Source organism: Labrus bergylta, chromosome 18 (genome assembly GCF_963930695.1).
Source record: "Labrus bergylta chromosome 18, fLabBer1.1, whole genome shotgun sequence".
Classification (NCBI taxonomy): Eukaryota; Metazoa; Chordata; class Actinopteri; order Labriformes; family Labridae; genus Labrus; species Labrus bergylta.
The window spans coordinates 20,377,049-20,521,227 of NC_089212.1; the positions used below are offsets into that span (position 1 = coordinate 20,377,049).

The following is a 144,179-nucleotide window of genomic DNA, read 5'->3' on the forward strand; positions in this document are numbered from 1 at the left end:
TATGACTTAGATTTAATTGTGTATTCATTCATTTGCAATTAATTTAAAAATCGTAAATTATTTTTGATTCAAAAAATATATAGCCTATATTCAAACTCAGATTTGTTTATGCAGCAGGTCCGTGTGCCTAATTGTTTATTTATTTATTGACTTTTGTGTGTTCTTGTAAAAACAAAGAAAAGACAAGCAAAAACAGTGATGTAACTCACACCTCTTTAAAAAATAAATAAAAATAATATTCGTTACACTCAAAATAAATCCACAAAAATATCCCGCATGTAAGTCCTCATTGTAAACCGTACAACTACAATTTAAACATTTGATTTGATTTACTGATTTTTTTTTTTTTTTTTTTTTTTTTTTTAAAGCACGGCTGTCAGCCTGCATCATCCCCTTTCGGCTGTCTTCACAGTTGGTCTGAACGTTACGCAGTGTGTTTTTATAGAAATTCCGGACAGAATAGCTGCACAGTTGATCTTTGTTTAACACTTTTCCTCCACACGCAGAGGCATGTTAGGCCTTAACCAGGCAGAGAAAAAAAATGGTAGATATTTATTGGTGTTACACCAGAGTCTAGTTAATGATGCATCCTCTTCTCTCAACTATTCAAAACCTTAAAGTCCTTCTTTTTTTTTTGTTTTTCTAGCGCTCCATTATTCTGCGGATAAAACGGAAGGAAGAAGCCCTCCGTTTTGTGCGGAGATTATCAGATGAAAAAGAGAGAAAACGTGAGGATTACTGTGGATGAAGAGGATTTTAATATTAATAGTTTTTTTTTCTTTTCTCTCCCCCCTCCTTCCTCCCTCTTTCCTTCCCTCCCTCCCTCCCTCCCTTCTCCTCCCCCTTCTTCCCCCGATGAGACAGAAGGTAGATTGCCTCTGCTGCTTTCCTTTTGCCGATTCGGTGTGACAGGGATGATGGATGATCCAGCCGAGCTAAACAACTCCTCCCCTTCATCTCCTCCCTGTCAAAGCCAGTCCGGGCTGCTGCTGCACGAATAAAATAAGGAATATATTCCCTCTGCACTGCTGCACAATGCAGCCTGCTCCTCTGGAAGACACTCTTTGCGCGCGTGCAACAATATTAAAAGTCCACACACACTATGTGCGCGTGAGTGTGCGTAACAGAGGCAACATGTTAATAAAGCCCATGTTATTGGCTCTGTTATTTCTCTGCAAAGCATCACCTCTATGTGTATTTTTGGATGCACACGTGAGTTTTCTTGCAGCAAGGGACACAAAAAAAAAAAAGTTTGTGCTTTGTTTTTTCTCCTTAAATCGCTGATTTGGATAGTGGTCATAAAAATGCACGCGCATGCAGGAGCTGAGTGTCCTTCGCTTTGCAGCTGTTTCTCCCCCAAAAATGGCTTGCTCGCTCTGGGGGACAGTTTTTAGGCTTTGTGTGTCTGTGTGTGTGTGTGTGTGTGTGTGTGTGTGTGTGTGTGTGTGTGCTGTGTGCTGCCCTCCTTTTTAAAAAAAAACATTTCAGCAGTTTTCTCTCCTCTTGCCATAAGGTGTTTCTATGACTACGTTACGTAGGCCTGTGCGCGCGGGTCAGAGGCGGGGGTCCCTGGGAGAAAAGGGCCGCATTTGGCTGATCATTTATCAATGTCAACCGCATAATGATTCTCCCTGCAGTCCCCCTATTGATGAGGATAATTACATTAGCTCAGAGTGACTGATCAATAAAGCCCAGGGAAAATGGTTTATTATAGTACCACCGAAAAGCCTTTCTTTAACAGAGGACTGGCTGCTGTTTTTTTTTCTTTTCTTTTCTTTTCTTTTTAAAAAAAAGCAGGGCTGATCTGTGCTATCCAAACTCCGGAAAGATACCAAGTGAGAGGCTAAACTTCGTCCGTATGCAGATTTAAGGTTGTGAAATCCAAATGTTTAGGGAATAATAATTAAAACATTATGCCGTATCTTCTTTTAATGCTCTTCTCTTTTTGTTCTTTATTGCTTGAATGATTAACAGTTCTTTTTTTTCCTCTCATGAGGTCGAACCCTGCAAACATATTTTAAACCCTCCTTTTGGTACTTAAGTGTTCAACCTTCTCATGGAAGCAAGTGTAGAGCTTTACATCAAAACAAAATTCTTCAAATCACGTCCTTTTTTGTTTGTTTTCAGTTTACCTGGAAGTAAAAAAAACATTTAAACTTCATGCTTTAATTTAATTTAAGAATATATCATAGTTCCATTTTTTTTCTGCAGCATATTTTCAAAACCACTTTCATTTAGGCAATACATGATGCAGTTTTCTGAAACCCCACCGGCCTTGAAGTATAAAACCTTCAAAATAAAACAAAAAAATGGTTTGTTTGTCAAGCAGCAAATAATAAAAAATAAGATGATAATAATAAAGATGGAAATGAAAAGGAGAGAAGGCGAGTTAGAAGCACTTCTGACCCCTCTCTCTCTCTGTCTCTCTCTCTCTTTTTCTTTCTCTTTCTCTCTCTCTCTCTCTTTCAGCACGCGCGTGTGTTCTTTAATTGTCAACAACTTCTCCCCTGCAGGAATGTTGCAAACTCTTTCGCCTTAATTCTCCGTGGTGCTCCGCGCCAGCTCCCATTTAGCGCTGATGAACGTGTCTGCAGGAGACAGCTCCATTATCTATTTATCATTTCTGATAGTATTTCCTCAGACAATGGAGGAAGAAACGCGCCCACGGACGGTCCCACTCGTGCTCTTCTTCACTGCCCTTTCACTCACGCGCGCACTTCTTCATCCACTGGATGACATTTTGATAAAAATGAAATTAAGATTTAATTTGAGAATAACGTCTTGTCGTATTCGAATATAATGTGCTAAATATATTATTTTTACTTTTTTTTTTTTTTTACTTTCAAAAAGATAAAGCTTGAAAAAAAATGCATCATAGTCTTCAATTTGTAACGTTTAAAAGTAACTTTAAAAAAATAAAAAATAACTAAGTGTGAGATTCAGGAGTTTTTTTTGTGCATGGCAGCGACCACTTGAATTAGAGGCAATTTATTTTCACACTTCAGCGATGCTTGTCTTCTTAAAAATGAGTGACAGTCACCCTTACACCCCCCCCCCCCCTCCTCTTCCTCCGTCTTCTTCGCCAACACACACTCAGCCCGCTAAAAAAAATAAATCTTAATGATGTGAGAATTATAATTAGTCAAATAACATAGCTATGGGGGCTTTGAGTGAGCAAAAAGTGGAAAGTGCAGTGGCCAGTTGTGAAGAAGAAGAAGAAGAAGGGGGCATGTGAGTGCAGAATAAATAAAGCGCAATAAAAAGGGAAATAGCCGGAGTTTAGTCAAGCCTTGAGGTACTCAAACCTTTATTTCAATCAGTTAAGATTTAATTAGGAAAGCCCCAGGCCTGAGAGTCTCTTTTTTTCCTCATTATGTTGCTTCTCCAGCGCTGTGTTACAATGGCCCCAAGGTTGTCAACATTTGACCGTTTTCTTTCCGCTGAAATGATCACGCTTTATGGCTAGAGAAGCCATAAGACTCGCAAACAAATCTGACATTATTCCATTATGAGGCGGAAGTCCGAGCAGTGAGCGGCGAAAACATCGATTGTCTTAATTTATGGGTTGTTGTCCAAAGGTTCTTTTTTAAATTTTATTCTTAATTTATTTTCAGTTATTTCGAGAGCTTTGAAAAGGGAAGGTCTTGAAATATCTTGCGGGTAGCCGAGGGCAGCAAAGTGAGACATTTCACAAGAACTGTAAATAACAGAAGAGGGCAGAGAGACAAACACACACAGAGGGAGAGAGAGAGAGAGAGGGAGAGAGAGAGAGAGAGAGAGAGAGAGAGAGAGAGAGAGAGAGAGTTTACTAGAATATGAAATATCTCCAGCTTATTGATTAATGGGCACATTTCAATATAGGCTCAATGCACACTTCAAATCAATTAATTATGAACTCCAACATAATTGATGTTCGTTGGTTTTTTGGAGAGAGAGAGAGAGAGACAGAGAGAGAGAGAGAGAGAGAGAGAGAGCTGGAGACCCCCTCCCCACCACACCCTTGGGCGCACTGTTATTACAAGATGGCGACCCCTTCTGGAGGCCTAAGTAAATGTGTTTACAGAAGAAGAAGACTTATCAGCTTTGATGTAGAGCACTCTTCTATTTCTATCGTCCAGAAATGTATGCAAAAGAAGAAAGAAAAAAAAAAAGCCCCTCCGCCATTTTCCACCTCCTGTATGATAAGAGGCTGACCTGCAGCGGTACATGTGACCTCCAAAGACACTCATCTCATATTTACTCACAGGTATAAAGCTCCTTATGCATGTATTAGGCGGCCACGTTGATGGTAAAATCAATAAAGATGGATTGTAGGGTCAATATTATGCTTCGCACCTGGGGACTTGTTGCCCGGCTCCTTCTTTCTGAGAGGGTGACAGAGAGAGAGAGACAGAGAGAGAGACAGAGAGAGAGAGAGAGAGAGAGAGAGAGAGAGAGAGAGAGAGAGAGGAGTGGGCAATTCATAATAAGAGAGCGCAACATCTCTGCAAGAGCACGAGACGTGGTGTGTGTTTAAAGAGAGAGAGAGAGAGAGAGAGAAAGAGAGAGAGAGGGTTCTGGGGCCTGAAGAACACTGACATCATTAATCATTGCCCACTTGAAGATTAAGACTGAAAGTATAGAATCGGTAACCATTATCGTCTCGGGTGGCAGTTAAAACCTCTTCTTATTTTTCAAAACAATGTAATGGCATATAGGTCTATGCAGAGAAAAATGGAAGGGGGGGGGGGGGGGGGGCGGTTCAGAGACGAGGACGAGGAAAGGGAGACTGGTGTCACTGGGATGGAGTTACAGAGAGGAGGAAATAACACATGGAGACACAGAGGTGGTCCACTTCATTATGGACTTATTTAATAATGATGTAAAGAAGATCTTTTAAACTGAAAATTACAATGTAGGCCCATAATGCATTGTTACAATAGCTTTTAAAAATAATAATAATTAATCATCTTTAAATATAGTTTCCACATTCATGACATTTTTTTTTATTTACCGTTTATAGCATGTGTGATTTTTTTAGTAGTCTATATCAATGTTTTTACGGTAATAAGGTAAAAATAATAATAATAGCGAAATTAAAAAAGAAACAGTAATTTCGTTTGAAGATGCTATTAATTTCGGGTTTATTGACGTTACACTAGGATGCAAAGAAAACTGATATTTTATTTGATTCAAAAACTAATAAAGAAATTTAAAAAATGTTACATTTATTTGTTTAAAATTTGCTTCGTGGAAAGCTCTGCTATCAAACTTACAATTGCGCACACGAATTTTAAATCTATCGACCCCCAAAGCATCAAGAGCTGTTTACATTCTTTTTTTTTTTTAATCACAATCGTATTTTCTTATTTGACAGAAACTGGTGTCAAGTCAGTTTTTTACACATGTCCCAGTGATGTCCAGGCGAAACATGAGATCAATTCGCAGTCGTCCCAACAACACGTGGTTTTAGATGAGTGATGTCATGAAGATACATAAAGACCTACATTTTTTTTATAGACTACCTGCCCTCTTTAACTGAACCTGTGAGAACTTAAAAAGTGCTTTTAAGTGTTTTTATTCTACACGAGGTTACTGGGCCCATTAGCTCACCCACCAAACTGTATGAGAGACACAGGGAGAGCGAGCATGTTCCCTGTTAGCAGTTGGAAGCTGCAGTGATGAAAAGCAATAGCTGGTGACAAGAACTTTTTTTTTTTTTTTTTTAGCACATCACTACAGCTGCTGGGAATAAATAGTAGCCAACTGAAGAGGAGCAGGAGGGGGAGGAGGAGGGGGAGAAGCTGTGACATAAGGCTATTTGGGTGTGTGACCACAGGGAACCATGGGTTTTCATATCTCCCCTGCACAATGAAACCCCTGTTGTGAGGGACTGTCTCACAAGTCCAACTTTGTTTCTCAACAAGGAGTGTAAACTGTTGTCAATATTCCGATAGCCTTCATCTGCCAATAATGACAGGCAGCCGGCTTCCTATCTTATCTGCGGGCCAGGTAGCGCCGCACCTGGGGGGAATAACTGCTGCGATAAAGAGCGTCTGGGCCAATAGAAAGGCTCTTGTCTGTCTGTGAGGAGTTAATGGAGAACGCCACTGGAGACAGGAAGTCCTCAGAAAGTGAAAAGCACTTTATTGTGCACCTGAATGGTCTGGCGTAGGATTTCTCTCAAACCCAATGGGAAAACCACATTACAGGTCCTTTACACAGGGTCATTACAACAGGGCAATGGAGTTCAAGTGATCCATTGCATTTGAATGACAACATCACATCGCTCCATTCATTCTCCCCTCTTGTGTGACCTGACGATGATCCCTGTGGGACTTCATTTGCGTGTCAGTGAAGTGATGTGCTGAAGTTACAGTGGAGGAAAAAGCAAGATTTGGCTCGTTCAAGTTTGCATAAAAAAAATCAGTGCAGCACACGTCTGAGTGGAGACAGTGGTGGAGACTGTTGCTTTCTCACAGCAACAAGTTCAGGCACCCATAACCCACTGTACACTGCAACATGACATCATCAAGCCTCTAAAAATGAACTGCAACATCGATCCCCCTCGCAGGCTGACCTCCCATAAGTCAAATATAGACGATGTGGGACATGTGTTTGGATGGAAGTGTATATTTACCTGTCACCGGGAACTCAAGGACATGGCAGCAGCGGGGTTTTTATCCAGCCCAGGAGTGGAGTGTTTTGGGGTGAAAATGAGTTGTAAAAGTGATAAATGGGCCACATTTCTCCAGCTGAAGAGCACTGGAGCTGGCACAGTGCTCACAGCCAAACATTTAATTGCTCAGTACAAAAAAAGAAAAACACATGAAGCATCAAACAAAAAAAAAAAAAAAATGAAAAGGTTAATCCAGACTGCATCCTCCCTCTCTGCTTTTTTCCTTCTTTAGCTATGAGCTGTTTAACTACTTCACAGCACAAAAATATTAGGTTACCCATGGCAACAATTCAATAAAATAGCCAATCACATCTGCCCTTTCAAATATTTCTAAAATGCGGCAGAGTCGACGCATAATGGGAGACTGTTCGTTACCAATTCACGCCAGGATTTGTTGTTGTGTGAGAAATGATCGCATGGCGTGTTTTGACAAATTCAAGGCTCCTTCTGAACGAGCCGGCACACTTTTCAAGGAATGGATCCGCTGTTATCAACCGGATTTGTAAGCTCTGATTTTGCCCTGGATTCAAGCCGCTTTCCCCCCCCTCAAAGCACCAAACACTGTGGTTGATGCATCCCATAATAGCTACGCTTGTCTCCATGGACACCGCCACCAGTGTGCAGTAGCCCCACCTCCTTCTAAGTGTTATTATTTCATAATAACTAGCTTGTGACAGTTCTCATCAGGAAATTATGCTCACAAATAGAGGACAGGAGAAAGGGTGAGCCAGGGTTTGTTTTGGCTGAATTTAATTTCGTCTCTGGATTCTTGCAGCTAACCTTTTTCCCTCCGCAGTCATATTTTCCAACCACACAGCTCCAGTCTTTTAGAATGTCACTGGGGGCTGCCTCTCCCTCCTCTACCCTGCTGTTCTCCGCCGCTCATCCCTGCGCCGGCCCGTACCTGTACCTGTGTGTGGACGTAACCAAGGCCTCCTCCAGACCCTCGCTGAGAACAGGAGATGACACAACTTTCTGGGTCACTTCTGTCACGGTCCAAATGCCACTCAGGGGGGGCTGACCTTTCCAGTGGCCGACGCTGGAGCAGGCGGCCTCCATGCTGGCTGTCACCCCTGTGGTTCCAACCACAAACACACGCTCCCCAGAGCTTTTTTTTTCTGCTTTTCTTCTGCAGGATTTGCCTCCTCCTTTTTTTTTTTTTTATCCCTGACAATACATGTTAGAACAACGGAGGTGAATCAAAGCTGACAAGCGAAAATAGCCGCTGTAAAATATGGTTGATGTACGAGATCTTGGCAAAAGTCAGGACCCACAGCGATGACCACAGAGACATGACGGATCAGGTCTCACTGGAAGGAACTCCAAATATGCTTCCTGGATTTATTTGAAGGTGTGGGTTACACAAATGAGAGCTTGAATCTAAATGCAATACCTCAATTAGCGAGGAGCCAGTCAACACCTTTCTCTTTAGCAAAGTACACAATCTGAGATATCTAGACTTCCACTGCCAAGCTGGTCCTTCTAACAAGCAGTGCTTTAGGGTTGTCAATATGGAATATTTTAGTGGCTATGTTTTTTTATTTTTTTTGCAGCGTCTTGAGAGCTCAGATTTAGTTTTGGCCATGTTGCTGCTAGAGCCACATTCTCAGTGACTCATACATCTCTAAACAAAACTAGCCCCCACATCTCCCCCTGCCCTTTAGAGTTGCTTAATGTGCCAAAGTTGTTCAGTTTCCCTCAAACACACCATCTGCCCTCCATCCTGTCAATCAAACATCCACTGCATTGCCATTTAAAAATCCCCCGGACCATTTTTCTCATGCTCCATTGTTGTTTTTAAATAACAGCCTCTGATTAGCAGGCAGCGCTTACTAAAAATAAAATCTCTTCCTATCTGCGTTAGCTAAGGGCAGATAGGCTGCCCCCCCCCCCCCCCTCCCCCTCCCAGTGCAGTTATTCAAGCCCTCTAAAAAAAAAATCCTTTTTTAATTTCAAACTGGCTGCTCTCAACTCTTCCAGGAGAACTTTTATTTATTTCCACCCTGTGATGTCTCGCTGGCTGAGGGAGGCTGAGAGGATCTCTACTAAAAGTACCACGCAGCCCGAGGCAGAAACAGGCCAGAGCTCTCCTCACATAAATAACGCAGGAGCGTGGAGGAAGTATGTTTGGTGGTCTGCTGCAGGGATAGAACCAAGCCTTCACTCTGTCTCTGGTTCTGTCCTTCTTTCTCGTTCTCAGCGTCTCAGTGGTCTATCCAGCAGATTGACTGAAGAGGCATAAAACAGCAGGATGTGGAAGAGATTGGGCCAAGATGTACATCTGAGTGGATAGTGGACTTCCAATAGCCTGGGGGGCCTGGGCAAAACAGAGTGGATGCTGTAAACTGCATCAAACTAATCCGACACATGGGAGACACATATTTAAGAAATGATACCAATATTATAACAGCAAAAAACATGTGTAACTAAATCCTTCTGCACGGAGATTCTCTGCAATATTGTAACAGAAAAAACATGATTTCAAATATGCTTTCAATTTGTTCTCCTCCATATAAAATCTATTATCAGTGTTCCTCATCTATAACAGTAAATAAAACAATTCCTTTAATTAAAAAGGTAAATTAGAACCAGTCTAGTTCTTGCTGGATTCCTCTTGAGGATCACATTTCTCCACAGCACTGGTGTCTAGGCCGCAGGAAATGACCTCTCCAAACTGGCCTTATTTGGAGAGCACTCGAGTGCCCCATTGTTGTGACAAGAACAATGAATCTAAAAAGAGGTGGGAGACAAGGGCAAGAGAAACACAAAATAAAGATGTCTGGCTCTCAGAAATCATCAGATGGAAGTTTGTTTTTTTTCTATTTTTTGCACTCACATCAGGGAAATAATATCAGCTGACGCCGCCGTCTGCGTTTGCCTTTGATGTGGATTTAAAAAAAGCTGTATTTAGTTTGCATTGTGTGCAGAACCTAATTTATAGGAGTTGACCCTGACTCCTCTTTTGTGCGACAGCCATCTTGGAATACAATGACAGGAAGGCTTGAAAACTTGAGAGGAACTGAATCTGCTGTTTTCCATTTTTCCCGCCCCCCTGTTCTTATTCAAGAGAATTTTCCCTCCCTGAGTTAAATGGCTCTGTTTTTGTGTGCAACAGGAGCCATAAAGTGATGTCTAAGCATTCCATGGCCAGGCAGTGGGGCCAGGTTTAACTGGACACATGGGGACAGTTGTTTTGTACCACATGGAGCAGGGGGGGGGGGGGGTCAACATAGGAAGCCATGGCCGCCTGGCGACCTCGCAGTGACCCACTGGCCTCCTCATGGAGGGATCAAGGCCTAGATGGGAGCCGGCTGAGGGTTAGAGGTTTAAGGGTAACAAATCATGCAACACTTTAGTGGTATTTAACCCCCACATTCCATATCTCTCTAACTGTGTGAGCCGTGCATAACTCTGCAAACAAACATAGAAAAGTGTATTTTTATTCTCCATGGGGGCGGATCTCTTTAGGAACAGAACCAGTGCGGGTTACGTTATAAAAGTCTGTAATGGTAGAAATGTCTGCTTTACTCAGTTTTAATACCACAGCAGTCAGAGGAACTAAACGTGTGTAAAATGATTCTAATCTTATTATGAGATTCCCAAAAGTTACTGCAGGTTCTTTACACTTTTACTTTCTTTCCTCTTATCGTTTTTGTGTGCGTGTGCCGTAAAGAGGAGGACACGACAGGGACCCCCTATAGGCAGTGCATATCTGCCTCTAAAAACATCACTCAACTTTATGTTCTCTTCAGGATCCCTTCACCGAACTGTGTTTCTTCCATTGGTGCCTGCTCATAAAAAAGGACTAGAGGACTGTAAAGATGTGCAACAGACAACCTTTAGATAGTCACACACACCTTATCGTGGAGATCAGGTGGTTTTTTACGAACCTGTAGGCACTCAGAGCTTATGTCAAAGAAGTAGAGGAAATCATGGAGAGGCAATGCTTTGATTTAAAGAGCATATCTATAGTTATTAACAATAATAACTTAACTTAATTTAATATTTGTTTCGAGAACATATTAAAGGGCAAATTAAGGGATAAGAGGACTGAATGTTTTCATGAAGGTGGCACAGAGACCGGATTCATTTACATTTGATTTGACCTCAGCTCTCTGACTCAGCATGAACCTTAACTCCCTCTATGGAGCTCGCTGACCACTTGGCTTAACAGATGATGGAAGTAAAGCTGGGATCAAAAAAGTTTTGAATGAAAACTCATTGTAAATGTGATAAATAATGAATCATCTTAATATGTAAAGAAAATGTCAGAAAAGCAGTTTATTAGAGAGAATTTACTCTTTTTTTACCTTAAAAAACATTTTTCATTTCTGAAGTAATTTTGTTTTTGAACAAAATGATCAATCAATATTGATCTTTAAAGGTTCCTTTGAAAAAATTTACTTGTTATAGGGGTAAGGGTAGCTTAGCAGTTAGTGGGTGAGCCCCATGTACAGAGGCTATAGTTCTCCAAGCAGTTGGCCCGGGTTCAAATCCGACCTGTGGCTCCTTTTCTGAATGTCATTCCCCACTCTCTCTCGTCCTCATTTCTGACTCTAAGGCATAAAAAAAGCCCAAAAATAGTCGTTAAAAAATGGTTATACATTTATGATTCATTAATATGTTTGTATTTACAGTTTGTGTGTTTGCATTGTTGTGCATATAAATTGATATAAGTATGTGTATATAATTTTCTTTACATTTTTATTCAAAATTGAATATTCTTGCTGTTCAGCAAACAGTTTGGTTTTCTTTAGTGAGTGAATTATCGATGTAATTAATTATTATTGTTTATTGTTCTTTATATCTGTTAAAAAATATTAGCATTTAGAGTTGCAAAAATAACGTAACCAAAGAAAAACATTGTAATTACGACTAAAACCCTTCATTGTATCGCAGAATAGAAGTAAAGCCTAAATTAAGAGTGTGAATAGCCAGACCTATTTTTAACACCAGACAAATAAGGACTAAACAGGAAGACCGGTTGAGGTTAGTGGTTACCATTAGAAAAGAATTCAAACTAAAATGTCAAGCTTTATACTTTATTTTGAATTAAAACGATTTCATTGAGATAAGTCACACAAGAAGGAGCAGAGAGAACGTGTTGATAACACATCTATGACCAAATATAGCTGCATCCACCCTCAGTTTATGATGTAAGGTAGAAAAAGGTCACAGAGAGAGCAGCTCTAATCAGAAATGATCCTGTTCACCCCCTGCAGAGCGACTCAGAGGGCACTGAGTGACGCAGGTGAGAGTCAGCTGTCCACTCGGCCTGCGGACCGCACCTCTCTTATCTGCCGACGGAGCGGAGGAGGAAGGAGTGACAAAGGCCAGGGCTTTGGGTGTGATAAGGAAGGCCTCTATGTCCTGCTTTGGCCCCGGCTCTCACCCTGGCTGTCCGCAGCGAGGGGGCCATCCAGGGGCCAAGAGCTGACCGCGACCAGGAAAGGCTGGGGGGGGGGGGTGTTTTCTTTGCACACAGGTATGAATCTGAGCCTGTGCTGTCACATATACAGCAGCGCCGGTGTGTATTTGCATGCGGCGGCTTTGAGGCAGTGAAAAGAGAGAGCGGGAGGACGAACAGACAAAGACAGAGGGTCAGGTGGAGTTCAGGGCAGATCTTTTGCCAGGAGTCTCACTCTGCAGGAAAGGCAAATTGCTTCCGGATCTCGGTATCCACCCTTGTTCTTACCCTCCCCACCTCCTTGCCTTCCTCTCGCTTTCCTGCCATGTTTTTTTTTTTTGTAACCGTTCCTCACTCTTTTTGTCTTTACTCTGACTCCTGTGGCGGTGGGTCCGGCTGGGCAGCGTGGCACAGGGTGACAATGTCTGTAGGGAAGCGGTCTTTGAGCAGGATACCTCTGTCTCTCTGGCAGTCCAGCTCGCCTATAAAACCGTACCAGTAGATCACAAGGCCTGGACCGAACCTGAGGAGCAGAACAAAAGACACAAAGTGGAGCCTTTGTTAGTACATCATCACTGTCATCCAAATGAGTTCTTAGGTAGCTATGAAGGAGTTACCTGGTGCTGTTTTAAATCGCCTACAGCTGTTGACTTTGGATTTGAAAGGCAAAACAAAAAGCAAGAAGAAGTAAAGAGATAGGATGATGGGACAGAAGTGTGATTGATCTGTGAGAGATAAGGTCACGTAGGTATTTTCCTTTGATCACAGTCCAGGAAACATGTGCAGAATCAAAAAAAAAAAAAAAAAAGCCGCCGGGAAGATTAAGATCTGTCTGACAGGGTGATACACACTCGATCACATTACAATGGCAGTGAAATAACAATAATCTGTGAAATAACAAAGCTCTAAACCAAAGCCTCGGCATCCTGTCATTGGAAGCCTTTGGCACATCACCGAGTTCAACAAAAAGTCTGAGACTAAACACTCTGCATCTGGTGGCTGATGTTAGCCAATGCTGCAGCGTCCAGCTGTTTCTTTCTCTTTAAAAGCTAAAGCAACTTCGCCTTAGTTGGCAGACACCGCAGCTCCTAAAATCTATAAATAATAGAGTGCCAAGGATGTCTGTTACCCAGTTCAGGCCATTTAAATAAAGAGATTTCTTTTTTTTTTTTTTTTTTTTAAATCTTTTGTTCTCTCCCTTTGCTCATTTTTCTGCTATTGTGTTTTATAGAGTGTAGCTACTGTACACCTCAAGCTCTGCTGGAAGGTGCAGAAACTATTTAAAAGAAAGGAGCTCTTCACGGGGAATATGCTACGTTTCACTCCTTCCTCTCTCAAAGATGATAAATCATCTTTCCAGCTATTTATTATGCCCCAAAGAGCCACCGGTGGCCCCTCTCTGCCTCATATAGATCATACCTATTCTTTGAACATTAGCTGCCATGCATAAAGACATGTCACAGTTGAACTCTGAACGAAGAGCACCAAAAGCCCCCACATGCAAGACCAGATTCGAGGGGGGGGTTTGACGGCGCTCCGGTCCCAGACACTCTATATCCTCAGACAGTTAACAATGTTGTGGGGGGCCTCCAGGGACCCAGACAGGAAGCTAGCCAAAGGGCCACGGCGAGCTTCAGAAGTTCAGCGCCAAGGTAAAGTGCATAAACTGCTGAACCTGTGATCAATCATTTCACATTCAAACATGGACTCAAACACATGAAGGTGTTATTTTAATTACAATTATGGAAATCTTTAGTCTTTCTTTATGAGCATCATTTATGGGTTTGTACCTAGATTGATGACCTTACAAGTTTGACAAGGTATTCTAACCACATAAATTATGAAGTGCAAGAAAGAGGTGTCGTGACATAGCCAGCTATATGTGTCTTCTGTGCAGTGTTGATTAGGCCTTGAGGCAGTGCATGTTCTACATATAGAACCTGTATGGTTCACACACATCATGTGTATCTACACACACACACACACACACACACACACATCCCTCTCTCTGTGAGGGGCCCTTGCAGCCGTACATGCTTCTGCACCCCATCCGCGCATTCTGCGTTTTACAGTGTGTGATTTACGGTGCTGTATCTATGAGCAAACAGGCCAAAGCTAACAGCCCTGGAGAAAGCCCGCAGATGCACGCTGAAAGTTCACCGCAAAGTCACACACACATAGCTCAGTCTTCATCGCTGCTCAAGCCCCCAAAGTCTCATCGTTTCCACGGTCCACTGCTGCACACAGCCGCCAATTCTTAATATGGAAATGTTATGGAAACAAAACCTAAACATTTACATTAGATGACTTTGGAAAAGGGGGTTATGCTCTTCTTTTTATTCAGCCGCAGAGCTGTGTGTATTTCCTGTGCTGTGCAAGGGGGATGAAAAGGGATGAAGTTTAAAAAAAAAAAAGAAAAAAAAAAAAGGAGACTTGTCTGCACAGAGTGGAGAGAGGCAACCTTCTGAAAAAGGTTAAAACTGTACATCAACAGATAAGGCGGCGGTGCACGATACATCATGTCTCGGGGTCTGTCTGGGGAGGCCAAGCACAAATTGAAACAAGCAAAATTATAAACACAGGGGAGCCATGTCACCAAGGTCTTTCCATACCGTAAAGAAAATAAATGGACTTTGAATCCTACTCAGAATTAATACAAGTCAATAGTACAGCAACCTTGAGCTAAAAATCCGAGACTGGGAACAATAACAGTGAGGGGGGGGGGGAGGGAGCGGTCAGGGGGCCAAGACTGAGCCTACAGAGGAGATTCTGAAGAGAAAGCTCCGAGTAAAAATATACAGTATATGACCCCTTATATTGCACCATGCAGTCACTCTGAAGTTTAAACACCGGAGGAGGCGAATTGAAGTTCATTTTCAAATTTGTAGCCAAATTATGGTTTATTATGTGGGCTGGCTCATCTTAACCTGGCGTGTGTGCTAACAACACACATAACCTCAACGAGTCTGAGTCAGCCATCTTCCAATAAACACCTAACAACGTAACGAGTCGGTGAAATTGTTTGTGAAATGTAGCTAATTTCAGCCAAGAGGCCACTTGACGAGCCTGGGCGTGGATCGCGGCTGCCAGCCACGCTTTCGTTAGCGTTAATGAGCGGTTGGTGGTCGCGTTTTTTTTAAAGCAGGTGCCAAGCAGCTCGCAACGGCGGCTTAATGAGAGCAAGGCACTCAGCTGCACACAAAAAAAAAAAAAAAAAACCTCGAATGGAGAAGAGGGAGTGTTATTAGTGTCTGCCTGCATGCACGCGCACACACACACACACACACACACACACGAGTGCTGCAGCCAAGTGAGTCACAATTTAAACAAATGCAGAACACAAGGGAAGAAAATGGACTGCAAAAGCTAATAAAAACACAATAAAGCACAGAGCGAATGTAGTTTTTTCTGTGTCTCTCTGATTTGCTGAGAATTCTGAGGTTGCTGAAGGTCACACAGCACCCCCCCCCCCCCCCGCCCCCCCCGCCCCCCCCACCCCACAAAAAAAGTCAGCATTTTACCTTTGTACAGAACACACACATCAAGGCTAATTTGATCTGCCACATTTGGTGAGAGAAAGCTTAAGGAAAACTGGGGGCCGCGCACTTCTGCCAAAACACATTACACTACATGATGGATTATCAATAAAATCAAGACAAATTTACGCTCCACCCTTAAAACACCGTCACTTCATTTTACATAGCAACGCTGGCCCGTTTTAAACAAACGCTCGGGCAATGATTTAGACAGCATAAGCCTCTACCTGAGGGTGAACTCTGTGTCTCCGAGGTCTCCCTACAAAGACCTCTTTGTTTCCAGCATCCATACATCAGGTCACAAGGTAGGAACACTGAAGCACTGCCAACATTAGCTCCAGTCAGTCTTTTCTCTGCGCTCCGAAATGCAGGTATGGAATCTGCTCAACTTCTTTTTTTTTTTTTGACATAAAGTATCCAGAGTGATCCGGACGAGAGGTACAGTGGGATAAAAAGTCTGTGTTATACAAAAAAAAGGTTTGTACACAGCCAAAATGTGTCGATTAAGGACAAATAGCCTTTTTCTTTTCAATAGTCGTTCTATGCAAAAATCAGCCGCTCCTTCATTACCTTTTTTTTTTTTGGTATGTTGGAACCAAAATGCATGATCAGCTCAAAACAACACAATGCATACTGTGATGTTTAGTAGCTTTTTGGAAATGAATTTGCCTACTGCGAAAACAACTGGAATGGTGGAGTGTTCTTAGTAACATTACCATAAAGGTCTCTAGTTTACAAACTCTTCTCTTACAAAATACACTTTGAGAAAAGACAAAGAAGTGTACATGTGAGCTATTCTTCAACAGCATCATCTTTTTGAAGCTACAAAATGCCCTAATGAGAATCAACGTATTAACCAAAATGACAGAATGACATCTGCTAGTTATCGACGGCTGCTTTGCTAATGTACAACTTTTGATCAAAGAACGGGGGTGATGTAAGTCTAGCTGCAAAATGCCTCAGTGCTGTCACACACATCAGTACGAGAGCCTCTGATTGGTCATAGGGACTCAATAAAAACGCCATCATGAGATGACTATGGGGACGACTAACATTTTCCAAAACATTGATGAATGGATTAGAAAGTCCCTGAAGAGAGCTGATCTTATAGAACTCGTTAGAACAGAACAGCTCCCTGCTTCACCTCCCAAACAATTAAAGCCTCTAGCACGCACGTTACAAAGACGTCACAAATACAGTAAATGAGTCACTATGATACTTTCTTAGAAAATCACACAATCTAAAAAGGATGCTTAAGAGAGAGAGTTGGACAGTGTAAATGACGACACATGCCGTGTCAATGGGTTGATCGGTCAAACTGCTGGAATAGTTGCGTTAACTTGAAAAAACTACAATGTCAGAGATGTTTTGAAGGGACTGACGTGTTTATTTACAGGCTCAGATAATGGTAGTGTGATGGGATTGTACTTGTTGTGTTTAAAAAGAGGGGTGGGCAATGACAGAAAGACTGCATGCTAAGTGATACAGCGCTGCAGCTAATCACTGTGCAACCAGATTTTTTTTTATTTTAGTGGTTATTGCAGGAGCAGCCACCCTGGTAACAAAGACACCCTGAAAGCACAAAAACGGTATCTTTAAAGTCTGACTGTCTGGTGGGACGCCGATGAACAGGGAGGTAAATCCAAACTATACACCCTCCTGTCCTTATTTAAAAAGGAGCTGAATGAAAGAGTTCACTCTCCCACAAGTTATTAACATGACTAGAGCTAAGAAGAGAACACTGCCGTTTCTCTACTCCACCACAGCCTTTGTCTTTGTGGGCACGGTAAAGTTAAATTCTGCTCAGGTATGTAAAACACAAATACAAGGCAGACGTAGCATCATAATTAAGGTTGAATAGAGGGCAATAAAAATCCAACAACATCTTCCACCAGCTGTAATTCACCCCAACGTTTTTATGTTTTCTGTGGCTGAGGTATGGAACTGGAACGTGGCGGGGATGTAGTTCGTCTTTGTTTCCGTTTGAGGTAGAGAGAGTGTGTTTTTTTTTTAATTTTTATGTGTACGTCTGTTTGTGTAGTGTAGTGGAAGGTTTAACATAGAGGTGTGGAGATGTAATGTGTGTGTATGAAGGGTGTGGGAGGTCAGGTCGAGTCACCGCGCCGTGAGTCTCATGTTGCACTAGGAGCTAATTTGCGCTCACTGATGCGAGATAACAGATAGCAGAGCAGAGACTACGGGATCCCATTGCTTTATCTGGTAACCATAGCAACTACGGTACCCTCTGGGGCAGGACAAGCCCTCGGCTCTCTGACCTCCCAGAAAAAAAGAAGTGCACGCTCAACAGAGTAGGAACACTGATACACACACACACATACAGCACCTTAAATATCTGCATGAGGAGACAGGAGACATGTTTTATGTAACAGTAGGGATGATTTATTTTTAAATCAAATATAACAAAAAAAGTGCGCGTTACAGCGACAAAATGTCATTCAGAATGATCTAGTTTTTTTGTGCATCTTTAAATTAAAAAGATTTGTGATCTGACAAGTAGTGTTTTCATGTTTAACAAGTGAAACTGAAAAGATAAATCAGTTGGATTTGTTGAAAAAATAAAAGTATGAAATGTTATGTACACTTCCCTGTTATAGTCAAATGATTTCAGAAACCTGAACGCCTTGAAAAATCTAAATTTTAAATTGTTGTTACTTCAACTTATTATTGGTATTTACATTTAGTGTCCAATGATAAGTAATTTGGGGCTGCTCGCCAACACATAAATTACTTATTCCTCCCATGAACTTTGTGTTTAAGAGCAGCACTCCATATTTATTTAAAGATTGGTACGATTTTTAATCCACTTTATCTGACGCCAGTCTTCCTCGCAACCCCCTTATCACCTTGGTCAACTTCTCACATTAACCTAGCCTTATCACCTTTCTCACACACACACACTCTGAGCAACTCTATACCCATCAACTGATTGATAAAAGGGCTAACACCTGATTGGGTGAACGAATAAGCATCAGCCTTATTCCTATTTTAGCGGCGTCATGTACAGGATATAGAAACCAGAGACCTCCCGATGCCATTTGGTCCTGGTTAGGATCTTTTTGTTCAAGTATCATGCTTCCCAAACATCATCCATCTGAAGAAAGACGTTACAATCAGTGTGTTGGAACACATTGAGTCCCTAAGCTGAGCATGGTGCGCACCACATTAGCAACACGTATCCGAGGGACATGTGTTTTTTTTTTTGCTCTGGTCCCCTCTCAGATCTGCGTGGTCACGGTCGAACGAGCAGTGACACACTCTGGTCTGCTTCGGGTGTAGAGTGAAACCAAACTAAGGTATGGTCTGTCTTTGTCTGGTTCGCGTTCACAAGTTCTTCCTAACTGCATCGAGGACACTGCATGTGACAGGACAGCTAATACGCTCTATGACGACACCTTTGTTTAAAGTAAATTTCAGCTGAATGGCATATATCTAAAACAGAAAAAGAAGGTTCTTTGAGTCAGTCTTCGTTTACAAAGAGTATCCCTTTTAAATGTGGCCTCTGTCACAGAAAAGATCTGCTCTGTGTGTTTCTCTCCGGCTGTGTGAGGGTTAACATTCAGACGGTCAGAGCTCACCTGATCTCCTCTCAGATATCGACTCCCCATCCTCCCATAATGACCCTCTACATCATGAGAACGGCCTGATCTCTTCAGTTATGACACTCTGAGTGGGTATTCATTAACACCTGATGCGGATATTATTAAATTCTATTATGGCAATGGCTGCAAATTATGTCTCCTAGTTATGTGCAAGTACTGTACTGAAATCATGAGTAGGCAATAATGGTATCAGTGACTCTGGATGTGTGTGAATACATTTTAAAAAAGGCACACACTTACCAGGATTGAGATGACCTTTACTAAATCTGATACACAAAGTAAAAAAATCATAATACAAGATAAATCTTTTTTGAGGTTGTCTCTGTTTTGAGATTAAGCCCATTAGTCTCCAAAGACAAACATCAGCCAAAGGCCTAATTTGATTATCTGAGGCCTTTGACGAGTCCCTGTGTCTATAAGATCTGCTTGAAGACAGGAAGCTCCCTGTGGTGGCGGGCAAGCAAGCTGGGGGCTGGGAGTCTGTGCAGACCGAGAAGACCACAGCGTCAGGGGGATACATGCTCCTTTAACCTGTTATTGTGAACTCCCAGCAGCCCTGGCCGATAATTGCCACGCGTCTCTGGGGAAGCGCAGGCAGAGGGACAGCCATTTTGTGTCTGTCGCTGCTCCTCGCCTCACACCGCCCTGGTCCTGGTCCTAGTCCTGCCCTTAAACCCTGGCGGCTAATGTGTTTTCAATTTAGGATCATCCCCCCCCCCACTACAGGCGCAGCCCTAATCAACAACAGTTTGTACTGTAACCCTATCTGCCCCCGTGAGGGCAGCGTCAGCCTGACCCGGCGCCTGCAAACCTGGTGTGTCCAGCGGAGGAACGGTGTTATGTGTGTGTATATGTATGGATGATATCATGTTTATATGTGAGGTCATGGGACGTGAGCTTGATACCTGACTGTTTTTCTTAATTATCTTGTTTATGCTATTGTAACAAACCTACCTTCATGTCTACAAACAGTGGTCTTCAGTCAACACACAACAAGAGGCCTTGAGTCACCTCCAAGGCTAAACATTTAATGATGAAAGGACTAACACACAAAAAGAAAGTCTGTTCTCCACTAAAACATATATGGTTTGGGAGAAATCTTACTCAATGGCAACAGAAGAATGGAAATATTCTGTTGGCTCTAATTTTTTTCAGGTGGCTTTCTTAAAAACATAACTTAAGCGACTTGTGTGTCTCTATTTTTGCAAAGGAAATATCCACTAGGTCATCCTTGCATCATGTTCAGAAATAATTCTTAAATCCTACTTCATTGGCGGTGTAATCAGAAGTAAGCCATGGAAAGGCAGGTGTGAATGTTTGTTGTCTCGGCAACTGCTGGCCTTAGCGTCCACGAGTAAGAACTCCGGCCCAAAATTAGAGTGTGGCCTCTAATGTCTCCCTGGGAGGAAAAAAAAACGAGGCCTGGCTTTCGTCCAAGTCAGCACCTTTGGAAGTGCAGTCGTGTTACCACCACTAAATCAACATGTCAGCGCCCGGCCCAGTGAACTTCTTCACCCAGACTCCATCGCTTACAGCTACCCCGCACACCTAATGAATTGGTGTGAATGCCCATCTGTCCGCCACAATGAAAAGGAGAAAGGAGACACGAGGAGAAATAAAAAAACAGTTTTAGTTCTTCAGCTGTTGCATAAAACATTTGAAGCCGTTCAGTCTGGAGATAATCACCAGACACAAAATTCACTTTAGAAGTTCTGTTACACTTCTGGAAAAAAGGCCAAAGAAGCCAAAGCCAGGTTAATGTTTTCTCGCCATCAACCTTGGCCTCTGAGTCCAAAATGGAACTGTCCCACTTTTTTGAGGGGGGGGTGCGGACTTGGGCGAGAAGGCCACAGAAAGCCGTGTGCTTACTCGGCAGTCTGTTTACATTCCTAAGGGTAATTTTAGCCCTGGGAGGGGGAGCAGAGCAGGAGGGGTCAACATGTCGTTGGGGCTTGTCAGTGGTCGACGGGCCAGCCAGCGCAGTGGCGGCACCTGGACATGTGGGTGGTACATAAAAACACACACAGTCATGGACCTCCAGCACACAAGTCACTGGGACTGTGATTTTGCTAATCAATGATTCAGCAGGATTGGTGGGTAGAAATGTAAAAAAGCCAAATAACATCTTCAAACTAATATCAATAGCTACTCTGTCCAAGACTGGATGAAAGACAGAGTCATGAGGAGGCCTAGATCCACAGAAGTGAGGGGGAAGTCTTGCTACTGAGGCCCACTACTGAGAAGCATTAGCTTTGGACAACACAGGATATCCCCAGTGTTTTCACTGATGATCTGGGGTGCAAATCTAATTTCATTGTAGTTTTTAAAATTTGCTATGCAAACAAAACAATAATCCTAGCTCAAGAATCGCCCAAGGGCTCCTGAGTGCGTGTTGGGATTTGTCTTTTTATTACTCCCAGCCCAGAGTGTCCCTTCAAAAGGCAAGAAAACCAAAATGTCCATGTGTGTTTAGCTGTGTGTGTGTGTGTGTGTGTGTGTGTGTGTGTGTGTGTGTGTGTGTCAGGGCACATGTAAGAGAGAAGGAGAGCGAGATAGAGAGGGAAGAAGGGAAGGGAGAGAGAGAGAGAGAGAGACTGCAAGCTTATCGAAACTAATTAGGCGAAGGATCAGGATGGAAGTTAAATACTGGGCTACATGTAATGAAAGAAGCAAGAGTGGGGGACATCCAGGGGTCAGGCCCACACCAAACAGTGGTCCTCAGGCAATCTGGTATTGATTTTCACTCGTTTGGGGATGAAGGTGGACAAGGGGGAGGGAGAGAGAGCGAGAGAGAGACGCGGAGCAGCAGTAGTGCAGAGTCTAAGGGTCTTGTGAGTTGTCAACTTGACAGTTTAACCCCTTTTGGAGGAGAACAAACAAACAGAGGGATCTCCTGGGCTGACAGCGTTGATCTGTCATGGCGATGACACTGCAAAGCCCCACACAATGCCCACACGGGAGAGGAGAGCGGGGCGGGAAGAGGAGGGAGGTTGCTACAGATATGCAGAGGCACATTCCTTAAGCCTTGGAAGATAGGAGTGTGCTCTGCTTAAGATCTGGTAAGCCTGATGTATGAATACCTGCACCTTAAACCAATAAGTGATCAGACTTTATTTCCACTTGAGTTGTTCTGATACTGATCTCAGGATTGGTACCGGGGCTGTTCTGAGACTCGTATCTGTATCAATACCAGGGTTGTTACGACACGGATACCAGCAACGATTCAAGCGCTGTGCCGATATCAGAGTCCATATCGATACCCGGGTTGCTCTGATGCCAATACCTGTATTAATACTCTGGATGTATCAAGACAGACAACCATATCGATTCTGATGTTGTTCCGTAAAGAGACAGGTATTGATACCAGAGATTCCCCATTAGCGACGATACGCTACAAGTGTTGCTAAACCTCGTAGCTGGCTTTTCAGATGCATACCATTATCGACTTTTACTTATACCAATACCCGCTCGCATACCAGTTATTCTGATAAGGATACCAGTATCAATACCGCTGTTGCTCTGATTCTGTTACCTGTTTGGACTTCCATTAATTTGTTATTGGATATCGCTTAGTATGCCAGTCGATGCATTAATCAGAATGTTAGTGAAAGTCAGCAAAATGTCAATATCAGTCGGCTGTTTTTCCAAAAAATATTATGTACGTTTCTTTATCAAACTAGTATCAGTGGGGTCCTTGGTATCGGCCAAACTCAAGTCCAGCAGAATCTATTAAATAATGTTATCGGAAAAATTACTTATTCCACCCAAGACGAAGAAAAAACATGGACCAGATATGACAGCAGTATGTGTAGGACCTTTTTTGATCATGATATTCTGTAACTGTCTTGAATGGCAGTTTTTGCACTCCACTAAAGAGGTCAACCAATCATATATGTTTTGGTATTTCCCCATGTCCAAAAAGTTTTGATCGTCTTTGATGATGCGGTGTGGCTGACTGTCCAGGCAGACACACAGATGTCAGCGCTCTCCTCTTGTCACTCAATCTGTGAAGACCACCACCCCCCGAGCGCCTTCCCTCTCATGTCCTTAAACACTTGAAGACCCCCTTTTCACTTTTCCCCTCAGACTGCCTCATCGCTTTGTCACATTGCCAAAGGGGACTCCATTAGCCTGGCCATGCACAGAGCCCCCCAGCTCTCACTTAAACTTCAGACACACACACACACACACAGACACACACACACACAGACACACAGCCAAACACTCATGGAGGGAGGGAGCCTGATGCGCGCCGCTGAGGCTGTCCACATCAAATTAGAGTGGCCCCTATTGTCCCTATTACGACCTGGGAATGCGCCATCATGACGGATGCTACGGGGTCCCTCACTTGTCAGGAGTTGTCAGACAGATCTGGAGTCTGGATACACACAGCTGACAGGTAATCTTAATGTCTTCAATTAGCCCAATTAGGCCTGTCATAAACAATTCGATAAGTGCTCGACCAACACAAACAGATAAACGCACGCACGGCCTCGCACGGGCTCACACACTCTCACCGCGAGGTCTGCGGGGTATTAATGAGAAGGGTAATGGGTATATCAGCGGATGCTTGACTTGTCTTTTGTTTCAAGCAGGGGTGTGTGTGTGTGTGTGTGTGTGTCCCCACCCCTTGCTCTCAGCTGTGCACCGCTGCCTGCTACCTGGTCACTTCAAATTGTACTATCTCCTTTCATTAGCGCGTCGCCGGCTGAGAATCTGAAAGGCCGTGACAAAATTCATTTGAGACGAGGGGGAGCAGATTGCCTGAAGCAGGTGCTATAAGGGAGATAAAACAAAAAAGCAGCACCTCTGAGAAGCTCTGTGTGTGCACGCCTGTGTGTCTTTTCTACCTGTGTGTGTGTGTGTGTGTGTGTGTGTGTGTGTGTGTGTGTGTGTGCAGGAGAGGCGTTTTATCCTGGTCTTCACATTCTATTCTCTTCCCTGCTATGGTAAATCGGTAATGACACGAAAGTGCTTTGGAAAAAAAAAAAGAAGAAGAAAAAGACAGAAAGACAGAACAGGGACCAGGGAGGACTCAGCCCGGTGCACACTTGGAGCGCTCACAAAGCCGTGGCGAAATCTAAATATTGTTTCTAGCGTGACTAAACAGGCCAAACACCTTTTCTGTGCAGAGAATGTGTGATAGCTAACAATGTTTGATTTTGTCTGTCCGTTATTATCTTATCGCATGGCAACTGCGACACCCACACTACATCTCCTTCTTTTGTCCTCTTAACTGTTTCTTAAAATCTGTTATTTGCATCCGTTATCAATTTTTTTATTTTCTTTTTGTGTCAGGTATGCAAAGCACGTTTCAGCAACCCTGAAGCACCAGCTAATGGTTAAAGCAGAGATTGCACAGTTTGCAAACACACCTACGACCTAAGCAAGTTAGCATCAATATTTGAACAAGAACTTCACCTCACTGCTGCTATCTTATGCACAGAGGCCCCTTAAATGCCCCTGCATTAAGAAACAATGCTGACAATGTCAATGTGAGGCTTATACACTCGTCTCTGGGCATGAGAAATGCACACACATACTAGGAAAAAGCAACAACAATCAAATTAGAGTAATTCAGTTATAAAAAAAACTAAGGCAATGTGATGACTAGTGAAATATATTTTCTTTCAAGGAATCCCCAGAAAAGGGAAGAAGCGACTGATATCAGCCAGATCTGTGATGGACATCTAACACTCCCTCTGATCTTTACCTCAAGTGACGGCTGGAATGCCATCTGAGGAGGGGGGAGGGGGGGGGGGGAAGAAAGAAAGAGAAAAGCCGTCACCGGGAAGTTGTAATAGGAAATTGCTCTTGGCAACTATTTGTTCAAGCACCAGATTTTTTTCATCTTTATGCCAACCCAGCGAGCCCCCATTGGAAAACAGGGCAGGTCCCCCTAATGAGTAATCTATTTCAAAGCAGTCGTGTCTGGGCATGACAGTTTACTGAGAGGCTTGAAGAACTGGTAATTACCAGTGTTACGGGGCAATTAATGCATATTACACTGCGGCACTCATGGCGGTGACTGTCAGCTCCCCAATAAAAATGAGCACTCTTCAGCTAAAGGGTGACATTAATTGGGCCCTTAATGACTATGCAGAGGAACCAAGCCAAATAGGAACAAAACAGGGGACTCGCTCCGACTCCAGCAGAGGGCTGGAAATTGGACTAAAAATGAGATTAATTGCTGTTTGGGAGAAAAAAAAAGAAGGGAAAAAATGTGGCGAGGGGAATGGAGGGGGGGGGGGGGGGGGAATTATAGGGTGCAGAGAGCAAGGGCTGCTCATACAAATGACAATTCAATTAAATATTTCATACTGTATTTTCTATACCTTAAAGAGTGCAGACAGGTCTCAGGGCCGTTTGAGTTCTTTGTCTGAGTATGAACATGTACGAGCGCCCACACACAGCTTCATGATCTTCTTAATGAATACATCTAAAGTGAAAAGAAGCTTTCCCACTAAATGCAAAGTAGGTATAAATATAGCATTAATGTATGTAAAGGAGATCAGGTAATAAGGTCTCCATAATGTGCAGGAGAGAAAATGATCTTTCAAAGCTGTTATTGAGAGTTTCTGGGTTACACACTCTCCTATGAAGCCTGAGGCCTTGAATATGTCTTTCCACTTGAAACAGCCTATAGAAAAAAAATAAGAAAAAAATGAAGCAAAGCTTAGAAGTAAATCTGCCAAATTGCAGGCCTTCCACCCCCAGAAATGTTTGTTTATAGGGAGATCAAGGTTGTGCAGAAGATATGAAGTAATTCTGCTTAATGTTGCTAAAGCTAGGCACGGATGCTGAACACCACCTGAATATGCAAGACCCCCAATCACAAAAATATCAGCATGCGAAACATGCCGTCATTTGCATATATTTTTGATTTTGGATTTCCGTCCTATTTAAATATGCAGTTAGAAATAGTCCAGCACTGCCTCTTGCGCTGTCACGCTGCACACTCACACTGTCATTGGGCCTGATAGAACTCTTCTGCTTCAAAGGGAGCTTTGCAATGGAGAGGAGAATGAGCAAATATTTGAATTGCAAAAACACATCATCTTGCAAGGGGAGAAAATTCAAGACAACTTTTTAGAGTTAAAGACACCCCCAACCCCCGACGAGCTAACCCTCTGCACACAGCACAAAAAAGAAAAGAAAAAAGAAAGTCAACATATTCATAGCAGTAAGTAGGCTCCCCACTAATTTACCATATCCACATTTGTGTAATGGGATATGACACATTTTAGAGGGGATTGCAGAAAGAAACTTTAATTTGAAGAGAGAACCATAAAATGTTTAAGCTGTCCCTGTATTTAACTGGAATCTAGCACACAAATCCAGGTTCTCAGACAGCCTGACATGGGTTTGATTACAGACTGAAGTGTAATTAGCTACTTAAGTTATCCTCCGGTAGCTGGGAGTGAGCTGTACCACTATTGGAGCTAGCTTTTTCAGCATAACTAAAGAGACCTTTATATTCCACAGGAATACCGTTCCCCTCAGGATGCAGCACAGCCAGTTTACAGTCATTTACATGCAATCAATCAGGGAGAATCTCTGACAGCCTACAGCTTTTGCAGAAGTTGGTGAAAAATAAGTGCAATAAATTTCCTTCCTGACAGATCAATAATATGACTCATAGCGTATTTGAAAGAAGGAGCTCCCAAATTTGATGCCAGGATAAATAGACCCTTTAAGCCAACAGTCTAGCCATGAAGGCCATGAACAACATGAACAGCAATAAATACCCATCTTCAGACATCTGAAAAAATACCCCTGCACAAGGGGAAAACTGTGTTTATGATTGTACATTTATTTACCGCTGGCCGAGAAAGCACCTTGAATTTTAAATCGTGGAAAAAGTGAGCGTCTCGAACACACACACCGAATGTCTAGAATATGTGGAGAATTACGGTGATTTGCAAAATAAACAGAAGGCAGACGGGCAATCAGCTACTGGTGGAAAAAACAAGAATCGAGGCTTAATTATTCACGGGCATGTCAAAGCTTTAAACGTAAGACAAATAGTTTGTGGATTTTGTACGGTAATTAGAGGATCACATTAAGTCTTATTCTAAATCTTTCTCAATAAGAGTTAACCTGTAAAAACAGCTCAATACTCGTATTCTCTGAACACACACAGAGAGCATTATGAAGCCAGAGCTCCTCAGTACACCGTCCAAGCCTCCTGCGGCCTCTCCTCCATGTGACTCGCCTACGTGTAGACAACCTGGAGACAGGTCTGAGCAGAAATCAAACCTGAATGATGGATGGCTTTACTGCACAATGACCTCTGTCACTGGGTCCTTGCCCTAAATCAATGCTAGCGATAAGGGGCCCTGCGCCAGCGCTTACCTTGGTATGTTCACCGGCAGACCTTATCTATGGCAGGAGGAAGTGTGAGTAATAACTAAAGACAAGCCACGACAAAACCACTAACCCCACCTTGTCAAACATAATTTACTATGTATATCCCTCGACCCCCCCGCCCCCGCCCCCATTGCTGCTGTTAAAAAAAGTAATTATGAGAACCCGAAGAGATTTGGGTGTTATGCAAGATTTACCTGTTGTAGAAAGAATAGAGAGTTTTTCAAGGAAATGTTCACACTAGTCGTGTTCACAACTTATTCACAAAAATTAAAGTTTGGCCATGAGGCGACCAAACTTAATCAGAGGTTTAAGTTGAGAGGTAGTAGAAGCAAAGACTTCATGGGGAACTTTCAGTAGTTTTCTGGTTGTGTGTGTGTGTGTGTGTGTGTGTGTGTGTGTGTGTGTGTGTGTGTGTGTGTGTGTGTGTGTGTGTGTGTGTGAGATACCAGAGAGACACTTAAGAGTCGAGCGAGAGAGAGCGAACACGCTTCCAGGCAGTCACATCAGACTGGAAGAGAGAGACCAAACATGACATCAAACGTTGCAATTAGTTGACCCCTTTCTCCCAGAGTCACAGTTTGCCTTTTAAACCCTGATTAAAATATGTTTGCGTTCTCATTCAAAATGACATTTGACAAGGTTAGTAATATTTCAACTAACTGCGAAAACATTCTTGTGGCCGTAATCCTTGTTTTTTTCCACCACTTTGCAGAGGCGCAGGTAACCTCGGAGTGAGTTTCCCATGAACTCAGCGCTACAATTTGCAAACAAAACGGCTGAGAGGAGGAGGGGGGGGGGGAAGAAAAAGGGAAGAGTAGTTCAAAGTTTCACTTGAGCGTGTTTAGTTTCAGCCGGGCAGCTGAAGCTAAAACTTTCAGGATCATTATTGAGAGAATTGATCCCATTTCGGATTCAAACCAAAGAGAATATTTCAAACAGAGGCGGTAGTCTTTCCTTAAACCACAACCTCCGTCCGCAGCAGGGACTCAGGGGGGCTGAGGACTGTCAGCAGCTCTGCGGATAGAGTTCCTCAAAGTGTTAAACCCCCTCATCACCAAATTAGGGAAGGTGTAGTCTGTAGTCAAATGACTTTCCAATGGAAACTCAGAATAAAAAGTCAAGTAAGATGTTTTTCTATGGTGTATCACATTAAGAACATGTAATTAGATATTTTTGAAGGGAGTCGTCCAGTATAAAGTTTGTTTTAAAATAAACTGAGTCCAAGTTTGAAGAAGTCTTCAAAGAGAGTCAACAAACTTGAAAAACCAAAATGTGAATGGTGTCCGAGACGGTCTTTGTCAGCGTGTATTCCTGACGCAACAAGCCGCAGATAAGCTATGAATGAGGGGACGAGAGATCAGAACTCGTCAGGCTAAAACTCGCTTTTAAAGTGAACGGTTTTCACATCTTTTCCAGAAGCAGGAGAAGAGAATGCGACGTGTCGGGGGCCGGACAGCGAGCCTGGCGCGGGTTCAGCTGCAGCTGTGCTCAAATTGAAGTGGCACTTTCTATCAAGAGGCCTTTTCGCCAGACAGCTCCACTCTGCCCTTTCACTTGTAACCTCCATGACACACAAGACACCCATTGCAAAATAAGAGTGGTCATTTTAAAAACAGAGCCGTCATTGAAGAGACAGATTCCGGGTTTAACATGGAGGAGGGTGCGGGGAGGAAGAGATACATGGTGCGAACGTGCCAGCTGATAGAGATATCAGTCAAAATGAGGAATACATTTATACGACGTTTCCATGGCGTAGGTTCAAAGGGTGGGGGCGGCGGCTCAAAGCCCCAAACTCTGCGCAGAGTTTATATTTCACTTGTAGGAAATGTATGCCGCTGTTATCTCGCATCAGTCCGAGGAAGAAGGACCGGGTATCGCGTGTTTCAACTTCCCGCCTATGATGAAACGTTACATCGACAGCGGACGGAGTTGGAATTCGGATCATATCGTAACCCCGCTAACTCTGAGAGCCCCTTGATAAAAAGTTGGTTTATAGCACTCATTGAAAATACACAAAGAACAAAGAAAACATTTTAGCATCATTAGCACAAAGGGAGTGGAAAGGATATATTAGATGTCACATTGAGTGCACATTTGTTCAGAGAAGTTTTAATAGGGTTCAGCGGCCAAATGCTTTTTTTTCCCCCCCGTAATCATTTACAGACCTGACAAGAGCTCGCAGAGACAAATCTTTTGACCCGATAGATCCTCGTACATTAACCCCCAGAATTGATGAGCAAAATCAGAAGGTCACCGCTTGGACACAGGCTCCTCATGTGTCTTTCATTACACACTCAGGCTCAGGGATAGGCAGGCAGAGATGTTTAAGCTATCAGGCAATCAGACCGCCGCGAGACGTGAAACTCAAACCAGAGGGGAGAGAGGGCTGCCTGGGAACAAAGATGGAGGGGGGAAAAGAGGGTCCCGATGAAGTTCTTTAACAAATGCCAGGCCGGTGAGGAGAGACTTAGATGGGCTTGTATCTCTCTCAGTGTTTTTTTTTTTTTTTTGCGATGCAATGAAGTGAATTAATAGTGAAACTTAAAGTAAAGTTCATAAAAACAAATGTGTCTTCATCTGGTGTTTAACCTCAGCTCATTACGGAACATCAATCAAAGTGACTGCTGTGAGGTGCAATCAGATATAAGTCCTACATAGTGAAACAAACAATTCAGACCACATATACATGTTCTTTTGGGAGATGGATGAGGTCACATGGTGAAAGGAAAAATCACTTTTTAACAAAATGGAGAGTGATTGGTGCAAATGAGGAACAGAGAAGCTGCTTTAGACGTCATTTGTTGTGGATGGGATACAGAAGCTGATCGGTGTTTTTGTTAATGCCTGACCGATTTGGTATTTTAGGGCCGAAACCGATATTTCGGGAGCAGATACCGATACATCGACCGATATATTTATTACATCTTGATCTTTAGAGATTGACTGATAAATATAGAAACACACATGTATTGCTATAATCCCTCAAAGGCAGTTATCAAACACTTGTGAAAAAGATTGAAGAAGATTGTTTTTCTTTTTTACAATTGAACAAAAGTCTTTGTTGGCCAGAACATTGCACTGAAACACTTTTTTAGAATTTGACAAATTGAAAATATAAATGATAAACCTAGTCATATCTGCACATATCAGAGAGAAAAATAGCCATTAGGATAATCTCAAGATCTGCTAATATCGGCTGATATTATCGGCCGGCCGATTAATTTGTCGGGATCTAGGTGTGAGTGTGTGTGTGTAGACGTGTAGCTGTACCTGCAGTAGTTCATCACTGTTCTTAATTATTACATATTTATGGTTTTAGTTATTAAATATTTTTCACTAGGACAATAAAGTTCATTTTATGTCCCTATCCTGTTTATGATCATTTTAACATTTCTATTATCCTTTATAAGTCCTTTACATAATGTAAATGTATTCACTTTAAATACACATAGCATGTGTTTTAATTTGATTTTTAAATTATTAAGCGGCTCAGCTATATCATATTTTATTTGTAAAGGGACTACGTACAAAATCAAACATAAACGTTGCCATTTGATGCGTTGTACCAGAGTTAGCTCAGAGCTAGTTTACATCTCGGCAGGTCAAAATGATACGTTACTTTTTGTTGTGTTCCAGTTGTTGTCTCTCTTTATACCTTACACTGCATTTTATATCACTGTATGAACCGCTGCACTCTTTGTATATTATAAAATCTTAAACAAAGTTGGTTAAAAAAAAAATCGTTCAACTTTGTTTTGTTTTTTTAGTGAATACACAGAGGTCATGAAGTTCAAGGATGGAAATGAAAACTACAGTAGCACAAGTCTATGTGCATGTGCTTATTAAATGTGTCAATCTCTTTTGTATTGTTTTTTTTTCCCCATTCTATACAAAGAAATTAATTTAGTACTTGTTAGGATTTCCAAGACAAGGGAAGGTGTTACTACGCTGAGATGGTAAACAAGAAGGTGAAATCACTGGAAAAGAAGGAGGAAAGTAAGCAGGGGCGGTATGAAAAACACAACAACAAGGTTATGTGAGGGACAGTGGGCCTATAAAAAGAAGCCTACTGTCTAGATTATCTATAAGGAACCACTTATCACGAGCGACCAGCCCCACACAGTGACTGATGGGCCTCCACAGACCATGAGTACCAGCACATTATCTGGTGCACACAGCGCTGCTCTTTAAACACAAAGGCAGAAATATGAAGCATTGTTTCCTTGGCTGTCATTGGGGTAAAAAAAAAGATATTCTATTTATTCTGGGTCTGAAATAGAAAGAGGGTATACTAGCCTTTGTGCACAGAAATCCACAAGACAATGCTGACGGACATATAAATAAAAACAAGGATACAACCAGCTTAACTAAATCATGAATCATGTAATCAAGCTCTGATATAAAGCCAAGCAACCGGCTCAATCTTTAAATACATCTTTAAGTATACTTTTAAAACGAAGCACATGTAAACTACATCATACACGGAACATTGCAACTTAAAAGTGAGGTAAGTCTGTTTCTGTCTAGACCATGCAGCTCACCAGCATGAAGAATTTTTCCTTTTCCTTTAAGCTCTCTCTTTACTCTGCAATTGTCCCAATTCTATGCTTTACTTTGCACAAATTGCTATTTTAAGACAAGAGCAGCATTTTTTTCTATTCTTTTCTATTTCTATATTTATGTATTGCTTTGTTTTGTCGGTTAATGCAGCAACATGATCAATGTATACACAGTATAAATATGTAGCGTAATATTTCATATTGCTACAATTTAAATAAAAAAATATTTTGGAAAAAAAAAAACAGTGAGGTAAGTCAACCACACAAAAATAATCGACCAAGAAATAGGGAGGAAAATCTTATCCCTACAAAAAGCTGCTTAGTACTTGCCATGTCATGCAGGCATTCACCTGAACTGAAATATGCATTTCTCCTCCATCCATACAAAGTCTGATGCCTCAATACTTAATGCCATTCCTTAAAACACAATGACAGGACGGCATTGGTTGACGATGACACACAAACAAATAAAGAATCAGAACAAATCAGAATTTTCAATGGACTTGGATTTTACATGTATATGTTTCTTTAATCTCCTTGGAAACGCCACAGAAGGATTCATTAATGCCCCTCGGCCTCCCTCATCCCCCTCGTCGCAGAGGTTAAGATGAATGTAAGCCCTTTAGCTGGTCAGTGTTCAGAAGTGTTTAAAGCAGCTGTGGAGGTGCATGAAATAAAATACTTAAGAAGGCATCAAGAATCAAAGGTCCTTGAAAGCATTAAATATTAGTGTTGGAGCTTTGGGTCTACTAAGCTCTAATGTGTGTGTATATAGGGAGAGAATCTGTTTTTTTAGAAGCATTTTAAACTCCATTTAGTCAGCCATATATTCCAGATTCAGATACATTTAAAATGCACAACCTTTGTGTGATAACAAACGTCTATAATCATCTTCTTTTCGTTCCTGCTCTGTAAATTTCTGCAGACGTGAAGATATCCAGCAGCATTTCTGTAGGTGAGCACACAAGATTTTATGTAATGCAAAGTAAAGCACCATCTATTGTGGGGGCTAGGTCTATTAGCCAAGGCTAACTTCAGAAAGGAAAATATGACTGCATGTTTTGAAACACTGGTTGTAATAAAGACCTGAAGATTTTAGGGGTCAGGGTACCATCTAAGATTGACTTTAACAAAGTGCCGTTCTAAGCCTTGCCCCTTACTCACTGTGCTTTTGACAAATACTGCTGACTTCTTCCCTGAATGAAACCCAGAAGGTCACTGTGTAGGAAAAAGAGAACAGAGGAAGAAAACGCCAGCGAGAGCAAGAACATGAGGAAAAAAAAATGTGTCCATGTTGGTTTGACGACATACATCGTGAAAGCTGACAAAGAATGTACGTAAATCTTTTTCAAAAAGTTCCGTGGCAGAACAGGAATTCATGGAGAAGACATGCTTGCACCTCATTTGACTCGAGGCTTCCTTCTCCATCTCACGGTGTCACATGTAAACGGGACGACAGGAGGAGGGACACGAATCGCTGGGGTGCCGCTTTCTGTCCCGCTCCTCGTTTATGCACACAGCGGCCGTGTCAAAGCTGCTCTCACACTCAATGGCAAATGACAAATTTGGATAATGCACACACACAAACCCCGCGAAAAAAATAAATAGGAGACATGGAGGCTTAACCCGAGCTAAATCCTGAGGCTGCTGCAGACCTGAGAGTGAGGATTACACCCCTGACGCCTTAAACAATGCGCCCAAATGTGCATCCTTAAAAGCATGAAATCCTTGAAGCATCAGAGACGACGTGTCATTCGCCATTAATATTCCAAGGTGCTCGCGCTTTGGGGGCCTGCATTGCACTTCTGTGTGCTGATGTGCCCTAAAACAAACACTTGCAAAGCCCTAAAGGCACCGCCATTGTGGGTAGCTATTTTTCTAGCTGTGGAATATTCTGCGAGAGGATGTCATAACAAAGGAAACAATAAAAGAGGCCACGTTCCTGCACTGCATGGGGTATCCACGACTATAAATAGGAAGGAGGCGATGTCAGAGGCGCTTGTGCTTAACCAGGAAAGCTGATTTTTTTTTTGCTCTTAAAAAAAAAAAAAAAAGAGGAATTTTATCCTTAGCTAGAATTTTCCATGCAGATATAGTAAATATAACTCCACACCTGTTAAACCCAGCAAAGCCACTTAAACTGCATCACAAAAACCATGAGAAACCCTTCTGAAAGGAGTTGCAGCTCTGCATATATTGGCTGACTGTTGCAAAGCAGATTTTGTTTTATTTATTTTTTTTTACTGCTCCTTTCCTTCCTCTTTTGTTGTGCACATCTCTGACAGGAAGGTAGGTAAAGCTTGGCAGGGCACAGGTCTGTGGAGGTGTCACATTGTCACCCCAGAAGCGCCAGCACCTGTCCTCAGGGATGGCCCTGTAATGTCCAGCTTCATTGGATCAGCAGCAGCGACGACCTGCGGGCGCCCTCTCTCAGGTGACATCCCCTATCTGCTCTGGCTTTATGATGGCGCTGCTGCGGCTGCTGAGGCTTGTATTACTCAACGGGACACTGTGTATGCACAAGCAAGCATTTCTTAAATGCGTGTCTTCTTAGATAACCAGTCATTTATAAATATATTTCTTTAAAAAGGACTATCTAGATGCACATTTAGATCTAGCATCAAATGCTTCTTAAAGATAAAGGTATCATCAGCTAAAACCAATAAGGGCTGTCTGTGACATGTTAATTACACTGCTCTAATTAAGAATTCCTGTCTTTTAATTTAAACTTTTAAATTAATGGACATGTCATGAAAAGTAAGCCAATGACTGAAAAATTTATTTCATGCCGCAGATTGGTTGACGTTTCTGAGAAAGAAAAAAAACACACAATCACCACTTGATTGTAAACTCTATAGCGTGCTGATCCATGCACGCTAAAACAAAGTTCACAAAAGGCCTCGAGACGTCTAATTGCAGCTGTGTCAACGAATATATAACATCACATAAATCAGGTTTTTGTCTTTTCATTAGCCAACATGTCAGCGATTAGTTTAGTGACGATGCTAGAGGAAGAGTCTGGTGTGACTCTTCAGAGTTACGACTTTTCACTAATTGTAGTTCGCTTTCCATTATGTGCATCAAAGACGTGTTACAACAAAGCACAAGCTCTAATCTAATTTGTGCAGAAATAAATGGAATGGACATCAGTACGCACTGTTGGATCATGGGAATATCCTGTTGGTAATTATGGGAGGACGTAAATTATCCACACAACAAGGCACGGCTTTCAGAATCACTGCAACAAAAGGGCCAGAAGAAAACATAATGCATGTGTGTGCATTGGAGTCACAACAAATTTCTAAGTGGTCAAGCCAGATGATGTATTACGGCAAACCCAGAAGTCTTAACCCCCAATCCATACGAGGGAGAAATGAGGCATACTGTCCCATTATGTTGCCATAAATCATTTTTTTTTTGTGTGTGGACGGCTGACAGCTTTTTATCAGATCTAACCTTTTCAAGCCTCCATTAAGAGAGCTAACATTTTCAACTCTGACACATTTGCAGTTTACGAATCTCACAGCTGATTTGCCGTGGGAGGTGGGGCGCGGTGGCGTTTACACACAGGCTGTCCATTGTGTTGAGCGTGGGGGGGGAATGGGGGGGGGGGGAAATTGGACAGACTCAGAATCTTTTTTTTTTTTCAAAATGTTACATTTTCGGTTTTAATCTGGTGTATTGTTCATCAAAGTCATTGTAATGCTGTAAATCTAGTATTTGGCAGGATATACTGTATGTTCTGATTTGCTCTATTGATTCTCTCATTGAGCACAATGGATGCATGGACGGAAAAACAATTCTTTATCATCTACAAAATGAATAGTGGACTTACTCAAAGAACAGATGCAGTCTAGATTAGACAAATAAAAAACACAAAACAAGGTATTAAATCAATTCTAGAGGAGCCATGTCGTCTGAAGTTTGCTTTGATGTTGAAATGTTTTGACTGATTTTGGTTGAGTATTTTTTGTCCAAACCATAGAAAAGACTCTACAGACAATAAAAACCTGCCATTGGTCCAAATAAAATAGAAAAAATAGAAATAGAAAAAAGTCTTCTTTTGTATGTAGAGGCAAAAATGTGTCTTTGACTTGCATGTGCAAATATACGCCATTAAAAACAAGGTTAATACTGAAGGGGTGTTAATATAATACAACATGGCTGTGTTAAATACTTGATTCTGATTGGCTAATTTGGCATAGCAACAGTCTGCTATTTCTCCCTAATCCGTTGCTAAGAAGAACAAACCGTTACTAGGAAAAGCTGACTGTTGCAAAGAACGCAGTGTCTGAAGGACTAAGAAGGAAAGAGTCTGAAGGACTAACTGTGATAATAATGTGCAGAAAGAATTCCAGATCATTTGACGCTGGTCTTTTTACTCTGGGTAAAGAAGAAAGGAGATGAAAAACAGCGGCCGAAAGAGGTTAAAAGATGCTAAAACTGAAGATTATGAAGGAGAAATCTGCTAAACTGAAGATAGATAGAATCTTTATTATCATTGTATACAAGGACGCAACGAAATTTTGTTAGCAGCAATCTTCAACAGCAGCGTTTACAAAAACAACAAAAACATATTTGTGGTGATATGAGAGAGAAGTATGCAAAAAGTGGCCAGAGCAATGGCTGTTCAGTGAATGAATGATAATAATAATAAATAAATAGACAGTTGTGGTGACTGAAAGAATATATACAGTTATTATTTTGTAGTGACTGATTAATTAAGCAAATTTAAATATAGAGATATAGTGCAGATAAGTTAAGTTATAGTGCAGTCAAAGAGTATATACAGTTATTATTGTGCAGTGACTGGATGAATGAATAATAAATAGAAAGTTAAAGTGCAATGAATGAGTAAATAAATAGACAATTTAAAGCAGTGAGTTACAAAGTTATTAACAAGTAATATTGAACAGTTAGCAGCAGTTAGGTAATTATTGCACGTTTGTATGCAATCTACACATTGTAGATGGCACTCGAAGTAAACACATCATGTAATGTGGTTTCTGACAAGGTGGTGGATGAAGTGGTGTTTTAAAGACTGCTTCAACGGACTCAGACAGAAACAAGTCATGCAGGTGCTCCAATTATTCTTGCAGACTTGTTCACCTTGTCTCACTTTACCATTATTTGAAATGTTCAGTTAAAATGTGAGTAATAACAGCTAGCTGAGCTCACTTAAAAAAAAGGCTACAGAGTTATACCATTTCTATGGACGTATTAGATTCTATGGACGTATTAGATTGTTTAGCAGGGAAAATATATAATTTCTAAATCAATAAAACCATATACAAATCAATCATTTGTATCAAATTATGGGTTTCCACTCTGCTACTATATGTTCTCTCTTACATAATAATAATATAAAGTCCAAAATGTTGGCACATGCATCAGAATTATGAAGTCGTTCCTATCAGGAAGTAACTACAGTGTCTGATGTTTTCTGAAATAAGTATTCAATAAAACACACTAATTAGATAAGTAGAAGGGCAGAACTTGGCTTGCTGCAAAGGGGAGAACTTTGCCAACCATAATTGATTTAAAAACACCATAATCAAGGAGGGGCAGTTAAGGTGGCACCACATATCTCATTACATGCTGTGTTTAACCTTACCCACTCCTCCTAAAACACACAAGAGGCTCATTATGTGTTTAATATTCACCAGCAGGTGAATAATTTTTATGCAACTCTGATAGTTGGGCGAGATGGATAACTCAATTATGTGAACATCCGTCAGAGCAGAGGGCTCGCTGCCTCTGGAACGCCACCAGCTAAGATTGATGGCTGGAAGACACCAATAGCTGCTGCTTCACCATCTCATCCAGGCACCGGGCCTGAACACGCCGTTTGATTCTGCACAAGACCGTTTTTCTTCCCATTCCCCCCCCCCCCCCCGCCTCTTTTCTTGGGAGCATTGTAGGTGAAGCGTCATTACCCCTCACTCCACTGAAGAGAGGTTCATTATGGGGTTAGCGTGTTGGCAAGACTATTGTTTGGATGATAGATGCGGTTGGTGAGGGCTTCGGAGGGAAAATTAGTTATGTTTTTTCTTCTCGTCTACTAAAAAGAATGTGTCCCCATAGCTCGCTCTGCAGCGCTTGAGGGCAAAACCCCGAACAATTAAACACAAGCAATGGGGGAAGCAGCTCAGTTAAAGCAAAGAGGGAATTCATGAAAAATAAGCAAATCACTGCAAATGTCAATCAGGGGCGATGAAGTAATTACAACCATTGCTTTGTGATTCCAAGGGCAGGCAGAGGGAACTGGAAGATTCGGAGTCAAGCGCTGCAATGTGAATTTGAGGAATGAAGGAATGGACAAACATCCTAAAAATCAGCGCTTTAGGGCTCGTCTCAGGAACCGACTCCGCCTAATGAGAAGTGAAAGCAGGGTGATGTCACCCCATCACTCTCTTGTCCCCCATTTCTCTCTCGGTTTATGTTTTTGTGACTACGAAGCACTGGCCCCAAATTCACTCCCTTCACTTAACGAACACACACACACACACACTCACGAGCGCCACACACACACACACACACACACACACACACACACACACACACACGTGTACCTCAGACGATAAAGAGAAAAGATGAGGTGCATTTTCAAATGTCAGCAGTAAATGTCAATTAAAAATTACAGGGGTGCTGGAAAAGGTAGCGTCTGAAGGGACTGACATTTTGTCTTTTTTGACACTACAATGTTTATCTGACCGGGCTTCTGGCTGACATGATGGGATCTGCTTTGTCAGTTCCTTAATACACTCGGACATGGCCGCCCCAGTGAATATCAATGAAAGACAGCCGTGGGCAAATATGTGAGGCTCAATCTAACCCCAACTGTCCACTCAGCCTGTTAGTATTCAGATATTTTGACCTACTGTAAACTAATGCCACGAGCACCAAAGAGGGAGACATAAGACAGATCAATGCCACTGTCTTCAATCCAAACCAAGAAAGAACGTTGACTTGCACGGTGAAATATTTATGAAGACGTCTGATGCCAGTTGTTAAAGTGAAATGAGCTTTTTTTTTTTTTTTTTTTTTTAATTATTTTAAGTCTCACTCTCTCAGACAGCAATCATTTAATGGTTCCTTATTAAACATCGTCTAGGAATGTTCTGGAGCTCCAGCAAAGCTTTTTTTATTGTCACTAACTTTCTTAAGAGCGTTAAATGAGGCCTCTCAAAGATGGTTACCATCAAAGATGAGCTTTTTTTTTTTTTACTACCCGACAGCACTTTCTTCTTCTTTCTTTCCAAATAAAACTGCTCCTCAAAAGAAAATAAAACACACCATTGATTACGACCTTGACCTCATCTCCTGCTTCTTTAATGGCTCGATGATATTGAAGGAGTCATCTGCGCTCAAAATCTAATGATTGTTCTGCTGGCAGCTTTTTGAGTGGAATCAGGAGGTCAGTCTCTTAGCAGTGGTAACAGTTATTGAAGGTGAATCCATTCATTAAATAAGAGAAAATAATGTCTTTATATATAATTTTAAACTTTCTTACAAGTTATCGCCTAAAATACTAATTCTAAATGATTTGTAAAAAAAAAAAAAAAAAGTTTCTCAACTAACAACTACTTTTGTTTTTATCAAGAGAGCACCTGTTTTTGTTTTTTTAAGATTTATTTTGGGCCTTTTATTGTAGAGATAGGACAGTGGATAGAGTAGGAAATCAGGGACAGAGATCGGGGAATTAAATTGAGGAAAGGAGCAACATGTCGGATTCAAACCTTGGCCGCCTACTTGGAGGACTACAGCCTCTGTACATGGGTGCGCAGAATCCACTTGAGAGAGCATGTGTTTAAATAAATACTTTTTTTTAATCAAATCTGATTGTTTCTGAGGTTGTGGAACAACACCTTTAAAATGTTCCTGTGTTGTTAAAGCGAACAAAAAAAAAAATGGTTCTTGATGTGTTACTACAAGACCACCAAAACGGCAAAGAACCAAAGAGAGGAAGAGAGCCCTGGGGGTCTGGAAACCCCTCCTGGCACTCCGGCAGAATGTCACAACATGTCAGCTGGCCGTCACAGCTGAGGGGGGCCGAGGCCGTAGCGGGGGCGGAGGAGGCTGTGTGGGCGACTCTTCAAATTGGTGACTGGAACCTCTTGCCAAGGGAGGCAGGGATGTAAAGACCATGTGTGAGCGACCCAACCCCAACCCCCCCCCCCCCCCACTCCATCCTGTGTGTGCCTAAACACAAAAGTCAATCTACCTGATGGATTTAGTTTGAAATTCAGCCTTTATATCAATCTATAGTGTGCTTGAAGTTTCTAGACAGCTGACTTTGTTTGACAAGTGATCATGCCCAATATATATTGGTGACATAAAACCGGGACACTATGGGGCATTTTTCAGCCTTTGAACTAAAAACTAGCATACTGACGACAAATGCAAGAGCCATAATCTTAAAGCTCCCTCGTTAGCCTCTTATTTTTGATTAAGAAGAGAAAAAAGTGAAAAAAATAAATATATTAGGTCATAAAAAATGTCCTCTAAAGTATGTTTTTTGAGGATCTTATTCATTGCTAGCACTGAGACAGATATCTAAACGTAAGAACGCCTCAGTGTCCCCGAAGTCACACAAAAAGGTGACACATGACATAAGCACATGTATTGGGATTAATCACCCATTTCCCAGTTTTCCTTCCAAAACAATATGAGCAGGAACACAATCCGGCTCGCTGGCAGACCCTTCAGGCTGTGAAAGGCTCCAGTGACATGAGTGGATGTGGAAGTATTGTGTTGTATAGATATAGCAACTGTGATTGTAGGGTAAGGGTGAACCATGGAACAGAGGAAGTTGTTACAAAGAAATATTGGTTGCCTTTATTACACTGACAATGGTGATGGTGGTTAGTGGTCAAAAAGGAGAAGTTATAAACAAAATGCAAAGTAGTCAGAAAGGAGTTTCAGCATTTTATGGCGATTTTCAGAAAAGGCCAATCAAAATAGAAGATGAAGAGGTGAGAATTCAAAACTCACCTGTTCCAGTAGCTCCAGAACTGCTCGTTGAGATAGGTGCGATGACTGTGATCGTCTCCGAATGAGGCTTTGCTCTCAATCCAGTGCACGATGTGTCCTTCTACAGCTTTACACAGAAACACAGAAACACTCAGAAAACCAGAGACAAAAAGGCCACACAGGCAAGATCCAGAGGGGACAAGTGACATTTTCTTAGGTTTTTTTTTTTGCTGTCAGTCTTCAGAAAGATCAAAGACGATCTGGCATTAATTTGACAAGGTTTTGACAATTGCACAATCCTGTTCGAAACAAGGTAGCTAAGGTTAAGAGGCAGTTATTTCAGATGAAATATTGACATTTGCAATGTGAATACTAACCTATGGGAACCTCCAAGATGATGTCAGGTGTTTTGTCGTAGCCCATAGCTCTCAGTTGGTTTTCATCTGCAGGAGATAAAGTGCAGAATTTTAACACCTGACTTTTACTTTGCTGTTAGTTTTACTCTTCACTGAAGTTCTGCCGCAGCAGGTAACCTAACAACCTTCACTGGTAACGGAACCATTTAGTGTTAGCAAAGCAGAAATAACAGTGGAGGACAGCAAGCACAGTAAAACCATTAACTCCACCTGCCACATATTCGCTGTCGAGGCACAAAAACCTGTAAAACCCAGTTACAGAGCTTCTTTCCACTTTGGCAGAGCTTTATAAAATATACAGCAAGGGGACAAGGTTGGCATTATAGACTGTGTGAGCCTGACCCCTGCCTGCGCAAGCTGCAGCCATTGTCCTTGACTTCTGGTGCGCTTCGGCCATTATCCCTCCAACACCTGATTTCTCCATTAAATCTCAGGCTGACCAGGTCATTCAGTTCCAAGGGCCTGCCTCTTTGTCTCCAGCCAAGCTCAACTAATGGGGCATGGAGGGGAATTGAGGAGAGATGGAGGGTGGCGGTGTCAGTGGTGAAGAGGAGGTAGCATCAGCCAAGGAGGGGGGGGGGGGGGGGGGAAGAGCCGAGGGAGGTCAGTGAGGCTGCCAGAGGCCTTTGGAACAGAGGGGCATCCTGGGTGTGGTAATGTGTGTGTGAACAGGAGCCTCTATTCATACCTACTGGACTGTTGACATTGTCATGTGGCTCTGATCGCCTTTTTTACATCACCTTTGATTAAAATTAATGGGCCATCCCCGCTGTTGGGTAGCTTATTTCCAATCCATTTATCAGACGGGGTGAGGCGGCCTCAGTGGCCCTAATGTCGCCCGAACTCTGACAGTTTTAGAACAGTCCTCTGTACAGCTCGGAGGAAAGGTCAGCACTCCAGGTCCAAATAAATGATATGGTCTTAATGGCAGAGGGAATGACTTTTATCCTTCATCACTCATATGACCTAGGGGATGATGATGAGATGGGGGTCCAAGGTAGGAAGGGGGTGTTTGAATCTGGTTTTTACAATTTCACACCTGGGAACACTACCTTTTAATATCATAAGAACAGGATACTTCTGTAGATAGTAATAGAAGATTTTAAGAGAACAATCGATATAACTCATGATTGGTTAGAAATAGATACAGTAGTCACCCTCAAAAGACCCTTTGATTGTACTAACATTAGAGTCATGATCATGTAAACAGAAAACTGAACTGATTCAATTTTGAAAATTGGACAGGACAGAAACCTTCCAATGAAACATTAAAACCTTTTAAAGCTTCTATTCTATAAATATCAACTGAACGGTGCATTTACATCCAAAGATATTTGATAGCAGCTCCTGTTGTTAGCAAATCAATACACGATAACATCCAATGCCTCACTCATGTCCAGGTCTCCCTTTACTAAGCTTTCCAAAAGGCCACAGTGCCATGAACAGAGCGACTAAAGAAATGTGAGGAGAAGGTCAAAGGATGGCTTACCCAGAAAGGAAAGGTTCCTCTCCTGCAGTTTGTCACGAAGCAGCACCTCATGCTCCTGACCAATCGCGCTGAGAACACCGGGTCAAGGATTTCAACATTTATATTACACGTGCACTGAAACAAAGATCATTACAAGTGCAAAAATGTACAATGACATCAAAATTCATGCAGCTGCTAAACCACAAAATATTCAGCAAACGTGGGGATGTGAGCTCGACTGTGCATGTTCACTGTCTGGCAACACTTCCAGTTAATAATCTAGACTTTGGTCTCGCACTTCTCTTTTCAGCAATGAGTATGAGAGGACAGTCAGACTTTTCAGGTCAATTTTACTCTGCCTCCACTGGAAATCTCCAAAGTGCATTACCTAAATGAGGAACATGAAACAAATGCCAATTCTGCAAAACGCACAGTCAGAGCGCCTGGACAAGTCGCTTCACTAATTTCCTCTAAAACCCTTTAAGAAAAAAGCTAGAAGAATAAATGCCCTATTGCATTAGGAAGTATTGTGCTTGATGCCATAGACAGGCATCCTGCATTTAAGGTCAAATGTCGTATTTGATATTTGCCTTTTTTGATAGCGTTATACTGCCCAAAGCAAAAAGAACTATAATGAACACATACGTATCCAAAATTCATTAAGAGCTTTACGTCTCATGTGAGGATGGAACACATGGTGATGGGGCGGTTACTATAAACTCAAGAGGGGAATCAAGTGACTTGAAGTTGACTCACACAAGAGGACAGCCAAAGAAAGTTAAAAAGGGGGGCTGAGGAAGGAGGGCGGGGTGGGACAGGGTTGACTGGCTATGAACAGAAGAACCCGGCCCCACCACACACATGAAAGCTGGGACGAATACAATAAGATGCAGATTGACACATGTCCACTCATTCAAATAAGGAAACACTCCCTAAGGAAACACTTGGCCTGCTAGCCAGCTGTTTGCCCTTAGCAGCCAGGTCTCAACTCCTGCCCCTTTAGAACAAGGCCAAGCCCTCTCCCTCAGCAAGGAGATGGGGATATTAGAGGTGGGCAAAGACGTAGATGGAACAGAAATTACAGAATTATAAGCAGTACCAATTAACGATGAGTTAATCAAACTTAAAGTGCAATTGAAATTTTGATATGTAAGAGCTCTCCATGGTGCTGAACATAATCAAATCTAATTCAAGATTTATTTAAATGTTATTTTCAGTTATAAACATAAAAATAAAAATCAAATGGGTTACATAAAGATCAGAGCTAATGACTGATTTTTTTCTTGTATCATAACATTAGGTCTAACCCACTGAGTGCACAAGAAGATTCAGTTAGATCACCCATCCTCTCCTCCTCCTCCGTCTCCTCCCTCCATCACCTTCCAGCCCCTGTATGGCTGGATGCTGGATATTCCAGGCAGGATGGAACACTTCCTCTGTGAAGCAGAACTTTTATGTCAGGTGAAGCCAGACACCATCTCATCCCCTTCAATAGCTCCTCGTCAATTTCAGGCTTAAAATTTTATGGGATAGGATACTGTTTGATGCAGTCTACCAGCGGTCCATAACAGCAGTCATTTATTGTGCACTGAAAAAGAGGGGGAAGAAATATTACGGCGTGAAAAAAAAAGGGGGGGGGGGTGGGTGACTGGGTGGAAAGGGAAAGCCCATACAGTGCAAGCAAAGGAGAAAACACAGGAGATGCCAGCAGATTGGCAGGCATGACCGCCGGCTCTCACGTGATCTCATCAGCAAACAGAGCGGCTGATGCCGTCTGTCAGCCAGGTGGTAGAAAAACACTTACAAAAACACACCGTACAGACGCACATGATTTGTTAGACGGTTAAAGGCAGGGCAAAGATGTTAAAAAAATCATCTGAAGAAGTGAGAAAATTATAATAATTTCATTACACCATCAATTGAAATTCATTTAATAACTCGGTTTAAGCTCCTGTGAGAAATGTACAGTTTGGAATTTGGCGACCCGTGGTTCCTCTTTACTCTTTGCTGACATTACCCTGTACATGTGTTAGCAGTGATTTTTTAAAGATAAATCAACTTCTTACAGTCAAACGTATCACTCGTCGATAATCTTTGCCATGGGATACCTAATAAAAAGCTGCTTTGGCGACTTCCTGTCAACCACTTTATCTGACGTCGACCCTGTGGCAGCGATTTTAGGCATGACTGATAACCGTACAGAAATAGCAAATCATTTCCCCCGTTGGTCTTGTTTGCTTTTCATATGTCTCTTTTCATAAGTTGAACTGTTGAAACACTCACTTGGTAGATATTTTTGGCCAAAATCTGGTCTGGAATTAGCGTTGGCTCCTTCAGCATGCTGGTGAGGACAGTTTTGGAGGCTGGGGACAAAACACAGAGGCAAGAGACATAGAAAAACAAATACACATTAAAGGGGACATATTATGAAAAATCCACTTTTACAGTGTTTTGGAACATATATTTGTGTAACCTGAGTGTCTACCATCCCACAAAATGTTAAATAAATTCATCCAGTCCTTTGTTTGTAGTCTGCATAAGTCTTACAACACTGAGAAAAATGCTCCGTTTTAAATTTGCTCGACTTGTGATGTCACAAGTTGGATTCTGGTAAAAAAAAATCCCCTCCCCTCCCCTCCCCTGATATCTCGACCCATGGACTCCACCCCCAGCCTAAAACAAAACTTTTTTTGCAGGTCTGACAATTTTATTCTCCCTAGCAAAGGAGTGACGTCTACCGGGTTAACTCATTGCATTTAAAGAAACACACACACCAAAACGGAGCGTTCTGAGAGAGCTGGTTTATACAGGGTCACAACCCTCCTCTGGTGCTTGATTCATGCTGTTATATTTTGACCAAAGCACAGAACTGATGTTTCATTTAGACCACAGGGGGCTGTTTGAAAAGGTAGAAAAGGGGTATAATAAGTCCTCTTTAATACAATTATGCAAAACATATAAAGCAACAGCCGCCCTATCCTATAAGTATAAAAAAATATATTGTCTGATTGCTGCATTAACTTTAGAGCACACATCAAAAATAGACTGCACAGGCAAAAGAGACGTTTGACGTACTGTTTGTGCAGTATTTCCATGTGAGTCCATTAGATGGCTGTTTGGTGTCTACACAGATTTTCTCTAGATAAATGTTTCAGTCCACAGCACAGGAGCCCCATGTACTTTATCTATGTTATGAACGTTGACTATTCTGCATCTCTCATCCCCATTCTTGCTCAACCAACATTATAAATCAGGAACGGGAAGCCTGCTGGATTGATCGGCTGCTACCGCAACAGCAAAAAAAAAAAAAATAAAAAAAAAATCCTTAAATCATTTCTTAAAAAGATTTGGATTCAATGGATTGTATCATTGTGTGACGAAATGGTCGAGGCACGCCATTTTAAATGATGCATGGTCCTGACTGACTGGCAGCGTCACAGACAGCACGAGGGAATGTTTCTATTCACATTTCAGGCATGGATGGTGCTGCAGCAGCACTGCACAGAGAGAGCTGAGCTAATCTAGAGCAGGTAGAAACAACACATCTTGTATTAAATATGTGAGAATAGAAAAGGAAAATAATGAATGGGGGCACCGGTTTCGAGCAGACGCCCCATATACAGAGACTATAGTCCTCAACGGATCAGTAGCGGGTTTGACTCCCGCCCACGACCATTTGATGCATGTCGACCCCCATTCTCTCCTCTCCACATTTCCTATCTCTCTCTCTCCAGGTGTCCTGTCCAACAAATACAAAATACCCCAAAAATCATCTTAAAAGAATGAATCGAACAATACTTTGGTGTACATTTACAAAATCCAAAGGGATCATTAAGCGCCTGTTGAATGAATTCCATTAAAAGAGAGGCGTTCAGGAAATGTAAAACCCTAAAGACTGCTCTTTCTCTTTCTGTCTGCCCCTTTACATTTCTTTCACGAGAATCACTCCTTGACAAAACTATCACAGAGAGGACTAACTGCGCTGTGATCCCTCATCTACCTTATGATGAAATAAAGAGGGAGGAGGGTGGAGAAGAACAAAGCCCATTCTGCACTCCCTCTCTCCTCTCTCTCTCTCTCTCTCTCTCTCTCTGTTTCTTCCTCTTTGTCTCCATCTTTCTCTGCCATCTTTTTTACCCCCCCCCCCTTTCTTTCCTCTCTGTTTCAGTCTCTCCCAGCCACGGTACTCCCCCAGCCCAACCCATATAACCTCACACGCACTCCCTGTTAAGAGCTGCAAGGCACAGGGCTGTGCTTTATTTCTTTGCTCATTTTTCTCAGAGATTGGTACCTTCGCACGCAGATCCATACCCAGCTCGCTCCTTGTGCAGAGCAGCGTGGGCGGCGGTGAAGAAAGAGGGTTATATTTTCCCCTTGAGTTAGGACACCTCATGACAAATGATAATGGACAATCAATAAAGCGGGAAATATGAGGCAGCAAACTTTATGAAGCCAGGAGACATATTACTCCCCAACAACACTGGTTTCCCTTAACAAAGTCACTACTCGACTGTGCCTAATAATCTGAAGGAAAATCAAAGGACCCACAACCACATCAGCAATATTGGCAACTTATTCCACTTTAATGGCATTTTGATTGATTTTTCCCCCTCTTCCTAATGGTCGTTTTATAGATTTGACGCTGCTTCTGCAAAACAGTAGTGTGTTATAAACCTCCCTGAAGGCAAACAGCAGCCATTAAAGCTCTTGTCTTACTAGCACTCATAATTGGAGGTTGACCACCACCACATTTTGGTCTCTCACATAACACACACAAACACACACACACATGCCCAGGACTCTCTCTCCTTGTCTCCCCAGACCTTTGATGTTTTTTGGTGGATGGCCATAATAAGTGATAGGATCCCTTTTCTGCTGCTCCTTTTGAGCGATGGGGTTAAAAATAGCCATAAAGAGGTGACCTTGGCGCTGACATTGTGGAATTTCAGCCAAGCATTGACCTGATGAAAATGGAAGGCCGGGCGGCTAATAAATCAGGATGCTTTTAAAATGAGTTTACCCTAATGCCCATTCATCACAGGCTGTAATGCCATTTGCAGGCCCAGGATTCGCTGCCGTGCACAAACACAGCAGTAAATAACAACAGGGCCCTTGCATCCCTCGCATCGTTGCAGCCTCCAACATCAGCATACATTTATTAAAGACGCCCCCGCCTTGCACGGCAGCACTCCTCTGTGACACCCTGAGCTCCTCTCTGCCACACACACGCACACACACGCCGTGCTTTTAAAAAAACACACACAGGAGGCACACACAGGCGCGCACATAAAACACATGCGAGGAAAATAAAAAGCATAATCTGAAGAACACCAGACGCAGGGAACAAAGCCCTGCAGCGCGACTTTGCACCTTGTAAACATTCACCAAATTTACTGTAATTGTCGCATGTTGGTATAAATTCTGACTAAGGCGCCGTATCACACCGTCAACATCTGAACAGAAGAAGAACAGAGAGGAGGAGAATAAAAGATGTGAAACGCTACGCCTCCATTGGGATTTGCTAAAGAAAACAAGCAGTGTAAACAAATCACAAGCCTGTTTTCATATGCAACCCTGAAACAAGATAAACTCGAGAAAGCAAGGTAACAGCAATATAACCTTGATTTCTTATTGCTTACTTGTGTCATTTTGTAACCACTCTTCCTTCCACTAGGGTGAAAAAGTCATTATCTCAAACACAAAAAAAATGTCGAGAAACCTCATTAGATAGGAACATTCGCTGAGGGAGGACCGTAATAAACAATAACGGATGACGATTGTTATTGCGCCTGACACTGATGAGCTCCTCTGCAAGTTTGTTTATTAATTAAAAAGCCCACTTTTTCCTGTTTTGGGGGGGGGGGGGCTCCTACCCATTTCCTCCTGCCCACACCCCCCTGCATCACACACTCCCCATGCACAAGCCATTGAGCTGTGGAGGGGCCCTCGTTCATCAAACTTCATGGAGCAAGGGAGAGACAGGTCCTGATAATGTGCGCCGCTAAAGCTGATTTTCCATGATGAATCTCGGAGCATATAAATTGGCTAATATCTGAAAACATTTACAGATACTAGAGGAATTGACTACTTGTGGGACATGATGGATGAGGCTCCGCCACGCTGGCCGACAGCTCTGCAAATCTCTGCGGCTGCCTAAAGCCCTCATTTGATTTTCCAATTTACTCCTTTTAAATTTATCCTCCCGTATTGAAAAAAAAAAACAGAAGATGGGAAAGAGGGGAGAGAGAATAGGAGAGTAGTGAGAGTGGGAGATGAGAGGAAGGGAATAAATGTGTTTTTTTTCTAAGTATCTGTGGTGGTGTGTAGGTGCTAGTTGATGATATGAGGTGGTATCTCCTGTGCAGGAGGAGCCCAGTCCCTGAAGAGGTTACTGGGGCAGAACTGATCTGCTTCCACCTGATTCTCCCTGATAGCAGTGAGATGAGACTCTACATTGCTGTGTGTGTGTGTGTGTGTGTGTGTGTGTGTGTGTGTGTGTGTGGCTTTAGTAATAGTAGATCTGGGAGGCTCTGCTGTGGAGAGAGGCTTCCTAGGTCAGGCCATTAGACTGTGGCAGAGGCTGACTGGAGCTTCTCTACTGAAAAGGAGTAATTAGTATACTTGTCAAGTGAAGTGCCACGCTGCTGCTTACCTCCTTTTGCACCCACCCTCTGCATGCATACACACTCGTGCAAAGAAAAAAAAAAAAAACACCCATCCTGCCTTTCCCTTCTAACTCCCTCCCTTCTCGCTAATGAAGCGCCTTGGCTCTCATTATTTGAAAAAAAGGCTGCAACACTGGAGAGGTGAGAGAAGAAGAAGAAGAAGAGGGGAGCACTTGAAGACAAGAGAAGAGGAACCATAACAATCAGAGTGGAAGTGGAGTTTTTAGTGGATAAGAGTAGAATACAATATTCAGTTATCAACACGTCTGATCTGCAAAACACTGAAGCTATTACGAATTCTGTCAAAGAACCCAAGGATCACAGTCGACGCTAACATTCTCACAGTGTTAACATCAAACGCGGGACATTTATAACCTCGCGTACAAGGCTTCTGTAAAGGAATGTGACAATAAATCTTAAAGGCGGTCGAATCACATAGTTACAAAACATGGAGCGGCAATCTAATCTGGAGCTGGGCCTTGGGAAAATGGAAAAGGTCAAATAGCTAGCAAAATTGCCTGCTCAAAAAAAAAAGTATGTCTAAATCTAGAGGCACATCAAGTCCTGTCAAAGGAGGAATAGAGGAAAAGATGAAGAGATAGTAGCAGGAGGGGAAAAGGAAGAGCTGGAGCTCCCCCAATGTGCCTGCTAGAGACTTCCAAGAGGTAGCATCGACCAACACTGAGCAGGAATGGCAATAAGGATGTTTCATTTACAGAACCTAAAAGTGGGCTGAGACATTAAGACTTAATAAACACAGAATCGATTTTAGAAGATATTTCAATATGGAAAAGATATGAAACAATTTTAAAATAATATTTTGTTGCAGTGGTTGATAAATCAATTGTCTGCTTCAATTAGTGATTTTATCGTGTTTTGGTCATTATTATTATTATTGTTTTTTTTTTTTACTTTTCTATAGTTCATTTTTGGGCCTTTTAGTCTTTATTAGAAAGGACAACTGAAGAGAGACAGGAGATGTTGGGAGGAGAGCTGTCTTTGTTGTGTTTTCATAATTAACAGACAATGCATGACTTCATAAGTCACACCTGGTGTTGTAGTACTCGAAATCGGTCTTGGTCTCAAGTCAAGATCGGTATCAAGACCACTTTCTGAAGGTCTCGGTTTTGGAATCCAAAGCATTTCCACTTGGTCTCGGACTGGGCGGACTCCGGAGTTTAAATCAGGACCGGTCAAGACCACCACTGATTAGCTATTTTTCCACATCATTGCTGTGATTAGAAGGAAAAAGCCTCTTTGTAAAAGAATGAATAACTTCAATTCAGTTGATGTCTGATTTTTATCCCCCGGTTACGGCTGCAACCTTCCCGGTGTTACGGTCAAAGTGAGATGAGGATTTTTCTGAGATATTTATGGTTTTGGACTTGACTCTGTTTCTGCCCTGCCTTGGTCTTGTCTCGTGTATGTCTCGGTTAGTGTGGTCTTGACTACAACACTAATCAGACCCCAATGTGGGACATCTACGAGACATAAGTCAAACATCAACAACCCTTAAAGGAACCCTGTCATACATTAACGCTTCCTCCTTTGGATCAGAATGCTTGATTTTTTTTTCCTAAGAGCATATTGTGTAGCTTTTTGTGACCTTAAAATGGTGAATATAAAGTGCCAAAGTGCACATGTGACCTTTCCTCCCTGACTGCCTGGTCAGTTTTCATGAGACGGGGGAGCATTATGGATGTTGATATCATATTCAATACGTGATAAACCTGCTTTGAATGTATTGATTTATTTACAAGCGCCACCAGATAGTCTTTCATTCTGCTTGACTGATGCGCTCTCCAATACTTCTGGTGCAAAGAGGGAGGAAAGGGGGGTGCAGCTTGTTGTGTCGTCATATTGAGGTGTGTTTGTGGTGCTGGAGTGTGTAGCTAGTGAGAAGGAAGGAGGGGAGGGAAGGGAAGGGAAGGGGAGGGGGGGGGGGGGGGGGGGGGCGGAACAAGCGAGCAAAACAAAACAAGGAAGGGACAGAAAACAATTTAAAACTGTGTATTGATCCAGCACTAGTGATTGTACATATATTCCACAGTCCCAAAGGCCCCATTCCTGTGTCTCTTAAATGCAAAGGGAAAGAGAAGGGGAATAAAAAAACGATGGTGCGAGGCAAAGGCAAGCCACTCACCCAGTTGGGGGTAATGTCCCTTATATAGAAGTCTATTGATCTTTGCAGCTCGCCTGCCCGCCCTCCCTCTGGGGTCCGACAAAAACACACAAATACACACACACACACACACACACACACACAGGCACACTGAAGCACGCGTTTCTGCTGCTGGAGGGGGGCATGACGGATTTGCCTGACAATAGCGCTGAACCAACCTGTTGGCTAATTGCCAGCAAAGACAATTATCCTTGCATTGTTTCATAATGGCAGCACATTACTGGAGTCGAATATACACAGAGGGAGATTGGAGGGTTTGACCGCGCCGTCCGTGCGGGCAGCAATTCTTTTGAAAAGGCCGAGCGGGTCACGAGGAGACTGCAGAGGAGCTCTGTCAAAACAGGAGTCAACCTTGAAAGCGACCCACTCTACAGCTGGAAACAATGGAAAGGTAGTGTATGATGCCGAGGTTATTTACGTCGGAGTCATATAACAGGTAGCACATAGTAGTTATAAATGTGAGCCTGTAAGAGTGTTCTTATCACGGCATTTAGGGGGATTTGGATCTGTGATGATCTCCTTCAAGACGTTTATATTCTGTTAAACTCTGTTAAATCAATTCATACAAGAAGAACAACAACTGGAGCATTGCTCACTAGCATGCAGACGCCTTAATTCTGCACGCTTCCAACACAGTTCTTTGAAATTAAACAACAATCATCCTGGAAGTTTCATCTGCTACAAATCTATTCTGAGCAATAATAAAGCATGTTTGCACTGTAAGGAGATGGAGGGATGCAGGGTGCTATTATCTGAGACGGGAGTGCTTCTCCTGGATGAATGCCCTGTTCTACAAGCTGCTCAGACGACTATTTTGACAGGCAGTGGATAACGGCGGGTCCAAAGCAATCACATCTCTGACTTTGACAAATGGCTGCGCTGTGGAGAAGTTGAAAATAACACACATCCACTTTAATCTCTTTCTTGATTAAATTGGAAGCGCGTCTTTTTGACATCGCGCGATTCACTCTCGGAGCACTGAATACCGCGCGGCTACATATGCACACGTACACAAAAAATCCTCGGGAAAGACCTGTTCAAAAGGAAATGGAATGAGGTGTGAGTGTGAGGTTGGGATTTTCAGATTGATGGCTTTTTGAATGAATTAACAAATGTAAGATGTCAAAAAAAGGTATAACCGCAAATCATGCAAATATTTGTGCCAAAACTACCACTGAAAAAAAGACGAGAAGAAAGTCCAAGAGAGTAAGAAAATGGAAGACATTAAACAGAATCCGCATGCACAATTTCTGGACAATGTCTTTGACACTTTCAACAAAAATATTTGCATCTGGAATTTTTTTTCCCCCCACAGCGCGTCCATCAGCGTAACCCCGAAATTGTTTGCTTTTTCTGCCACACTTTTCTTCAACTCAATTCCTCCCCAATCGGTCTGGAGAAAGGGGACGAGGAAAGAAGAGAAGGTATGGCGAAGATGGATGCATTGGGGGAATGAAGCAGGGTGAGGAAAGAAATCAAGGCTGATATAAATAACACTCATGAGGTGAGCTAGCATTGATCCACGCTGCAGTTGAGCGGTGGGTGGTCCTCCGAGTGCTTAATTGCCAGTCATGTGCCCTGGGATGCAGCTACTTCTAAATGTGGTCTGTCTCTCATTAGGGCTCGGACAGGCTGAAAATACAGCAGCTAGAATTGGAATTAGGACTCAAGCGGGAAAGGTATTCAAAAGACAAAGTGCTGCGATTAAGACTGATGGACGGGATGATGGAAGGATCCAAGTGGGAAATGGAAGGAGTGCTACTCACGCATTTCGCCCTCAAGGTCCTGGAGGAACCTGTCCAGGATGATGCGAGCCATCAGTGCAGGAGACAGATCCACCTTTTTCACAGATTGAACAAAAACAGAGGGAGTGTGAGTTAATGAAGAACAGGCTACAGCAACAATGGCCAGTTGACTTCAAAATCAACTGAACTGTTATTCCTCTCTGGGGAATTTTCCATTTGCAAGCCTTTAGACTAAATCCCACATTTACAATTTGATATGTGAGCGTATTTCAAAGAGCCCAAGAATAAGGACACTAAAATTACACAGCTGACGTCACAAAGGTAATAATGATTGTAATGGCTATTATTGCATCTCAAAACCTTGACCCAACTTTCGACAGTCCCGGTGGCAAATTGCTCTTTAAAAGCTTTGCTTTGCAATAGCCTTTCCCACAGGTACAAGAGACTAGCTATTACGCAGCCAAGTTACCCAGCTGAATTGCCTTCACCTCTGTCAAACGGACAACCGTAGCGTCTCATCTCGTGTGAAAAAAGCAGCCCCGCACTATGCCCAGGCTTTGAGACAATGGCGAGCTTTAATCATAGGATGACCACCAAGGCAAAACTGAACGAGCTAACGGCACACACAGCAGGGACTGTGGGAATGCAGTCCATAACAAGAAGAATAGAACCTGTGGCTGCAGCACTCTTTGAATCAAAAGACACCTTGAAAGGTGTGCAATGTTTTTAGTTTAAGCGCAGGTGGAAGCCCTGACGGGTACAGAAGCATAAATGACGGATCCTAAAGGTGTCAACTGATCACATTCGAGGCAGAAAGATGAAAAAGTCCAAATATTATACATATATATCACCATTAAATAATTAGAAACGTGTCGTCAAATTGGGCTTTAACAGTGGGTCCAAAAATGTTCTTGTATTTGCCCTGGGTTTAAACAATACAAGCTGCAAATAAGATGAAACATGAAGTCCTTCACTACTAAATTTCACAGATTTTTTACTATAGCGGGAATTAAAACATTGCTTGAAGTGATCTTAGCCAGCTCGTTATGAAACACAGTTTGCCCAGCGATATATCCTAAATTTTCTTGTTAGCATAATTGGAGAGCAAAAGAGAATTTGCCTTCAGCCTACACTGAGACTTGTGTGTTTCATCTTCCTCTGATGCTTCCTGCTAACGCTGGGAGCAGAGACGCTTCTGTCTAAACAATGTCTTCTTACCCTGAGTAGTATTTGTTAACATCTCCATAACATTGCTCTAAGAAGGCGGCTTGTGAAAAAAAAAAAAAAAAAGCCAAACATGCCTATTATAATTACGGCCAGACGAAAAGTTTATATCTTCATTAAGACCCTTGGTAGCATATTGGAGTTAGCTTCTTTTTTTTTTTGTTTTAGCTCGCAGTAAAAGTAGCTCTCTTTTCCTCTCCTTTTCCTCTTGGTGCTTATTTGTCTGCTCTCTCATAAAATCTCTGGATAACAAGAGAGCATCAGAGTCCTGGTAACCTGCCTCAGAGCTGACACATGAAAAATGGCAACATTACCAACCCTGGCCCCAGCCTGAATAAAAAACACCTGATTAGTTCAGGTACTTGGGTCTCCCTAATTTTCATATTAATCATGAGTCCATCTCCATTCACAAGTCAGCACTTCACAAGTTGAACATGTGACTAAGATTCACAGAAGCTTGAATTCCTGCAAAAAACACAAAACCCCAGTTATCGGTTAGTAAAACTCTGATTTTATTAGCCCCAGATGCTAATGGGTGTTACATACAGTTCAACTGTAATACACCTTGTATGTTTGAGTAACCTTTACATAAAACTCCATATAAAGCATGCAAAAAAAACAAAAAAAAAAAAAAACAGCAAATGTGGAGCTTAAGGCCCTCATTCATGGAACACTTCTGGGGGCAAAAGAAAAAAGGAATCCATGAATACTTTTCATCATTGTTAATCATTTCCCTCTGTTGGAGATATATTGTCTCATAAAGGGATGAAACTACATCAATTAGCGGTCTGGGAGACCATGAGTGCTTGGTTTAAATGTTAAGTAGCATATTAAAATGACAGTTAAATGGTTCATAGACAGTTATCTCGGAGCTGGATTTAATCCTTTAGAGGAAAAAAAAAAAATCATGTGTCAATTAAATGGAGAATGAATAATGGCAGTTAGCTTTGAGGTGCCACTGATGCATGTGAGCTACTCTGGTTTTTAGATGAAGAAACCCTTGAATCTGGTTGCCTGCTGTTAAGCACCAATAAAAATTTAAATGTGCATTTACATATTTTAAAAAGGTTAGACGGCATATTCTAACAACCAAAATAAGAGGGAACTAACAATAAAGACTAACAATATAACCAAGTGGACAATAAATTAATAAACACACACTTCTGAGCTTCCCAAAAACTGCAGAAATGCTGTTCAAAATATTGTAACAATCTAAAATGTATTCCATTAAATACGGTAAATCTGCCTTTTAGCTGTGTTTCTGTCTAAGTAGGAATTTCTAGTAGATTTGTTGTTACTACAGTAATGATAATAAACTATGTGCAATGTGTAAGGAACACCAAGGCCAATTAGAATATCAATGTTCACTTGTGTGAAATGTAGAAACTTTGCCAAGTGAATAAAGAAGCTATCCCACAACACACAAACAAACATCAACCACTCTTAATTCACATTTATTTTGAAATTGTATTTAAGTCAACATAAAACTCTATGTCTTCACCCTCCAAAGTACAGATGCTACGCTGGCCTCCTGCAGCGGACAAGTGATGCAGTGATGAAGAGAAGAATTCACCACTGACCCTGCCCTCACCTGTCCGCAGTTTGCTGCAACTCTGCTTGAAGTGCAATTTGGAAAATGACATAATAAAACACCCAAAAAGTATTTTCACATCTGCCTAATGGAGGCGAGAGCTAATTACATTAAATAATTGATAATGGAGGAGACCATTTTACCAATTTGGATAATGGCAAACAGATGAGGTAGGGAGCTGAACCTGCAGCAAAGTCGTACCACTTCATTTTTTTTTTTTTTAGAAAAAGTGACCAACAGTTGAGGAGTTTTTGTTTTGTTTTTGTTTGATGATAAGAAAATAGAAAAAGGGAGAAAAAGAAAATGAAAAAAGGTTTTGCCATTACCTCTATGGCCAGCTCCAGCAAGACAGGAGCAGAGGGATGGGCCTTGGCCTGGCTCAGATACCTTCATTATAACAAAGAACAAAAACAGCAATGAAAAAAAAAAAAAAAACATGGGCCACCAAAGGCAGACAGAAGGGTAGAGGGGAGTAGACCAGGCTAGCCAAGACATGCTAATGTCCCTGATGACTTTGCCCTCGGTGGCATATGGCAGGCTCGGTGTGGTTAAAGCAGCACTGCTTGAAGGGCTTCAAATTTCCTTGAAGCCAGACAAGCATATGATAGTTAGTTAACCCCTGCCGCCCAAAAAGCCTTTTTTCCCTCGCCAGCTAATACTGCAGCTCCCCACAGATCTTCCCCAGATCATCTCTGAGGTTTGTTGTTGTAAGTGGATTAGAAGTGCATTATCCGGCCTTGTTTTCCCCAGAACAATGGTCTAATAAGCTAGATAAAGCCTAATTGCAATATGCAAAGAGGCTTTTTACCCTACAGCCTGTTTCTCCTTCTTTCTTTTTTTTTTAATTCATCCCTTTTCATTGAATTACCGATAATCATCCCATCATAAGCCCGTGTAAGGCAAATGTCCAATGGCTGGTTTTATTTATTTATTTTTCTGCTTTCAATTTGACATGGAGAACAGAGCTTGGGCTTAGCAGGTGCAAGTGGAGGTCTGGAATGAATCCTGAGGGTGGTGATTTGTTTGGGGGAGATTATATCTGTCATGGTGGCCCACCTACTCTCCGGGCTGAGGAAGGGACTTTGGCAAGTCAGAGAACGAGGGGAGACAAAGAGAGAACACAGGAGTGGGAGACGGGATAACAACAAATACAGAGAAAAAAAAACAGGGATAGAGATGAGAGGAAGATATACAGAGAGTATGAGACAGAAGAGTAATAAAGTAATACAGCACCTTTGATAGTGGCTTTCAATAACATCTGGTGCATGGTGTCTGGAGATGGTTCTTTTGGTTCTTTTCTGTCACACAGAGAACACAAATGTCATTATAACAGGGGTTTTTTTTATTCATAAAAATGCAATGTATAAAAATTATGTTAATAGTGATAATAACAGAGGTGTTTTATTTTAAAAAAATACAATTTGCATTACATTTTCCCGGCTTTTGCGCCCCTTTTTCCTCTATTGTATATCAACAATCGAAGGCATCTTGTCTCGCCGTAATTCAATTTTAATAAGTTTGCGCAGGGTCAAAGTGTGCACAGGCAACCTTGTTCAACCCCCCGCCCGCCCCCCCGCCCACACCCTCGCTCAAGCCTTGTATTCATTTCCCCTTTTTCGATCAAACAATTGCCTTTTTCCACATTCCACTTCCCTGACATATCCATGCAATTCAATTGTCGAAAAAAGGAGGAGGATAGGGGATAAAAGAGGAAGAGCATTGGTTAAAAAACAACTTATTTAAAAACTACTACACGCTGAAAAAAAAAATGTAATTCCACTGGGACAGGCAGTGTGACTGACACCTGTCAGGGGGATGATAAATGACTCCATTTTCTGCCTGTGCTGCCTTCTGCCACTGGCGGCAGTGGCCATTTATCATCATCCGCTGTCAGCCGTGGAAAGCAGCAGTGACAGTGCGAGTCAGCAAACATTTAGCACACGCAGCCGCACTACACGGGGAAATTATTATTGTCAGAATAATAATGGTTTAGCATAATTTATTACAGGTCCACCAAATAAGCAGGGGCTAGATGTTATTAGACAGATGGATGGGAAGGCTTGGCAGACATCCACCGAGGCTCAGGCAGGCAAGGACCCTCAACATGAACGTGAGGATTGAAGGAGGGGTGGGGGGGGGGGGAATAAACGGGGGGTTATGGTGGTGGTGGTAGTGGTGGTGGTGGGGGGGGGGGGGCATTCTCCAAACCAATCAGAGAGCTGGCAGTTCAATTACAAAGAAATAAAGGGACATTCATCATTCAATTAGGCACCTGTCAGGGCTCACAAAGGAAGAAAACTTCTAACCTGGTACTCCAGGGAGAAGATGCTCAGAAGAGTGGACTGCGAGTGACTGGAACAAATAAAAGAAGGACAAAGTTAATTACCAGAGTGCATTGCACAGAGACAAAGGGAGAGGGGGAGCTTCAAAGCTGGGGCCAGCTGCCCTGTAATCTAAAAGAACATGAAAACAAGTGTGGCAAAGTTGTTCCAGATGAACACCTCTGACAAAGGATTCCTTCCACCATGGCGTGGGGGGGGGGGAGAAAAGGGGAGGATGTGTGTGGTATGAGAAATGAGAAAATTACAGACCGATTTTTTTGCTCTCACTCATTCATACGTACATAATATATTCTTCAACCCCATTTCCCAGAGATAGAGAGTGTAATCTGAATATTTCTTAATGCAAGTATGTTTTCTGATGTTATTCAAATTGAATCAGGAACAAAACTATGCATCACAAATTTGGTACGAGATACATAACCTGCATTGGCGTTTGCAATTCTTGGATTGGTATATATTTTGGGGCTTGACCACTGCGAGAGTGTGTATTTGTTTGTGAGCTACAAACACAGATGGGGGGGGGGGGGGGGGGGGGGAACTTCTCCTGCCTCACTGTCAGCGCTGGCATATGGGCCGTCCTGGAGCCCTCCCACCGCAACTGATGGGCTTTGAAAATGGAAACTTTCACTGTAGGAAGCTTGGATTCCCAGGAGTCGGTGAATTCCATGTGCTGCCATAAGTTACATTCATCTCCAGCTCCATTCAATGTCAAACACCTGGCACAGAGGCAAACCTGGAAAACAGTCAGCTCCGAGGGGGGCTCCCACGCTCCTTCCACACCACAATCCCAACCCCCACCGCATCCTTGGAGTCGAAGATATTTAAAGCGGTGACAGATATTATTCTAATTGGATCATACATACCTCCACCCTCTGCGTATCAAGAAAGAAAGCCCACATGTGCAGCACAACCTTGCACCAGTGGACATCCCAATAGGAACTGCTCTGTGCTGTCTCCAGTGGTTTTCTGTCTCCGCCAACTGCTCTGGGTACATTTGATTGTTGGATTTAATGGACCTTTCGCTTCTACTCACCTGAGAGTGGTATGTAAATGCTGAATTATTGAGTCCGCACAGGCCTGTGACATCAATCACCATAAACCATGAAATGACCATGTGACATGTAAACAAAACCACAGAAATCTCAAACATTGATTTCTGTGTGGAGTGTGTGACCATATTTTAATAAAAGCAAGTCAACCGCTGGATTAGTTTAGCAGTTTACGTCAACTTACCCCACCAAAGACGTCATCCCGGGTTCTCCAGATGCCACTTTTAAAAACTGTTTTACTGCTCTCTCTCTGCCTGGGGAACAGCTAATTCTCAACTTTTTAAACTCTATGGGGTTTCGATCCATCGCACGGAAGAGTCTCTTCCACCACAAAGTGACAAGAGTGAAGGAACAGAATGTTTGAAGTGAAGGAGAAGAGGGAGGAACTGTGAAAAAACACTGCCGCCTCAGCATTAATTTACAATGATGCTTGGGGATAAAGGGGCCACTGCAATTAAGTGGGCCATTAAATGGTCAACTGTCAACATGTGGACACTTAAGGGAGGGGGGGGGGGGGGGGAGTCTTCCACACTTTAACCTTGCACCTGAACATTTCAACAACATTACTGCCTTATTGTTGGCATGGGACCATCACGGTCGCCCTGTAGGAACAGACATCTGTTAGGTTTTAAATGGATTACTCTTCATAATGAGCATGATTACCGCCTAATTGCTAAATCTATACCCTGTTAACTTTAAAGGGACATAAACTGCTCTTAATATCTGGGAAAACATATCTGTCTGAAAAACATTAAGAACGCTGGGGACTCTTGTTTTTCTTTTTACCTCAGTTTGTTTTTGCCCACATCAAAACTAGACAGAAGCAACAGAAACACAGACAAGTAACTAAGTAAAAAAAAAAAAGACCTAAAACTGCAAGATATTTAAAAAATAAAATAAAAGTAGAGAGTGATGTAAAGACATGAGAGAAGGTACCTGGATCCAAACCAAGAGTTGTCTGCGTTTTATAGAGTCGGTCAAGTTTTACACTGCACTCATATTGTATAATGTCTTTTCCCCCATTTAAGCGACATTAATAGTAAGTTATTGCCGGGTTTACATTAATGCATATCCAACCTGTGCTCTCGTGGGGACAGTATGCTTACTTTATGCTAATGTATGGAGCCAAGAGCAGTCTGACAATGGGGATCACATCTGCCTCCTGCACAGTGGCAATACATTTTTACTGCAATACATCTGAGTTAAGCATCATAATACCTATGGCTGGACTCAGCCCTTTTTAAGAGGTTATAAAATGAATACTGTTATACTGAAAATATTCTGAAACTAATCCAAAACCAGACTATTTGTCTGCTTTGGTACTGCTTTTAAATTATTTAATTGTTTGAATTAGTAATTCTTATTAGACTGTGCTAAGTCATCAGTGCAACTATCTTAATGTATCCAGTATTCTGTAGAAAAAGAAGATATAGTTTATTAATCCTGCAAGGGGAAATTCAATTTTACAATCTGTTGATGAATATGCTTCACACACATCGGCTGAAACGCACACAAACAGGATCCTATGGGCATGCATTAATGGAACGATGTTAGAGTGAGAGGGCTGCTCACAGCGAGCGCTCCTGAGCTGGTCCTGGTGGTGGTGGTGGGGGGGTCGGTGCCTTGCTCAAGGGCAACTCAGCAGTAATCAGGATGTGAGTTCAGACCTCTCCAGCTACCAGACCAACTTCCAAACATAGTCCGAAGCGGGACTTGAATCGGCGAGCCTCCAGTTTCTAACACAAGCCTCTACAGACTGCTGCTCCAATGCACTGCTACCAAAGTAATCACAGTAGCTTAAACTCAAGGATAGGTCTACTACATAAGAAACGTTTCTATTTTACTGTACTAAGGTCAAAAAGTTTTTGTTTTTTTTAAGGCTAATTTGCATAATTTTTTCAGTAAGTTTTACAGTGTAGACTTTATTTTATTTTAGCTTTTGTTGAACTGACAATTATCTTTCTAGAGTTTATCATGAAAAAAAACCCAGACTATCACCTTACGGGGAGCCTGGACTCTGTAAACTCATTCTATTAAAATAAAAATAAATATTAATCCTTAATATCATTCTGACAAAGCTTACTTTACTGTGCTGCAAAATACCAAAGATGCGGATTTACTAATTATTTTTATTTTTTTACATGTAGTAAAGCAAACCATGAAGATATTTTAAGAATACTTTCAGAAAGACTCTGTGACATCACAGCACATCTTTACTTTGACCTTTATGGGAGCAGAGAAAATAAACCTCCTTCCCTCTTGGATATAATTTAGAAACATGGAGAAACAGAAGGTTGGGAGACAGAAGAGTGGTTAGGGAATCATTCACTCTCAACCTAATTACCCTTCCTTACAACACAAGACAGAGCATTAATATGCACTGGCACCCAAAATAGTAAAGCAGCAGATTAAATTAAAAACAATTAGGGACTTTCACTTTGTCACTGAGCTGGTATGCCTGTCTGGTCAGAGCTTTAGGCTCTATTAAGTCAGGCTATCCACTGGTTATGAATCTGACAAATCCACGTTTGAGTGTTGAATTGCCTTATCTTCTGGTGCATTCAGAGTGGATCAGCGTCTAAGGCGTACCGGCGAAAAAACAGCCGCAAAAAGGCGAGAAAATCCCATCAACCTAATTAATAGGAGATGGGGGAAATTCAAGCTATCAATTATATTAGAAAATCTTTCTATTTACAAATAATTAATTATAAACAATAGCTGTAATTTAGGTAATGAAAGCCACCTGGCTAATGGCATTGGTATCATATGCTGCGACAGTACTTAGCATTTGGTGGATCTGCATGCAGAGAGTGTTGCATAGTGCGACTCTTCAGGGCATGGATCTGGTTAATTGAGGCATAGCACATATTTTTCTAATGGATATGAAGTTATTTAAAAAAAAGGGGGATGACAAGCATCGAATGATTTACTCTTACAAAGTGCCTGGATATATTTCATAGCTTTATTACCTTGTTTAATTTCCACCCACACCAACAGTATGTTGCTAGATCTTTGTATTAGATCTTATGATTTCACTCCAGCAGGATGATTGCTTACAATAATATGTTAAGCATCTACTTCCATGCAGATCAATATTTTATAAAGTGAAAAAAGCAGCTAAGTGAACACTCTGGATATGCAAATGCTGCTAATTGCACATGCTGATAGGCAAAATGCTAACATCTGTTTCTCAGCTAAGCCTACCGTCATCAGCAGCAAAACAAATGTGTACCAAAACAAAAAATTCTTTATGCGTTAATGTACAAAATGTGATGTATTTTGACAAGCACATAGAAACAAACACAATTCTCAGTGTGTCATGCAGCTTCAAACAAATACTTGCACAATTGCACACACACGTTGGGTAAATTAGTTCAATTTTTGTTTTTTTTGCAAAACTGTCTTCTTCCCATGCGAGCCTTCTTTTCATTGCGATCAATGCAACATCAGTTTCATATGCAATGTGAGAGAATTACAGTGATGTCTTATTATTTATTATAATTTCATGAATGTTTCGGCAGAGACAAATAAACAGCTTTATATATTTATAAAAACTGACTGTGCACATTCCTCTGCGTTTACTGATAGTGACCCCCACCCTCCACCATCTCTCTGTGGAAGGCCATACAATCCTACAAGCCTGTGGGGGACTACGGACTAGAAATGGCTTTAGCAGAAGCACAACAGGACATCTCACTGCCTACTGTTGTCCTAATAGACGGAAAATATGACCCCTGCACAGCCCCCTTCACTTTATTACAATCTTTTACATTTCTGTCTGCTTAGGTGCCCCGAGATGTCAGAACTGTTATACAACGGTGGCAAAAAAGAGCAGGAGAGATCCCGCCATCACCCTGCTAATTGTGATTCCTCCTGAAAGCTTTGAATCTTCTAACTCTGTGCGTGACAAAACACATTAGAACCATTACGACGCGTTGCCATTGTTATAGTGTAATTATTGTCATTGCTGCTTCCGCAAACTCGCGTTGGAAATTGAAAATGAGGTCCCTGCTATCCGTCAAGTGGCGAGCGTCCACTGGTCTGGCAAAGAAACACATTACGCTGACCAATTGCCTACTTCCCCGAAGCGTGGCTGGGGAACTTGTACCATTCTGGGCAATTTGTTTCATTCTTCTTTTTGCAATTGATCCCAGTATGCAGAGAGATCCTGGGGCAAAGGACTCTGCCATGGCTGCCCCGCTGAACTGTGGTGCTCTACGCTGTAGGTTTCCCTCTGTGTGTGTGTGTGTGTGTGTGTGTGTGTGTGTGTGTGTGTGTGTGTGTGTGTGTGTGTGTGTGTGTGTGTGTGTGTGTGTGTGTGTGTGTGTGTGTGTGTGTGGCTTTGGGAGCTGAAGGACAACACTGATGCATTCACGGAGCACGTTAAGAGGTGTAAAAAATGTATATAAATATATTAAAAATAAGCCATTTATTGTTGTCCTGATTCGTATGTAACAATTATGGAATCGCTAATGGCAGATATTGATATTTAAAAAAATATAATACAGTGCTCGAAACATCTTTCTGCAAATGTTCAATCGCCAAGCCCCTACTTCATGTCTCCTCACAGCTGCAGCAGCGCTTATTGGACAGAAATGTGGGTAACATGAAGAGAAGTTAATTGGCCAAAGAGGAAGTTGACAGAGGGGAAAAAAGCCGAAGAAGAAAGAGAGGTAATGTCAGACCAATGAAGCATGGTAAGAGGTGAAACTGACACCATTTGAGGTGAACAAATACATTCATCCTGCAATCTACCTTTTTACAGGTATTTCATATTCTTCAATTAATCCGATATCATGATGATCATTATAATGATCGTCTTGCATTATAGCAATGATCACAGACTCTTTAGTGATAATTGTGATGTTATCATTACCGTGGGCCACATGTCACCCATCCTATCCTATCATATCGTATTGCATCATTATGCATCGTATCAAGTGTTATCCGCAGTAGCACCAGTGACTGGATGTTAAAGACAGATCATTGCTCCGCTTTGTTTTAGGGTCAGCAAACACAATGAAGTCATGAAGAAGAAACGCTGAAGTAATCATGACTCCCAACACTTCAATCAACAGATTGTTCAGTTTTTTTTGTCTTGTCCCTTTAATGGAAAACTTGCCTCTGAAGAAATCATAAACATCTCTTCATCTCAACTCATGACTCATGATGTTTGAAACACCTTTGTTTATGCATTAACTAATTTATGTAGATACTGTTATGTGCATTACTGATATTTCATCATGGATACATACATTCATTTATGATAATTTGTGGACCCTTATCTAAAGCGTTACCGCCTCATTTTGACATGACATGTTGAACCTCAATCTGTGCATTAAGGGGAGGGACCTACAGTCAGCAGACTTCTGTCTCTCTCTCTTGTTCTGTCTCACATCTATCTCACATTCAGCGATTTTATTTATACATTTAAACAACATTTATATACTTGGACGGCCCGCCCGAGTACCATCTGTTTAATACAGTATACTATCATGTGTTACCTTGTGATTCCCACCCTAAAGAGGACAGCTCAATTTGCGTGTATAATTATTCTATCAATTAGTTGCCTCCATAAGAAAAAGAAAAAACGATCTTAATTTGTTTAGCCAACCAAAAACTACCATTTTAATCCTTCAACAAAGTGTTCCTAATCACTACCATACTTGAGCAACAGGCAGCTTACCTCAGTGTTTTTAGCCCAATGAGCCGAAAAGGCTTTACAATCTATAGAGTGTGCTTGGACAACATCCCTAAGATATGAAGAGGAAGTAGTCATTCCGGGGCTTCCTAATCAAGTAATTGATTGCATCTATTATTCATGAACTCCTTAGCCCTGACATGAAGTTGTGAAGTCAGCACAGCTTCTCTTCTTTCTCCAGCTCTCCCCTCTCTGCTTACACTTCATTCATCCCTTCACCCTTCCAGTGCTCATCTAACCGCATGAAGCTGTGGAATTAGTTTGCCAGCCTTGCAGCCTTCAAGAGCTGTACCCTAAAGCCCCAACTGCCAGTTTGTGTTTTGTTCACTACGGGCAGCCTGAAGTGCGATGCGGTGCACCGGGGGCCATCGGGGGGCTGCCCCCACAGGCTCCGCACTACATCAGTCTCTGGGTAATGTCATTGCCATTTTCCAGGCTGGAGAAAAAGCTGTTCCAACCTTAACAGGAGCTACTGGCAACTCAGTTGATTCCACTGAGATAACATAGTGGAAATCAGTTGAATATAGAAACACTCCAAGTGTCACATCTAGCCCCAGAAGTGGTTATTAATTATACATATTTAAGACTTATAAAGAGGTCATTATTTACATTTAAAGAGCCAAATCCAGACAATCTCTATTAAAGTAAAGAGAACTGAAAACATTCATTTGATTTTTTACAGGTACCATAATGAGCCACTTTGACTACGACTGTACATTGTTAGATATTTTAATGAAGGCCAGCACATGTTCTGACTACTTGACCATATAATAAGCCATAAACCAAAATGAATCTTATAAAACCCAACAGTGTTTAAGGGAATCCTGGTCATGGGCAACTGTGAGTCATATATAGGTAAACTATTTTGATCAATTGATAGGCTTTGCAATAGGTTTCACACCTATGCCATGCATGATGGGATAGCAAAAATAGATAGATTACAAAAATATATATTATCAGGTTGTTTGATTAACTCACTACAAAAGCAGGGCTGCAGCTAGTGTTTTTCATCAGTGATCATATTTCATTTTTTTATTAGTTTTTTGGTCTATTACATTTGAAAGATGTGGTTAGGGTTAACCCTAACCACATCTTTCAAATGTGGTTAACCCTAACCCTAAAGAAAAACTGTCACACATCCATTTCATAAGACAAGTACGTAGCAGAGCATTTGGCCATTTCCTGAGCTTTCGATCTGCTTCAGCGTTTCCGATTTTGTGTTTGGATTTCGGTTTTGCCTTTTGGGGTCTTTATTTTCGACTGAACTGAAAATTGTGTATTGAGAAAATATTTAGAATTTCCTCTTCGGGCAGTTTTTCTTTCTAGATTTTTTGGTTTATGTGTGCTCTCATCCCGAGAAGCTGATGTTTATTTGTTTATTCATTTGATGATTCGGAGCTGACGTCATAATGATGATTGGTTGCAGGCTTGTAGCCCATGTCATGCCCATTTTGGCGTACTTTTTATCTGATGAAATTCTAGTACCGAAACGTTGCCAATAAATTAATAAAAGTCCCAAAATATGTTGTTTTGTCCGAGAAACCAAAGATATTCTGTTTACTGCCAAAAAGGAAGGTAAGAAATCTAAACATTTTTAAAATACGAGTAGTTAAAAACTTCAAGCTGAAATTTCAAATTCATATCTTAAATTTAACAATAATAAATAATAAATGTCATTCATATCAATTAATAATTGTGTTGGCAACAATGTTATAGTCAACAACCTCTTTGAGGTGCACAGTTTCAGTTTGAATATATGTTGCAGCTCTACCGTTAAGTTGAGCTAACTGTGTAAATAGATTGCCGATTGAATGCCTCGTGCCTGTTACCAAATCCCTAGGTTTAACCAACGCTTTAAAAAGAAATAGATAAACACTACACCCACAATAAATAATCAATGAGCAGGTCCCTAAGCTTCATCCTGAGCCGAGATATTACCATCAAAAACAAAGTGTCTGCAGCCAAGAAATCACCATATCAATGGCACATGCCACAACAACCCTGTCCCTCGCTTACTCTCCAAAGATCATGCTAGATAAACCCCAAATAACAGAGAAATTAACAAATGCTTGACATTTGCTCAACATCCATTATTCTGACACTTCTTCAGAATTTCAAAGGGCTGAACGCATGCTTAATCAACATTCATATTCCCCGAGCGCGCCCCGGCACCATATTGCAGCCCGCCTCAGTGCTGATGAAAACGGCACATTAGGGCCCGATTCGGAAAACGTTCAGGGACTCCTCACCAGGGAGCTCTGTGCATGTGTGTGTGTGTGTGTGTGTGTGTGTGTAAGTAAGTGTGTGTCTAGAGGGGAGGGATGCTTCACACTTTACTTTTTTAAGCATTTTTTAAAACTGAGGCATCTGCCCCTTTTCTGCACGCCCTCCTACATTCATGACTGTGAAAGGCATATGAGTGAGTGAGCTGAATGGCATTTTAAAGAGGGAGGGGGGGGGGGGGAGTAATCATTACATCCAAATTCATTCATAATACAGCACAGAAGGACACAGAGGACTCTCACTTTCCCTCCCTCTTTTTCTCGCCCCTCTTACACAGACTCTCTCTGGGGACAAAGGGTGGAAGGACTGGGGTCCCCTCTAGACCCAAGGGAAGCCGGGCAAGGCCTCAGAGAGCAGCCCATCATTTCCAATTCTAATACGTGGCAAGAGAAGGACGTGATGGGACTGATGTCACATTTCCCCCCCGCAAACTGGCCTGCGATGAGTAACCCCCGCCCCCCCCCACCTCCCATTGACTAGCCGCGGTCCAGATACAAGGCAGGACAGCACGGCTGGCTAAGAGGAGGGCAAGGAAGAGAGGGCAAGAATGGGGGTTGATATTTGCATGTCCCTCCATTGTGAGTGGGGGTAAAAAGTGACAGCACCGTGTCCAATTCTTTTCCCCCTAGAGCAGCTCGGGCCCGGCGAGAGAGGCCAGGCTGACAGATGACTCCCAACATCTGTGTTATGCAGCCGTTACAGATGAGGGACTCCACATCGCAATCGGTCTCTCTCTGTCTGTCTATGGGACACTCCCCCTCTCCTCCCACTGCTCATACTACAACAGAGAGACTGACAGACCGTCCGTGGAAATTACCTTGAAATGGCCAATAACAATCTTATTGTTCGGAAGTTTAAATTTTCCTCCCTTTAAGTCTATAATCAAAAGCAATGATTACAAATGAGATTTGAGCTAAATGAAGCATTCAGAGAGTGAAGAACTATGGCTTTTCCTGTGAATCTGCACCTCAAATGTTCTGTTCGTTTTCAAAAAAACAAATAGCATCATTAACTCTCTTTACTACTCAATATGTGTTCTGCTGACAATGAAAACTTTGGAGAAACTATAAAAATATTTTTCAACACATGAACAGAATATTGTGATGCATTAAACATTTCGTTTTCCTGCATGACAGACTTTGCATGCACTTTTTTTTAATTACAGTATTACTTTTTTATATCATAATTTTTGCTCATCAACATGAATGTTACATTTTGCACGACTGTTGTCATGAATAAAGTCGACAATTAGCATGTTACCATCACAATATGATTTTACTTAATGTAAATAACAGCTATTACAAATTAGAGTCCATCCCTACGTGATATCAGAATGCATTTTTTTAAATAATTAAACATTTATTATTCTGGTGGATGTTTGTATTCATAAGTAAGCATAGGAATGAGACACAATATTTTCTATATGTGTTAAATGTATAAAGTAACACTGTAACAGCCATGTTGTCTGCAAGAAAACAGGTAGTAAACAATCAGCTCGCTCAACTTTGCTTCTTTTGGAAACCCTCGCTGTGTAATATTAAATGATTTTATATCTGGATACCTGTCTTTTCTATCTGTCTGACTATCATAACCCAACCAGTTTTTCGCCCAGCCCCTCAGTGAAAGCTTGTCCACAACAAAACCCCTGCCACCCCCACCCGCCCCCCGCCTGCCAGCCCCAGCCTGGCCAATATTTACGCAGTGGCAGGGCTCCCACACAGTCTGAGGGGACAGGAGGGGTGTGGGGCGGGGGTGGCTGACTGCCGTGCCTGAGCGCATGCTAAGAGATGATGGATGGCCTAGTCGATATGTTATGTCTTAAGAGCCTGATTTCCTGCCAGTCCAATCACTAACCCTCCAGAGCCCAGCTCAGCTGATTGGACAACCAGAATAATTTCGCAGGCTGTGAAAACACTGCTGCCGCGCCTGTCTGTCAGGCCCAGTGACGAGACTCAGGGATTTTAAAGAGCAAGGGCCTCCCCAAGATTGGTTATGGTGAACGAAATAATAACAATAACCAGCAAGACTAAACAAAAAAGCCAGCACCTCTGGGAGAGAGATCATGTAGAATTATTGGAATGAAAGACCTCAAATGTTTTCTTTTAATTATTACACCCAACACACAGTACTACTTTTTGAAAACTGGAATTCAGTATGTTTGTTAAAGACAGTTTGGATAAGGAAACCAAAGGGAGAAAGGAAACTCAAAATAAGCACGAGAAGGACCTCCTAGTGGTGGTTGCCTAAACATACAGGATATTGGATGAACTTTATACGCATGACATATTCTGTAAAAAGCTGATGCCGAGAACAAAGGCAAGCTCAAGCTTTGCCGTGTTCTCTTTGGGGACCTGATACCGTCTTCTAGATTGGTGATTAGGGCACAATGGAAGTAGGAAGCTCCAAATGCATACGACTTTGTAAGTGACCTCGACGGGATCAGCCGTGGTGTCCTGGTGGCCTTCGGGGATTACACATGTTACGTTCAATAAAGTGAGGGCCCTCAGTGTCAAGGAGAAAGGCAAACACAACCATTAACCTCTCGCTTCGATTCCTGGATGTGCACCCTCTCGCTGCATGGCAAAACACCGGCTAACGCTGTGCTTGGTGGAAGCGTTTACAGAATACTGTGTGGAGTTAATTAGTGGTCATAAAATGTGGATTAAATTTGGATTTAAATAATAAACATATTAGGATCAAAAAAGAACCATAAGGATAAATGGTGCTGCAAGGGGGGGGGGGGCGGTATATTCCATCACATAATTTACAACAAATGCATACATATGTGTAGTGGCGATATCTATAGTCTATAAATAACAAACAAATTATAAACTTAACACAAACTCATAATAAAGCCACTGAGGCACCTAGAGGGCGACTCTTTACGCAGGATATATTAATAAGTGTCCAGGTGATGCTTGAAGGTTTTAGGGTGGTTTATTTTACCCAGAGACATCAAGCAGGCAACAAACAACAACAAAAAAAAACGCTGCTGTCTCTTTTGCCCTGTCATCCTGCCATTGCGTCCTGGCTAAAAAAACAACCCATTCACCCATTAGGTGCCTACCTGAGTCTCACCTGGCTACCTGGCTATATAGACACACACACAATGTACGACAGACTCCACCCATACGCCCCCAAGTAGCAAAAATAAATAAACAAATGGAAATAACTCATATGTAAACAATAATAATCAACATAATCTAATATTCAAATGTATCCCCAAAAAATAAGAATACAGACTTTCACTTAACTTAGGAACAGTGAACAGCTGTAATAATGTGTATTTTGTATTTCAGGCTTTAAACAATTTACAAAAAAATAAAAATAAAAGGATAATCATGCAGAGGAATTATGCAATTTCATCATCATTCCATACATGAACACACACAACAATTGCGCATGTACGGAAGCAGAGATCAATTGTAGTCCTTTATGTCCAATCACTTACTTTGGAAATCTGTCCTTCAGCATCTTCATACACTGGCGGGTTGGTCTCAGTTGCTCTGTCCATCTTGCTATCTCTTTATATTCAGCTCGGGGTATTTTCATCGTCCTTTTCTGTATCTGCTGTGTCAGAGAGTGAGCACGTTAAACAACGGATACTCTCAGGTGACCGGCAGCTTGTCAAAAAAAACACCTGTACCTGCACTGCTATCCGTACTTAGCTTTAAGTTATCGCTAACGCTTCACACTTTGCAGAATAACACTTGTTTTTCTTACCCTTGAAGGATTATCTGATGACTAATGCATGCACACATACTTTAATTATGTGTTCAGAAGGATAAATATCATGTCAAGTGTTTGTTTACCATTTATTCCTGCTGCCTGTGCTTAGTTCCCGTTAGCCGCTTCCCGCTAGGAAGTTGAAGAAGTGACTTTAGTGTGAGCGGTGCGTTGATTGGTCGATTCAACATGGAGCGCTGAGTATAGAAGCAGGTGATTGGCTACATCGCAGTACAGAGGCGGTGTCAAGCGTGGACATGCTGCTGCTGCTGCTGCTCAGTCACTCGCTCCCTGCGTCTCAGAAGCGTCACAGGATTGTCGTGAAATGAAAGCGATACAGAGGCAGGTATTTTGACTTATAAATACATAAGCTGTCTCATAAGCCACGTAGCCTACCCTAAGGTCCAATACACACAAAGGGCTTATGTTACAGCTGATGTAAAATGGACGGAGAAATGCACAAAAGCAAAGAGAGTAGAGGGAGGGGGGGAATGTGTATGTTTATGAATACAGGCTACCACAATTTATGAAAATAATTTCACATTGTTTGACAACAGCTTTCCGTTTTCTTGCATAGTCTCACTGATGGTGCAGGTTAATAATAAATAATTAAACTATTTTTTGAATAATACATTTGCAAAAACAGTTTTTACCACTGTTTTTTCTTTGAATTTAGTCGCCCAGGCTGCTTTAAATTCAAGAATAAGTATTTATCTTTTATTTAGATTTAAAACAAATCCTTTACTTTTTAAACATATATATGCAATGCTTATCATTAAAAAAAAAAAATACAGCATTTTTAACAGCTCTTAAAACTGACTCGGTCATAAGTAACACAATTTCAGACAGGAACTCCACAGCCCTGAGAGAATACTGGTCCAGGCTTTTCTTAATGATTTCCTACAACCTACAGGAATCTGGAGGGGCCATCTGCAGCTGGTGGGCCCCCAGAATCATCAACACCTTTTACATCACCAGTGAAGGTAGTGCTTTAAATGCCTCTGGCAAATTATGTAAATTGGACCAAGGATGATGATGATGTACTGTAAAGAAGACTCAGAAGGTTTGTTAAACATTACAAATGTGATGTTAAGCAACAAGAATGTTTGCTCTGGCGGCTGATGTAACATTTGGATTCCAGTAGAATTTAAATGCAGAATGATTTTTGAGTGTAAATATTTGAAGTTTGATTATTTAGTTTTTTTCCCCCTGTGAGCTAAATGATTGCCTCTGCCCAGTGTTGATTATAGGAAACACTGTGATAGGACTAAAATCTTTAAGACCTAATTTGTCAAATACATCCCTTGAGATCTATATAATTTTACAACGGCATTGTTGTGTAATTAGTCTCTGAACAGTGCTAAACCTTAACCCTAATAGATTTTCTCTTAAACCTTCCCTCTTTACAGACATATGGAGAGAAGACTCCACGTCGTTTTATGGTGAGTGTTGCAGTCCTTGTTTGTGTGTGTGTTTTATATTTTGAAAAAATGATTAAAAAAAATTCTAATAATTAGCCTTAAAGTGTGCAAACATCTCTGGCTCTGTTGTGTGCCTGTGACAAAATAACTCTGCGGGTCCATTCTTTTGACAAACACATTGCTTGTGTCCTCTGTTGTGGATGAACAATGCACTGCCGAATACAGACAGGCTCTATCTGACCTGTGGTGCATCAGAAAATAGAGCTCATTGTTGTTGGGCAGTGTAGTATGATGTCTGAGATGAGCTGAGGTCTCGGGCTGTGTGTTCACCGGCACAGTCTCTGGCTCTGAAAGGGCTCAGTGCTCTGTGGTGGCTACAAAAGGGAGCTGTGTAGTGGGATTGGTATGGCCAGATAAGATCGGGGCCTCTGAGGAAGTCTGGTCTGATTGCTTCAAAGGGCTGAGGTCAGGGGCAGGAGGAGCAGTTTACTCATCTAGGTATCAGAAGATCAGGCGGGGTTTTGCTGGGGAGCCGCGTGTGTAATAGGTATAAAAGGATCAGTGTAATGTGATGGTATAAAAAGATAAAAATCCGAGGAGGGGTTGGAAGGCGGTGCACTGTAATGGCCCCAAAATCGAGGGGATTAGAGAATTTGTTATGTGTGTAGGTGTCTCCGCTTTTTTTTCTTGTGTGCATCTTTGATGGCTGTGAAAAAGAGACGGGGATTGAGAGCGGGAGACGAGGATGCAGGGGGATACTCAAGTGTTTTGAAGGCTACATGTAAACAGGGCAGTGGTACACACGGTGCCGTTAACCAGCTGTGAAGCCTGCTCACAGTGGGGGATGAATTTACAAAAGGATGTCTCCCTCTGATATCCAGGAGATGCCGCACTGATCTCTGCTCCACTGCTCTCGGCACACCATTGTAGTGCTAAGCACCGTTCCACTAATGGCACTTATATTCCGTAATGCCTGGAAAACATTTTCATTTTACTTGCAGCAGAGGGAAAGTGGCAGCATGTACAGGGGAGAGAAATCGTTTTTTTTATCAACAGAATCTTAAGTTGATGAATGTAAGATTTGTGATGTTCTGTAATTTCCTTTACTCATAGCACAGTTTAAGGAAATTGCAAGTCCTCCCATGTCTCGCACGTTAGTACCTCCTCACCATATCCAGTGATATTACTCACTGTACAAAGAGAGCATTTTGTTACACTAGACTGTCAGCATTACTGTCATAATGTTTCTTTTTTTTTTTTTCCATTTCTAAAGTCAGTGACTTCACTCCTCTGCACCACAGAATTGCTCTCCAATCTTCAGGGAGTCTGGGATCTCTGCTCTAAAATTCACAGTTTAAACATGAGGCAAGCCATAACCAGGAAATGCCTGTAGTATTAGCAAGGTATCGGATTCATGCGTTCCCCCCCTGAACAGCATGACTGCCCCTGAAAATCCCACATCCATATTTTACATCAGGGCAGACAAGGCACATGTGTTTCAGCCCAGCTTTCAAAGCTGTTTCTTCCATTTATTTTATTATCCTTTAATGAATTTAATTAGAGGACATGTAATTAAATGCAATTGTGCTCAACCCCCCCAAACATACACGCACATGCATTTGTACACACATGAACATATTTGGCTGAGAATTGCCCAAAACAACATGTGCAATGTGAGCGAATTGACTGGATTAATAGGGGATTGATAATATTTTGGGATTGTATTTCACTCTAAACGGCTGCACGAGGAAACAAAGGCTGCAGCCCAGGCTCATTAATCATAGTCAACGGGCTGCCCGGGTGCAATTTGCATGTCCGAGGTGGCTGCACATGCTGCCGTTCGGACTAGGTTGCTGGAGCTGCCTCGATTTGGCCGGCCTGTTAACGCTGCGTCAATCAAGAATAACCCAATAAGAGTATGACAGAGGAAGAGGGGGGAGAAAAAAAAAAAAAAATCTCCTCATTACCGAACAATCCTTCCCTCCCCTCCCTTACTCCCCTGTCTGTGCAACTTCTTATTTTAGTTAACACTAATTACACCGGCCTGGTTTTCAAATGAATCCATTTTGTGACATTTACTCCCTGACATTTTTGTTAAAGTAATACTTAATTATTTTCTTTTTTTTTTTTAAATATTTGAATCATGAAAACATTCAATTCTTAAAAAAATATATACTTTTTAGACAATTTAATTTAATCCTAAAATTATTGTCTCACCTTTTAGCTATTTAGACAATTTAGGAAATGATCACTTTTATCTACAGTATAAAGAGAAGTTTTTTTATTTGCTCTGTATTTTTGTCAATCACAGTCAGGGGCCTCACTAAGCCATTTTAACTCCAGATAATTGGGTTGAGGCGTGATGCAGCGAACTTCAAAATGTAGCACTGCTCCACAAAGCTGTAATCTCACCACCGACTCCCGTACACTGAATTCTAATTATCTCATCATGAACTTAAAAAAAAATAGTAACTGTTTTTAATGGCTTTTTAACTCCATAAGAGGCGTGGATGTGCATGAGATGCATGTGTGGCTTTTTTTTTATCACACACACACACACACACACACACACACACACACACACACACACACACACACACACACACACACACACACACAGACACCCACCAAAGCCACACACAGACATGTGAATGCGGCTTGTGTCTGGTCTGGCCTCTCTACCTAGCTCTGCTGCCGAGGCTCACGCTGTGCCCCCCCCTCTCACCATCCCCTAATATCCTGGAGGCATTTTTCTCATTATCAAATATTGTTTGATGTCTTTGTTTCTTGATGATTAACCATGGTCACCAAACACTGGTCTGGATTGTTTAAAATTTAATTTTGGGGCTCTGAAGTACCTGCAGAGGGGCTGACTGGTGGGGACACGCGTATTTTATGTATGCTATTTTTCACGCTGAAATGCAAGAGGACACACACTGAAAAACACAATAAATCCTGGAGGAGAATCATTAGTGGGGATACTAGTGCTTTTTATGACCATTGTTATTCAACGCTGTATTGAGATGCTGTAAATTATTCTGTTTATTACGGCTTTATGGATTCAGTCCCATTTTCAGAATAATTATGTTTCTTATTCTGCATAGATAAAAACCTACTCCCTCCATGTGTGTGTTTAAATAGAAAAGTAATACCACAAATATACACTGTAAACATCTATTTTTCATGCATAACAAATTAATCTTTCAAAATGATTTTATTTGTGAATCCTTTTTTTTTTTTTTTATGTTTTTTGATTTCCAAGGATGGTGTTTATATTTCTGAGGTAATTTGAACATCATAAAGACAAACATCTTGCCTAAGGAATCCAAGATTTATGACTGAATCAACACTGTAAGCAAACAAATATCGAAACAACGCTCTCCCCTAATGTCAGCATGTCAAAACTATATTGAATACTTGAAATATCTGTGTATCTGAGGCTGAATAGCAGCCATTGTATTGGTCTAATGATATTATCCTCTGAAAATTTGGAGAGAAAGAAAAATGGCAGAAATGAGCGGCACCATTGTCTGCCCCGGTTTTTATTTAAACAAATTGCACGAGCAGAGAGACACAGACTGAGGGAAAGAACGCGCAAGGGGGAGAGAGAGAGAGAGAGAGAAAGTGCTCTGTAAATGAAAGGTTATGCGTCGTCCCATGTGTTTGTATTGTCAATAACTGGAGAAGGCTGTCAAGAAAGTGGGGAGATAAAGGTCAATAACTCAGGCAAATGTGTTTGTATTTGTACACTCCTGCTGATAGCACAGCAAACGTCAGGGCCGCCGTGTGTGTGACACCCCACAACAATAACACAAATAGTGGGGCTAGAGAGCCGGAATAGTCATTATTATTGTCGGTGCTGAAAATGAGAGGGAACCTCGGCACATGGCTGTGACAGGCGGCAAAGTGTCACTCAAACGTCACTCCATAATGAAACACGCCAGAGATCAGAAAAGGCGATGAGAAAGTGTAAACACAAAGAGATTATGCTGCTTGAGGATTTGGATATTTGCCTTATTTTCTATTTTACTCTGAATAAATACGATCATTTCCACGCTTGTTTTGAAAGGACTTGAGATAAATGTAAATATTGGCATAATTACGTCTGTAATTTTTTATTTATATAAAGTTTAACAATTTTTTCACAATTTGATGATCTTTGCTTTTTCACACAGTTTTCCTAAATTGGCATACATATTTTTAACGATATTATAAGCCTACAATAAAACAGCTTTTTGTATACATTTAGCCCCTTTTCTCCAAATTAAATGATTGCTTAAGAATTTGTACATTTGCCTCCAAAAGAAAAACAGTAAATTAAATTTGAACACAAGGTTAAGCTGTAATCTTAAAGCGTAATTTATTTCTATATACGTGTTAAAGTGTTATTTTATTCCATTTAGTGTATCTCTCCGTGGCCTTGAGTGTAATAAACGTGCAATTAACAGACTTAACTAATTCATGAGGAACACTGTGAAACTAACGAAGGGCATAACTACTGTACAGACGCTGCTGTCATTGCTGAATATTGTTATTGTTCTGTTTTTAATTGCTGTAGGAGGAGACGCTGGAGGAGGAGGAGGAGGAGGAGGAGGCAGCATGTTTTGAATATACGTCCTCAGTTACCATAGCAAAAACACTGGCTCCCTCCTGACACCTATATCTTAACGTCAGAGGTACATGGAGGTGTTAACTCCTCTGGTTGAACCGGTTATCAAACAGATGACCCATTTTAACAAACGGCACTAAGAGATCATATAGAAGTAGTAATGCCTGAAGTAAGGGCGTTAAATCTTGATCTGTGGTCAGAGGAAAGCTCCCTGTATTTTTGTGTCTTATTAACACACAGGCCTCTTTTTTTTTTTTATAATGGACATCATTTCTGCTAGTTTCACTCTGGAATCAGGATGAAATTGTGTGCTCCTGTCCTTAAGAAAATGCAAATAATTAAAGCTGTGAATCATTTTAAGTAGTTAAAAAAATGCTGCTTTGAATTTCTTAGCTTGAAGTAAATTTCGGTGTAAACCAGAGAAGCTTATTTCCTTTTTAAATCATCAGCACACAAGCTTATAAAATTTGCAAACATTGATGTTGTCGTGAGCACATGAAGCAGAATGTACTTTAAGGGTATAAGTACATAAAGTCCATGGGGGGGGGGAGGAATAGATGCTCCCTCCTGTTGGTTTGTTTGTTGGTTTGTGCAGCCTGGTCGTGGTTTACATTACACATGATTATGTAAATGTGGAGCCGTTCCTGTGCATTATGGGCCATCGCATTGTCAAGATCCTTTCTAAAGCAGTCAAGTAGCTATTTCTGAATTCTTTTATTATCTGTGAGTGCAACAAAGAAAGTCTTTTGTTCACTCTTGTGCCGCACACACACTCAATTGCATACACACACACACACACACACACACACACACACACACACACACACACACACACACACACACACACATATATACACAGATACACGCACACCACTCAGGCTGCTGTCCATGACTTACTACTGTCCCCTAGTGGCGCTCGCCTCCAAAGTCACTCCTTACTCTCCACCTCCATCAACTTCTCACTCTTCCATTCACCTGCCCCCCCCCCCCCCCCCCCCCCCCGCTGCCTCACCCCTTGTCATCACCCCACCAACTCCCCCTCTGCGTGCCCTCCTCTCTGCCTTATCATGCTCAAACATTTAAAGGGCCTGATTTGTCGTATTGTATGACAGAGAGCTCCAATTATGCATTGCTGTGTCCACAGTGGTTTTTTGGCTTCAATGGAGGGCTCAAACCGTGTCAACAAAAACAGGAACCCTGATGTTTTGTGCCTATTGTGAGACCCGGGCTCGTGTCAATAAGGTATTGTTAAGTCCGAGTGCCACACCGAAACTGCAGCAAGAATGTTATCAGACCTGTGGAAAGAGGGCCGTGCGCATAATGGTGCTTAAATGTAAGTATGATTGTTTGAACAAGCCGACACAAATGCACACAGAGAACAGCTTTCAAGAGCACCTCCTTAAACTTTTATTTTACTTTTTAAACTATATGAACATATGAAACAAAGACTTAGTTTCCTTTTGTGACTTTTTAAACCTGTTCTCTAGTTTTTCTATCTCCATTATCTATCCGTTTAAGACTATTTTAAGCACGGTCAAAGAGTTCTCTCTCTTACTCATTTTATAAGTGAGCCTGATCTACGCTCCTACTTTTTTTAAATACTTTTTTCTGTTTTCCATCTTCCCGATTCCCTGCTATTGCAGCTCTAATTGGTGTGAGAACCCGGAACAGTGCTTAAAAACAACAGGGGTAAAAGGGTCAGTTTCCATTGGGCGGTTGCACGGACGACACACCAGTCAAGTCAGTTCATGTCAAATGACCAATTACACAGGTTATAGAGGATGGCACCTCCGTCTCCTGTGCCCCATCCCTCCTGGGATCGCTCTCCAACCAGAGGGCTATCACTCAACCCAAACCACATTCATTCATTAGCCTGTTAAGATGGGGCATCAATTATTCATTAAGAAGGTGGCCAGTGGATTATATCTGTCAGCACATGGCTTATTGTATCAAAGGTGTTCATTATGGCCCCTGTTGAGTTAAAGGTGCATTATTGTATCTATGAACAGTCCAAGAATATATATAAATATTAGTTCCCCATCCTTTAGAGTTGAACCTTTCTCATCTCCACAGTTTAGTTTAAAAGTTTTTCTGGTCGCATTGATCTGACTTCAAGCATCATTTTGTCATCACTCAAGCAAGACTCAACCGAGCTGACTTATCGTACAGTACGTTGTCTTCTTCTTGATTTACGACTAAATCATGTTCCCCATCTTGCCTTTTTATTATTCCTGTCCATCTCTAACAATCTTGTTGCTCACCTCTCTTTTTTCGTTTTCTTTTTTTTTTTCTCCCATGGCATCATCCCTAAAAAAATTCACACTCACGTCCACTCTGTAAAATCTTTTTTATTAGAATGTTAAAAAGTCCTGCGGGGATCTTTTCTTTAGGAGAAACTCTCACAGAGAGGAACTAGTAAAAGTAGCTGTGTTAAACTGACCTGTCTGGGACTGCAAGGATGGATTAATACAGTCCATTGTGTCCTATGTGCAAGCAGCTCCATTGATGGTAGACTTGAAGATTTGTTGGAATAATAATGATATATTTCTTCTACTTTTATTTTACTCGAAAGTCAGTAAGATTTTTGAGCTTTAAAAGTATTTCCATCATAGTGTTTTCCCCTGACTCAAACATACAAGTGGCTGTCTATATTTCTTTAGGATTGCCCACTTTCTTTTTAAAGAAATGTTGTTGTTTTTTTACTGGTCAAAGAAACCCTATAATTATCTAAGCTTTTCCCCACTTTTGACCCTCCGTATATCTTCTGAAGAACACTGGAGATTAGAGTGCCATTTTTTAGCAAACAGGTTGTGTGTGAGGCGATGTTTGAGCAAAGAGAGACGGAGTGTTTGGGAGAGATTAGCATCGTGTTACAACACATAGCCAAACCTCTCAGTGTCATGTTTGCAGGGTTTTTTTTCTTTCACAAATGTCACCTCAGACTTGAGGAAAGTTGAAGATAGCATTCAGCAGAGCAGATATGATATGTAAATATACACCATATAAGGGCTGTCCTAATACCAGGATTTTGAACTTTGATACCTAATGAAAATCAAATGACATGTTTTGATACCACAGCAACAAAAATAATACTCCTAGGCAACTCTGGTTAAATTCTTGTTTTCATTACCAGACACACAAACTCCTTCACACTGTCTAAGCTGCACACCTACATTGTTAACGAATCGGCACCGAAACGTTCAAATGTACAGTATTTGTGCAGTTTAGATTTTCTCCGATCACTGTTCATTTCTAAGAGACATAAATGTAACTTGTGCATCTTAATGGTACCAATAATATTACAGGGCAGCACGCCAACATCTTAAATATCCTCTTTCATTGCCGCACAGGCGTTTTGGGCAAAGCCCTTCTTCAGTGGCTTCTTAATGGTACAGCATTAATAATTAATACTCTAATTAATACACAGATGACTCAGAAACAGAAGTATTGAGAATGTGAAAGGACTACAGCTGTGGTCTCTCTCTCGCTCTCTCTCTCTCTCTCTCTCTCTCTCTGTCAAAGCTTTTTTGGCTTAAAGACTTGACTAGAGATCTGTTGTTTTTTAAAGCGTTGGTGCTTTTCAAAAATGAAAAATACAAGAGGTTATCATTCTTAAAACTTATGGTGTTGAAGAGTATCAAAAACTTTAATAGCCTTGGTCCATATTTGAAATTCTTTCCTTCTTTTTAAAACTTTTAAAATCTCTCTGTCTCTCTCGCCAAAATCTTTGAAAATCTCTGTCTCTCTCGCCAAAATCTTTTAAAATCTCTCTGTCTCTCTCGCCACTTCAATTTCTGACTCTATCTACTGTCCTAACTCTAAAAATATGCATAGAAGCCCCAAAATAAACCTTTATAAAATATGTTTTTTTTAAATGTACATTACCTTCCAAAATGATTCCACTTATGTTCTTGCTATTTTTTAACGTAATGTACTCACACAGGCCTAAATCATGCAGTGTGCCCTTGGCCTACACATAGACGACACACACACAGACGCAGTGACAACGTTTATGTGGTCAGACCATTTGATCACTCCTTGGTCTATTTTCCCTCCAACCTCTTCTCCTTTCACCAACCACGGCAAGTGTTAAAACAATATCCAGGTGTCATGTTGTCGCACGATGTCACCACTTCATGGGTTAGAAAAATTCACAGAAAAGGGAAAAAAAAAAAAAAAAAAAAGTCTGGGGTGTGTCGCTGTTTTCAAAGTCGTAACGGAGGATAAACATTGTGACGAGGTGACAGAGCGCAGACCTTGGACTTTGAGCCACAGCAGACACATTCACATGATGCAATGACAGCTCTGTGAGATGGTGGGAAAATTATTTCTCGCTCGGTGTAAAGAAACTATTCATAACTGCTTTTTTTTGCGAGAAAACATTCACAATTTTTCAGATGGATCAAAGCGGCCATCTGGTTACATTCACAGAGGCTATACCTTATTCCTGCACCTCCTTTACAGCTCTCAGTGGGTTTGCTTAATTTTCTAGTCTTCCCTTTTCTTCCCCTCAGGTTTGTGCAGCCCTTGCAGAGTGAGGCTCTCTCAAGAATGTGTCTAATTTAGTGGCTAAGAGGCAGATTTATACCTGTGCTAGTTATGTAGAAGGTTGCTCCCCGGAGAGGCCCAATGACTGTTTACGGGCGGCCCGACAATGCCTTAGCAGATGATGAAGCACCTGCCAGACTTCCCCCTTGTCTGCTCCATCCCTTTCTGTCTGTCTGCTAGCTTCCCTTTTCCCTCCTCTCTTTCTCCGCCTCACTCCTTCCTGTCTTCTACCCTTTCTCTCGCTTTGTGTCTTTTCACAGCCGAGCCACATCTCCTTCAGTTTCCATGGAGTCGTGCATTTTTACAACCGTTCCCGCTGCTCTCTCCCAAGAGTGAACTACCATCCACATACTTCGTCTACCTCGGAGAAAAGGGAATCTTTGTCCCCCTTCACACACATGCTGGAAAGACAAATCAACAGCAAAGCACACACACACAAACACATACACACAAACACATGAACAGATCTGTGGTCAGGTTTTCTTTATGACAGGGAAAGGCAATATCGAGATTGTTTCAGAGTAGTGTCATCACATGAAATGTATCACTGTCGGGAGTGTGTTTTATGCGCCCTGGGACATCGGCTGAAGCCATTTTGGGAAACAGAAATATCATATCATATGACCTCCTCTGGTATAAAAGTAAACTATCAGCTGTAAATCCGATACACAACTACAGCAGTGTGTGTGTGTGACAGCGAAGGGATGTGAGTTCGTTATGACCTGGAGCTCGCTTTCAAAATAAAGGTCAACTGTTTCTAGCTTTAAAAATGTTAGCTGTAGTAGGGGTTGATGTATATGAAAGTAGAAATGTCATCTGTTTTGTTGTTTATAAAGTGAAAGATGTTTTATTTTGAAGGAGCTTTATGATAGTTTCCGATACTTAAGTGTATCATGAGAAGATTTATTTTGCCAATAAACTTTTTTTGCTTTTTCAACAGTCACTTCAAAAGTTATGAGAGGCAAATATCGCCCATGCCAGTTTCAAATATTTTTAATTTCAAATTGTTTACATGTCTTAAAACTTTTGAAATGAAAAGGCGTCTTATTCTGGTGAACTCAGAATGTCTTTCACTTAAAGCTCCTGTGAGGGATTGCGTTGTTTTTGGCGCCCCCTGTTGACAAAGCAGTACCTCTTATCGCTTTACTGATTTCGTCATCTGCACGTGTAAGAAGTATTTACTTACCAAAAATCTCATCCTGCGGTCTTGTTACAAATAAACAAATCACTCAATGTGAATCATTGCAGTGGAAAATGTAAATGTCTGCATGACACCTACCCGGCGGCAGTGATTACAGGCATTACAAATTATTATAAAGGAATATGCAATGCTGTCGCTGGTGGTCTGAATTGTTCTCGTAACTCATATAGAGGACTTTGCATACATTTCAGTCTGTTTCATAACCAGATAAAAACTCCTCACAGGAGCTTTAAAAATTAAAAAAGGGTTAAAGGCAGAGCAATTTGAAACGTAGAGAAGTGTGCAGATTCTGTGGTAAATGTTCAGAACTCTATACACAAACTGTCCTCAGAAGACCTGCAACACTGTTAGAAGATACAATTCTTCATGAGAAGTTATGGTAGGGGGCACGCAACAGTGAAACCATAACTCTCCTGGTAGCTTTTTAGCTCCAAACAGTGTTCAAGGACGCATTTTTCCTTTGAGTAAAGTTGGTGTATTCAGTTTAGAAAATATAGCATAGAATTATTTCACTTCTCCAACTTTGAAATTTCAACACCAAAACTCCATAGTGCACCTTTAAATAAATCTCCAAACACTTTATCTTTACGTCTCTCCTGATGGCGTTTGACTGTTAAGTCATTTTGGACCATGTCAAGGCTACAGTGCTTTAATTCCCGTCCTTCTTTCACTTAAATATCCAGACTGCATTATACCCAATGGGCCGTATCTCATTAATGTATGTGGTATGATTCTGCACCTGTAATTAAGTGTCAGTTTATAAACACACAAACACTAATAACACCCAGAGCTTTTTCTAGGAGGGCCCGGTGGTGGCAATAGCCCATCCATCAATGTCCCTAATGAGCCTCCGTACAGACAAGTCAGTGGAGGCTTCCTGGACCCATCAGTCCTATTTTTCATGCTCACTATGATAACTACCCAAATCCCTGGCAACATGGAATCAGCAGAAGATAGTGACGATGTTGGTGTATGTTTGTGTGCATACATTCAGCTTGTGTATGTGTGTGTGTATGTGTGTGTGTATGTGTGTGTGTGTGTGTGTGTGTGTGTGTGTGTGTGTGTGTGTGTGTGTGTGTGTGTGTGTGTAATAAGGGGTCTTGAGAAAGTTCTCATTAACCTCACTGTCATTTTAGTGTTGTAGATGTTAATCAAAACCAACACCATTAGGGGTGAGGTGCTTAATATGGCGTCTGCTCTTAATGTCGCCATTAATAATATGATGGAGAGAGAGGCCAGCGCAAGAAGCTAATGAGGTGTCACAGGTCATTTAGACCAATCAGAAGCCACCACAGGACGTACGCTAAACAAAGGCCTTGGCTCGTCTAGAGGACAACATGGCAAGAGTAGAAACAGTAGCTATTATAATAATGGTGGGAATCGCAGGGTAACATTTCAACACATTTCAATATGTTACCATTCAGAACAGTACGCCACAATACTGGATATGTGGCTCATTATAACATCAAGATGCAGCCATGATACAATAAGTGATATATTGAGATTTTCACTAAATGGTAAAGGGCATGACAAATTTTGCATCAGTTTCATCTCTTACCATGCTTCATCTCTGAACTTCTTTTCATTTCTCTCAGCCATTATCCCTCTGTCGTCTTCTTCTTCTTTTATTCAGCTGTCAACTACTTATTTCACCCCAATTCATGTCATGAGCACCGCTGTAAGGAACCAGGAAGTAGTGACGCGGCGATTCAAATCGGCAGGGATAAGTGTTTAGAGTATCGTGTATCACATGGGTCAGGGTGACAACATATCGCCACACTGATGTTTTGTCACACACCTAACCCTTGTCTTCTGTTTGTTGAGCTCTTGCTTATGTAAGTTCTTAGCAAACCCAACCCTGAAGATCTTCTGCAGCTTATGAGTGATAATCCTCTTCCTGTTTATTTGAATTAAACATCTCTCTGTCTGTCGGTCTCTCTCTCTCTCTCTCTCTCTCTCTCTCTCTCTCTCTTTAGGCTGCAGAAGCAAACAGCACAGAATGTGGTCGACATGTTTAGATAACAGACAGATCTACGGTTTCAGAAGCCGAGGCCCCCGCGCTGCAGGGAATGGATTTCATGCTCCGGGATTGTCACCAGGAAAGGACTGAGACAAGGTTTTGGACTGGGCCTGGGATCAAGCTGGGATGAAGGGAGGTTTTTACAAAATATTTACAGGGTCATCGTGAGTGCTGATGGCACTTTGATGGACTTGTAATAGTAGAAGCCGGTGTTTCTTTATGGTTAAAGTGGCAATAAACAGTGGTCTTTTTTTTTGGCTTCAAATGTATCGGGTACTTTGAAGCAAAGGGAGAAGACGTTTAGGATTTTCTTCCCCGCATAAAACTAAAGTGAGCAGGTTCTGTCAGGAACTTTCAGTCTGAAAGAAAAGTTTTTTGTTTTGAAAAAAAGGATTTAGAGCATCCTGTTTCTTGTCTTAGTCTGTTCATCTGTACGCCATAAGGCCAATCATATATTTTTGAAGCACAATATAATGTTCATAAACCCAAAACAAAGAAAGAGCTGAATTAGAATTTAAAAAAAAGCTCACCCGTGATGTTTGACATTTTTCTCTTCTAAGACCAAATAATCACATTCACCTAGTGATTAGTGTGCATAATGTAATAATAAGCATAGACCTCTCTCCAAACACTTTCAGACTTCTTGATAATGTTTCTGCACGTCAGTCTGAAAGCAGCCAGCAGTCAGCGTGTCAGCAGGTAATCACAGAGGAAGTGACGTCTGACGACTCCGGTCTGCCGCCCGCGATCGCTTCTTTAAGAGCAAAAGGAGGTGGCTGCGTTTCAAAGCTAATTGAGGAGGATAAATGGCCATGTCAGTCCTGTCAATGTATTATGTTTTAAACCTAGACAGTTGTTGTCGCTCTCACAGGGCCATAATTTTATGCCATTAAAAGTGCAGGGGGGGGGGGGGGGAGAGTGAGTGAGGGAGGGAGGAAGGAAGCGAAGGAGGGAGGGTGGAAGGACCTCTTGTTCCCTTCATACTTGATTCCCTGCCACTTTTGTGTTGGAAACTTTTGGCATTTCTTGAAAGCATAAAGACTAGTTGGGACTTTCAAGTGATCATAAAGTCAATCATGTTGGCTTGAATTACCCGGCAATCTCTGTCAGTCTGTGCCCCTTTCAGTCGCTATGCCATAAGATGTGCGTGGGAGTGGGGTGTAGATGTGTGTGTGTGTGTGTGTGTGTGTGTGATCCCCTCGTGTACATTAATGCACATACTGTTCGTGTGTGTGACACAAAAGAAGTTGAAGACTTCAATGAAAAGCGATGGTAGAAGAGGACTTTTTTCATACCTAACTGACATAAGTCAGATAAAATAGGTTGATTTGTTTGCCACAAAAAATAAATAAATAAAAAACTTTCTATTCTTGGATTAAATTATATGCATGGAACACTTTTAAAAGCAGGAATTAAAAAAAACAAATTGTAATGCCCTGCAGGTCCGGGCAACTCTGACACTTCTCTGTGAATTGCCACTAATCGAAAAAATGTTGGCGGGAATTACTGTCACTTGTTCAGATTTGTATGCATGACAACCTTTTTTTTTTTTTCTTCTTTTTTTTTTCATCTCAAAGAATACCAGACCCCACAAGGTCTTTACATTATGGGCAAACATTTGCAATTATGATGAACTCCAGCAGCTTATCTCAAAAGGAACAGGTCCTTACTGATGGACAAGTCGACGTTTTAATGAAATAAACTGCTTTGAGCTGATGAAATAAAGATTGCTCCACCTCGGGGCACACTCAAATTAAATTATCAAGATGGCTACATGCATGCCGCTCAGGTACAGCCTAATCAAACGGCGCTTGTTTCATGGAGTTTTTTTGTGAAGACACTTCTGTATAAAGTGGATAATGCTCGCTTAGATTATTACTATTATTTTTGCCTGTTTCTCAGCGCTCGCCTGTGACGGCTTAAGGCCTTGCAGATTCTCTTTGAGTCCATTCAGAGGGATGAACTAATGTCGAAACCATGTGTCGTCCCCAGAGGCGAGGGCGAGTAGACACTGTGATGCGTGCAGTTTTATGCGTGCAGATAAACATGGGCCCGATGGCTTGTCAGGAGCCTGTGGAAGGAGCCCAGAGTCCTCTGCCTTAAAACAATGTTGGTGTTGGTGCGAGAGGGACTGACTGGCAATGGGAAACACCTGTGCTGGGGTGAGCAGCCGGGCAGTATGCTGAGGAGGGGGGGGGGGGGCCTTATTGAGGGGGTTACCACTGTTAAAAGAGGAAGGGACGGCAAGAGGGAGACATAAAGGCCGCTACTTCCTCACCGTTTGCTGCTGAGACGTGAAGTTCTTAGGAAACTAGTTACATTAATGTCTTCACTTTTGCACCTTTAACACACAGTTCCCAGAATTTAGGCTTAGTATGTTCAAGCAAATAACACACATTCATGAACTGAGGCAATCAGACATGTTTGAATGGTAGAGAATACACTGGAGTTCAGAAATATGACTGCAATATTCAACTATATCTCCCAACAGTACTTTTTTTTTTCTGCTGATATGATCAATCCTCTGACATTCTCTGATGGCAGACATTTAAACAAAGGCATTCTTTTTCCATATCGTAATATCTGAGTGAAGGTTTTGCTCTGCTGTGACAATTGTAAGACTTATTTTTGGATATAGCATAAAGCAGGAGGTCTCTACAGCCACACAGAAAACCTTCAACTCCTTTGGCAACCAGATGCAGCATCGGGGCAGCATGTCAGACAATCTCAGCGAGGAGTAATGTCATTTTTTTTCCCCCCTCAGCTGATGTGCTTTCAAACCTTTTGCTGGCCTGCATGGCTTTAAGGTTGTTGTTTAAGTTTTCAGGCCTTTTTTTTTTGCCTTTTTTTAGACAGGACAGCTGAAGAGACACAGGAAATGTTGGGATGAGAGAGAGAGGGGGATGACATGCAGCAAGGGACCGAGGCCGAATCCAAAACCAAAGGCTGCTGCCTTTACGAAGACTACAGCCTCCATACTGTACGTGGGGACGCTCAACATAACCGCTAGGCCATCCAGTGCCATCCATAAGGTATTTTGATGAGAGAATTTGTAACCTTTTAGAAATCCCAATTGCTCTGTTTTTCAAAAAGTTTATCAAAAAGTTACCCTGCACGTCAAAATGCTTTTAAGTTATTCTCGATAAATATGTAGAATCAATACAGAAATCCTTCAAACATTCATTTTTTATAAAAAAAAAAAACCCATGAAGGTATGTCAGATTTTTTTTTTTTTTTAAAGTATACCTAGCTATAAAAAAAACAAAAAAAACATGCACACACAGTATAAACAAGGAAATCCCAATAGAAAAACACAGAGCACATCACACAGCCTTACAGCCACACATCTTACTCTGCTGTACATCCATCAGCCGCTCCTCGGCGGCCCGGGCGCTCCACCCTCCAGTCAGGTTGATCATTCCTTCTCCTGCTTCTCTATCCTGAGGTGCCTGCTGTCAATTTATCCGACTTCTCCTTTTAATTTCATACTTTCCACAGTGTAAGCATCCATCTCGGCTGTCTGCTGCAGCAGCGTTCGAGGGTTCAGAGGAGGCTCGTGTGTAGTCCACGACTGACAGGAGGAAGCTGGTTTACAATGGAGTAATGATCTCGTGGAAAGAAAGCCGTGTATTGTACACACAGTTTGTAGTCCGCACTGTAATTTTTCCTTATTCTAGTCCATTATTAAATGTCTTCTTTATATAGTGGATAATGTGCTGCAGGACTTGCTGTGCTTCTGGGACATTATTATTATGATGCTGATAATACTGCCTCATGTGTCATAATGTGCTTTACTTAAGATCAGACCTTTTCAGTTTGCAGCTGGTGGGTGCAATGTGCCCCTTACACAACCTCAAACCGGCTCTAAAAGAATGAAAATTATTATTATTATTGTGTGTCGTTAAGCAAAGAAATATATAATTTATTTAAAAAGACTTTCAAACAGTTTAAGCAGAAGGGACATGAAAGGGACGAACTTGACTTTTAAATTAAGTGCAAAGAGTTTCTATTCGAACAACAATTTACTTCCCCTCTACTGAACATGTTGATTATGAACACAGCTTTTCTGATTCTGCATTGGAAATGTAGAGATTGGAACAGTTTCCTCGAACGTTTGCAAAAGAAATTCTGAAAGCAACTGACTAAAGCATCCAAATATTCCCAGAAGTTTTTAACGGAACTGTTTTCCAAAAAAGGATTCAAACTCCTAAAAAATGTCTGACCAATTTTATTTTTTTACGATTCTGGCCTTTTAAAAAGCAACTGAATGGGCCTGTGTTCGATTGATAACATGCTGTTTACTAAAAAGTTGCAAAAAAAAAACTCTGAAGTGACGAACATAGTAACTAATATAGACTAAACTTATGAATACAAAACTGTCTGTTTTTATGAACTGACACTCACAGCATCAGCCGAATCTGGCATTCCTACAGTATTATAATCTCAAGTATTCATATCGATGAATGAAAAATCAGATGTATTCCATGAATCAGGCTCGCAATCAGTCGATCATATTCATGTTAAACCCCATGAGCTTCATTGCTTTCCCTCTGACACATCTGGAATTTTATAATAAAGCACTTTTCCCCAAGCTTTGATACGTGAAATATCGTTAGATTTAATCTTAATTTAGGACTCCCCAACCTACTTCCCATAGTCCTCTTCTCCCCGTCTCCTATTTCCTTATCCTTCTCTCCCTCCCTCTCTCTCTCTCTCTCTCTCTCTCTCTCTATACGTCTCACAAAATTAATTACTGTATGTTTTATTTTATGAAGGTGTCAGGCAGAAATGATGAATGGCTTGTAATATCAAAAGATTAAAGACACAATGCAATGAAGGACGCGGCTGCTTACACTGTGGTAGCACTTACATGCAGACACATGTACACACGTACACACACACACAAAGCATGCACACACAGTCTCTGGGGCCACTGATATCTGGTTTCATATCTGATATTAACTTACTTGGGGGAGCAAGTATGGCCACAATATCATTACCAGTGGTGCAGGGGCATAATAGAAGTGAACTTTTCAGAAAAAGGTCCCTGTAATTGCAGCTGGGGCCTTTCTTGATAAAATTCCATATTGATATGAACACTGGTCCGCCTCATTACGGCCGCAGATGAAAAAGAGCATTTCAGTGTTCTTTAATGAGCGCTGTACCAGTGAAGGTCATCTTAATGGGGTTCAACTTGCTGTTGGGAGCCAGAGGTAATATTCTAATGAGAATGAGAGCCACTACACCACTCGAGTAATTCTGTAATTGCACCCATGGATGCCATTTTATTGTTGCTCGTGCGGCGCTGTTGAAGTCCTTTGTTGTCATTTGCAACATTGCTTGTCCTCCCTGGTCTGGCTTGGTGGTCCAGCTGAAGCTCACAGACACACACACACACACACACACACACACACACACTCTCTCATTACCATATTTCAAATCCACTTCACAGACAATGTTGTGTTTATTGGAAGCTACAGTTTATTCATTGCTTACTTATGGGTGGAGGGACATCAGAAGCACCTAGCAGACAGAATGAGTTTTAACCTCAGTACACAGCAGCGTGGCAGAGCAAGGACAGAGGGGATGTTTGTGCGTGTCTGTGCGCGTGCCGGCTGGGTTTGTCCGTGTGTGTGTGTGTTGAGTCTGAGTTTCCGTGAGTGCATGTGTGTGCAAAAAAGAAAATATGAATGCCTGAAGCTGTTCATCCTATTATTTATTTATTCATTCATTTTTCTTTTAATTTAAAACATAAAAAAAGTAAAAGAATAAATCAAGGAAACAAAACAGTAACAAAAATAAGATTATTTTCTGTAACAATTTTATTTGTAAGTTCTTTCTGTTACATAAGGGTTTAAGGTAGGGGCACAGAAGGCCTAGCTGTTTGGTTGCCCCCTATGTAGGAGGCTATATTTCGCCAAGCAGGCGGCCCTGGTTCAAGTCAGGCCTACATATGTTATTCCCCACTTTCTCCACTGTCCAATCAAATGAATGCAAAAAAAACCCAAAATTAATCTTTGAAAAATGAAGGGTATAAGGTGACGTAAAAAAAACCCATCTTGTATAATATCAAGTAGCTGTGTAACACAGATCACAATTCTATTCCTAACTTAATTTGTTGGCTCACAGTTTGGTGCAAGTTCTCTAAGTGTATTGTAAGCTTTGAATAGCAGAAGAGGTGAGGTGTAAATTTTGTGACTTTGTCAGCCAGAGCCCTTCTTAGGTTCAGATTACCAGCGCAAAATGTCAGCGCCTGTTGCCTCCATGGAGATGGAGACGTGTTGTCCATATTTATATACAGTCCATTGATACCATGCATATATAGACTTACAGTAGCTTTAGCTCCAATAGTGAAGTCTGTTTTTCTTAAAAGCATCTTGAGGAGGCATCTTTATAACTGTTGATTGTAACATACAGTACATATGGCCTCTAGGAAAAATAGATAAAAATGGTTAAACCTAAACTACCATCGTTCCCTCTTTGTAGGTCACATAAACTCAAACAAACATTTCCACAGCAGTACTAGAGGTTAAACGTCACACAGCTTTTTTCCCCTTTTGGACCTAAAAATAATTTCCAGAGTCACAAATCATTACCATTCGTCTTCCTTTCCAAAAGTATTTTAATGCGAGACATTGATGAAAAAGATGTCACCTAAACTTATAGAGTAGAAGCTTAGGGGCATGTACTCTTGTGGGAATTAAAAATGAGCAATTTGTCAAATTTAATTCAAAGTGAAGTGGAGATGAATTCCTCTGTCTCCTCCGTCTTTGACTGACTGATAGAGCAGACTGATCCTTGCTCTGTATGATTCAGGTGTCTGTGTATAAGTACGAGGGAGTTTTAAAGGTGATAAAAAAAAAAAAAAACAGGCAAGGCAGTGAATATCATCTTGTAGATAAGACAGCCACCCTGCTTTTCCACGGGCTACATCCGTTTTATCGCATCTGGCAGCGAATTAAGGCACGTGCGAGAAGAGGGAGGGGGGTGGGTGGGGGGGGGGGGGGGGGGGGGTGGGGGACGGGACGATTGAAAATGAAACCCGGGGCTAAGACCGCATTCAGCCTGACTGCTTTCTTCCCTCGACGCCGACATTAGGCTTTGATTCTCACATGAGATCCTCTGATGATGATGATGAACCATAAAAAATGATATAGCTCAATAAAAGTACAAAAAGGCGCGAGTTCATAAAGAGGACCTGAGGGCCGTGTTAGGTTTGGTCCGTGCCGATGCATTCCTTCTCCCTCTGCTGGCTTTTAGAGATGATTACCTCAGATATTTATGGGGGAAACATTTTTTTTGATTCGAGAGGAGTTAGTGTGGCGGGATATTTGAGTCTATAATGCTGCGCGTATCCAACACAGCAGGTTTTTCTCTTGCCATTATGGAAGATCTATGACCTGTTATGTGTTAAAAACTGGGATAACGTAGTGTTCTTGTCATCACTGTCATCGTAAATAGCCCCTGGAAAAGAAAAAATCTTGGACTATATCGGCGATGACAGAATTGGAAAACCGACTGTTATTGACACTCCGCTTTAAAGGACAAATGAGACGCTTGCTGAAGTTTTCTTGGTCACCTTGAAAGTCCAGAAAAATCAAAAACATACAAATGGGACCCATGCCTCCATATATCATTATGAGACCCTGCCGATACATTGGGTTTCGTGTCAATACGTTGTGGAAAATCAGCAGCCGTTCTGCAGCCAAGAAATGTCAGCAACATATCGGACCTCTCCTCTCCCCTCCTCTCGTCTCCTCATTGATTCTTTCATCCTCTCTCTCTCTCCCCTCTATTGAAGGAGTTGCAGACTGGAGAAGGCAGGCTCCGCCGAGCAGCAGCTCCCTCCTCTTCAGGCAGCGTGTGATGTGACTTGAGCCGTGTGATCTCCACCAGAGAAAAACCCTGATGCATACAGGAAATAATCAGGGCAACACAGGCAGGGTTCAGAGGAATGCAAATATTTTCAGAGTGCTTAAAAAACAATACCACACACACACACACACATGTGCCTGCCGCCAAATACTAACCCACCCCCCCAACACACACACACACACATATTTAACCACAATACATACCCACACATACATCACACAACAGAGGAACCAAAAAAAAACAACAACCAGCCCCCTGACAAAACTCTCCCCAAGTGCATTTGCATAAAACATTAAGCTTAACAAAATGATTACACCTGACAAGTTGAGTTGGAGGAAGAACATCGCCGGTGGCAGCCAGTTACTTGCAGATCCTGCAATCATTCTCTCGTCAAGCAACTGTTTCATGGCCGCCTTTGTAGGCACTGTCACGCCGCTGCATCGTGATTAATCCGTCCCTTTTGTTTTTCTTTTCTCCCTTCCACCCCTCTCAGTCCCTCCCACAAATCCAATAAGTTGCCCTTAAATCAGGTTACCCTGCACCTTGCAGATAGGAGCATTGTGATGGATATGCCAAAACGCATGCCAGGCGGCGTGTTTTTGTGCGGAAGCACTGTGAAATTGTACCGCTGTGATTCTGCATTATGGTGCTAAGTGTTTGTCTTGTAATGCAATTAAATGTGCATGTAAGCCGCCCCCACACTCCCCAAACTATTGTGTGCTGTATTTAATAATTTTATATACGCTCTTTTGTGACATTGCCATTTAACCCGAGGTGAAATAGAATAATTTAGAGGAGTATTAAAAGAATAACTTTAGAGTGTTTGCCATAGAGAACACAAGCCGGATCATTTCAGAAAAAAAAAAGAAAAAGAGATGACTATCAAAACATTAATATCCTTCTCACTCATATAAGCCGGCTGCAAATTCCTAGCTCTGAGTTCTTTGCTGAAGGATAGCTCGCAGATAAAGAAAGAGAGAGATTATTGCCTCCTTTCATTTCTGCCCCCCTGGCAGCGGTAGGTATGGTAATATGGTTTTTGAATATTTGCAAGCATAAACTTAAGAAATGAGTGCTGATAAGGAGTGACAGCAACAGAGGCAGCAGAGATCTTCAGCATGACAGGTGATGTCAAAAACCCCGGTGACGCTGTCACTGTGACAAACTTTTCAAAAGAACAATGCACACACACACACGCACGCACACACACACACACACACACACACACCCTTATTGAAGTGAGCTGCTGCAAGTCTCTGACAGTGTTGTCCCAGCAGTTAAAAAATGGAAACATCACCTAATTATGCACAGCGTATTTCTTCTCTGAATACTTGCGCTTACAAACTTTCAACGTATGTCAATATGCGCTGCAGTGCGTCGGGCAAACAGGCACATGGGAAGATCAGTCCCACAGTCATGGCTGTGAAAAATAATTATTGTATTAGTGTCAATTTAGAGATTCTTTTATATGAAAGGACAAAAAATATGATTTTATCCCGAGCCTGAACCCAAACCATACATTAGCTTCTCCAAGAGCAGGTGTCAGTTTAACGCGTCGGTTCTGTTTTTTAAGCTTTCTCCTCTTTTTTATCTTCACTGTTCTTTTATTAGTAACTCTGCAGACCTGTCCGCGAGGAGCGGTGAGGATCATTACTTTCAAAAAGAACCAGCTGGCCCATTGTTTAGGCTCTGCCAGCTGTGTCTATTTCCATAACCCATTTTCCTTTTGTTCTGCTACACCTCCCTATAAAAGTACAGAGACAGGAAGGCTGAGTTGTATTTCACCAGTTTCATGAACTCTTACCCTTACAGTATGATAGCCTAATGCGCTGCCGGCGTGTGCGCCTGCATGCACGCGTGTCAGCGTGCATGTGAGAGCGACCGCGAGGAGGAAGGCAGGGTCTGTAATCACCTAATCCAAACATACACTCGGGGAATCTCATTACTGGACCTAACAGTTCCATTTGAACCTTATCTGGTTTCAATCAGCCGCCCCTCGTTTGGAGCAAGGTGCAGAAACTTGATTCCTTTTGTCTAGGAGTCTCCGCTATCAGGGCTCTCCTGTTTGCCTTGTCTATCAACATCTTTTACAGCTAACCGTATTTTAAATTCCCCATCAGCCGTCCGGAGAGCTCAGTCGGTGGCAGTTTTCAAAAAGGCTGCATCTCGTCATCCAGCTTGCAAGTAGCGCCTTGTGACATCAGGATTGTCTGAATGTGCAGAGTGGACGGCTGCCATGGGGAACTCCCGCTCACCCCACACCCTTCCATGCTAACCCCAGTCGTCCCCCACCCCCCCCCCCCCATCCACATGCAAACGGACATTAAAACGAAACCTGACCCTGGCCCTGGAATCTGTAAGGTACTGGGTTTTTTTTTCTCCCTTTCTTTTTCCCTAAACTGGGAATCCTGCAGCTTGTGGGAGTATGTGTGTATGTGTGTGTGTTTGGGTAGTCAAGAGGGGGGGTCAACGAAAGGTAACCAAGAAGCGACGTCAACCACTCTGAAGTGAACTGTCTCAGGAATCCCCAGATTAAAAAACCCCAGAAGGTTAAGAGAGTCTGAGATAATCACAGGATCTGGAATTCACAATAACAAACTGCCCATATATCTACCTGTCTCCGGCTTTCCTCCCCGAGACGGCCACAGGGTCAACCGAATGGCTGCATTCCATCAACAGCTTTTTTTTCTCCTGCAGGGCTTCCAATGAAGTGTCTGGAAGGATCAAATATGGTCTCTGAAGCTGAACTTCTCTCCCTGTCTCTCTCAGCCTTCCTAACCAGCATTTTCCCATCTGACACGTTTAAATCACGTTTTAAATCACGTTTTAAATCAATCAGTTAATTTGTAATTATACTGCACCAAATAACAACAAAAGCCACTTCATTGTCCTCCTTTACACACAAAGCAGGTCTACGCCATAATCTCAGATATATCCATTTAAAGAGACACACCATTAATCTGAAAACAGGAAAGCACTTTGGAACAAAGAAACAGGCAGAATCCTCGAGCAGAGCCAGACTCACTGGTGCAGCCATATCTGCCATGACTGGATTTCCTGGATAGAGGCAGAAAGAGTGAGATTGATAAAGACAAGCAAACAGAATGACAGCAAAGTCTTGTGCTTTTTTGCGAGTCAGAGTTACTATGACAGCCTCACTTAATCACACTGTGCTCTCAGTTTTTAAAAAGGACCAAAACTGAGACTGAAGGCTGGATCTTGGACCCATGATTAATGTTGGACTTTAACATAAATGCTCCTAAGACGCAACCGACAGCCTTGCAACTGTGACTTCAGCTAAAGGCCGGGGGGGGCTGCAGCATAGGAGCTGAGGTTAGGGGTCTACAGCTCTGTGGCTGGGGTTAGAGAGCTTCCTCTGAGATTTAGATTTGGAGCCATGGGCTCTGTGGCTGCGGCCATTCCTGGGTTGAATTAACAGTTGAGCAGGGGAGCTGTGAGCAGTGTCTGGAGGGGGCTATTCGGGTCTGGCAGAGGGTCTAGTAGGGCAGGTATGATTTACATAGCTGTGAGAGAGTCCAGGATCTCAGTCTGCCCGGACCTTTCCCCGGGGAATCTTGTCGAAGGAGGTGCTGCATTATGATACTTGTGTGATTTATGTTCCCCGTGTGCTCTTCCTTCCATTTCTTGACAACTTCATTATTTATTTTCGGTTTGTTGTGATTATTTGCTTTAGCACGGCGCCAGATACAGTATATTGCGTACACTTTGTGTAAACCTTGAGCTGCAGCCTGGAGATTTGACTGTGTGCCTGTCTTTGCTTCAGATCTGCTCTCTGTAGAGGTGAGCCTTTGTTGTTGCCCGTGTACCCGTCTAGACACTGAGGATAATTTGTCCCTTTGCTTCCTCCCCGGGTTGCTCCGTTTTCAGCGAGGGAAATTACCTTACAAAAAGGGCAAGGGTTGCCGATTGAAAGTAAGTTATTTCGTCAGCGTAAAGTGTAGTAAATAGCCCGAGGTTAGGAGAAAATAATGATATACACTCCTGTCCAGAGGGAGACTACAGCATGAGACACAATCAGAGCCGCGCAGAAAACTTTCTGAAATGTTTTCTGAGGATGTATTTCATCATGTGAGATTACCACTGTGGATAGCAGCACGACTGGATGGTTATATCATATTCATATCCTGGTGCGGAGTCTAGCAGCAACATTCCTGGAGCGTATAGTGCTCAGGGTTTAGGACTGCAGGGTATATCTAAATTCAGCTATTGATTAATGCTGCAGGAGAAAAAAAACAAAAAACGAAAGCCCCTTTAAAGACATCAGCGTCTGCAGTTACACAGCAGACTGTTTAATTCCCCCCTCGCTGCTGCATTCAAATTATTTGCTTTCACAGTCGAAAATCGAAGGGTTGTAAAAATTGACTTCCTGTACGGGCAGAGAGAAATAAATTTCAGCAGTATTGACAGCAGCAAAACAGAAAAGCTATTGCCCAGCATTTAATTATTGAAGACATTGATCAACAAAGTGATTTATTTGCTGTGGTTCGGTTAAAAGGCCTAATTGAGTCGCAGTGCTCTGTAAGAGGCTTTTATTTGTTCATTTGGCCCCGGATGAGAGTGCATGGTAACCTGGCGTCAGAAAGCAGGACTTTTGTTTAGTTTGGATGAATACGTTGTAATGAAATCCTCGGGAAGGCACGTTAACAAAGAAGTCAAAATGACAGGCTTGTTATTGATTATGATGAGAAGACTAAACAGAGCAGGCCTCAGAAATAAAGCAGAAACAAATGTCCAGATGACATTAACAAAAAATGCTCTGTGCCCAAGATGAACATATTATCTCGGTTTTTCCTTTTTTAATAGAATAATGTATACAGTCAGCCCCCACTAGAAAATCTCTCTCATCTGTACCATTAACCCTCAACTTCTGACAGCCCTGCAAGAGTTCATTTGTACAATAGAGAGGGGACTCCCAGTCTCCAGAAACAATACTGCAAATCTCCCCCTCTGATCACGTCCTCATCGATAAGCAGATAGTCTGCTCTACACCTCGGCTGCTTTTCATTGCCCCTCGTCTTCTGGAGGAAGCAGAAGAAATCAGGCTGATTACATCCCTTACCGTCATGATTTACGTTCTATTTTTAAGGTACGTATAGGTAGATGGCTGTTCACCAATAACTCTGGTTTTGCTCAAGGTTTCTGCCTGTGAAAAGGACGTCTTCTCTTGCCACTGTTGCCAAGTTCTTTCTCATTTTGCGATACATCGTTGAAGCTCTGTGAATAAAGGCAAGTTCATTTTTTTTCAATTTCACATTTAAGCAACAAGGAAATTCAAAGTGCTTCACACAGGACTTCAAAAGCATCATGACAAAAAGAAAAAGACACTTTAGAATATGAACAATTTAAAATCACTAAAACAAACCAAACAAAGTTATATTAGAATGCTTTTGGTCGAGACCCTGTACATATATGTAACATGTGACGACTTTGTTGTTTTTGCGGTAAAGTAATCGAACTTGATTGATTTATTGACAGATGATGGATTACAAATGTTGACTTTGAAACTTTGATAACATACAGATTCTCTTTATGTTTCCCATCTCTTGATTTAAAAAAATAAAGTGATGCACCATACAGTTGAAGTAATACACCCAAAGGTTTTTTGAGGCATCCATTTTTATTCTTCTTTTAAAAATCTATTTAACGTATGATGACTTGTAATCAAGTTACGAACCATGCAGTGAAATCATTATGGACGTTCATAGATCAAAAAGTAGTGTCTTCCTTTTATGTTTTCCAGTTGTAGTCGGAGTAGCTTTCTCTGTGGATGTTTGGGGAGTATTGAAACGTGGTTTTCTGAGCACGACTACACCTTCTTTCTCCCGCCTCTTTGTTCATCCTAAACCTCTGGCTCAGAACTGCAACATAAGGAGGCAGAAGAGAGGAGGAGCAGGCAGCAGGATGTTTTCATCACAATGTGTCTCTTAACTCCACAGCCGCTGAGCGGTCTAATGATCTCACTTTAGACGAAAATGGGAATGTCTGGATTAATGGCATTCCAAGAGGAAGGCTGCAGCTCCAGGTTTTGTCCCTGGCGCAGTATGAGACTGGAGGGAAGAGTCGGACGGCAGGACTGGAAGAAATTATGAGATAAAGAGAATTGAAAGAGAGAGAGAGCGAGAGAGAGGGAGAGAAAGGTGAAGGAGGGGTGGTGTCAGAGAAAGAAACCACAGGGGGAAAAAAGTGGGTTGCTCATTTTCTGGATAGATAGATCAGATGGAATGGAACCATGCGTCAGAATGAAGGCAGCTGCGCTTTTGGCAAGGACTTCCTCGGTGCACACATGAACACACATATTCTCCTCATACACACACACACACACACATGTACTGCACACATGGAGGTAGAGGGGTCTTCATGGACAGGTGAGGGTTAGCTTTGGTATTAGCTCTGTGCTGCAGGCCTGGATGAGCTCAGCATCTGATTTCTCCTTCATTCTTCCTCTCGGGGGCTGTAGCTGAGGGAGCAGTGTTTAGCAGGCCCTCAAGGCATGGAGTCATCTAAGCAGCACTAAGTCCTGGAACTGCATCACGCTTCCTGCTGTGTTTTCTGCCAGATAGTGCTCTGTGCCTGTGTCTGTGTGTGATTGAATGTTTGTGTGCATGCTGTATATCAACTGCAGGTTTGCTACGACTGATTTCATTATCAGATTAGTTCAAAATGCAAAGAATTTCTGCGACATGTGCACTTTATTGGTTTTCATTCCACTTTATATGCACCCCAGGTTACCAGTGCAGCTCATTCACAAGCATAGATTAAATAGATAAAGTTATTTGGCCAAATTTTAGAAAGACATATATCCCAATTACCTCTAATGGTATCAGGTCATGCATGTTAACATATCGATTTGAATGATGTTAAAGGAAGAATGTGCGATATTCCAGTCCTGTCAACTGTACTGTTGTTGGAGCCATGTTTACATCATGTTTACATGGACGGTGTGGCCTTGTGTATAAAGCTGTTTTAGTCAAGGACTAGAGTAAAGAAGAAGAACATACTCACTGCTTATTTGGATGCCATCTAAGTGTCTTTAGATCACGGTCATTCCGTGTCTATTTATGTACAATATCTAGCTATGAGTGTGTTAACATTAGCCTGCTAACACAACAATGCAGGACAATTTTGTCCGCCGCTTGGGCTTAATGATGCTTAATTATGGTGCTTTCTTAACCGTAACTCCTTCATGCAACTCAAGGGGATAGGGGTTGGAGGTGTATCGCTGGAGGAGAGCAGAGGCTTCAGAATAGCCGAGGTGTCACCAAACAGCAGTTTGTTTTGGTTTCATGCTCGTACTCAAGTGCGACATCTACCTGATGAAAAAGTTGCATATTCTTCCTTTAACATAGCAAATGTAATCTCATTAGTCTTAGAAGCAGTGGATGCCAAAGTGTTAGACATGACCTCATAACTTAAAATAATCATTTTAAATAATATATATGTATATTTTTTAATTTTTTTTATAATTTAATTCATTTATATTTAGTTTCCTGAAAATGTTTGAATGTATGTAGATGCTTATTATTATTTTTGGGCTGATTTGCCCTTGGCCTAGTTTTTTTGAATATATTTTTTTCCATTAGTGAAATCAATATTGGGAAATATTTCATCATAGTCTCAGGCACTGATGAGAGTTGTGTGAGTATTATTTGGAAAGGCAGCAGAATACATTTGTAATATAATTTTTTTTTTTTTTTTTTTATCTTAAATTGTGTGGCACAATCCTCAGACTGGAGAAGAGATATCCTAGAGCCTGTTGATGCAAAACCCTGGACAAATTAAATCAAAATGATGATTTTTGCACTGTACTTTTGGTGGACTATCTCCTTAAAAACAAACGTATAAAAAACAGGAGATAATGCACAATAAATGCTATTGCTAACGTTCCATAAACAGTGCGATTTCTTTGTTCAGTGTTACAAAGAGCACAGTGCAGTCCAGCCTTCCCTGGAGTGAAAAATAAACTGTTATCCTTGGAAGTGTCTTTACTGTACTTAGTCACACATGCATTTATCATGAGGTTATAAATCTTTATGAGTGAAACCTGTTAATGACTCTGAGAGACAGTGGTGGAAGTGCTCTGTCTCTTCTGTTAGACGGCTTATGATTCTAGTTGCAGAAGACAGAGCTGTAACTGGGATAGTACTTTACCTGGCCTCAGGACTCCCCTGGGCTCACTATAGTGGAAGGCTCTGCAGGTCTGGGGGCCTTGGCCTCATGCTGGGCCTGTCTGCACGCAGCAGTTTATGGAGACACCGCATATAGACTGACACTGACAGTTTGATGTCTGCCCGCCGCTTCTTGCGCTTTCCTGTTTCACAGTATAGCTTTCTTTATTTGTTTAACTCTTTATCCTTACCTCTAACCCCCTCTTTCTTTATCACTTGTTTGTGTTATTTTGTATAAATAGACACTTAAAAGAGCTGGATCTGCAACTTTTGGCCAAAGTGTCCTTCCTGGGTCTGCAGGATTTTTTAGTCAGGAAACTCTTGTCACAGAAATATCAATGTGTGGTGGAGTTGTTTAATATTTCCTTTCCTCTGTAGATATGGACATGAGGGAAATATCCACCTCCTGGGATCCTGACCCCATAGGAACTATCTGTGCCCCAGACGGAACTCAAACAATCATGTTGGGACTTGGCAGGGGGTCTATTTGTAGCGCTGGATCACCACCAAGGCACAAGCCTCAACCTTTCAGGGCCTCAGTCCATTTTTAGTGGCGAGTGCAGTGAAAATAAGCACCAGCAGCAGTTTGTCTTTTTACTGCCTTGCATCATTTCCTGCCTCCCCCTCGCCTTTGATCATCCTCTCTCCCCCCCCCCACCCCATTCTGCTAGAACACACACTCATACGCAAACAAACTTGCACCATCCTCTGACTCCTCCGTCTTTCCTCTGTCCTTATGGCCCTAATGAGTCTTTCAGCCGAGCAATGATGGACTTGTATTTATTCTCCAGGATGATCATTTTTAGGGAGTGAATATCTCGCCTCTCACTGCCTGGGGCCCATGCCAGGGACAGATCAGCCCCAGCCTCAGGCACTGAAAGGAATGGGGAAATTGTTTTTTTTTTCTTTCCCTTCCACATGTTCCTACCCAATTTTTTTCTTTACTGTAAATATACACACCATGAATAAGTGTTACTTCATTCTCCCGCCGGCATTGTCACTACTTGAATTGTTCCCAAAATGATTTACCCTCAATATACCCTCCAAAGAAAACACACACAGCTAATCCTTTTAGCTCCTAACGCACCGACAATGGACTAACTCCAAGCTTAAGCCCGAGGCTACTACTTCCTACCTCCCAGCTCAGTAAACAAGGAAAAATGTAACCAAAACAAAACCCTATATAAATGTTTCTGCCTGTCACAGAGACAGGTTTACTTGGCCCAGTAGTTATTTGGGTTTTTAAGTAAACTTCAAAGTCATCAGCGTATAGCTTTATGTTCAGGTGAGAACAAGTCCGGGGAGAGAGAGCAGCACTGTGAGATAAATCTAAAAAAAACTGCACATTAATTCAGCATGTGGGACCGTGTGGATGAGAGCGGGAGGGCCTAACCAAACATTGTCCGTCAGCAGCAGGGCTCTGAGCACTCTGACGCACTCTCTATTTACTGTAGGCCTGTGTTTGGGCTTGTGCCATGTAACTCTTTGACCCAGGGAGAGGAGATTGTTGAGACTTGTATCCAAGAAGGGAAACAGTGAGGTATTGTGAGTCTCAGCACAGCAGGGTTTGGTTTTGGTGGGCTTCATCATTTTCTCAGCTTACTGACACGTGTGATTGGTAGTCTCTGTGAATCTTTCTGCTGTTTTCCTGAATGAGCCTCCTGCATTATTTAACATGTTACATTGTAACTTCAGACACTCGTGTTTTTAAGATAGAAAAAATGTAACTTGATGAATAAGCACTGTAAAAACATGACTTGTCCTGAAGTTGACCTGGAAGTTTTAAGAGTCAAACTAAATAAAATACATGTTAAATACAAAATTATACATATTGAGACAAAAATCTTCAACATTTAAATTATAGGCTTTTACACTTGATTTTCAAAAGATCATTTTGCTATGCTTCTTTGTAGCCCATTCATCTGTTACGTCTATTTTTAAGCAGCGGGAATTAAGCTGAAGCAAGTGGATGAAAACGAGTCATACGTATTATTAATAAAAATGATTTTTAAGCGCACATTTTTCCAAAATCTATTGTTATGAAATTCAATGCCTTGATTTATTGCTAAATAATGGAAATAATCTTACCAGAAAAGTTAAAGTCCAGACTCTATACTAAAGTTATTTTCAATTTGGGACATCAGATATGATTAAAGAGGTGTTTGCAAGTTTATTGTACAAAATGCAAAAAAGAAAAAAAAAAAAAAGAAAGTTTCAAAAGGAGATGTGTTTCAATTGTTGGGGTTAAATTATCAAATGATGCACATATACATTTAAAAACCTGTCATTCACTTTTGGTTTTCAAAAAATGTTTTGTACTGTAAATGTATTTTTGAAGCTGATAAATCTGAATATAGAGCTCATGTTTTTCTTCATTCTTATGGAAGCTGGAAGTTTGATCTGATAAGAATGTAGGTTAGGCTTTGATCAGTGCTGGGCGAACCTGAGGAAGCTACAGGCCAAACACGTTGTTCGCTCACAATAAAGTGACAGTAAAGTAATTTCCAGAGTGCCACAGATTTTTTTATTTATTTTTCACTTTGTAGGCTTTTATAAGCAGTTTGCTTCTGCCTAATGCCTGTTCAGTCACTACTTAATACATGACTGTTGACTTAGTCTTAACTGCCTATATCGTTTAAAACGATTGAATCATGTACAGTATGATTCATTAGAAAAGCAACATAATGATATCAAAACCAAAACAACCACATAAAGTTTAAGATGTATTTTATTAGCACATTTAAATGCCTCTCTTTATAGATATGTAAGACTTTGCTTTTTTTTATTTATTTGGCCTGTTTAAAATAGTTAAATGGGCGTGTCCACAGAATATTCATTTTGTCCTTTTGCATTGAGCAAACTGCCGCCTTTTTGGCTCACACGCCTCATACCTCTGACTCAATACTTTAGATTCCACCGTTGCTCGCAAACATCCCCTCGGTGTTGACACTGGATCCAGAGGATCAGTGTCTCCCCGAGGCAGATGGTCTTTGGGGAGGGGAAGCACGGCTCCTGTGGATGCCTGGATTTGTGCTGGAACATGCAGGACGAATCAGAGCACCTGTGTTCGTTTGGACATAGCCCTGCACATCACATGATCTGTCCGGGAGCAGAGGGGGGCCACAGCTAGGGCTCATGGGAGTCCAGAAATCCTCAGACCGAGCTTGTGTCGACAAAGGAAAAGATGAATCCTGCCTCCGTTAACATCTAAGTCCATTTAAAGTATAAGATGTTTTCGCTTTAATCTCTTGCGTGATATTTTACTTAACTTTCATTGTCTCTGTTCTGACTTTTTCAAACCTGGCAACGTGTGATAGGCTCGGGCTGCAGGGGGGGGGGGGGGGGGTGAACAAGCTCAGTAATATTAACCCAGGCATCTTCATAACTCTCTCATACGTCCACAGGACAAATTCAGGTCTAATGATTTGATGATATCAGCCTTGCAACTCTTCATTCAGTAATACTAAAAGCTGCAGCTTTTCTTTACGTCTGGGAGATATTATTTTTAGGACACAGCTTTTTACACTCCAAAGTAGAGCCATATTGTACCGAATGCAAGGCATAATGTGGAACAGAGATGCAATGCTGAGATTTTGTCCAGCACATTAACCCCAATCAGTTTACAGACTGTATCCTAGAGGAAAAGAGGGGTTAGTGGAGCACATCTGTCTTTTTTAAAATCTGATTGCCTTTTATATTTTATTAATTCTCTGAAATTCCTTGCAATTATTTAACCTCGAAGGAGAAAAGCTTTTTTTTTTTTTTTTACATTTTTCCTCCTCCAGCCTCGTTCTAATTTGTTTGTCTTGTGAATTTTGTGATGTTTCTATTTTCCAAAATGTCTTTAAAGTTTGAGACAACTGATCTTCCTTAAGTGTATGAATTGTTAAAAAAAAACACATTTGAATAAGTTGCATGTTAAACTAAGTGAAGTGCAAACATGATAGTGGTGCATTTAAATTTCATTAGATCCCCCAGCCACTCAAAGCCTTTAAAACCATCCTGTCCAGTAGACGTGATGTGTGGCTGTCCTCTCTGCCTTGTTCATCCTCACTGTCACAGCGGATGACAGGTAAATGACCTCTGAAAGTGCAAATGCTGTCACTCCACTGTCATAAATGCCTCTCTGCAGCACAAAGCAACATGCATATTTATGGTGTTGCATAAACACTGCCCTTACGTCACACCAGCAGCCAAATGTGTACCTCCTCATGCCACTCATCTCCCACCCTCCAGAGCCCCGACGGCACCGAGCACCAAATGAAGGGACGTCAAAGAGAGTGCCAGCCTTTGTCAAACTCTACATGCTGATTTCCATCAAGGCGAAAAGCCGAAAAAACATCCTTTAATCTGCCCATGAGGGAATCATTTCCCAACACTCCAGAGATAGTAGTGTGGCCATTTCATCCTGTTTTGATGAGATCTAAAGAGCATGTCGAGGCAGCGGGGCCTGCTGCTGTGAGGTATCAGTCACCCTAACCTGTCAGAGGTGAGAGACTTTTATAAACTCTGATGATTAGTGGATGAGGAGTCCAGACATGTCGCTGACTGACAGCTGCGCCGCTCTGCCAAAACCTTAATCCAGGAGTGGAATGGTGGGAGGCGATTAATCCTCTGAGTGTTAGCTTAATGACAACAGAAACGCTATTCAGTGTTTTTACAAAAGCATTCAAGGCAATTATGATTTTCATTTAAGTATTAGCTTCATATTACAGTAAAAAGGGGAAGTCTGCAGGTTGTTCTCATATGAAACAGCTTTCTCTTATGAAAGGCAACAGCTTGGTTATGACCTAACGCATCACAATATGAGTCTGTAGGTATACCCCTCGGGAGTCAGGTCTGGATGCTGTCCTGCATGCTTTGAGTTCGATTGCCATTGAAAACAAGTTTGTGAAAGTTGTGAAAGAGTGGACGTCTTTTTAAGTTATGTAACTTTAGTCATGTCAAATGGAGTGTTAGTTGGGTCATATTTATTGGTTCATAATTCATGGTTCATATCTTGTATTGGTTTATCTTAATTATAAGGATTCATTTGAACCTTATCGTAAACCTGACCAAGTAGTTTGTTTTTTGTTTTTGTTGTTGTTGTGTTTTTCTTTTTTTGGGGGGGGGGGGGGGTATATACATTGCTGTTAGTAGTCCCTTCACTTGTGATGTCACTGGAACATGTCTTAAAAACTGCATGTCCCTGATCGGTGTAAGACTCCCACACTGTTGACTTTTTATTTCATGTTTGACCACGAAGACAGATCAGAGTTCGTCCAACAAGTGACTTTGTATACCCGATAAAAAAAGTTAGTTCGGTATACAGTATAGGCTTGCCAGCATTAAACTGATGAAACACAAACTTGAGACACATCGGCTACTGACATCGTTTCATGCCACATTATTTGCCGTTGGCACGATGTCTGTCAACAGGGCTGATATCAGTGCATCCCTAATAAAAAGGACGCGGCGGAAGTCACACTATAATGTTTACAAAACATACAAGATGGAAAAGAAGCAACACTATGATGACAGGAGTTATGTGAATACATATTGTTGAGCGTATGCACAGCACACACAACAGAGGGAAAGAACATGCAGGCGTGCAGGAAGGAGTGTGAAGCAGCTTCAATATGTGAAACCCGACTTCCTGCAGACTTTTTAGACTTTTTTTAGAAAGAAAGTTGTGTTCATACATGCACTCCTAATTGGAAGAAGTGCAGTGCATGTGTGGAAGGGGGCTTTGGGTCACTATCCAAGTTGTGTATTTCACCAATTTGGAGTGAGGAAGTGTTGTACTTTCACACTCACTGCCAGTGAGGTGGAGTTCTTCACAACTGGGGGTGAGTTCTGGGATAAGCAGAAACAATTGTCCACAACTGGTGTGAAATCCTCTCTGGTCCCCCGTGAGGTGCTCCGACTACTCCACCTCACTTTGGCCCAGCTTTCCTCTCAGTGGGGTGCCCTTAAAACGCCTCCGGTTTCCCCTGGCAAAGCGGCCAGACTTCCTGTATTTCTCAGTCATGAGATATTGCATACAGAATTGCTGGCTGAGAAAGAGTCCAGTTAACAAATCTGCAATGAATTTAAACACACTGTTAACTGGTTTATGTCCTTTTTGTTTCCTTTTGGCTACCGTAGTTAGTCTCACTTAACATCCTATGTGTCTGTGCAAGACGTGCAGAGAGCTGTGAGTTACATACATTTAAGGGATAATAGTCTTTTAGTTGGACTGAAACCCTCTAGAACACATTCAAAGGCACAAGTGGAACGAGACTGATAAAAGCTGGTGTAACAAAAAGTCAGCGCCCTCTGACCTACGCCCTTCCTAAACGCTGCCATCCTACCTTGAACACTGGGTGAAACTCATTCAACCCCATCTGCACAGGTCAGCTAATAACGGAGACAGTTGTGAAAGATACTTCCCCAAAATTAATCTATTGAAAAATGTGTTTCCTCCTTCCCTTACATTTCACATGACCTCCTCTGTTATAATGACACGGACAAAACTCGGACACATGAACAAGGCTGCCTGGAGTAAGAATCCACCTGTAAGGAAAAATCGGACTAGTCGGAGAGTAGACGAGGAGACGGACGTGTGAACATCAGACGCAGCTGGCTGAAACTTTTAAAAGTCCACGTTGAGTGAGTGAAACCCTAAAGGCAAACAGATAGTTAAGACTTTCTTCACAGACGTTCTTTAAATCTTTACAAGTCTTCCTCATCCCAAAATGCAAATATGCAGACAACTGTGTGGGTCAGTTTGTCAGTTTTGTTAACTTTTGCACGCCGCAATGTCAGCTTTGATGCAAGAACAGAAAAAAGCAAAAACAAAAACAAAAAAAGCAAAAAACATTTTCCTGATGTAACTTCAACAGAACTCATTGTGCCACTTCTTTAAAAGCACCGCCTCAGCAGACGGGTATTTATCCTTGTAGGTGTGAGTTGATTGACAGGTGCTTTGGAATGTTGCGTGAAGCCGTTTCACAGTTCAGTGTCAAGGTTATGGTGCATCACACAAATCCGCGCTAATCGTAGCCCCTAGTAAGCTCCACCTGACAGCGGGGAAAAAAACTCCACAGACGATGAATTGTTGACATGTTTTCCCCAAACCAGCATGCCCAGCACATTATTTTTTTTCCCCCCCTTAAGCCTATTCACAGTTACGGGGAGCGCTGAAAGGATTTTGATTGTCTGCTAAAGTATTTAATGCACAGCAAATATTTTAGACACTGTTCATGGTGCGGAAACAATACACACAATTTCCAGCATTCTTGGTTAATCAAGCAGAACTAAACAAACCAAGCCAGTGGGAAGAACGGAGAAGAAAAAGGAGGACTTTTTTGGCATGTGTGGGGTGACCTGATTCGCAAAGAACTTCTACTATTATTGTACTTTTTTCCGAAAGTTGACCACATTGTTACTATTTAGTTTGAGAATATTAACCTTTTTCAATCAGCCTTGTAATAAATGAGTGATATAAAACAATAGAGGTCATTCCTTAGTGAAATTTCACAGCCTTACTCTGAAACGAACCGCACGTCTGACGTCTCTGCCCTGCAGTGTTTGAAAGGATTACTGAGAGAAAAAAAAAAAACACAATATCTTCTTTGTCAGCACTTAAGGTCTATATAGCCGTGCCTCAGGATATCCCTTTCCCGTAAGGAAGGATTGCCCCATTTTTTATTAAATTTTTTTTCAACTCTCAAGCTGCTCATCACATTAACACCTCTGCAAAGCAGAAACTCCCTCTCATAATGGGATTAGTCAGAGCAAAGTTGCTAATGGAGCGTAAAGTGCCTTTAAGACATGATAAAAAATGGACATTTTGTCTTTTTTTGATCATGTTGAATGAGGGCAAAAAACGGACGTGAAAAGACACCTTCTGCTTTTTTTTTTTCTCTTGGCCTGTAGCTTACATTTGAAACAGTTGTCTTACAGAACTCGTACCCCTTCTTTCCTGTAGATTTCACAGGATTATGCACGGTGCTATCACCGTCCTTGTATCGTCTAACACCCGAGGCCCTTCACTAAACCCCTTCCTCACTGTCCCCTTCCAGATGTTCCCTTTTTTTTTTTTTTTAACTTTCTCTCCATCTGCCGTTCTCCCTCCGACTAAATCGATAGTAAGTCCATTTGCCGTATCACACTGAAGCGTCTCCTCAAACTCCGGATGGTAATGATGCGATGATAACCCAGGGGTGAGGCGCGGAGGGGAGAATTTTAGACTGATCAATACGGCTGGTGTACAGTATGACAAGGTTTGTGTAAAGATGTGCTTTTCTTCTGCTAAATAATTACATTATGTATCATGCCATATCATCATTTTGATATATTTTATATAAAAATGTGATTACAGAAGGGAAAGTTTTGGTAGGAAAGTTTTATCTTTTGCTGTTTGTGATGTTTGTCCTTCATCTTTAGCGGGTTTTAGGGTCAGACTGTGGGTCATAGGCTTGAATTCTCTCCCCCCTCCACCTGTCCCTGGACAGTAGCAGTGATATGAGCCACCATGACATCACTCCATTAATGTGCTCCGCAGCCAAAGGGAGAGTCAGAGTGGCCCTTCCTATGAGGGGGGGGGATTTCAGCAAGGGTCTTTTTGTGCTGTGAGCTGCGCCAACAAACCCCACTTAAAGCCAGCCTCCTGCTTCCTAAACATGGATTTAATACCCTCATTAATGATATATGACAGGGGGAGATCAATGCAGACTGCCAGTTAGAGCCCCGGATCAGTGTGTTTGTATCCATGTGTGTATACATGTGTGTTTATGTGTGCGTGCACTGGCTCATGCACTGCCTTTAATGGATACATGCTGTTGAACATCATAGAGAGTGGACCGCCTCTGGATATGTTACACCTCATGGAAGAAAGGATTGGAATCGCAGGTTGTGATGCCTTCAGAGGTCACAGCAGCTAACTCTACCAGTTTAAGACACAATGAAGGCTTGATAACCTTATAGTCTGCTCTGGGTTGTTTTTCTCTAAATCCCAATTATGAACTAGGACAGATTTTTTCACTCCTATGTTGCATTTAATCCTAGCTGCAACCTCTGTTGTTGATGCTGAAGCACAAAATCCTGCAGTCTGTCGAGGGTCTGCTTAAGTCACATAAACACCAGCCAATTTTTACAGCTGAAATGAACATGATTACAGCCTGGTTCAAAAACGAAATAGGTCTGATGTCTCACACACTGTACAGGGGGTGAATTTTTTGATAACTCATCCGCTTTGATTTTATGAAGGATAAACGTTATTTACAGGAAGGCGTGGATTGACAGGCAGTTTGTAACGGTTTGTCAAGAGGCTTAAAACCCCGCCTCAGCTCCAGCTCTTAACCTGTCGTTGGGTTGACTGAGAATTCGGCTGAGACAGCATTTCCAGCATGGGGACAGCCATCGATGGGACTCCAAAGCCCACTGCAGGAACAGATGGATGACGTCACTCAGACTTGGTCCATTAATATTTCCAGTTTATGGTTCAGTCAGATAATTTGAAAGTGTGAAGATTCAGAGTGTCAGTCATATGTTCATCTGTTGGACATTGAGACTTTAACATGCTTCTGTATCTATTAGCTTTAACAGAGTAACAATTGTGTTTTATAGATATACAGATTTGAACATATAGATAAATGTAAAGTGTTTTGTTTTTCTGATAAAAAATTTTTTTGATATTCAGTATAACAGAAAACAAATCTTTAGCCTTAGGGTTAGGGTTCCACTCCAACCATCGACCATTTACGGCACGTCATCCCTCACTCTCTCATCCCTGTTTTTTAATCTATCTACTATTTTTGTATTTGTAAATAGTTTAAATGGATCTGAAGCTAAATATTCCCACACAGTTTGTATCTGTTTGGATTTCTGTACAGTTTTAATATTTATGTACAAAAGGCCTTGTCTTGGTTTCTTCCATAGTTTTTTTTCCCCCCTGATTATTCATTGGGCTTCTCATTAATGGAGAAGACAGGACAGATAGAGTTGGAAACAGGGATGAGAGAGCGAGCGGGTGACATGCCATAAATGGTCGATGGTGGGAGTGGAACCTGGGGTAGTTGCTCAAGGGCCAAAGCCTCTTAACGTGGGACACGTGATTTAACCACCGAGCTGAACCAGCAGTGCAGGTTTTTCATTAATTTGTTAATTTTTACAAGGATGAAAATATTCTTAAGTCATAAAAATTCAACAACAAAATAAGCAGACAAAAACACTGACATTTGCAGGAAGTGTTTTCTGTGGACAAAAACAATCAAATAAATCCTAACATCATCTCTATATGACTTTATCTTTGTATTTAATGACACCTTTGTCCAATGTAGTTGGGTATCTTGTATTTGAAAGCAGATATTTAGTTCAGAAAGATTCTTGGCTGCAGGCTTTGTATCAGTCTTTGAATGTTTTTTTTTTCTGGCTCTGCATACAACATAAAGTTCCCCTGTAGAGGCAGACTGCCAGGAACATCCAAATAATATTTAACGCTGGGATTGGATTTTTACAGTTTACAGAGCATCAAGGTTAAAGCCTGAGTTTTAAAAAGCAAAACTGAAGCACCATCTACTTGACCCTGTGACATTCTATTTGAAGGGAACCCATAGCTGAGGTGATAGCTTGTAATAAAGCCCCAAGATCAAAGTTTGGATTTGATTTCCAGCCAGCACGGCCCGCTGAACAAGCCCATCCAACAGCCGTATAGCAACCATCCAGCGCTTTATTTTCTTATTAGATTGCTCTCCCAGAATTCCATTTTTATCCACACAGATCTGGCCAGTGAATCACCATTAAAGGGCCCATCAAGCTGTCAGGCCATCCGGAGTGCAGGTGCAAGCGGGCCCGCTCCACTGTAAACAAGCAGCACAGAGCCCTGAATAATGGAAGGCCCGGACTGTTTTATGTTGTTCAAGGGGACTTAAAGAGATTCATCTCCTGCTGCTTTTTTTTTTTTTTTTTTTTTTGCCAAGTTTGCTTCTCCACTCCAGGCTGAGCTGCTGAACGTTACAGTCTCTTATGAGGAGAAAAAAGAAAGGTTGGGAAAGGAGGGGAAGGAAATGGAAATCTTTCCCAATTGTCTGTGGGCCTGAACCGGAGAGCTTTGTTTCTGGAAAAAGGGGTCTAAATGGAGCATTTTATGCCTGGCTGAGCAGTGACACTAAAAAGCTGAGTCTTCTTCATATCTGACAGATTCTCTTTCATTATCTTTTCTCCATAATTTCTTCAGTAGTTAGAGGGGGCTGCCGTTCTTTGTAGAGCAGCGAAATGTCTGACTTAACTGTTCGAGACACCAGATAATTGCCCGCCGGTCGTTTCCCCCCGCTCCCCAAGGTCAGAGAGAGAGAATGGAAGAGCCCAAGAAAAACAAATGCAGACCATAGTGTAGTTGTCACACGCTCCACTAACACATGTGAAGGCTGGCTCCTTTTTTTTTTTTTTGTTCTCAAATAAATTGCCCTGAAGAAGTGCTCACACATAAATGTGTCCTGCATAAGCTGAGGTACGAGAGGCGGTTTTTCATGATTTGCGAAAATGGTCCTCGGAGTTTATCTCATGTCGTTGAGTTTGAGTGACATCAGCCCTCCATTAGATTATTACACACTCAAGACCAGAAGTGGGCTGTTTTCTAGAAATGGAATGGAAGACTTGGAAGACAAGCTGAACATATAAAAAGGATCTTCTTTACTCTGGGAAAAAAAAAAAAGCGGGATTCAAAGCGTTTCTAATAGTTGAATTTTTTTTTTTTCCCAGGCAAGAAACGGAATCTGAGAAAACCTTCAATTTGAAAGATGTCAGCAAGCAAATGTGCGCTACATTCAGCTCTGCGGGGTTGTTAGCGCCTTAGTGCCCTGTCTTTGAGGGTGTCTGGTTGTCATTAGAGGGTGATGGCCAACAGTACAGGCAGGTGGGGCTTTGCACTTTAGGTCCGCTGACAGTTTTGCGAAACTGTAAAAAGATATTATCCGAGGGGAATGAAAACAGCACTCAGCGGGTCTGTCAGAGAAGACGGACAAGTTAAAACAGATGATGCACATCGCGGTGCACTGCCCCATCCTTTTAGTGCCCTCTCCACACACATGCAGCTGCAAAGAAACCCTGGGTCGACACATCTGGCCTCGAGGCTGAAGGCTGAAGGGCCTGAGGGGAAAGACAGTTATGACTAGAAAAGACTTGTCGGAACAGACCAAACAAAGCATGCAGGCTACTCACAGAGGACCCGAGACGTGCACGCTTTTTTTGCTCGCTGTTTTACAACCAAAATGACACACCACGGGGAGGTGGGTAACTTTTATTTACTGTATGTGGCTAGCTTCTGTTTACTGTGGCTGAGGGTACCCATGTGATGATGCCTCTGAGACGCCTAAAGGGGAGTAGTACACACATCTTTTGAAGGTGATGTAATCATTTGAAATCCGCTACGGTAACTTTGCTTTCATTGAGATAAGAATTTAATGCATTTCAGAGTAAACTTGTCTGACATTCGGTCTTGAAATGAAACTAAAACAAACAACCTACATCAGGATAATAACATCAAAACAAACACAATCTTTTGGATTTCCCCACCTCTAATTGCCTGCAACAAAAAACACACCATTGTGATGCTGCAAAGCGTTACACATCATTGAGATTACATAAACCTTAGATTTGTCAGAGGAGGATGTTTCCAGCCCATCAAACAGGCTATGATTGTCTTCCTCTCTCTGTAGAGGCATGCAGCGCTCGGGGCTTTTGGAAGGAGAAGAGGCCCAGGCCAGAGAGGGCGCAGGGCAACACGGGGTGAGTGAAGGACACAGTGTGAGGTCACACTGGGGCTCTTCCTGCTCTGTGTGCTGCATGCCCCGGTGCTCTGGAAAGGCCAGAGCCTGATTACTGCGCTGGGATCCAGCCGCAGAGCGTTTTCATTAGGGAAAGGGCCAAGATCATCCAGGAAGGTTCCGGCCCATTAATACATTTGAAACGGCGAATGAAAGGAGGGGGTAAAAAAAAAAGGGGGGAGGTTGGGTGATTTTGAAAGGGGAGAAGCCTGTGGAACGACCATGAGAGCCTTAGTGAATAAATGCCCTGTGGATCATCTTAACCTCATTCTACTGTGCTGTGGACTCCCCCCCCTCCCCTGTCTGTCCTCTCCCTCTCTCTCTCTAAGATCTGCAGCCAATTTTCCTGCAATTTAGGAGAAATTGTTTGTGAAATCCATGTCGATCCTTCCACTGGGAATCCATTCACAAAAGTTAGAGAGCGGCTGCAGTGCGAGGGGGGAACAATGTATGGAGAATCTGGTTAATGACATCATCTGCTTCCTGTTTCAGACTTATGCTTTTCATACACGCTATAGAGAAACAGACTTTGCATTCAGACTTGGGGATGCTTGTAGTGATCAAAGAAACTTTATTCTTGTGAATTCATACGATCTGATACTGACAGATGTTTGCACAAATTTGAGGTTTGTATTACTTATTGGTTTTCTGCTCAAAAGTATCTCTCTGAGCTGGACTGCTGGATCGTACAAGAAAAGCGTTTTGTGGTGAACTTCTCTTTGGTGAATGTGATATTTCCCCTGTTAGCAGTTGCAGCACTGTAGGTGTTTATTACCAATTATCATATCAAGACTTTATCGCTGCAGGAAAAGAAAATCTCCTCAGGTCAGTTTTCATACTAGTTAATATTTTATCCTGCAGCCGGTGTAATGACTGCTATTGATTTTTCATCATCTCTTATTAATGCAGTCTGGAGCCACGGCTAAATGCTAATCATACATTACTCCTACTCTCTATATTTATATGGGAACTTGTTTAATTACTGTTATTTAAAGCCCGACTCAATTCAAAACCTGTCAGTGGTATTTCACAAGTCTGCCGTGATGTCTCTCCCAGCCGGGTGTTTATTTGACTTCTTTTTTCAACCTCATTTTTTATTTCCTTTTAAGCCGTTTGAAACTTCAGTCAAATGTTCAAAAATATACCAAAGACTTACATGTTTGTTTGTTTTTTAAGGGCAGTCAGTTACTTTTTGGTCTCCTTCATATATTCTTGCATAGTTCCCTCATTCCAACAGGAATGATTTAGAGTTGAGGCATTTGCCACAAACACAGATAGGAAAAAATAAATAGACATAACATTAAAAAAAAAAAAGGATGAGAAAAGCTGGGAGCTAACATGAAATGTTGCTGAACAAATAAGGAAAGAGGGAACGGTTGTGGAAAATAGCTGAATTAACAAATCAATCAAATTAAAACCAAGATAAAGAGATACATAAATACATCAATACTTTATTGATCTTGAGGGAAATTCAACAAAGTAAAGTCAAGTAGAAATATTTTATTTTAAACAATAAAAAGGAGAAAAACAATTCTCTCAAAAATGTAGAAATCTCTGTTTTCATTCTTTAAATAAAATTGTGACAGAGCTCACATCTGCCTGTGTATGTTAACATACAGAATGCAGACCATTGCACACTCCACTGGCTCAGCGCACACCTCAGACAGTGACCCCGGCAATAACACAAAAGCCGGCGTAGCGGTGGGGGGGGTGGGAGGGCCTGAGGAGCCTGAGGAGCCTGAGGAGCCGCAGCAAAGTGAGCTGTTAAAGCCTGACGTGTGTTTTGTCACTGAAGCACGACAGGGAGGAGGTTGACGGTAAGCACTGAGCAGTGCTCGGGGAGCAACAGGGGTAAAAAAAAGGCTCTGCGACTTGGCAGCGAGGATCGCAGTCAGTGCCAGCACAGCTGTCCGGCAGGCGTCTCATTCAGAGCTGCTCCCAACGTGAGAGCGACCAACGATCTATCAGTACAGCAGCCGGGCACACAAGGACACAAAGGTGTGAAAGCAGCCTGCGCTTACAGAGCTTTACACATCACGATCTGTCCTCATAGGCTTCTGCTGAAGTGATTAAATTGTCTTGTCTATCTTAGCGGTATCAACAGAGTGTTTTGATGTCTTAATTAAATGCATTATGATTTCTTGGACGGATTCCCAACAGCACTGTCGCTGCATGTCTTCCAAACAAAGTGCTTCTTGTTTATTCAGCCCCTACATGGACATCTTAGCTAAGTTTTAATACTTACGTTTGTAATCCAGTCAACTAGTAATAACGTGCAGGGCGCCAGACCTGTGGAATCTCTTTGTGAGAAGAATAGTGAGAGAGGAGGTTTTATGAGCAGGCGTTCCTCTCTTGTGCCAGGCTTTTGTTTACGCCTTCATTATATCTCCACTGTATTATCTGATGCCTGCATCCTGAGTCCAATCTCGTGCTGAGGTTTTAATCTCCTGACGCACTCAGCTCACTGTCCTGTGCCACACAGGGAACCGGAGAGGGGTTATATTACAGCACATGAATCAAGGCAAAATGAAATGCACTCCAGACGCTTTCAGATGGTTTTAATTTATGGCAGAGGCCTGCGGATACAAAAAAAAAGAAATGCATTAAATGTAATCTGATCACTTTATTCGACGGTGGATTTATGAGCAATCGGACGTTGGTTGTCTGGCTGACGGACTGATTTTTAAAAATAGACTGTGATAGATTGCAGATCTTTAACCTTAAAATATGTTGATAATAGCTTTAACAAAAAGAGTAATTATGATTATATTTAGAGATGGCATTTCATGTGTAGTATTCCAACAAAAACATTTTAAACAGGGTACACATTTTTCGGTATGGGCTCCAGATTTTCAAGGATTTATTTAATATATTAAGCAAATCTGCACACTCGTAAAGATTCAGATAAAAGGAGTCCAGAGACTCTCAGAATCAGCCACTTGAGTTACATGTGTGACTTTTCCAGTGCCAGTGAAATGGATTGCCTTTCTCCATCTCCTCTGTTGTGGTCTACATTCCATTGATGTCTCAATTGTAAAAATCATCTCTCATTCGGTGTCCTCGGAGATCAAATCAATTTATGAGTGCTGGATATCTGTCGTTGGACCAAATCCATTACGGTCAATCCAACCCAGCGAGGCGTTTGGCTTGCACATTAAGAGGTCCACAGGCATTTACAGTGAAGTGAGGAGACGCATCAAGTTTTAATGCTCAAAGCCACAGAAACCAAGGAGGAATTAGCCTGACTCATTACTTGACAGTAATGCCTTGTGGCGTTTAAAGAGAAGTGCAAAATGCTGTCGAACAAATATTTTTTTTCTTCAAAACACAAGTGATTGGAGGTTGTTTTTAATCTTTTGCTCTGCTGAGCAGATAATGCATGGCCACGAGGAAGAACATTAGCATACAATCACACCATTTGTTCCAGCTTGTGTGTGGATGCAAAGAAGACGGAGGAAGTGCATCCATCAGCAGTTTCAGGCCTGTGCTGAAAAACAAAATTGCCTCTTCCTTCCTTCAACTCTGACCCCCAGTGCAACCAGTGACACCTGGTAAGTGAGGATGTTCCAGTGAATGCAGAAGGATGTGTCTCCTTCTGCGTATTTGAGGGGGGGGGGTGGGAAAGCACAGTATGTGTGCTATGGTGGTGTTCTCAGGCTTGGACAGAGTGTCTTCGTTAAGGGGAGATGTTGATGTTCTTCTGACGGCAGCTTGTGAACATCTGTGTTAAAGCTTTTTCTCGCTTCCCCACCACCAACCACTGTGAAATCAAGATCAACTTCAAACCCATTTCTCGTGCCCATCTGCCTGCTCCCTCACTGCGCTGCATGGATGCATTCCTTCCTCCTCTCATCCTGAGATACTTAAAGATAATTTTCAACATGCTTTGTTTGCAGCATGACTTGAGGGAACAGAAATACCGGCCAGTACGTCAACCTTCGCTCCATACTGAAATGCACATCTATTGGATGGGCTTGCATGAAGAAATTCTTTATCCCGAGATGATGAACTCCACTGACTTTGATGATCCTGACTTTTCCTCTAGCACCACCAACAGGTTGAAGACTGTTTGTGAAGTCTACCGACGATGTTTGATTGGATATCTTTGTGTCCGTAGGATCAGTCATTAAATGATTGAATTTGGGGTTGATATTTTGGTTTTCTAATAATTATCTCCACAACTTGTGGATTGAAAACTATGATTATCAGAACATACGTTTATAGACCAATCAGGACAATTGATTTTTTTGATTTCTTTGATGATCCTCACATCATTAGGTCATTTTGTCATTTCTATATGAACAACAAAAGGCATCTTTGCAGCTCTTTGGCATACCTTAACTTATGAAGGATAAGAGTTATGCATAATTAGGGGCTTGAGATATCTCACTGTTGTAGCTGTTGTAAGAGGCTTAAGGCTTGTCTCAGCTGCAACTCTTTGCCTGTCACTAGGTTGACCAAAAGTTCGGTTGAGATAGCTTTTTCTTTCTCTTTGTTTTTTTGGGGCAACCGCCATCGATGGGCTTCAAAAATGCAATTCAGAAACCAGTGGTTGACATCACTGATACTACTGTACGTCCATGTTTTATACAGTCTTTGTGTTTAACTTTTGGGAGTTCCCTTCATCTTCCCAATAGATGCCTACCTAACAGATATGGAGAAGCAGACAAATAAAAATAAAAAAATCTGATACCGCAGTGGTAAAAGTGCATATCTGCAAATCTTCATTCACACATGATGCACAAAGCCTGTGAATAAAAAGGCCAAGAATGAGGCAATAAAACTATAAAGAATACATGTGATACATCTTTTCATACTGTTGTTTCTCCAGCTGTCCAGCACCTAACTCCGAGTAATTGGGACAATGGTTCTCTCAAACTGGACTCATAAAAGGCCTGTCTGAACATAAACAAAGTGCAGCGAACAGCAGTGGAAAATCACAAGCAGCCATGTTTTGACAAGTGCGTGATGAGTGTCCACACACTTGTGCGCTCGTTTTCTATTAGATAAGCTTTACTCTTACCCACAATGCCTTTTAGCGTCTTCCAGCCTGCCTCTCTCTCTCTCTCTTTGTGCCTGACTGCTCACATAGGCTCGCCTTTTAATGTAAAGTTCTGAGCCCAGTTTTGCAAACTTTCTTCAGTTAAACAAAGACAGACTACTACTGTATTCCATCTCTTTGCTTTCTCCACTGCAAGTGTTGAAATAGTTACAAGGACTTGATGGTTGGTTCTGTAAAGATAGTCTGGAGGAAAAAAAGAAAAAGAAAAGACTTTTGGATCTTGCAGAAATTATTCACGGCTGTAGTTCAGAGGAGCGCTCATATGATGGGCTGTGACAAGTGTACCGCTCTAAGCACGTCCCTGCCAGCCTGGCACTCGGTGCTGCATGCCTTCCACAGACACCATTAGCGCTCTGAACTGGGAGAACGACTCGTCATCACACCCTCACAGAGGAACAGGGGAGCCGTACAACGTTTCTGAGATTTGGGCGGCAGTGAAGTTTGTTTTGAAGGCTCGCCAAAGTGCTACATATCATCTGAGATTTGCTTTAAGTCTGAAATAGTCTGTCAAAATCTTCTCAATGATCTTCTCCTGTTTGTAGCTGAAGGGGCAATGAAAACAATTTTCATATCTTTTGGCTGCTTTTAACTAAGACTTTGTTTAACCTTTAACTCCTGATTCGTATTCAGTTTTTCATTTAAGGTGCTTGAAATATACATAGCTATATATTTTAGTAATTTCATCATCTGTGAATGGATTTTTTTTCCAACAAATAAATGCCGGCTAATCTGTATCTACACTTTGAAGCAAACTGAAAAAGATGAATCAAAAAATTCTTGCACAAATGACTTCACGACGCCCTGGTGTTTTGTCTGTAATTGCCCCGTCCTCTACTTTGAGGTCCAGACAAGAGAGGTTTATGCATTCAGTGACGATAACAAAGGGTCTTCGCTTTAGGCCGAGTGCGAGGACAATGACATGTCACCCTTGTACACACACATCAGAGAAAGTGATGGGACTGGGGCAATCCCGGACCACCATAACGACCCCACACTTTCCTCTCCCATGCATGTATTGAGATATGCCTGCCTTTGTACCTTTGGTCTATTATCTGTCTGGGACTTGGCCTGCAGCTATCAAGATGAGTCGCAGAGCCGAAGTTGCGTTGGGCTGCAGACCTAGCGCTGTCTGACGAGGAGAGAGAGAGAGAGAAAGGGTTCAAACAAACCAAGCCTGTGAATTATGGAGTACAGCTTGCTCAGAGCATTGTGTAAATTAGTCTTGTTACATATGCACAGGCCTGAGGTCATACACCAACCTAAAGACAATGGTGACATCTTTCAGACAGTTCCAGCTTTTGCTCGGACAATAGAATTAACACAGAGACATATCTAAAGAGGGCATCTTTTGATTTATTCATGTATTCCTTATTTTCTGTTCTTGTACCGATGACGGGAGAATTCCCCAACAACTTCTCTGTCCAGCTACTTTTTGTTATTTCCCTTTTCCATTTGTCTTCTTGTAACATGTCAGACACCAACTCACCTCCATCGCTAAATGAGAGGGAGCAGCGGCCTCCTCCTGACAGGTTATTATTGATGCCTTTCAATGTGCTGTCGAGAGTTAGATCTGCCAAATTGTCGGGTCGGTCTTTGCATGTTGTCTATGCATCCAGGAGCTATGAGGCAGGTCACCAGATGACCCGTCAAACATCTGTTGTAAAGGGCATTTGATTTCTGACAGTGACAGGAGGAGATCACAGACACAAACAGGTCTGTTGGTCAGGACTGTAACAAGAGTGAGGAATCGTTTCTGCCCAATTAGTCACTCAACAACACAGAGAGCAGAGATTTTTATTTTTATCCCAGAAAAGAAAAGAAAAGAATCTATGGAGACCCTACATTTATTTTGAATAGGCAATCAATCAAACCAGTTGACTCCAAGCTTATAGAGCATATGAACTAAAACAACAGCAAGCTAAAATCTGGCAAATCTGCTAACCTACCAGCAGCTCTTAGTTCTTAAGCTAGACCTTCAAAGCTTTTGTTTAATTTGTTATGTTATTGACAGGAATTCATGCTTACATAAGCTAGCAATCTCTTGGCTGTACTTTCAAAAGTAAAGGGCTATTCACCATTTGTATTACTTAGATTTTGTTAACAGATCCTGTAGGGCACTACTGAGTATGTAAAAAGAGTTTTATGAAACCTTTTGAGGCTCCAGAGGTAGCTTTATAAAGTCAGATATACTCCCCCCTTGTGTCATAGAAGTCGTGTCAGTGTGGCATGACGACTACCTGTTAAAGATGAAATTTGAGAGGGCAAGAGAAAAAAAAAGAAGTGAGCGTACCAGACCTTTGAAGTTTGCTCCTTATCTTTGCTTGAGGCTAGCAGCCTGAGGCTATGTTAGCCGCTACTAGCAAAAAAAAAGTTTTGTATCGACAAGGAGGGAAAAATGCATGGAATAAAAATGTAAAAAAAAAAAATTGTATCAATGCATTTTGTAATTATCAATATTGTGAAGTTGTTTGAGCAAATTCTAAACTTTTTGACTTCCAGATAAGAGCTTGGTACATAGAACACCAATGCTACTCTTACCAACAATCCCTTTGCATTACTTTTAAATGTCTTTTCTCATAAAGATACTGTTCTCCTGTTTTTGACTGATCTCTTTCTTGTCCTCTCTGTATTCTTCTGAATAGCCCCAAACTTTTATGACCTTATATTCAGTAGGCTCCACAACAGCAATTTGAATTTGAATGTCTTCCATTACTGTTAAAAACAAACTTACCTGATTTCTCGGTCTGCCAACAATATGTCATCCGTAGATGGTATTGCATGGTCATAATGAAAGGATAAGATTATGATTTTTATGTTGCATTACTATAATAGCATTTGCTTTCAATGCATTATTGTTAAAGGTGTATGCAAATAATGAGCATAACTCAAATGTTTTACCTTATGTTGAGGTGACCCCTCATGCTCCTTCGTGTTTCATGTTTACAGTTGTGTTGTGAATGTACTTGTGACCTATTGTTTATAATGAGAGGAGCTCATCTAAAGACGGGGTTCAGACGAGCTGCCTGTGTTGTCTGCCCGTGCAGAACTTCATGAACCGGTGAACCTGCAAACCTTGAAATGCAGATCTGAGGCCTGCTGAGGAGTGATGACAGCTGTCATAGCTCTGTGCAAAAGTCAAACAAAAGGGAGCGGAAAAAAAAGAGAGGGGGGGGGGGGGGGGCGGGAAGAGAAGAAGCAGCAACTTCAACACTTTTGTGCTGAAGACACAGGAGGAATTTTTTTTTTTTTTTTAGAAGAGGGGGTGGTGTTGTGTGCTGAATTCTGCAACTCAGCATAAAAAGTGTCGGATTGAGAAATAAATAAAGGCTGTGAGTGACCACTTGAAACGCTGCTGCGCTGCAGGGGATTCTGCTTCCTTTGTTTAGATGCTAATATGCTGCTGTGATAGCAATATAGAAGGAAGGGGTCCTCCTCTGCCTTTGATACACATTATCCCTCTGCATCTTTTTTTACTAGCCTGGCACAACAAGAATAGCATCCCTTGGAGAGTAAATGAGGCCCTTTTGTTGGAGGCTGACCTGCAGGCACTGAGCAACCATTAACATAAGCATGGGTAATATCTAGCATTGCAGCCTTCTGCTTTTGTGTACAAGCGATAATGATGCCTCAGTAATGTGGCTTTGTTGTACGTACAGTACCGTGCACTACTCGAGGGGGGATTACAGTGTGGCCTTAGATGGTCAAAGAATGATTCCAATTTAGCTTTCAATGTCTTCATGCATCCATATTTAATGTAATGCAGATATTATCCTCACACAGGCTCGAACTATTTGTGACCTGGGTTGTGTCCTCACTTTTCTGTGTAAATTGAGCCAACATGCCACACACAGGGTCATTTCACTGGATCACTTTGTTAGCAGCTACGTTAAGTGTGTGTGTGTGTGTGTGGGCAAACTTAAGTGAAACCCTGAGCAGGAAATGGACAGGAGGGGATCAAAATGAGTGATGGAGAGACAGAGTTCGACTGGGAAAAAAGAAAAAACACCAAACTAAGAGCAGGGACCTTCTCAAGTTTCATTTTAATAGCACAGGGTCATTTTTCTCCCTTTACGCTAAGCACAGGCCTGGCCATTAGGGCCTCTCTGTAGAATGTGTAAACCTCCTGCTATTAAAACCACAATTTGCACTGTCAGCTCCTATGAGCCAAATCTATGACCACACTACTGCTCCTCCCCCCTAAGCACGACTCAAACCCCCTTTTTTCCCCCTTTTGTAACAACTTTCAGGCCACAATAACCATCATCAGTTAAAGGCGGCGGGTCCATTACACTTCCCCCTGTTCACACAGCCCTGCATTAAGCTAATATTATCTATTCCCAGAGTGGCTCAGCCCTTCACACACCCCATCAATTATTAATCTCCTTGCTCACAGCTAATGTTTGTTCTGAATTATTTAAACCTATCTTCATTTATCAATAAACATAAATGTTAAACAAACAATGCTGATGACCGTGAATTACACTGTAAAAAAAGTTTATGAGATTATTTGGATGGGTGGTGATTTATGGATGTGATATTCACCGGTAATGTTGCAAAGGAAGCTCAGAGGATTATAAAGGCAGGGAGAGAAAGGGGGGGGGGGGGAGATATTCCCACAACAGGGCTGGTCATTCTGTTTGTGGTTGATATTGTTTGCACTTTAGCAGTCAAAAGGAAAACACCATTCTCAAACCACATTTCAAATATGCTCACTTGGTTTTCATTGTCATACTTTTTAAAGCCACAGAAAGTGTGGCTTGAAGTTGTGAAAATATATCAAATATATCATAATAAGTAGTTTCTTGAAGCATCCCAAAAACATGTCTGTTTGGAACCCATTGTTTGCAGTTAGAATACATAAGAAAAGTTATCTGAGGTGACCTTATTTCTTCTCAAACCATTATATGCAATGATATATGTTAGCTGTGTGACGTTAGCTAGTGCCATATTACCACATATATGAATATCCCCAGCCAGCTTTACGCCACAGCATAAGATACATCACCCAGGCCTCGAATTAAACTCAATTGTTCTATTGTCTTTTCACACAACACAGCCTTAAGGCCCTGACACACCAAGCTGACGGCAAAGAACTAGTGGCGACGAAGGGCGTCTGTGGCATTGCCTCACATCACCTCACGTCTTGGCCAAAAAGTTACACTTGAACACACCGCAAAGACTACAGCCGATGGCCAACCACCACCTACGTTCTGCTCACCGATGGTCCAACTAGGACGATGGTCGACGGTCACCTTGGTGTGTCAGGGTCTTTACTGAACATAAATCTGTGTGTCATCTGAAAAGTATTCATTTCTATTGGTCACTGAGTTACATACAAATTGGCTAACCTTATCATTGTTTTGCGTTAGTATACACATAGCTTAGCCGAGATGTCGTTATTTGTTCTCAAAGCAATACGTGCAATGTTAAATGATACCTCTGTGATATTAGCTAGTGTTCATATTTTATGTAGCTAGTCTATTCCTGCTGAAGCTACACTCCATGGCCAAAAACAAAAAATCTGCACCTCAAACTAAACTCAGGCCAGCTGAAAAGGACAACTTGGGTCCACACTCAACTCCCACTTTGCGCTAGGCTAAAGGTAATGCCGCTAAAGTAATATCTGATACTGAAAATGTTAATAAAAATAACATGAGACCTTATATAAGCATTCAATCCAAACGTGTGTACCCAATATGTGCTGTTGTTGATATATCAGTCCAGCTCTCCTTAGAAGGCCATTATTGGTCCATAGTTCGGATGTAAACACAAGCTCGCCGCTCTCATAAATTATGAACTATCCCGCCACAGCCTTTCAATAAATGATGCAAAACAGACAGGCGTTGCATTTTCTCACCAAGCTAACACATTGGGATAATCTGTATAACCATAGAAGTCCTAAGGGGTGTGAAGGAGCTCAGGCTTGGGGGTAGCAGTTGTCACCCAAGACGTCTGTGCTACCTTCAGTGTGGAATGCTGGGAATTCATCTGCCATCTTGCCCTGTAGCAGAAAATATGTCTTGAAATATAAGAGGGAATATAAACAGCCTTTTACATATATGTCTGTATTATGTTAGACAAAGAAAGAGACTTCTGGGTGTACATGTGCTCAAAGAGGATATGGGTAGAGTGGGTGGGATTGGTTCTATTCCAAAATACCCAAGACCCTCATATCCAATCCACCTGTTCTTATTCAAACAGTCTGAATCGACAGATTACATTTCACAGAGGACAAAGAATCGCAGTCTGCAATCACAGAGATAGGAGAAAGAGCAGCCTCACATTTATAGTGACACCCAGGGGTGTAATTCTTCAAGTGATTTTCGATCACTCACTGACACTTTCCTTCCATCCTCATAGTCCAAATTTGATGGCCCCCCCAATGCAGTGCCACACCATAGCACCTAAATCCACCCACCCTCCCCACCTCCACCGTCGCTGTCTCCGGTGTTGGGTAAACAAGGCGGAACCCTCGTCAGCGTGGTTAAGCTGGCGGCTCGTGACAGAACGCTGAATGAGTGATTTAAGGTTTCAAGTGAGCAGCTTTCACAGTTAATTAACCTGCTGATGGCTGTGCATGTGTGGAGACGAGCGAGGGATTCAGGGAGAGAGGGAAACCCTCTTCGGTTGCTCCGCCATTTCAAGTTAAGACAGCCACGCGCATTACTGTGACACACACGGAGGCTCAAATGTTCCAGAGGAGCAGTCAGTCATTAGTTTCTCTAGAAGGTGCTGGTTCTGCAGGTTCAGCTTTGTCGTCTTTCTTCACCTTCAAACACAAGAAGAGGTTTGGGGCAAGAATGTGGGCTCTTAACTCTGAACCTTTAGGGTGTGGATGGACAGGAGAAAGAAAAAAGAATATAAAGTATATTATTCCTGAATTTCAGACCACGGCATGTTTTAGTGCTGGAATGGCGGACAACATTTGAAGTGGATTTTTACGTGTTAGTTCACCTTGAAATTTGAGTTCTTAATTGGTAATTACAGGAACCTTAAGCTACTCACTCAGGAAGACTTGCTACCACTGGGATGTCCCTGCTGTAAATTTCCGAAACCATTCATGCTGGGAGGTCAGGGACTCAGGGGGTTGATGTGATCTGCTGCAGGCCATTTCAATTTCAGAAAAACACATAAGCACACACATGCTCACACACTTCCAACTCGTAACATTAACAGTCATCAATGCTCTCCGACTCTCGCCAGGTTTCTCCGGAAACTCAATCCGTGGTGTGCTGAAAGCTGGTTCTTCACCTGTTAGCACAACACCCACCAGTCTCCGGAGGTCACTGTGTGTTTTTCTCTGGTTTTGCCACCCAGGCAGGAATGCACGGCAATCTTAGAATGGGAGGATAAGTGTGCGTGATTCATGCCCTGATAATTACAGTGTGTGTCCTCTCATTTTTAGCAGCTGACTATTCAAACAGATGCTTTCGAGATATGCCCTGACAAGGGGATTTGTGTGTTCTTTTAGATGTACTCTGCAATTTCACTGAAGATGAGTGAGATATTTTAATGGCATTTTATGGAACAATACTTGTAAAGATAATCTTGATTTCCATCAACAATGCATTTTAAAGTTCGTCATAACCAATTAATCCGAGTGTAAATGGGTGCTGAGATGACAATCTACATAAATAGTATAATTGTCCTCCACGATGGAGCGCTGGCATGTTCATCTGCAAGGCAGTAATGTGAAATTCTGGGCTAATTTACATCATCCTTGAGGCAGTGCAGCAAAACAATTTCCCAGTGAGGGCGAAAGCATTGACAAAAAGCAAATAAGAACATGTAAGTCATTATTGACTCTTAGCCTCTTTTAACTACTCTCCTAAGGACACCATAATTGTCTCTCCATGTATATGAGTAGCTCCAGGTTGTTTCAGATTGTTCTTTGATGAGTTCATGCATGTTGTCCCTGTAAATTGTACAATCAAGGTTTGTACTGGTATGGATTGGAGGGTGATTGCAGGAACATATATCTGACTTCTCTTTTTTGTTCCTTGTTAAAGATTTTTTTTTTTTATTTCTTAAAGCTCCTGTTGAACAGATTTTCACTGGTAATGAAACAGACTGAAATAAAGACATCTGCATGACCAACAAGAGCAAACCAGACCATTACAAGAAGAATGATCATTTCTATAAAGTCATTTTAATGCTTATAACCAATGCCGCCAGGTGGGCGTCAGATAAAGTGATAAACACCCTCTGTTGACATTTTAAACAGTGAGCGATACAGTTGAAAGACAGCAGGATGACTATTTCATCGTAAAAAACTTACTGGGGGCGGATGGCCTAGCGGATAGGTTGCATCCCAAGTGGGTGGCCCTGGTTTGTGTCCGGCCTGTGGCTTCTTTCATCTGTCCCCACTCTGTCTCCCACTCTATCTGCTGTCCTACCCAATAAAGAAAATTTTTTTATTATTTTTTTAAAAAAAATTTTAAAGAAAAAACTTCTTAAAATTGTACAGGACAGGAAAGCGAGAGATAAAAGGTACCGTTTTGTCTGCAGTGGGAACAAAATCCAACCCAAACTGATTTTTTTTAAAGATGCATAAAAGGGAGAATCAGATGTATACAGTATGTTCGATTTATAAGACGACAACTAGAGCAACTAGATGCAGAGAAATCAATTTTTTATACAGCTGTGTAATAAAAAATGTAAAGGCATTCATTCTTTGTTTTAATCATGTCTACAAAACAAAATATTTTATTCTGGCATCGTATATATACCATTTAATTCATGTCTTTATGCCATATATTCATATTAAAGACATTTACAAAATCAAACCCAGACTTTATCTTAAAACTCAGACAAACATAACATAAAAATGCTGAAATGTTGCAGGAATAATATGTGTATGCAAACATGCTATTTTCTCTCAGGGGAAATGGGAGTGTAGGAAAAAAAATGCTGCACCACTGATCTATGGGACGCAATGATGCAATGCTCTCCCAAGGCACTCTGGGATGCATTTAGGACATGCATGGAGAAAAAAATGGCGGGTGTATTACCAGAAAAGATAAATCTATCTCATTAATCCCTTCTTCTTCCAGGCTGGGAGGCACATCTAAGGGAACATGCAGAAGCAGTATTGTAGGCTAGGATCTTTCACACAGATGGGCAGAGAAGAGAAGAGGAAAGGAGGAGGGGCCACAGTGTCAATCTGTGCACCATTAGACAGTGCAGCGATGACAAGAGGAAGAGAGGGATTAACTTGATGTGGCTCTCACAACAAAATGATCAATGATGGCTTTGTCTTGTCATAGAAAAGATGCTTTTTCTTTGAAGCCTTGCATTAAAAACGAGTCACATGAAATTAGGATATCCATAAAATATAATAATATTACAAAGAGCTCAACCAAATAATGTTTCTCAATATTCTTGGCATTTTCTTCATAGGTTCAACCATAGTACTTATTGACAGTGAAGAAATTTCTCAGTCAGACAGTCGTTTTCCAACACACAATTCCCTTGTCCCCTTATTCGCCTGCACGTTCAAATTACCACCAGTAAATTCCATTGATTTCAGTCAAAAAAGACATTGATTTTTACCCATCTGAAATGGCCGGGGACTCCATAAAACAGATAAATAGGTCATAACCATTTTACCAGCCTGTAGAATCCCACAGAAAGATTTAAGGGGTCATGAAAGTCTGATGGTTAAAAATGAGGCCTGTAGAGCATTCTGTGAACGGCCAAAATGCCAAGGAAGCAGCATTACAAAAAGCTTTGTCTATGAATTAGAAAGTGTTGATGGCTGATGCCTTTGATACTAGATGCTAAGATGAAAGTTGTCTTATTAAGGCCAGAAAAGTTTGCACTTTAAACCAATTGAGACTCTGGTCATAGAGTAGAATTTTCCTGGACACATTTTTTTTTCCGTTACTTTTGATAGTGTTACAAAGAACACAAATGTATTTGGACTTTCAAGGCTGAAACCTAAGTTGATTGCAAATTCAATTAGCCAAATTCCTTTGCTAATTTCCGAGGCTGCTTGATATCTGATACACCTGTAGCTGGGAGATTTTCCAAAGGATAAGGCCTCTAAATGAAAGGCCCTTTGCTTTAAATGGTGGTATGCCAATATAAATCCCTCCACTGTGCAGTTAGCTGCTGCTTCTAGTTACCTGCATCACTTGAATATGAAACCTTGTAGATGAAGGCAGTGAATAAATGATATCTATTCTGATGTTTGAAAATGTTCCAAAGACTGTTGCCTTTCTTCAGGGCATCTAAACTGGAGGTAAAAAAAACTTTAGCTGAGGCTAAAAAAATCGATCAATCTCCCTTTAAATTTATTTTTATTTATTACATTTTTGGCTTTTTTACGAGGACAGTGGATAGATAGGAAACTGCGATGAGAGAGTGGTGTATGAATTGTGGCAAAAACGCAGCGGGTCAGAGACAAACACCGGCCGTCCACTTATGATTAATCAATTCATTATTTAGTCTGTTAAATTTATTTTTGGGCTTTTTGTGCCTTTAATGGAGAGACAGAACAGTGGATAGAGTCGGAAACCAGGGAAAGAGGGTGGGGGGGCGACATGCGGGAGGGAGGCCACAGGCGGGATGTAAGCCCGGGCCGCCCGCTTGAGACGACACCCTCAATACGTGGGACGTGCGCCCTAACCATTGCGCCACCAGCGCGCCCCAGAACCAGCATGTTTAACCAATTTTGTTTAAGATATCACCAAAATATAAAGTTTATAATCCAAAAATGTGTTGATTCATTTCTTTGGATGGATAAATCATTGTATCTCTAAAAGCAAACACTCCTCTTCGGTTTTTTGCTGCAAACCCCTGATTTTGAATCCTTTCCTTGCTAACTTTTAAACTGAAGCTAAATGTGTTTGAGCTCTACTCTCTGAGCAAACCAGTGGTCGATAGAAAGCAGTGCTGTGTTTTTGACAGGTGAAGCACCATTACTAATTTATTTCTCCCCTATCCCTTGTCTGGCCTAAGAGCTGAGGATCCTCTGTCTGGGGGGGCAATCTAGATTTCAGTCCTGTCAACCTTTTATTTCACCTGTCAGAACGGTGACGGACAGTCAAGTGCTTGTTTGCTCTTTCTGTCGTCTTCAGCCACATTGGAAGTGATGGAAGAAATACACTAAGTGCACATTTCAAGGACCCCACATGTCTTTATGGAATAGCTGCACTGTACTGGAGGTGGTGGGGTTTCAGCAGGGAGACATCTTTTCCTCGTCTTCATCCTCTTGTGACATTGTTTACGACTGAAAAGAAAGTGAGTTAGGTAGAGGTGGATTTTGGAGTTGGGGGCCTGTCCATATAAGCAAAAATGAATTGTTCAATCCTCAAGCAAGCAGAAAACCAATCCTAAAATCTGTACTTTTTTTTCATAAAATCCTCTAAACTAGAAAATGTATCCTGTGGTGAAAACAATCACTCATGTTGATTGATCTTCTAGATCACACAGGTCCTCCTGGAAATGTGTGAAATCTAAACTTGTCAAAAAAAGTATTCAAATCAAAATATCTAGTGAGATATTTTAGTTTTGAGTTATGTATTACAGACATCCACTGATATCAGGCGCATAACGAACAAAAATCTGTCTTTTTGGGTACGGATTTCTGAAGCAACTGGCATTTCACTCAGATGTCGACATTCAGCTCAGCCAAATCCACATAATGACTTCAGATTATACCTCTCAAAACCATGAAAATAAATGTCTTTCAGCAGCCTTGGCTTTGAGGTTTGTGAGGTTCAAGGACCGCTGCTTTTCTGGAGATCCATGAAAGGGTTTGTCTTTAGTTTCCTGATTTATCTGGAAGTATTGAGACTTCCACCCTGTTAAACCACTGATGCTTTAATGATAGATTTGTAGAACAAGTGAAGAAAGATTAGCTGGAGCCACAGCAACACTGTAACAGTCTCATGTGTTTACTGCTAAGACAGACTTCTTATTATGAGATACATCTACATCAGCTGCAACACCAGATCAGGTTCAAATAAATACCAATGCTATCCATCCATCCATCCATCTATTCATCTATTCATCCATCCATCCATCCATCCATTCATCCATCTATCCATCCATCTATCCATCCATTCATCCATCCATCCATCCATCCATCCATCTATTCATCCATCCATCCATCCATTCATCCATCTATCCATCCATCTATTCATCCATTCATCCATCTATCTATCCATCCATCCATCCATCCATTCATCCATTCATCCATCTATCCATCTATTCATCCATTCATCCATCCATCCATCCATCCATCCATCCATCCATCCATCTATCCATCCATCTATCCATCCATTCATCCATCCATCCATCCATCCATCCATCTATTCATCCATCCATCCATCCATTCATCCATCTATCCATCCATCTATTCATCCATTCATCCATCTATCTATCCATCCATCCATCCATCCATTCATCCATTCATCCATCTATCCATCTATCCATCCATCCATCATCCATCCATCCATTTATTAATCCATCCATCCATCATCCATCCATCCATTCATCCATCTATCCATCCATCTATTCATCCATTCATCCATCTATCCATCCATCCATCCATCATCCATCCATCCCTCATCCATCCATCCATTCATTAATCCATCCATCCATTCATTAATCCATCCATCCATTCATTAATCCATCCATCCATTCATTAATCCATACATCCATTTATTAATCCATCCATCCATCCCTCATCCATCCATCAATTCATTAATCCATCCATCCAGCCATCCATCCATCATCCATCCATCCATTCATTAATCCATCCATCCATTCATTAATCCATCCATCCAGCCATCCATCCATCATCCATCCATCCATCCCTCATCCATCCATCAATTCATTAATCCATCCATCCAGCCATCCATCCATCATCCATCCATCCATTCATTAATCCATCCATCCATTCATTAATCCATCCATCCATCCATCCATTCATTAATCCATCCATCATCATCCATCCATCCATTCATCCATCTATCATCCATCCATCCATCATCCATCCATACATTCATCCATCTATCCATCACCCATCCATCCATCATCCATCCATCCATTCATCCATCTATCCCTCCATCCATCCATCTGTCCATCTATCCATCTATCCATCCATCATCCATCATCCATCATCCATCATCCATCTATCCATTCATCCATCTATCCATCCATCCATCCATCATCCATCTATCCATTCATCCATCCATCCATCCATCCATCCATCATCCATCCATCCATTCATCCATCTATCCATCCATCCATCCATCTGTCCATCTATCCATCTATCCATCCATCATCCATCATCCATCATCCATCATCCATCCATCCATCCATCCATCCATTTCTTCCCCTTATCAGGGGTCAGATCGCAGTGGCAGCAAGCTAAACAAGTTGACCCAGACGTCTCACTCCCCAGAATCGTTTTCTGGCTACTACTACTGGGGGATCCTGAGGTGTCCTCTCAGATGGACGGGCCTGGAAGACCTCCAAAGGAAGGCGAGATACTGATGGGAAAAAAAAGTTTTAGGAAAAAGAGCGTAAATGGGACAAATGACTTAGCATAAATTGTAATCTTCTTGCCATCTTTGCCTGTTGTTTGTTGCTGGGCAGGTGGTCGTCTGTACAGGAAATTTCCTTATCCATCTTGATAAAAACAGCTACAAAAAACAGACTACAGAATTTTGTATTTACTCTCTGTTGGATTATCTACTGCAACTTTAACTCAAATGTTGATATGTCTGATATCAAGAATGAACCTAATAAAACTAAATTGGGCACAGTTTTTATCAAGACCTTAACCTTACCTACTGAACTATGAAATCATCCAGCAGCCACCTGAATTGCATACTATATAAGACTTTGATGTTGAAGAATTCTTGTGCATAAAGTATTTAGATGAATCAAATTAGAGAAACCCTGTGTTGCCTGTGATGTGTCCACTGGTAGAAATGAGTCTTGGCTGAGGGGTGGAGTCCATGTCTCTCCCTCTCTGTCAGCCGATGTGGAACCTGCACAGGGGAACTTTAGAACAAGCCTTTGTTTTGGCCGACTCTCCTCCTCTAGCTCCCCTGTCATCCTTTGATCATGTCAGGCTTCTTCCTTCTCTACCTCAGTCTTTGTCTACCCTCATGGTTCTGATAAGAGGGAAGACAAGTTCAGGACTGTGCCGGGAGAGACAAAAGAATCCCATTCACCTTGTCCTTTTTCTTCCCTGCAGGGCCATTCTTACCATGACCCCTTCTCAAGATCCCCAGTCAGGTGACAGCAGGTAAGAAAACACTTTTGGTGTTTCCCAGATACCAGCAGAGACTGTTCTAGCAGGGGCCCGTATTAGCACTCCTCCATGCACTGTCAATGGTGTTCCTCTATGCACCTGTGGATAGCACGCTATGCGACTGTAGAGGGATGTCAAAACGTGCCAATTTTCTATCAAGTGTTAGCCATTTTAGGAATGAGGAATATTTCTAGTGTGTTACTGTTGCATTACAGGTCCTTAGCGTATCATCACCGACAGCTAAACCACCCAGGTGTTCACTTTTTAGTTTGAATTATAAACTCAAAAAACTGTTGAATGTTTGCAAAGCTGTATTTTCATGCTACAAGCAACGAGGTGTCCAGATTTGTTTTATTTACTTGGAAGAAGGTAACTGTATATCAGGGGTTCGCGGCCCCCCAAAATAACGGTGCAAGAGACTGGGGACCCTCCCAGGTGCACCACTGCTGTATGCAGTTAGCTGTGTTGCAACAGGCAGAAAGCAAATCAGAGCTTGGAATTATGGGGTGGGGTGGCCAATTTGATGGGGGCAAATGCCACCCCAGACACCCACCTGGACATACCCGTGGCACCAAGTAAACCTCCACTCCATCTCTTTGTTATGTACCTCTGTTTTGTTTTAGGTGGTGTATTGATTTTTGTATTTACCCTGGTTGTGCCCATACATCTCTCCCATCCTCTGCTCCTCCGAGGCTCGCTGTAACACCCTGATCCAAACACAGGAAATGCCTGTCCTCTGCTGTGCATTCGGTGCTGCCGCCCAGCTTTAAATGCCCCCAAACTCTGTCAATAATATTGATGTAATCCACAGGCATTTTTGAGTGATCCTGCTGTCGCTGGGACATAATGACAGGCTGTGGAGGCCTGATTGGATCTGCACTACAGCGAGGTCGGCCGGCGCGCAGCCAACACAGCCCGGCATTGATAAAGTGTCACAGACTTCAGAGCTTTGATTAGCCCTTCGACTAATGCCATGCTAAGCAGAAACATTACTCTGCCCCCGCTAGCTATACAGCCAGAGGAGGGGAGGGCCGGCTGAGGGAAAGGGAGAAAATATACTCTACAGGGAAATTAACCAATGCGGATGAAATGGTGTACCAAGGAAATTCTTGGATAAATTAACAACGCAATTACATTACATGACACGTTGCAAGATGGATGAGGAAAACTTGGCTGGTATTATGTTCTGTTTTCCAAATTGCAATTTATTTGAGGGCTCTAATGGATGCCGTATTAAAACATCTTGGGCTGCGGTCAGATTTCATTGTGTGTCACCCAGAAGTGATTGATGACCCTCTCTTCCACGCCCCCCCCCCACCTCCCACCCACGTCCTCTCTTGCAACCCCTTTACTTCACCCTCCTGCATTCTCTCCCCATGTTGCATTCTCTGCACATTTACTAGGGATTTTAAACATTAGCAACATTTATATGGATTCAGGAGTATGCGATTGATTTTCTTATCACTTAATTTCCTTGCCGGCTCCTGCAACCAGACGATAAATTCTGTGCTACTTGCACACCGAGAGCTGAGTCCATCTCTTCTCCTCTTCCTCCCCTTTCTCTCACCCCATAGTAAAATTCTATCAATAATGCTTTTTAAAAAAAAAAATCCTGGAATCCCACCCCTTTCGTCATCTCCCTCTGATCTTCCTTTTTGCCTTTTCATGTGCTTTTGTTCCACTTGCAATGATAGCTCCAGCTTAACTTGAAATGAAAATATAATCGAAAGTATTTTTATTGCTGTAGCAAATGCATTAGTGCACAAGGGACATCTGGAAATCATCCACAGCAAGCTCGCCCAGTTATGGCAATATCATAGTGACTTTATTTTACCATTCATAATTACTCACAGGACAGTGGAAGCCACATGCTATCTGCTTTGAACTCAGGGGGGAAAGAGGGTTTGCCCAGATTGACCCGAACATACATGAAGCAACCCAATCCTTGATACACTTTTTCAGTCATACACACCCTCTACCTTTTTCCCTCTCTCTCTCTCTCTCTCTCTCTCTCTCTCTCTCTCTCTCTCTCTCTCTTTCGGAGGTGAGTGGAGCCTTCCGGGGAGGGAAAGGTTAATAACATTCAGAATAAATCAGTGTGCAGCACATCCCCTGGATGACATCAGCGAGTGCTCCTCCAACCCATAGGGCCATAAACAGCTTTGTTTTTTTTCCCAGGTTTGTTTCAGATGTGAGCAAACGGATAAATAATGAATGAGCCGCACTGACGGGACACATATTTCACTTAGCGGAAATGGCTTTAATGCAGTCGGCCTGTATTACACTCCCAATCACTGAGGAGCTGCACGGGGAAAAAGGATGTTCAAACAACATTCAAAGAGTGTTGAGCTCAGGTGTATCGACAATGTAAATGACCTAGTTTTTAAACAAAACTCCAGAACCATCTTTTTTCACCTGCTGTAACCAATGAAAAATGATGATACATAGGCAGTTTTAGAGTTAAATTGAAAATAAAAATTGTATTCAAATTAGTAGTTGCATTTATGCAAGATAATCCTAGAAAAACAAAATGAATTCTATGAAAAGATGGCAGCTCTGAATGAAGCGAAACATCTGGGAAATGATGTAATGGGGACTATTTTTTTTTTTTTTTTACTTTTCTTTTGGATGTAGCACTTTTCTGTCAAATAATTTCCCATACCACAGAGCTGCTTTGCTTATACATTCCCAGCATGTTAATCAAATGATTATTTTTCCTTTTCGGGGGGTGATACAAGAGGAAACTACTTCATATGCAGCCCCATGAATATCCACTTTATGGGCTTTGATTTCTGGTATGCAAAATGTCTGAGACACAACTGCACAATCTAATTCTAATTCACTATTTATTTACATATTCCCTACAGAAGTATTCTCTTTGTGGTTTTGTGGAAATTCAGCGTGACTTCTCCTTTTCCCAGGTCTCGACTGTTAAAAACAAAAGTAGGTCTGAAGTTTTTCTTGGCTGTCGCGCGGCTTTTAGAGGGTTTGTCTAAACAAAGTTTGGGGTTAGTAAATAGCGAAGGTTATCTGACCATCGAGGCCTCCAGATGGCGGCTGAGTCAGACCACCTGCTATGGAAATGCCTTTGCTGTGAGGACTGGGTGGAAATATTTAGAGCCTGATTCTCTCTTTCTCTCTCTTAACACACTCTGTCTCTCTCTCCCATGCACACACACATCTTTAAGTTAACATGGTCAGGACAGGGTTAAAAAAAAAAAGCCCTCTGCTCATTTTCCACTTTGAGCGCTGCTCTTAACTCCCCTACTGTCTCTTCCTCCTGCTCTTTCCCCTGTATTGACCCCCCATAGCTCTCCTCAGCCTTTGCCCTCAGAAAACAGCTGGACAGGGAAGGGTGGGGGGTGGGGGGGGGGCTTTCCTGCAGGTCCAGACCTATCATGTAAAAAGATGACACATCTTTTGAAGAACGAGGGCAAAAGGGAGAGGAGGCAGTTTCGGGAGAGAAAACATAAACAAAGGTGTTTTAATATGACGGTCGCCAGTAGCACACAAAGAAAAGAGGGCAAGAGAAAAATTGCTTACAATACAAAGTCTTTGAATGACAGCCTAGAGACCTAAAGCATGAAACATACAGCTTGTTTTTTATTGCCGGGATGCTGAAAGAATGGATTTTGTGTTTGTCTAATAGTTTTTCTGCAAGAATCGAGATCCTAGTGATTGTATCTTTACTTCTTAGTGTCTTTTATCTGTTGTTTTTAATACTTTATAATCCAGTTTAAGCCTCCCTGATTTGTAGCTGGACCCTTCAGTAAGTCAGAAGAAAATACTTTTCTCTGTTCCTTTTGTCTAAGAGAGATCCAGACCCTCTTTAAAAAACCTGAAGACACAAAACCCCTTCTCCTTTTTTGTGATGACCAAACTACTCTGATACCACAACACCCAAATGTCTGTTTTGACACTTGACTTTGATCGATAGAGGTTCAGCATTGTGGTTGAACACACGCCCCCTTCCCCACAACCCTTTAAGAGGTCGTGAAAGCCCCCACTGTACATCAAAACAGCCAACACACTCCCCTCCCCATCATCCGACATGACACATGTGAGACACAACTGACCACAAAAATGGCTCAACCTCTTTGATTCTAAAATGCTTGAGTGTTTATTTACATCGGGCAGCCTCCTCGCCTGTCCATCAGTTGCGAGCGTGGCAGGCATCGGGTCTTTGAAGACACCAGGGGCGCAGTGGTGATGCAGCGTCCCGCCCCAGGAAGTGTGAAGAGATGCGGCCCTGTTTGAAGCACTTGTTGTTGAAGACACATGGGAAGAATCAAACACAGATCTTAATTTGTAGACGAGGATGAGCATGCAGCTGCAGAGTGGTTTTTTATTATTCCTCCAATGCAAAATGGTGCACAGATATTTGACAAAGTGTTGTTTAACACATATAACAGTATCAGAATCGTCCAACAATACAGCATAAAAACTGTATCTGGTATCAGCAAGTAGACAATACAAATAAATTAATTCCATTTCATAATGTTATATCACACCAAAAGATCAACTAGTTTCAGTATGATAGTGCCATCAGATACTGAAATGTTAATCACAGCTAGAAAATGTTAGCAATTTGTATTAGCCACAAATAATATGCTGACTTTCCTTCATTGGTGTCTGAAGTATTTTCCGTGTCTGCTGATAGTAAAGTCTAGTTATTACAATCTGAAGAAAGAATGACTCAGCACAACTTGCATTAGGATTGTGTTTAGGATAAAAAATACTGTATGGACTGTATGAGGAACAATTTTTGTTTACAGGAAATTACAGTGGACACTGGACCACTCTCTGGACCGCTATTCTGTCAAGTTCATCTACAGTCCTAAAGTGTGAAACTCATTAACCTTGAAACATGTCTAGGGTCAAGATATCATTTTGAATTGGAAGTTTAACCATTCCTAAATATGTGTTTAAAGTTCAGTCACTACAGGCAGAGAGTTCAGTTGACAGCTTAAAAGGAAAATGTTTAGATACAGACATTATTTTGCTATCTCAAAGTAATACCAGAAATGATTTATACTAACTTATACCAAGAAAACCTAATATATGTCAATGATGTGGATTCGCGATACACATCATTTTGATGGATCACTCATAAACAACACTATGTCATCTGCGTATAATGAAATCTGATACGGACATTTACTTAGTAACACTAGCATTTGGTATACAAGAACTGTAGAAGAGCAGTGCTTCCACAGATCTGCAAACAGGCGCCAACCTCCACCCTCCACCCCAGTCCCCCCTACTTTATCCCACAGTGTTAATTAAACCTGAAAGGTTACAAAAGGTGGGAGCCAATAACAAGGCCACATATTACATTTTAAGTTGCTTCTTTTTCTTACACCCTCTCAATAATTCATGCTATCAGAGTGTCTACAAGGAAGTGAATCTTCTCTTCCTCCCAGGAAGCCTCAGACGAGGATCATCTGTCCTCTGCACTCATTGTAAGTAAGGAAGTGTGGGCAACAATACATACCAAGCCAACCCCAGCCTCATAAATAAATATGGTGATTGTTAATGGGGTTTAAAATTACTCATCCTCTGCTCCCCAGCCGACTACTAGTGTGACCACCGTGGCATACAAGCGCATGGAGGCTACATGTCCCTGCAGATAGAATGTCTGGCACCAGTGATACCACAAAATGGCCCCGATGCCTCCACTTCCACTTCGCCCTTGTCGTCATTCTTATTCCATGGTGCATCAGCTTTCTCACCTTTACGCTTTTTTCAAGGTGAATGTTTTTCTCTGTCCTTGTTTCGAGGTGGCTGTTTTTTTTTATTCTGAATTCTGCTTTCTCTTCCCTACCTGTGTTTGTCTCTACCCAGAGCTGCTTTTCATTTTGATGCACCGGTGTGTTTACCGATTTCTATCAGTATTTGAATGTCATTACACCTGCAGTCATTCTGGGCGTGCATTTTGTTTATCATTTCAGAATTGATTTCACTCTGTTCAAGCATATGCATACAGTGTCCAGATAGCCCCACTTGACTCTTGTAAGGGAAAATCTGATCTGGTATGTAAAGATATAGAAATATGCCTCGTGTGGACTCTTTGCTTTTTGTTTTAAATACCCTACTCTTGTAGATGCTGTTGTAAGTTTTATAGAAATGTTTTCACAATTGGAAATATAATACAGCCACAGCCTTCTATTTGAACCCACTTGTACTTGATGATGTATTTTTCTTCTAATACTGAGAGAGCACAGAACATGCTCTCTTATTGAAATGTAAACTGTCTGTGGTCCAGGTTTATACTAGCATTTATAAACATCATGAATTCAGGCAGCATCTGGTCTTAAGGACAGTGTTTATTTTTCTACTGTATAAGACAGATGATATATTTTTCTTTCTCAGAAGTGCTTTTGCTTATGTTGCAATATTCCTGTTTGTTTATTTTCAGCTCCTAATGGATCATTTGGCAAATGCAGGATACGCTCACCGTACTGTTTTTTATTAGGCAGGATTCAGAATGTATTATAACCACTTTTTCCTAAAAGTAAAACATACTGAGATTATTTTTTGTTTTGTAATAATACACATGAACTTTCCTTTACTACAAAGGTGCTGATCATGTCTCCGTTCATTTCTCCACCATCCTGTGTTTCAGTGTTTCCTTGTGTTCCAGCTCGATTGCTTGCCTGTATCTCCCCCTCCAGGACAACATGCATTATAGTCCCATTCTCCCTCAGCATCAAGGCTGGAGAAGGCAATAGTTGGGGAGCCCCAGCTCCATCTCAATCCTCACATTTTGCAATCTGTCACTCATATCCCCAAGAGGGAGCGGAAAAAAAATCCAAAATAAAATATCCAACAGCCAAATGATGCTCCGTTCTGAGACAAAATAGTTTGAGGAGGGACCCGGGCAATTTGCCTGAATTCTGTTATTCCCAGCCCTGTTCTCATCTGTGTTCCCTTTACTCCCCAGCGCCAGCCTGAGCTGATAACAAGTGAGTGCACTCCCTAGAATGATGGATGGGCCTTAGCCATGGGCTTGTCAGGAGAGGGTGCAGGGCCATATGGAAGTGGCATATGGAAGCTCATAGTAGAAGATGGGGCAAAAGGAGGGGAGTGACAGAGATATACATTAAAGACACTGTTTTGCTCTTAAAAATGCAAGGTTCATCAGTTTAGTGGGGAATATCCGTCAGTGGTGCTTCCTTCCGTGGGACTGGAGGCAGACAAATACCGGCAGATGCAGGAGGTTGTCCTTTTTGATTCTTTTTCAAGTTATGGCTGCAGTAATTGCTTGCAGTTACTCCAATTGTAAGAAAAGACTAATCCTTTTTATAAAGAAAGAGTGAATCCGAAAGAGAATCAGCAGAAACAACTGCAGTTATATGGGACTTTTTATGTTTAGAGATATTATTTTAATTTGGATTCAGTGTGTGTTGTTGTCAGTCACATTTAATTTCCACTTTAATTCGAAGAGATGGCTGCACACAAATTCACCTGTGCAGCCCTGTGAACAAGCATTAATTACGTCTTCAGATCAAGTCGTGATCGGTCTATTTTTACCTTTCTGTCTTTGTCTGTGTGCATGTGTGCGTGTCATCGTGCTTGTGCACTATCAGGCATGGATATGTGTGTGTGCGTCCCTGTCTTCCTCAGTGCCCTGTGGAGTGCCTGCCGGCCCTGAGGAACTCTGTTTGATTGTTTAAAGCCCTTCTTAATTGGCGCTTTGTCTGCGCACTCCTAAATGAGGCGGGACACCCACGGCGGGGGTTCCTGCGGAGACCGTGGGCCGTTTGACAGCCCCCACGGTGGGGCCTGTCCCACAGCCCCTCAAACTGCCAGCCGCATGACAGCGGCCCATGCTGCACCACCCTGGCCAATTAAAACTCAGCTGTCAGGACCAGACATTATACCAACACTGGGTGACTGAGTGTGACTGTGAGGTAGCAGAAAGAGCCAGTGTGTGTCTGTGTGTGTCTGTGTGTAGTGCTTGTTGCAATCATTAGCTGATGAATAGACCCCCTCTCTACTTTGGTGCATTTGTTTGTATACAGTTTATATTCATTCCAGTGTCACAAGGTGCACATGAGGCTCTTATGCCAATGTATTTGTGATCAGATTGTGAGTGTATACGCGTGTGTGGAAGTGTTCTGCAGACAGGCTGTATTGTGTTACATGCAGACAGATTTGTAATTCGGAGTAATCACTTAGGACAAGCCCTTACACCATTTTATCTGGTCATGACTTTAGGCCAAAGTCAATACTCATAGTATAGTAATGAGTCGGGGCCAAGCGAGCACGTTTTATTAAAGCTCCAAGGAGTGAATCTGATGCCAACATGCTTCCCCTGGAAAATATCTCATTCTCTTTTCTGTCTCCCTCTCACTCTGTCTACCTGCCGCAGCTTTCAGACCTAAGGCCGTGTGTTCATAGGTGGTAGCAGAGCCTCATCCTTTTTTGTTTTTATTGTCTAACAAACGTAAACAAACCCCTTCCAAACAGGATCAGGGGAATTATCAGGACAAAAGCAAGCTGGTCTGTCAAAAAAAAAAAAAAAAGCAAGTCTCCGTGGAAAAAAATCTCATATTTATGTTTAAGACATAAAATCACTGCAAAACAGGTATTATCTGAGGAGATTACTCTGGAATGACAAAGATGAGTTAAACCCCCCCTTGGCAGCATCCAGATTTGTAATCCGAGATTCCAGCTTTGGGCATAGATTCAGTTAAATCCCAGCTGAAGGCAAAATACAGTTATTGGAAACTTCTCACCTCGTCATAACCATGTTGGAGCAGCACATAAAAGCTCACCTCAGCAATATAAAATCCTCGGCATTCTTTTCCACAAAGGGGGATCGTCTTACCTTATGGTCTGCTTATTGAATCCTCTGCCTCTCTGTGGTAGATATGCTATATGTAGCGAACAATGTAACATTGTTGAGGAGGTGCACTAGCGCTCTACCCTTGGGCTAGTCTGTGAAGGAGCGTGATTTGATTGACAGACAGTTTCAATGGGGGTAAGTAATAAAGAGTCAGAAACAGTGCAGCTGCATATCCACCTTTCAACTGTCATGTGGCTGAATAAAAACTCTTTCAGGGTTTTTGTGGAGTAGAAATGCAATTTTTTTTTAGAAAAAGTAAAAATAAAATGAGGGTTCGATAAATACAAAGATATATGACAAGTTTTAAAAGTAGGCGTCCGTCTGCAGAAAACGTCACCTTTTTACTTGCTTCATTACAGATATGGACGTAGATTAGGCCCGACTACAAACGTGATACAGTAATGACATGCACATGGAAAAACAGACACACACACACACACACACACACACACTCTAATGCACAGATGCACTCATCCCATCCTCTCTGTTCTGCATCTGGAAGTTACTCCATGAAAAGTGGCTTCTTCCTGCTCTCACTGGAAACATTTTCCAACCAGTGGAAGGCTCTTTCTGGGAGCTGGCCCTCATCCAGGAACACTCAAGCTTCACAGCTGTCTAACAGCGTTTAAATGCAGCATATGGTACCCAAGTACCATTGTTTTCACCACTAAAGACCCTGTTTTTTCATCGAGCGAGATAGGCTATTTAATGTCAGTTTCACTCTCAGGGAAGAACGAAGTTTTGAAAATAGGCTGTGAGAAAGCTTGATGTCGTTTTTTTTCTTCTTTCTTTTCTCAGACCATCACTAATTTTGGCAGTGATGACATTTTGATTCTCAGCCTTGTGAGTTTGTGAAACAACACCATCTGTGTGCTTTCCTCTAATTAGGGTAATAGCCACAAATATTACGGCAACAGTTCCTCATGACAAGCTGTTACATGCCAATGTGTGAAGACTTTTCTTGGTTTGATAGGCACAAGTTAGCAGTTGCCCTGATGTAAGTGAACAGCAAGCCTGCCTTTTTACTAACAATCAGAAAGTCTGGCATTTATCTTGGTTGGCATTGTTCCCATGTAATATATCACAGCTGCAATAGTGTAGATATTCTTTTAACATTATCATTGTATTTCTAATTTTCTGTGTTTTAACAATCAGTCTTGTAATGTCAATACGTGTGAAATGGGAAAAAAAAACACTTTTTGTAATGTTTTCTAAAGACAATAGGACCTTTGTGCTGCGATGTGATGAGAGCACGACTGCAATTACAGAGCGTCACCTGCTGTGCATTGCCCCTCACATTACCTCAAAAACAATATCATATTCATCACGAGAAGCTGCCAAAACATTTCATTTTAGGACACACGATACATCACATTATCTCCTCAATCTCCTCACTTCATTTTCTTCGGTACCATTTGAACCCAAAATCTGACATTAACAAATGGAAGTTAATTTGCCTCCCTCAGAACACGTTATAATCAGTCTAAAGGTTAATGTTTCTGCTAATTTATAAATGCAGGATTGCTGTCAGCATGAGGGGGAAATGGTTTTGAAAGGCCTGACATTGTAAATTAAGCCTGTCAGATCGTCTCTCTGTGCCGGCGGATCAGAAGATGCCGCAGTCTATGATGTCAGACAGGCAGGCAAACAGCCCTGGGGGACAGACCTTGCTCTCTCACTTCCAAACGCTGGAATGCAGGGAATCATGGGGCTTTTGGAAAGGTAGCTGGGCACCCAGACAGGAAGGCGGTGTGTCTCACCTTTAGGGCCTACACTCGCTGATCGAGACTGTGTCTGATGTTGATGGCTGATGAGATTTTAGCTAATTTAG

The 144,179-nt window shown here is 41.7% G+C and overlaps 1 protein-coding gene and 2 long non-coding RNA genes across 9 annotated transcripts; 1 reads left to right on the forward strand and 2 right to left on the reverse strand.

Annotated features, from left to right (window-relative positions):
* Positions 1–11,686: 11,686 nt before the first annotated feature.
* On the reverse strand, positions 11,687–71,709 carry cdin1 (CDAN1 interacting nuclease 1). 7 transcript variants are annotated; one of them, XM_065966548.1, is made up of 12 exons: positions 71,513–71,651; positions 71,241–71,359; positions 58,721–58,766; positions 57,648–57,712; positions 56,741–56,801; positions 53,621–53,693; positions 45,291–45,370; positions 44,546–44,595; positions 43,029–43,096; positions 41,501–41,566; positions 41,145–41,250; positions 11,687–12,588 (listed from the first exon to the last, which is right to left on the reverse strand). In XM_065966548.1, the coding sequence occupies exons 2-12, from the start codon at positions 71,339–71,341 to the stop codon at positions 12,432–12,434; spliced, it is 873 nt and encodes a 290-aa protein (XP_065822620.1). In that variant the 5' UTR covers positions 71,342–71,359; positions 71,513–71,651; the 3' UTR covers positions 11,687–12,431. The 7 variants fall into 7 exon arrangements, with proteins under 7 accessions (XP_065822620.1, XP_029134058.1, XP_065822619.1 ...); XM_029278225.2 differs by having other exon boundaries at positions 71,241–71,356; positions 71,513–71,647; XM_065966547.1 differs by having other exon boundaries at positions 71,602–71,624.
* Positions 71,710–83,471: 11,762 nt separating this feature from the next.
* Positions 83,472–93,253, forward strand: LOC136177023 (uncharacterized). Its single transcript, XR_010664671.1, has 3 exons — positions 83,472–85,450; positions 88,171–88,346; positions 93,116–93,253. It is a non-coding gene; the product is annotated as an uncharacterized lncRNA (long non-coding RNA).
* On the reverse strand, positions 91,013–94,026 carry LOC136177024 (uncharacterized). Its single transcript, XR_010664672.1, has 2 exons — positions 93,506–94,026; positions 91,013–93,219 (listed from the first exon to the last, which is right to left on the reverse strand). It is a non-coding gene; the product is annotated as an uncharacterized lncRNA (long non-coding RNA).
* Between the last annotated feature and the right edge of the window lie 50,153 nt (positions 94,027–144,179).

Excerpts from the sequence above, each read along its gene's own strand:
- cdin1 (XM_065966547.1), bottom strand. Across the intron at positions 56,802-57,647 it reads ATTGAAAGCCACTATCAAAG|GTATCTGAGCCAGGCCAAGG; the intron begins GTGCTGTATTAC and ends GTTATAATGAAG. Across the intron at positions 53,694-56,740 it reads TGCTGGAGCTGGCCATAGAG|GTGGATCTGTCTCCTGCACT; the intron begins GTAATGGCAAAA and ends TCTGTGAAAAAG.